The sequence below is a fragment of the Hyperolius riggenbachi genome, chromosome 9, assembly GCF_040937935.1.
Source record: "Hyperolius riggenbachi isolate aHypRig1 chromosome 9, aHypRig1.pri, whole genome shotgun sequence".
Lineage (NCBI taxonomy): Eukaryota > Metazoa > Chordata > Amphibia > Anura > Hyperoliidae > Hyperolius > Hyperolius riggenbachi.
Window position 1 is genome coordinate 293,013,014 of NC_090654.1, and position 121,896 is coordinate 293,134,909.

General features: G+C 46.4%; 2 protein-coding genes across 3 annotated transcripts; both read right to left on the bottom strand.

The window, feature by feature from the left end:
* Nucleotides 1–7,751: 7,751 nt before the first annotated feature.
* GNG2 (G protein subunit gamma 2) lies at nt 7,752–115,147 on the bottom strand. Of its 2 annotated transcripts, none has more exons than XM_068252451.1 (4): nt 115,060–115,147; nt 39,901–39,961; nt 31,547–31,662; nt 7,752–8,537 (listed from the first exon to the last, which is right to left on the bottom strand). In XM_068252451.1, exons 3-4 carry the CDS (start codon nt 31,631–31,633, stop codon nt 8,409–8,411), a joined length of 216 nt encoding a protein of 71 aa, XP_068108552.1. In that variant the 5' UTR covers nt 31,634–31,662; nt 39,901–39,961; nt 115,060–115,147; the 3' UTR covers nt 7,752–8,408. The 2 variants fall into 2 exon arrangements, with proteins under 2 accessions (XP_068108552.1, XP_068108551.1); XM_068252450.1 differs by lacking the exon at nt 115,060–115,147 and adding an exon at nt 114,826–115,035.
* On the bottom strand, nt 86,364–87,164 carry LOC137533642 (uncharacterized). Its single transcript, XM_068254983.1, has one exon. The coding sequence runs from the start codon at nt 87,162–87,164 to the stop codon at nt 86,364–86,366; it is 801 nt and encodes a 266-aa protein (XP_068111084.1).
* Nucleotides 115,148–121,896: the final 6,749 nt, after the last annotated feature.

Here is a 121,896-nt window from a genome sequence, read left to right on the forward strand (position 1 = left end):
ATTCATTTGTGATTTATATCCAATCAGAAAAATGATTGAAATTTGAAAAAAAATGACATACATGTGTACGCTAGCTTTCTATACATGTTCAATCGATGTCAGATCTGAATGTCAGTCAGATCTCTTGCTCGGGTAGGAGCTGAAGTGAAATTTGCATGGTATGTACCAGGACTTGAGATGCCCGATAACGATACAATATTTTCATCAGAAGGCAATTATCGATTGTTCTCATAAAGCGGACTTAAACCCGATACAAATGCAAAATGCAACATTCTGATTAATGAAAGGTTCTATTCCAATGCAATTATTTTACATCGATTTTCTTCACATACAGTGTAGTTTTCTGTACAATTCAAAAAATCTGATCGAAAGATTGCATTTTGAGGAAAATATTGTGCAGTTAATGGCACCTTCAGCGTGACTCCTGTGAAGTTCAATAAGGCAAATACCATCATCTGGGCAATATACCATCTACCATAGCAGAGGAAGCTGTCGGAGGTCCTTAACCTCCTTAGCGGTAACCCCGTGTGTGACACGGGGTAAGCCGCCGGAGGGTGCCGCTCAGGCCCTGCTGGGCCGATTTAAATTTTTTTTTTGCTGGACGCAGCTAGCACTTTGCTAGCTGCGCCAGCACCCCGATCGCCGCCGCCGCGCGCCCAATCGCCGCTATCCGGTGCAGCTCGCGCCCCCCCCGACCCCTTGCGCTGCCTGGCCAATCAGTGCCAGGCAGCGCCAAGGGGTAGATCGGATCTCCCAATGACGTCCCGACGTCGCTGACGTCATCCCGCCCCGTCGCCATGGCGACGAGGGAAGCCCCCCAGGAAATCCCGTTCTTTGAACGGGATTTCCTGATCGGAGATCGCCGAAGGCGATCGAAGCGGGCAGGGGGATGCCGCTGAGCAGCGGCTATCATGTAGCGAGCCCTGGTCTCACTATATGATTTAAAAAAAAAAAAAAATTTTAAAAACTGCTGCGCTGCCCCCTGGCGGTATTTTTCATACCGCCAAGGGGGTTAAAGGGGCACTATGGCGAAAAATTGTAAAATTTTAAAGGGCACTACAGCGAAAAATTGTAAAATTTAAAAATGTTCAAACATAGACAAATAGGAAGTACATTTCTTCCAGAGTAAAATGAGCCATAAATTACTTTTCTCCTATGTTGCTGTCACTTACAGTAGGTAGTAGAAATCTGACAGAAGTGACAGCTTTTAGACTAGTCCATCTTTTCATGGGGGATTCTCAGCAAGGCTTTTATTCTTTATAAAGATATTCCCTAAAAAGGATTTAAACAATGATGCTGGCCAGCTTCCCTGCTCGCTAGTCGCTACACAGTCTTTTGGCAGCTGGACAGAGCAACTGCCATTCACTAAGGGCCCGTTTCCACTAGGAGCGGTGCGATGCGGCTACATAGCCGCATCGCACTGCAGGTGTGCGGAAACACATGCACAGCACTGGAAGAGTTTCCACTGCGTGCATCTTGTGCGGAGCGATCCGAGAATCTGCAGCATGCTACAGATTCTTGCACGGCCGCATCCGCGTCCCATCTCTTCAATTCACTTCTGCATCGGGAGATACGGAAGTGACGCGCGCGGCGGCGGAAGTGATGAGATGCGGCTAGGTAGCTGCATTCACATCACTTTAGTAGTGTAAACCAACCCTAAGCGCTTTTGAAAATAAATATATTCATGAGAATCCCCGATGAAGAGATGGACTAGTCCAAAACCTGTCACTTCTGTCAGATTTCTACAACCTACTGGAAGTGACAGCAACATAGGAGAAAAGTACTTTATGGCTCATTTTACTCTGGAAAAAAAATGTACGGTACTTCTTATTTGTATATGTTTGCACATATTTTAAATTTTACAGTTTTTCGCTGTAGTGCCCTTTTAAATATGTGCAAACAGAAAAATAAGTATGTATTTTGCAGAGTAAAATGAGCCATAAATTACTTTTCTCCTATGTTGCTGTCACTTACAGTAGGGAATAGAAATCTGACAGAACCGACAGGTTTTGGACTAGTCCATCTCTTCATAAGGGATTCTCAGCAAGGCTTTTATTCTTTATAAAGATATACCCTAAAAAGGATATAAACAATGATGCTGGCCAGCTTCCCTGCTCGCTACACAGTTTTTTAGCAGTTGGGCAGAGCAATTGCCACTCACTGAGGGCTGGTGCACACCAAAACCCGCTAGCAGATCCGCAAAACGCTAGCAGATTTTTAAACGCTTTTTTTTATTTTTATGAGGCGTTTTGCTAGCGTTTTGCGGATTGCTGCTGCGGTTTTCAGTATAGTAGATTTCATATATTGTTACAGTAAAGCTGTTACTGAACAGCTTCTGTAACAAAAACGCCTGCAAAACCGCTCTGAAGTGCCGTTTTTCAGAGCGGTTTGCGTTTTTCCTATACTTAACATTGAGGCAGAAACGCATCCGCAATCCAAAAAATGCCTCACCCAGGCATTTTTCGTTTCTGCAAAACGCCTGCCGCTCTGGTGTGCACCACCCCATTGAGATACATTGACCAAGCGTATCCGCAGCCGCAAGCGGATCTGAAAACGCCCAAAAAGCCGCTCGGTGTGCACCAGCCCTAAGTGCTTTTGAAAATAAATAAATCCCGGAGAATCTCCCATGAAGAGATGGACTAGTCCATAACCTTTCGCTTCTGTCAGATTTCTACTACTTAATGTAAGTGACAGAAACATAGTAAAAAAGTCATTTATGGCTGATTTTACTCTGGGAAAAACGTACTACTTATTTGTATAGGTTTGCACATATTTTACATTTTTTCGCCATAGTGCCCTTTTAAAGTGAACCTGAACTCTTGCACAGAACAGAAGGAAAACCAAGAAATACACCCTGTATGTATTTAGACAGTTTAGCCTGTCTAATTCCCCCTCATTTGATATCTAAGCTGTGTCAGCTGGCTGCCTCTGCAGAGCAGCTAATTTATAAACACAGGATGTTAACCCTTTGTCTGCTCCCATGAAAGCAGGAAGTAGACACACTGCAGATTTATTGCAGGATTTGTATCAGCTGTAACAAAGAAACGTTTTTCTATAAAGGTTGTTATGCTGTTGCTTATCTTTTGGAGCAGAGAGGGAGTTTCAGGTCCTCTTTAGTACTGACTTGAGGAGATTAAAAGACACCCGAAGTGACATGTGACCTGAGATAGACATGTGTATGTACAGTGCCTAGCACACATAACTATGCTGTGTCCCTGTTTTTCTTTCTCTGCCTGAAAGAGTTAAACATCAGGTATGTAAGTGGCTGACTCAGTCCTGACTCAGACAGGAAGTGACTACAGTGTGATCCTCACTGATAAGAAATTCCAACTATATAACACTTTCCTAGCAGAAAATGGCTTCTGAGAGCAAGAAAGAGATAAAAAAGGGGAATTTCTGATCAGGGAGGGTCACACTGTAGTCACTTCCTGTGTGAGTCAGGGCTGAGTCAGCCACTTACATACCTGATGTTTAACTCTTTCAGGCAGAGAAAGAAAAAAAGGAACACAGCCTAGTTATGTGTGTGCTTGGCACTGTACATACACAGGTCTATCTCATCATGTCACCTCGGGTATGCTTTAACAAGTTACCCTGAGCTAAATTGCACAAAGGTGACTCTCAGTTAATGTTAGAAGAAAAAAAAAACATAAGAAAAACATAACATTGGCCTGCGGGGGACACACAGAGAAAAACAATAAAATAAACTGAGTGTAAACATGAAAAGGTCAAACCAAGACCAATGGAAAACCGTAACTGTAAGCATTACTCTCCACAAAGCAAACCTGTCAGATGGTTCAGAAGAGTTCCTTTTCTTGTGGTCAGAATGAGGGATGGTCCATTAGATGCTAATAATAGAGTTGATCCAGCAGTCATTCTAATTATATTTAAATGTATGCAGCTTGGAAATGGACCAATCAGGTGCAGCGGCTGCTACGTCTCATTGGTCCATGTCTAAGCCTCTCATTGGTCCATGTCTAAGCCGCACAGTGATATACGGACAATAAGAGGCAATAGACAGCACGATAGCGAGGAGAGACCAGCGGGGTCGGCACTGTTAGTAAAGGGTCGCCTTACAGTGTACAGCAGGTTAGGGTGCTTCCTGCAGCTGGAGAGAGGCAGAATGGCTAAAGGTGGCCATACACTGGTCGATTTGCCATCAGATTAGACCAACAGATAGATCCCTCTCTGATTGAATCTGATCAGAGAGGGATTGTATGGCTGCCTTTACTGCAAACAGATTGTGAATCGATTTCAGCCTGAAACCGTTCACAATCTGTGGTGGTGGTGCTGCCGCCGCTTCCCCCCATCCCGCATACATTACCTGCTCCGCCGGCGCGACTGCCCCCGCTCGTCTCCGCTCTTCTTCTCCGCTCTGGTCTGGTCTCCGGCGTGCTTCACTTCTTCCTGCCCGGCAGGAAGTTTAAACAGTAGAGCGCCCTCTACTGTTTAAACCTCCTGCCGGGCAGGAATTAGTGAAGGCATGCCGGAGACCAGAGCGGAGACGGAGCAGCAGTGACCGGGAGGACTCGCGCCGGCGGAGCAGGTAATGTATTGCCGCTCTATTGCGTCGGTCGTCGGGTACTCGAACGCCGCTAGCGATGCGCTCTTTACCCGCGGGCGTTCGACGGTTATTTTCCGCACGGCACGATCGACGGGATCGGACGAAATGGATCGAAATTCGGCGTGTAGCTTGAACGATTGGCAGCGGATTCGATCCCAGTGATCGAATCTGCTGTCGAAATGCCCGCAAATCGGGCCAGTGTATGGCCAGCTTAAGGCTGTTTAGCAGCAAACTTTCCAAAGAGGACCTGTCACATCTCAGTGCAATGCTGAAGAAGGCAGGAAGAAGTAAACATTTTGAAGCAGAGGGCTTGAGAGACAGACATGCCCCATGCTGTAATCGAAATTTTACCTCTATGATTCTGTCACCTTCCCCAAAAGACCAAATTGTACAAAACTCAGCACAATGGCAACAACAGTACGTTCAGAGAAATCCAGGCAGCTAATGTGGAGGCGGGGCAGGTATGGGGGGGCAGCTACTGTGGGGGCGGGGCAGGTATGGGGGGGGCAGCTACTGAGGGGTGGGTTGGGGGGTTCATTGAAGGGTACCTGAAAAAAAAAGGGTACCTGAAAAAAAAAGTTAGAAACTTGCCTCAGTAGGGAGAAGCCTATGGATAGTCCAAGGGCCTCCCCTGTCTTCCTGCACCCCTCCTGCACTGCCCTACAACCCTCTAAACAAACGGCAACATTAACACCTTAGCATTCAATTTAGAGGCTTGCAAGGGCTCCAAGCCGATTCATTTTATCACATTTTTTATTTCAGCTTTGTTGCATTTCCATGCTTCTAATTAGGACAGCTGTTCTGTGTATTTACGGCCACTTGTCACTAGGGGGCAGTGTGAGACAATAATAGAGGACTTCTGCTTTCAGTTTTCATAGTTTCTGCCAGTAGAGAGAGATGAAAGCATTTCAAGAATTTACAGCACAACGAGCTCTGCTGACTGAGCAGTGCACTTATCTCACACAAGATGTAAGGGTTTTTTCGCCTTCCTCTGGATCAACAGGGATATGTGAGGGAGCAGGCTGGTGTTGTACTTTATACTGGTTGAACTCGATGGACGTATGTCTTTTTTCAACCAAAATAACTATGTAACTATGTAACTAAGATAACTATTGAAGCAACTAATGGGTTAAAGTCAAAGACTGCTTGCAGCCGGGCTCCCCTCCGTGCACAAGTGCCTAATTAATGGAAGCAAATTATAATCATTTGGTGCCCCTATTTCTGGCAATATGCAGAGCACGATTGAAGGGTTTACTACACCGACAAAATCAGTTTAACTTTAAAGAAAACCTGTAACTAAAAAAAATTCCCCTGGGGGGTCCTCACCTCGGGTGGGGGAAACCTCCGGATCCTATCGAGGCTTCCCCCGTCCTCCTGTGTCCCACGGCGGTCTCGCTGTGCCCCTCCGAACAGCGGGGATGTAAATATTTACCTTCCCGGCTCCAGCGCAGGCGCAGTATCGGCTCTCCGCTCGGAGATAGGCGGAAATAGATGATCGCTGTCGGGCCGCTCTACTGCGCAGGTGCAAGTCTCCTGCAAGTCTCCTGCACCTGCGTAGTAGCGCGGACCCGACAGAGGTTGACAATTTCCACCTATCTCCATGCTGAGAGCTGCAACAGCGCCCTCTGCTGGAGCCAGGGAAGGTAAATAAATGAGCGCTTGTCAGAGGAGGATTCCGGGACACTTCGGGGGAGCCAGCGCTGGACTGCCTGCAGCTACAGGGGAGGAGGAAGCCTCAGTGGGGCCCTGAGGCTTCTCCCTTCCGAGGTGAGCACCCCCCAGGGAATGTTTTTTGTTTATATACAGGGTCTCTTTAAAATCTAGATAAAAATGTACAAGACCTGATGAAAAGCCCAGCAATGTTTACTTGTTCCTTCTCTTTTCCAGTATTGCCTCTACAACAGAATCACCGCCCCCCTTTCAAACGACCTTCCCCCGCATCCTTATAGGCCCAGTGCACACCAAAACTGCTAGCAGATGCTCAAAACGCTGGAGGTTTTGGGAGCAGATTTCAGAGCGATTCTAGGCATGTTTAGAGAGAATTTATACACATGCCTAGCGGTTTTTGGGAGCGTTTTTGTGTAGTAGATTACATATATGGTTACAGTAAAGCTGTTACGGAACAGCTTCTGTAACAAAAACTCCTGGAAAACCGCTCTGATCTAGAGTTTTCCAGAGCAGTTTGCATCTTTCCTATACTTTACATTGAGACAGAAACGCTTCTGCAAACCGCAAAAGTGCAGCAGGAGGCACGTTTGCTAAAAACCTCAAACCGCCGGTGTGCACCATCCCAATGAAATACATTAGCCAAGCATTTTCACAAGCGGATGCGGTTGACGGATCGCTGCTAAAACCGCTCGGTGTGCACTGGGCCATAGTCTGGGCAACATTCCTTTAGGCCTGGAACCCACTGAAAACCGCAAACGCAAAACGCAACCGCTAGCGTTTTGTCTGAGCGGTTTGCAAGCGGATTCATGCGCGTTTTTTGGTTGTGTTTTGCAACATTGTATTTTTTTGCCCAGCGGGTGCGTAGCGTTTTGCGTTTTGCGTTTTTATCCTGATTGGTCCTGTTAATTATTTTTCATTTTGTTACAGTGTGCTGAACCGCAAAACGCTAGCAAAACCGCTCAGTTTAGGTTTTGCTGAGCGTTTCTGCTAGCGTTTCAATACTTTACATTGAAGCGCTAACGCTCCCAAAATGCTGCAGGTCCTGCGTTTGCGTTTCTGAGAAACGCAAACGCTCCTGTGGAAGTTGCCCCATCCATTAACATTAGCCCAGCGTTGTGGCAAACTGCTAGCGTATCGCAGCGCTGCCAAAACGCTGCCAAAAGCGCTCCTGTGGGTTCCAGCCCTTACAGCTTATTCCACCAGGAACTCAATGGAAAGTGTTCTGTTTTTGTTTTTTTCACTGACACTCTGAAAGTGTCATAAAAAAATATATTAAAAAAAATGATAGCACAAGACAATGGGCCTGATTCACAAAGCGGTGCAAACTTTTTAGCGGACTTTTGCGCGCGCAATTTGCCGCGATTCGCGCGAATCACGGCAAATTGCGCGCGCAAAAGTCCGCGAAAAAGTTTGCACCGCTTTGTGAATCTGACCCAATGTATTTTTTTAGAATCAGTAACTACATTAAACATATTAAAGATAATGGTCAGAAACCCCCCCCTCCTTAAGAACACAAAATAGCAATATTATTTTATTTTTATTAAATAGTGAGTCAGAACTTTAACAAACCCCCCAAAACGCAGAGTGACATTTTATATCGGATTCTGATGTTTCGAACCATCCCAATTGTGAAAACCATCGCTGTGCTACTAGAACAACACACAATATCAAAATATTACATGTAAACACTGCTGTAAAATGTGTGGGGTTTTCCTGCAGCTAGTAATGGCAAATTCAATTTAAATTAAAATATTAGGAAGAAAGCAACAACAACAAAACATATGTATATATAATCACACTATACATTGTAGAATATCAGTATTGGGAAGGGGGGGGATACTTTTTTTTCCTGCCATTGAAATAATGGGAATAAAAAAAAAATAATAAAAAGAAATCCTATAGAAAACAGGATTTTAACAGAAAAGTGACACACAGTTTTATACTTTACATTTTTTTTGTCTACAACCTGGAAAAAGACAATTCTTGGTGCAAAAACGTTAACGTTGTCTTGCCCCGAACAGATGCCATGTTTTTATCTATACACGAGCACCCCGGATTGCACCTCTGACTATCAGCTGGTTTCTGTCGTGTTTCTGCAGACTGTAAAAATAGTCCTTGATGTTAAAAATTCCAGAATCGGCTTGTGGAAAGGCGGACGGCGCCAAAGGCGGCTCCCAACTCACAGGATGGCGCAGAAAAACTTTTTCTCTCTAAATGGGTTTTCGGAAGCAGGCACTGGGGTCAGTAGGGGGTCCTCCTTGGAGTGGGCTTCGCAGTACGCCATCAAGTCCGCTGCTGCCTTCGATACCTTTACAGAAAGAGAAATGATGGGAGTTACACGTTGGAATTGTGTGTGTGTAACGAAGGGCAGTTAGTGAATTTATAATAATTTAGGTCGGTAGGATACCACATTCAGTATTTTACACTATTTTTTTTCCAAATTCACTAAGATTTCCCACATACAGCAGAAGTCAGTGAGACACTGAAGTGAAAAAAAATATGATATAATCTATTGGTTGTGTAGTACGAATAATTACGAGAACATTAGTAGCGAAGAAAATATTCTCAAATTTTATTTTTATTTTTCTTATAACATTGCATCATTCTCTAATATTTGCAGTTTACCAACTACTCAGCATGCTAAATGATTTTACAGAGCAGGCCAATGAACTTTTGACCTGTCCTCTGCAGAGAAAAAGAAAATACAATGACTGGCGGTTGAGATAATAAGCTTCAGAAGACAGAGCTCTCTGCGGCCATGAAAGTGGTGGAGCTCAATGGCTCTTTTGCACAGATAACTGGAGTTTCTTAACTCTTCCTGTACTGGAAACAATATTTGTCTTATGTCTCTGCTCCTAATGTTTAATTCCTTAGCTGTATTATACATACAAATCATAATATTTTTTTTTTTTTTTTTTGCTTCAGTGTCTCTTTTAAAAGTAATGTGCCTAAAAATATGCTTCAATTCACTAAGCTCTGTTTGGTTAGTCTCACCAGCTGTGGAGCAGGTCAGGCATTATACTAACGGATGTCTTGGTAATATTCCTTCTTTTGGACAGGATATAAGGAAACTCCATTCTAATGATAATAGCTTGGCTGGATACATGGAGATCTGGGAACGTCCCATTTCTGTGTCTGGAGGTACATCTCAAGTCTAACCAATCAGAATGTGCGGCTGGAAAATGAAAGCTACAGCCTGATTGGTAGTATTGAAGAAAAAAAAAAAAAAGACTAAAAGTAACTATACCCCCCAGCTATCCCCCACCTGAAGGGAGAGGTATATGGAGGCTGCCATATCATTTCCTTTAAAACAATGAACATTGCCTGGCTGCCCTGCTGATCTTTCATGCATCAGTAGTGTCTGAATCACACACCTGAAACAAGCATGCAGCAAGTGCAGTCACACTTCAGTCACAGCACCTGATCTGCTGCATGCTTGTTCAGGGGCTGTGGATAAAACTATTAGAGGGAGAGAATCAGCAGCACAGCCAGGCAATGCGCATTGTTTAAAAGGAAATAGGGCAGCCTCCATATCCCTCTGACTTAGATGTCCTTTAAAGAGAACCCGAGGTGTGTTTAAAGAATGTTATCTGCATACAGAGGCTGGATCTGCCTATACAGCCCAGCCTCTGTTGCTATCCCAAACCCCACTAAGGTCCCCCTGCACTCTGCAATCCCTCATAAATCACAGCCGTGCTGTGAGGCTGTGTTTACATCTGTAGTGTCAGTCTCAGCTGCTCCCCCGCCTCCTGCATAGCTCCGGTCCCTGCCCCCGTCCCTTCCCTCCAATCAGCAGGGAGGGAAGGGATGCAGGCGGGGACCGGAGTTCTGCAGGAGGCGGGGAGAGCAGCAGACTGGCACTATAGAGATAAACACAGCCAGCTCTGACAAGCTGTTTGTCAGCAGCGTGGCTGTGATTTATGAGGGATTGTAGAGTGCAGGGGGACCTTAGGGGGGTTTGGGATAGCAACAGAGGCTGGGCTGTATAGGCAGATCCAGCTTCTGTATGCAGATAATATTCTTCAAACCCACCTCGGGTTCTCTTTAAGTCTCACATGCGTGATTTCATCTTTGCCATTCTGTGATTGGGACCATCCTGTCACATGGTACAGGGACGCGAGTTCTGCCGCCCGCACAGCAAGACATGTATAATTTGGCAGATCCGGGACTCGCAGCCTGTGCCACTGGGACAGGGAGGCAGCAGAGATGGGAATGTCTGATTGCACAGAACTCTCAGCGATTGAATAAATCATGTTTTCTCGTCTTCCATGCATGACCGCTCCCCGGCAGAGGGACAGTCTCCAGAATCTGCTCTGTCTCTAAACATAACACAGAGCCACATGCAATTCCTGCAGAAATGCTGCACTTTGGCTGCTGGCAGGAAATGGAGCAGGAGGTCTTCCTGTAATGGGGAGGATAATTCCCTATTTATTAAAGGATACTCGAGGTGACATGGGACATGATGAGATAGACATGTGTATGTACAGTGCCTAGCACACAAATAACTAGGCTGTGTTCCGTTTTTCTTTCTCTGCCTGAAAGAGTTAAATATCAGGTATGTAAGTGGCTGACTCAGTCCTGACTCAGACAGGAAGTGACTACAGTGTGACCCTCACTGATAAGAAATTCCAACTATAAAACACTTTCCTAGCAGAAAATTGCTTCTGAGAGCAGGAAAGAGATAAAAAGGGGAATTTCTTATCAGTGAGGGTCACACTGTAGTCCCTTCCTGTCTGAGTCAGGACTGAGTCAGCCACTTACATACCTGATATTTAACTCTTTCAGGCAGAGAAAGAAAAAAGGAACACAGCCTAGTTATTTGTGTGCTAGGCACTGTACATGCACATGTCTATCTCATCATGTCACATGTCACTTTGGGTATCCTTTAAGGTTGCCATACATGATAGGCAGATTCGACCAAGAGACTGATCTCTCTCCAATTGAATCTGATCAGAGAGAGATCTGTCGGCTGCCCACACACCACAGGCCGATTCCCTATCATGTTCATGCTGAAATTGATCTGGAATCAGACTTGTGCGCCGCCTCGCCAATGTGCCCTCCCCCCCCCGCCAATGTAAATGTCACCCGGGTTCCCAATGCAAGTGATACATTACCTGTCCGCGGCCTCTGCTGGGTTCCGGGATTCCTCCTGCATACACAGACGCCCCGTGTGATTTCCTAGGAAGAGCGTGTGTGTGTGACGTCACAAGCGCCCTAACTAGGAAACCGCGTGGGGCGTGCGTGTATGGAGAGGGGGGATGCACCCCGGAGCAGCGGGGGACAAGCGCAGGTCGCGGACAGATAATGTATACTTTACGCAGGGCACCGGGAAGACATTTACATTACAGGAGACAGCGTCGGGGTTTTTCGTCGATCGTCAGGAAATTGCACGCTGTTACCGCCGCACACCCGATCGAGCAACATCTTGCAGCATGCGCGATCGAGAATACAATTTTCAGCCCGTAATTGCTCGCATTGTCGGTCAGACATGCACTTGGCGGCACAGATTGTCATCCAATTCGATTATAATAATAAAATTGGATGGTCGATCAGCCGCCTAATGTATGGCCACCTTTAACCACTTGGCATCCAGACCTTGTTTCTCACTTATGGACCAGAGCAGTTTTGACATTTTAGCTATGTCCTTATTTAATCAGAAATAACTTTATCCCTACTTATCATACAGAAATGAAATATATATTGTTTTTTTTTCCAAGACAAACTAGGCTTTCATTGTATGGCATTTTATCCCTCAAACAATTTTGTTTTCTATGAATTTTAATGGGAAAACAAGGAAAGAAATAGAAAAACACATTATTTCTCAGTTTTACCAATTCCAGTTTAAAAATAAAAAGTGCTACTGTAGATAAAAAACTCAAATTTTGTTTGGCTATTCTTACTGCTTATCACAAAACGTAGATTATGTTCCTGTCACAATTTGTGGGGAAGATATTTGATTCTGAAATAATGCTACAGAGTGTATTTTTCACTATGAACTGAGAAAATAAAAGTATTTTTAATGGTAAAACTCAATCTCATTAGCTCAGGAAACATATATTCCCATTCACCATTTAGTGCTGCATCAGATAGTGCCAGAAATGTGCCCAGGAGCAATGCCCAATCCTGCACAGCACTGCTTCTGCTACAAGACGTATATCTACTGACTCGTGGCTTAGATGAAGTCATAGAGGACGTAGATATACTGTAGTGGTGAATAAAGTAGTTAAAGTATCTATCCTACCTAAAGCCTGGTTTACACAATGCAATTTCCTGTGAGATAGACGGGCCAAATCGATAATTTCAGACAGGTCCGATCTGAAAAATCAGGTGCTTAGTGTGCAGGGGAAGAGCTGCAGCCATTGCCATGCGCGCAGACGCCGGGCAGATGACTTGGGCGCTTTCAGATGATCACTTCCGCACGGCCGCACGCGTTGTCTGTCCATCTACCACACATTTTTTTTTCAAACCAGCCTAACTGACTCAATTAAAAGATTGATGTATGTATTGCCTGTATTAAAGCAGACCTGAACCTAAAAAAAAGTTGGTAAATGTAATTGTATTACATTTTCTTAATATCATTGTAGGTTAGACCAAGAGGTGACTACAGGGGGCCAGGCACTGCAACCGCAGGGGGGCCTAGAGTTGTAAGGGGGCCCAAACTATTTCTTCATTCCCTTCCTGACTTCTAACCTGGACATACTGTGCCGCCCATGCGCAGAATGTCCACTCTTCACCACTTCTGCTGGCGCGTAATTTCGGCAGAAGCAAGTACTCGCCCCTTGCTCCTTCTTCATAGCGTCTTGCACTCCACGGAAGGAGGAGCCAGGGGAGTGAACTTGCTTCTGCCAAAATTATGTGCCAGCAGAAGTGGTGAACAATGGACAGAGTGCGCATGGGCGGCGCAGTATGTCTGGGTTAGAGGTCAGGAGAGTCGCCCGGACACCGGCATCTAATGGAGAAGACCGGCGGCTGACAACGGGGAATGGAACAAGAGAGTTGGTGAGTATCTCATTTTCCCTCCCTAGCCACCACACCTTTCATTTATTTCAGTTGTGGTACCCTTTATCCTCCTTGGTGGTAATCCCGAGCTAGGGTCGGGGCGGAAAACCGCAGCTCAGAGCGATAATCCCGACCTCTGCTCGGGGTAGCTGCCAGAGGCTGTGTGCAGAGTATATTGCACAGCGGGCGTTTCTACATACCTCCTCCCGCCATTATTCTTAAGCTCCTCCGAGGCTCTGCTTCCTCCGGGTGAGATCGCCAGATGTCATCATGATGACAGCTGGCAATCTCACTATAGAGTTACAGCGCCACCCGGAGGATGGAGGGAAAACTGCAGCACTAGAGCCCAGGGAGTTGAGTGATTGCTGGGGCTGTGCAGATCTCTCTGGCAGCATTATTTTTTCCAGGTTTTAGGGTCTGAAAGGGTGCAATTAAATTGCACAGCTTTCAGACCCTAAAATCATAACGCCGAGGGGGTTAAGCCTATAGCACGGCGTGCTCGGGCAAATCATGTGCTCTGAATGATTGAATGCATTAAAATATGTAAAGGTTATGTTTGGAGGAAAGGCGGCACCAGGGCCACATGGGAATAATCTTCATCAATTTAAAAGGGAACCCAAGGTGAGGGGGACATGGAGGCTGCCATAGTTATTTCCTTTTAAATAATGCACATTGCCTGGCTGGCCTGCTGATCCTCTGCCTCTAATCCTTAAAGGGGAACTGAAGAGAGAGGTATATGGAGGCTGTCATGTTTATTTCCTTTTAATCAATACCAGTTGCCTGGCAGCCCTGCTGGTCTATTTCTCTGGAGTAGTATCTGATGAAAACCAGAAACAAGCATGCTGCTAGTCTTGTCAGATCAGACTTCTAAGTCTGAACCACTGAAACACCTGATCTGCTGCATACTTGTTCAGGGGCTATGGCTAATAGTATTAAGCTGGCCACTAATGATACAATCTTTTTCATCCAATCTTACCATTTCTATGTAATATAAGGTAACTGCCTAAATTTTCCATTCAATATATTTACTCAGTTTACCCTTCTACTACATAGATTTGGTAAAATTGGTTGAAAAAGATTGGATCGTTAGTGGCCACCTTTAGAGGCAGAGGATCAGCAGGGCTGCCAGGCAACTGGTGTTGTCTAAAAGGAAATAAACATGACAGCCTCCATATACCTCTCTCTTCAGTTCCCCTTTAAAGTGTACCCGAGGTGACATGTGACATGATGAGATAAACATGTGTATGTACTGTACTAAACATATTAATAACCAGGGAGTTTTACTTGTTTTATTTTGCTGCCTGAAATAGTTAATTTTTAAGGCTGGAAATGACAGCTTCTGCCTTGTCAGAACCTTGTCAGGAATATAGTAAACATCACTGATAAGCAAATTACAGCCATAAAAGTTTTTTGTAACTAAATACATTTTCTACATATTTCTGAGAGCAGATGGAGAGAGAAAGGGTCAATATAGTTCATGTATTTTCACTTAGGGACACTTAATAGACTGCAACTGAGCAGAGACAACAAAACATTCAATCTACTTTCTAAATGTTTAAATATAAAATAAAATCCTGGGATGTCTTACAAAGTCATTTTTAGGAGTGGGAGGATAAATATAATTGTTTATCTCATCAGTTTATTTTTACCTCGGGTTCACTTTAAACATCTGATCGGCACGCTTGTTTAGGGTCTGATTGGATTAGCTGCATGCTTGCTTCAGGTGTGTGATTCAGACATTACTGCAGCCAAAGAGATCAGCAGGGCTGCCAGGCAACTGGTATTGTTTAATGGGAAATAAATATTATAAATAAGCAGTACCATTAACGCTGAGCTGGGTAAAAAAAAAAAAAAAGGAAAGAAAAGGGCAGAAGTGATGTCACACATACTACGCTGCGCATGAGCAATATGTCTGCTTGGGCACCTTGTGACCCCTCTCACTGTGTACCCCGGGTGCTCTCCGGATATACTGTGCATGCGCATTGTAGTATGTCTGCTTGGGCACCTTGTGACCCCACTCACTGTGTACCCCGGGTGCTCTCCGGATATACTGTGCATGCGCATTGTAGTATGTCTGCTTGGGCACCTTGTGACCCCACTCACTGTGTACCCCGGGTGCTCTCCGGATATACTGTGCATGCGCATTGTAGTATGTCTGCTTGGGCACCTTGTGACCCCACTCACTGTGTACCCCGGGTGCTCTCCGGATATACTGTGCATGCGCATTGTAGTATGTCTGCTTGGGCACCTTGTGACCCCACTCACTGTGTACCCCAGGTGCTCTCCGGATATACTGTGCATGCGCATTGTAGTATGTCTGCTTGGGCACCTTGTGACCCCACTCACTGTGTACCCCGGGTGCTCTCCGGATATACTGTGCATGCGCATTGTAGTATGTCTGCTTGGGCACCTTGTGACCCCACTCACTGTGTACCCCAGGTGCTCTCCGGATATACTGTGCATGCGCATTGTAGTATGTCTGCTTGGGCACCTTGTGACCCCACTCACTGTGTACCCCGGGTGCTCTCCGGATATACTGTGCATGCGCATTGTAGTATGTCTGCTTGGGCACCTTGTGACCCCACTCACTGTGTACCCCGGGTGCTCTCCGGATATACTGTGCATGCGCATTGTAGTATGTCTGCTTGGGCACCTTGTGACCCCACTCACTGTGTACCCGGGGTGCTCTCCGGATATACTGTGCATGCGCATTGTAGTATGTCTGCTTGGGCACCTTGTGACCCCACTCACTGTGTACCCCGGGTGCTCTCCGGATATACTGTGCATGCGCATTGTAGTATGTCTGCTTGGGCACCTTGTGACCCCACTCACTGTGTACCCCGGGTGCTCTCCGGATATACTGTGCATGCGCATTGTAGTATGTCTGCTTGGGCACCTTGTGACCCCACTCACTGTGTACCCCGGGTGCTCTCCGGATATACTGTGCATGCGCATTGTAGTATGTCTGCTTGGGCACCTTGTGACCCCACTCACTGTGTACCCCGGGTGCTCTCCGGATATACTGTGCATGCGCATTGTAGTATGTCTGCTTGGGCACCTTGTGACCCCACTCACTGTGTACCCCAGTTGCTCTACGGACATACTGTGCATGCGCATTGTAGTATGTCTGCTTGGGCACCTTGTGACCCCACTCACTGTGTACCCCAGGTGCTCTCCGGATATACTGTGCATGCGCATTGTAGTATGTCTGCTTGGGCACCTTGTGACCCCACTCACTGTGTACCCCGGGTGCTCTCCGGATATACTGTGCATGCGCATTGTAGTATGTCTGCTTGGGCACCTTGTGACCCCACTCACTGTGTACCCCGGGTGCTCTCCGGATATACTGTGCATGCGCATTGTAGTATGTCTGCTTGGGCACCTTGTGACCCCACTCACTGTGTACCCCGGGTGCTCTCCGGATATACTGTGCATGCGCATTGTAGTATGTCTGCTTGGGCACCTTGTGACCCCACTCACTGTGTACCCCAGGTGCTCTCCGGATATACTGTGCATGCGCATTGTAGTATGTCTGCTTGGGCACCTTGTGACCCCACTCACTGTGTACCCCGGGTGCTCTCCGGATATACTGTGCATGCGCATTGTAGTATGTCTGGGTTAAAGGGTGCCGACCAGGACCCATACAACTGAAGCGATAGCGGGGAAACCGAGGCAGATGCTGGGCCACAGGAAATGCGCTATACCTATGCACACCTCCACACATACACACAAGGTGTTCATTTGTTGATTTATTAAAGTTTTAGGTATCCTTTGAATGGCATAGGAGCGACAGTAAGCAGCTCTACCTGATACGGCTGGCCCCCTGAATCAGTTAGTATGCTTTTTTTTTTTACAGCTTTGCCACTGACTGGGGTTCACTTTAAGGCAGAGTGTGGTTTCAAAACAGCAGCAGTGACATTCTGATGCAATCATAAGAATAAGCCATTAAACTGAACCCCTGCTGATCTATTTGGCTGCAGTAGTGTCTGAATCACACCAGAAACAAGCATGCGGCTTATCTTGTCAGATCTGACAATGTCAGAAACATCTCATCTGCTGCATGCTTGTTCAGGGGCTATGGCTAATAGTATTAGAGGCAGAGGATTAGCAGAGCAGCCAGGTAACTGGTATTGCTTAAACAGAAATAAATATGGCTGCCTCAATGTCTCTCTTACTTCGGGTTCACTTTAAACTGAAAATAAATAGGTGAGACTTAAGTTCGCCATACACTTATAGATTTGCAGCAGATGCGACCATCAGATAGATTTCTGGCAGATGTCTGTCAAGTCCAATCTGTCAAGAATCTATCTGATGTGCGCCACACACTAGGAACAGAGTTCCAATAGATTTCAGAATGAAATGTATTGGAAATCTATGTAAATGCATTATTGCACCATTAGATCCAATGCAACTCTACGGGCCATCCATCTGCTGCCAGCAACAGATCGACCCAGATCTTCCATCCTGTCAGATAGATCAAATCCATAGAAATCGGCCACAAATGAATCGATTGATAGATTTCAAAGAACCGATTTCTGATCGATCGATTCTATAGAACGATCGATGGCTAAAATCGATCAGTGTATGGACCCTTCATTTCTGCAGTTGTATTTGCCATTGGTACTACACATAGAATGAATTATTTTCACTTCAGACTCACTATACACAGACCTCATGAATGCAGCTCTGCCTGTGGTGTTCCCCCAGAAAGGATATTGAGGATTGTGTTCTGCTGCTGCTGTTATATGAATTGGGGTAGCAAGATTTTTAAGAGCTTGCTATGGTAGTTCATCAATGCAGCATTTATCACCCTTAAGGGGCCCATTCACTTAACGATTTTCCCGCCGATATACAGCAGATTCGATCACCGTGATCGAATCTGCTGTAAAATCGTCGCGCAAACGCTGACCGATCTACTGATTTCCGTCTGAAATCGATCATTCCCGTCGATCTGTCCATGCGAAAGATTTTGCTCGATCGCTGGCGGGTCGGGAGTGCGTCAATGGCGGCGTTCGAATGTCCGACGCAATACATTACCTGCTCCACCGGCGCGTGTTCCCGCTGTCCCTTCTCTGTGCTGGGCTCCGGCTGGCTTCACTTACTTCCTGCGTCCTCTACTGTTTAAACTTCACCGGCAGGAAGTAAAGTGAAGCCGGAGCTGAGTGCGGAGAAGAAGACAGCGGAAACAGGGGGACTCGCACTGGCTGGATCAGGTAATGTATACGGTGTGGGGGGCAGCGGCAGCTCCACAGATTGTGAATCGGTTTCATAGTGAAATCGATTCAAAATCTGTTTGCAGTAAAGGCAGCCAATAGATCCCTCTTTGAGCAGATTCAATCACAGAGGGATCTATCTGCTGGTCGATCTGGTGGCAATCAACCAGTGTATGGCAGCCTTAAGGCCTTGTTCATATTGCGTTCGCCTCGCGTGTCCATCCGCGGTGAGCTTTTTTTTAAGTGTTTTCCAGCGATTTTCTGCGCATTCGCTCGTTTTGTAAGCGCTTTTGCAGAGCGCTTCCGTCTTTTGATCCAGAAAAATTAAATACAACGTATCTTTTTTAAAAAAAAGCTCACGCAATCGCTTGCCAAAGCTATACCTTCCATTGAGGCAAATCGCTTGAAATATGGCCGAAGCGTCGCTTTTCCAAGCAGATCGCAAACGAACAGCTCTGATGTGAACTCTCATAGAAAATCATTGCACAAGTGCTTTCAGGGTGATTTTGAAAATCGGCCGAGCTTAAAATTTTACAAAACCGCCTCTAATATGAACAAGGCCTTAATCATTCTCATAATTATCATCATAATATGGCATCGCTGTGTGTCTCTTCTCCAGAACCCCACCTTACGCTACTTCTTTATACTTCAATAATCTCTGTCATTGAGAAAGACCCTTTCTTCTACACCAGGGAGTCCTGACCTTTCAACGATCAGAGATCCACCCCCAATGGATTGCCGAATATATAACCCCCCCCCCCCCTCCCCCTTCATAAGACTGTCAAGATCATTATCACCATTTGGCAGCATTCTGACTTCAAAAAAATGCCAATTGCTTGATTTAATCTTACAAGTGAATGAGGAGGAGGGCTGAGAGAAACCACAGGGGTTGTATCATATTTATATGAAATAGACCTTCACAATACACAAGCTGGCCACAATCATGATGCAACGACTGAGAAATATGGTTTCGAAAAAAAAAAGAAACTCCCTTCCTACGGAAAGTCTTGCATGAGGACTCTGTGGAGGAAATTATTTTATTCTAAGCACTGGTATACACTTTCTATTATGATTGACCAATTACTGATCAATTTTACCACCTTCATGATGCTCTAATCCAGGGGCCTCAAACTCGCGGCCCGCGGGCCATTTGCGGCCCTCGATACAATATTTTGTGGCCCTCGCCGGCAAAAGCTTCCTTATAGTTCGCTTCAGTGCTCCCAAGTAATCCGCCGCATCCCCGCCGCTAAACGAGGGCTGCAGAGCCCCCAAATCGCCTGGGGGGCAATCCGCCGGCATTTCCTGGAAGGGGCAGAGCTTTCAGCTTCAGCTCTGCCCCTCCTGACGTCAATCGCCACACGGATCGCCGCCTCTCCCCGCCCCTCTCTCTGTGAAGGAAGAGTGAGAGGGGCGGGCAGAGGCGGCGATGCGCCGCGATTGTGAAATTCCTTATGCGGCCCAGCCTCATCCTGACTTTGCCTCCTGCGGCCCCCCAGGTAAATTGAGTTTGAGACCCCTGATTTAATCAATAGATCCCCTCTGGCTATTATTACTGAAGGGATACTTACAGGGAACCCGAGGTGAGAGAGATATGGAGGCTGCCATATTCATTTCCTTGTGAACCATGCCAGTTGCCTGGCAATACTGTTGAGCTTCTGGCATATGTAGTGTCCGAGTAAAAGCCCTGGAACTAGCATGTAACTAATCCAGTAAAACCTAACCTGATCTGCTGCATGCTTGTTCAGGGTTTATGCCTAAAAGTATCAGAGAGACACAAGATCAGGAGGCCTGCCAGGCAACTGGTATTGTTTAAAAGGAAATAAATATGGCAGCCTCCATATACCTATCACCTAGGGTTCCCTTTAAAGTGGATCAGGACTCTTGCACAGGACACCAGGAAAACAGAGAAATGCACCCGGTATGTTTTTAGAGAGTTTCGTCAGTGTACTTCTCTCTCATCAACAAGTAATCACAAGTGTAATTTGATCTCTCAGCTGCGTCAGCACAGAAATTCTGTAGCTCTTGGCAGACAGCTAATATGTAAACACAGGATGTTAACCCTATGTCTGCTCCCATGAAACCAGGAAATAGACACACTGCAGGTTTATCAAAGAATTGCGGTACTTTGCCCAGGTCATCTGGGATCTTTAAGACAGTAGTTATCACCGTGCAACGCTAAGCGACGTTCGCATGATCATGGATCCGTGTCTACATCGCAAGTTCACGGAAACAATAGCCCGCTTAAACATTGCCAGTCATCGGGAAAATCGCCAGAAAAAAAACACAAGGTGGGTACTGCCCTTTGAGGGAGCCTGTTAACGGTACAATGTTTTAACCAAATGCGACCTTTTTATGCAATTTTTAGAATCGAATTATATAGAAAATTCAGTTTATGAAGGCAATCGATAAGAAAAGATTCTTTTGTCAACTGCTAAATAGGATAAAATCGATCCGAAAGTTAGATTTTATGATAGAATTTGAAGAAAGAACCGTTCAGTAAATGTGAACAAACAATAATTGCCTTCTGATTAGTTACAATCATTCAAATCGCATCGCAAGATCGCATTTAGTGAAAAATTGTAACGGGCACCTTTAGGATCACTTCAACAGATCACACGGAACAATACCAGAGATTTCTGTAACGTGCTAGGAAGGGCTAATACTGGGAATACACCAGGAGTTTATTTCGGCAGATAGATGGCTCGATAGATAATTTCCTACAGGTCCGATCTGATTTTTGATCGTTTTTCTGATTGATTTGTATAGAATTGATCAGAAAATCGATCAGAAAAGCAATCAAAATCAGATTGGACCTGTCGGAAATTATCTGTCGAGCCATCTACCTGCTGAAAAACCTCATTGTGTATTTCCAGTATAAATGGTACTTCTCTGAATAATACAGTAGGTTTAGATAGATATCTATAGATACGGGGAGTGCAGAATTATGAGTATTTTGAGCACATCATCCTCTTTATGCATGTTGTCTTACTCCAAGCTGTATAGGCTCGAAAGCCTACTACCAATTAAGCATATTAGGTGATGTGCATCTCTGTAATGAGAAGGGGTGTGGTCTAATGACATCAACACCCTATATCAGGTGTGCATAATTATTAGCCAACCTCCTTTCCTTTGGCAAAATGGGTCAAAAGAAGTACTTGACAGGCTCAGAAAAGTCAAAAATAGTGAGATATCTTGCAGAGGGATGCAGCACTCTTAAAATTGCAAAGCTTCTGAAGCGTGATCATCGAACAATCAAGCGTTTCATTCAAAATAGTCAACAGGGTCGCAAGAAGCGTGTGGAAAAACCAAGGCGCAAAATAACTGCCCATGAACTGAGAAAAGTCAAGCGTGCAGCTGCCAAGATGTCACTTGCCACCAGTTTGGCCATATTTCAGAGCTGCAACATCACTGGAGTGCCCAAAAGCACAAGGTGTGCAATACTCAGAGACATGGCCAAGGTAAGAAAGGCTGAAAGACGACCACCACTGAACAAGACACACAAGCTGAAACGTCAAGACTGGGCCAAGAAATATCTCAAGACTGATTTTTCTAAGGTTTTATGGACTGATGAAATGAGAGTGAGTCTTGATGGGCCAGATGGATGGACCCGTGGCTGGATTGGTAAAGGGCAGAGAGCTCCAGTCCAACTCAGACGCCAGCAAGGTGGAGGTGGAGTACTGGTTTGGGCTGGTATCATCAAAGATGAGCTTGTGGGGCCTTTTTGGGTTGAGGATGGAGTCAAGCTCAACTCCCAGTCCTACTGCCAGTTTCTGGAAGACACCTTCTTCAAGCAGTGGTACAGGAAGAAGTCTGCATCCTTCAAGAAAAACATGATTTTCATGCAGGACAATGCTCCATCACACGCGTCCAAGTGCTCCACAGCGTGGCTGGCAAGAAAGGGTATAAAAGAAGAAAAACTAATGACATGGCCTCCTTGTTCACCTGATCTGAACCCCATTGAGAACCTGTGGTCCATCATAAAATGTGAGATTTACAAGGAGGGAAAACAGTACACCTCTCTGAACAGTGTCTGGGAGGCTGTGGATGCTGCTGCACGCAATGTTGATGGTGAACAGATCAAAACACTGACAGAATCCATGGATGGCAGGCTTTTGAGTGTCCTTGCAAAGAAAGGTGGCTATTGGTCACCGATTTGTTTTTGTTTTGTTTTTGAATGTCAGAAATGTATATTTGTGCATGTTGAGATGTTATATTGGTTTCACTGGTAAAAATAAATAATTGAAATGGGTATATATTTGTTTTTTGTTAAGTTGCCTAATAATTATGCACAGTAATAGTCACCTGCACACACAGATATCCCCCTAAAATAACTAAAACTAAAAACAAACTAAAAACTACTTTGGGACCCCAACCCTTCATATTACACGCATGTCTGGGACCCCAACCCTTCATATTACACGCATGTCTGGGACCCCAACCCTTCACGTTACACGCATGTCTGGGACCCCAATCCTTCACGTCACACGTATGTCTGGGACCCCAACCCTTCATATTACACGCATGTCTGGGACCCCAACCCTTCATGTTACACGCATGTCTGGGACCCCAACCCTTCATATTACACGCATGTCTGGGACCCCAACCCTTCATGTTACACGCATGTCTGGGACCCCAATCCTTCACGTCACACGTATGTCTGGGACCCCAACCCTTCATATTACACGCATGTCTGGGACCCCAACCCTTCACGTTACACGCATGTCTGGGACCCCAATCCTTCACGTCACACGTATGTCTGGGACCCCAACCCTTCATATTACACGCATGTCTGGGACCCCAACCCTTCATGTTACACGCATGTCTGGGACCCCAACCCTTCATATTACACGCATGTCTGGGACCCCAACCCTTCATGTTACACGCATGTCTGGGACCCCAATCCTTCACATCACACGTATGTCTGGGACCTCAACCCTTCATATTACACGCATGTCTGGGACCCCAATCCTTCACGTCACACGTATGTCTGGGAACCCAACCCTTCATGTTACACGCAGCTTTGATATTAATGAGTTTTCTGGGTTCATTGAGAACATGGTTGTTGTTCAATATTAAAATTATCCCTCAAAAATACCACTTGCCTAATAATTCTGCACTCCCTGTACATACTGTAGATAGATCCTCGTTATATACCATACACCTACACACGCATAGATACCGTATGTAGAATGTTTTTGTACACAACTCACCAGAACAGGCGGCTAATAACATGAATAGCTGCTAAGAGCGGCACGGCGGGTGGCCCTGGCTTTATAAAAAATGCAGCGGGGTTAATGGCGGAAGAACGTCTTGATGTTCTAAATTATCCAAATACATCTGCGTCTTCCCGTCTGCCCGCGTTTGAAGTGTTCAGCTCCATTATTCATCGCTCCATGGGTGGAAGAGCAGCCTCCTCATTTCGCGGCGCAAGTCACGCGGTCGCATCCGCTGATGAGGAAAGTTCAGCTGGATTTTGATTTCCGACGCATTAATTTTTAACAAAGTGCGTAGGGAAGGAAAATGTTATTTAATGCATGTATTAAACAGAAAAGGCTAAATTAATCAGCAGCTGCTCTGAGGCTGAAAGACGAGACAGAAGACATTGGAAAAGGCGAACGCACGAAAACAAGATGGCTGCTGCATGCAAACATGGCTGGAAAATGGTTATCTAGTAAAGAAAAACAGAAATCCGATCTTAAAGAAGAACTACAGCCAAAATAACATCATGAATAAAATTGCTCTTTTTTCACAAGATTTATTCATGAATTATTTATAAAGAACACCTCTTTCACTGACCCAGACTCGGCAGCTACCCACCACCACAACTCAATCACACCTCTCACCAATGTCCGCCCTCATCATGTCACTCGCCAACCCTGGCTCACCAAAGCTACTAAACAGCTAAAGGGGTGCTCTAGAGTACCTGAACGGCATTGGAGAAAAACCAACACAAATGACTGTCAGGAATATATTGGGGTGCTGATGCTGTTAAGGATAATACAGTAATATATTTTCATTTTCCCATTTTTATATCAGCTGTGGTATGTCAAAGGTGTAGATATGCAGGCTAGATTCATGGACTGTTCATGTATTTGTGTGGGTGGGTCACTAGACCTACATTTGCATCTAAAGAGGTCTTCAGTGAATAAGACCAGTCACCTTCAATAGGCAAGGAAGCGGCTCATTAGGCCACTAGCAGTCACTTTTGATCTGCTGTCCCAGGTGTGATTGTCTGCGTCTGTCTACAGGCAATTACAGGCAAACTGCTACCTGTAACCAAAAGGCAATCTTTTCATGTATGTGCTAAAATACACTTTACGCAGAAAAAGTGGGATCAGCGCATCACCAGGCCGCCTCTGAATGGCCTCAGCTCAGAGATGCGCTGAGCCCCCCCAGGAACTACAAACGCACCTTGAACCAAACAGAGGCTCTGCATATACACCAAAGAAAAACTAACAAGTGGGAGCAGCTGACCAGAATTAAATCAAACATAGCAAATAAATGAACAGCGCTACTTAAAAACAGATAAATGCTTACCTGCAAAAAAGTGCAGACCCCACTCATGGGATACAAATACACAATGAGCACACATACAACCTGTCTACCACCTGGAGGATGTTAGTTTCCACTAACAGCTTGCAATGCAATTTGTTAGGTACTTGTCCCTCCTACTGTCGAAGAAGTCTTTCCTCCATGGGAGGGGACCTAACACTAACTAAAACCTACCTATGCATATGCATAGCCTGGGCGCGCTACCAGTAAAATTAAGAATTGCGCAGAAAAAGTGGGATCAGCGCATCACCAGGCCGCCTCTGAATGGCCTCAGCTCAGAGATGCGCTGAGCCCCCCCCCAGGAACTACAAACACACCTTGAACCAAACAGAGGCTCTGCCTATACACCAAAGAAAAACTAACAAGTGGGAGCAGCTGACCAGAAATAAATCAAACATGCGACTTCTGTCGACTGTCGACTTCTGTCGACTGTCGACTTCTTCGACAGTGGGAGGGACGAGTACCTAACAAATTGCATGCAAGGTGTTAGTGGAAACTAACATCCTCCAAGTGGTAGACAGGTTGTATGTGTGCTCATTGTGTATTTGTATCCCATGAGTGGGGTCTGCACTTTTTTGCAGGTAAGCATTCATCTGTTTTTAAGTAGTGCTGTTCATTTCTTTGCTAAAATACACTTTAACCTAGGAAATAATGTTGAGGAAGCCTTTTGATGTCTGGTAGGATACAATCTCACCTATTGAATCTGCCAACTTTATAGGCTATCAGGAAACTCGGTAATTTACATAGCACAGCCTGATGCAATGTTGAAAAGCCTCACTACAATCTTTTGATGTATAGACTTTTTACCTGCGGGAATGTTGAGGAAGCGTTAATCAATTGTCACCTGCCGTGGGGGGGAAGTCCTTTTTGATGATCTGAGAACTGAGACAGGAAAGGATATGACGCGCGTTATGTAGGAAATTGAATTATTCCTGGATATGGACATGTGAGTGGCCTCAGGCCATCCAGGGGACTATATAATCCCAGCTTGGGACTGTCACAAATCGTAGTTCTTGGAGGTAGCTCACACGGCTAGAACTAACCTGGTTCCTGACCAAAGTGCGTACCCCCCGCAACAACGCCAGATCGATACGCTGGTACGTTTATTTCCCGTTTATTTTGGTAAGCAAAATCGCTTTTGTGTGTATCTTTGTAACTCTTAATTTTGTAACTTTTTTACTTTGTTTTTTGTAATCTTTTGTATATACTCTGTTCTGCATTGTTCCATGTTTTTCTGGAATATTAAATTATTATTTAATAAGCTTGACTTCTGCTGTGCTAAACTAACACTCATAGCCTAGAGGAGACTGCAGTGTAGCTGTGTATAAGTCCGTGCCTAGTTGTATGTTTGAGCAACACTACCATATGAAATTGTAATTGCATTGTGTGTATGGGGCACTTCTGCGCTAGACAGCCGAGTGGGAAGTCTAACAGTATCGTTCGGAACGACTGTTAGTGGTTTTGCTGCACGACAGTGTAACTTGCATTACAAGTCAGTGTCTGATTGTGCTGTGTTACTGTACAACTGTACTGTGTGTGTGGGTGCGTGGCGTTCTCGTATTCGGCCTAAGCGCAAAGCTGACCCAAATACGAAAACGCAGATTGCGTGTTTAGCCCTCGACAGCTGAGGGGACGTGTCTAGTAACGCTAGTGGTGGCAGTGGGAAGTGTTTGAGGGGTTCCAGCCTTGTTTGTAGCTTAAATAAGGCTGTTCCCCGCTTAATCTGGTCAAACCCGCAGTCGGGAACCGTATACGCAGGTGTGCCGCGGGCCAGTTCCTGACAATGACGACTTCATTTCTTACAAAAAAGCCTTAAACAACTTTAGAAATGCTCTCTCTTCTGCAAAATAGTTTGCAAAACGGTCATTTTTTCCTCCCTCATATGCTCCCACTCCCATAATCCTAAGCGCTTGTTCGGCACTTATAACTCCCTTCTCCGCCCACCCCCTCCTCCTCCTTCATGCTAAACTGCTGAAGAATTTGAAACATATTTCACTGATAAAATTGTTCAAATCTGAAATGTTTTTTCCGCGTCCAGTGAAAAATGGCGTGGGATAAATAACGGCGCACGGAGACATTGATAAAGTTATTTAAAATGCTATTTAGCGTTTTATTCAAACTGTGCTGCAGCTTACTCCTCCTGCCTGTAGTGAACCCACCATAGAGCCGGCAGACTTTTCAGGATGATCGGCTCAGCAAGTGCCTGCAGCGGCGATGATTGCAGAGGCTGGGCTGTGCGCTGATAGCCCCACAGTTCCAGTGCTGTTACCGCTCCTCTGCCTGACCAAAAATCATGGAGCACAGTGCAAGCTGGTCAGGCAGAGGAGCGGTAACAGCTCTGGAACTCTGGGGCTATAAGAGCACAGTCCTGCCTCTGCAATCATCACGGCTGCAGGCACTTGCCTGAGCCGATCATCCTGCAAAGTCTGCCAGCTTCACCAGGGCGCTCTACCTGGTTCATGACCTGATTTTGCACCCTCCAAAAATCGTTTGCCTGAAGAAGCGGGACTGTTACCCATGAAACGCGTTGCACTTTTGGAGTTACTAATAAATGTTACTTTAGACTGGTAGTAACCTGTCCATTGTCTGGCCATTTTTTTTTCATTTTTCCACCCACTTCCCCCTTTTTAACAATTTTATTCTACTTGCCGCCTCTGTTATCGTATTTCAATACTCCACAGAAATAGCTCTTACTAAAGTGGGCAATGATCTTCTCACGGCTAAATCCAAAGAACATTATTCCATACTTACCCTTCTTGATCTGTCATCAGCGTTTAATACGATCAACCACACTTTACTCCTACAAATACTTTCATCTTTAGGCATAAAGGGCCTCGCTCTGTCCTGGATATCTGCCTATCTCTCTGGAAGGTCTTTCACCATCTCTGTGAGAAAACGCGGAAAAGCCGCCGCCTGTGCCAAGAGCAGGGCGGCTGACTCCGCGTCCAGCGCGGCGGTTTGCACGCATAGACACGCATCTGGTAGTATGGTGGAATGCTGAAAAGCCGCCGCATGTTCTGACAGCAAAGCGGCTGTTTCCGCGTCCAACGCGGCGGTTTGCATGCAGCAGCATGCGCTTGGTGTGGCTGGGTCTGTTAGTGCACATAGACAGATGGAGAGCTACGCGCACGCGGGCCTGAACTCAGGACCTTTATACCAGCAGGGGAAGTGTCAGCTGATCAGGAAGTAGTGTAGTGGGGGTGTCTCAGCACCTTGCAGGGAAAAAAATATAGGAGACAAATACGGGAGCCCAATAGTGTAGTATATTAGTATGCAATTGAAAAAAGAAATTTCAATAAATTACTACTCACAAAAGGAGGTTGCAAGGGCAACCAACCGTAGGAAGCAGGTGGAGACCATAAACCCGACTCCACTCGGGGTAGTCCCAGCCGGGACCTGGATGTGGTCGCTCTCCTTGAAAAAGTAGGGACAGGTGTCCACTGTGGGGCACCCACAGGTGGTCTGTCACCACCCCTCAAACACAGATTGTTTGGGGGTATAGCTATGCACAATTGAAGGTAAAGAGGCGCCCTGGTTGAAATAAAAGCATCTAAAAACAGCTTAAAATCGAGGAAATAATATGAGGTGGCTTACCTCAATAACGAAATCCTTGTATATGACAAAAGATTTTTATTTAGCACAGGCAACGCGTTTCGCGGGTCCAAGCCCGCTTCATCAGGCCAATAAAAGTGCCTACAATAGTGAAAGAGCTCCTCAGTATAACTATATCGACAGCGTTATAGGTTAATACAATGAATACTTATGCATTATACATTTATATCCCAATAGTATACATACCACTGGGTTAAATGAAAACGATCGAATGATTCGATAGATCCATCAATCAGAAAAACGATTTTTCGAAAAAGTAAATTTAACCTAATTTAAGGATCTAGACTGCCGATCTAAAATGGGAGATGGTAAATATGCAAATGCAGTGTTCAGCTGCATTTGAAGGTATTTATATAATGTTCAAAAATCAACAGTCCATGGGCCTGATTCACAAAGCCGCGCAAACCGTCCAGCACGGGTGCGGCAAACAGCCAGCACGCGAAGCGCCGCCCGCGGCCTCCCGCGCGCGCAAAACGCCGCGACCCACGCGACCGCGGCAAAACGCGTTTGCAATAGTCCGCGACCGCGCGAATCGCGGCACCCCACGCGCGCAAAAGCCCGCGAACGGCACCCCACGCGCCAACCACCCAGCACACCCGCGCCAAACAGCCCGCATCAGGAAGATCAGCTGATTCCTGCAGGACTCATGATTGGCTGAGTGGCTCGGGCGGGGCGGCAGAGTCCAGCTACTATATATTCTGCTGCTTGTCAGTTGCTGGTTGTCTGCCATTGCTAACACTTGCGTGAAGGCACTCAGACCTTAGCTAGACCCGACAGTGTGCCAGAACCGGCTGGAGCTGGGAATCCACACTGAGTCAGATTCTTGATAGCTTAAAGTACTAATTGAATTGTATTATTTGTTAGACTAGTTCCAGCGTGTTGATGATCACGGAACTCACACCCAAGACTAGGGAACTGTATTACCACTCTGTTGTATATCTAGTCTAGTTCCTGGAGTGTGAGTAACTTGGCACTCACACTCAAGCTTAGGCATTGTTGATTATCTGTTATGACCTTCTGCTTTCCTGACCATTCTTCTGATCTCTGATTTTGTACCTTTGTCATTTCTGATACTCTGTTGCCAAACTCTGCTGGTCTTAGGATTCTGCTTCTGTCTCCTGTCTCTGTACTTTATCTGTCTGTGGCCTGTCCGACCTCGAGAACTATCTCTCCTGTTGGGAGATAGTTCACAGACCTGTCAGTGACACTTCGCCTCTGGTGTCACTCACACGCTGGTCCTTCCCACTCTCAGCCTGGCTCCGCCCCTTGGGAAGCCTCAGGCATTTGGGAAGGAATCTGTTCTTTAGGCGGTACCTCCTATTGCCTTGCACCCTCTGTACGGGTGCTCTCCTCAAAGTATTACTGTTGCACCAAACACTACACTCTCTCAGGTGTCTAGAGGTTAGACATATCTGATTATTGACGATTCCGCAGATCCTCAATAATCGGGTATATCTGTATTCTTGGGGATACTGCAAATCGCCAAGGATCAGATTCTCTCTCTGGTTGCTGACACCGATCGTTACAATCTCCTACTCAAATCAGACCTCCTCTCCACATCCTTTATCTGTGGGGGTACCCCAAGGCTCTGTCCTTGGCCCCCTCCTCTTTTCCATCTACATGCACTGCCTTGGAAACTTAATCAACTAATTTGGCTTCCAATACCACCTGTATGCAGACAATGCACATCTGTACCTCTGGCCCCAGACCTCAACTCCCTCCTCACACGGGTTTCCGACTGTGCGCTATATCCTCTTACATGTCTTCTTGCTTCTTAAAACTCAATATGAATAAAACAGAACTAATCATCTTTCCACCGTCTCTGTCCACCTCTCTGCCTGAAGTAACTATAAATGTTAATAACACCCCTATAACTTCAGTTCCCAAAGCACGGTGCTTAGGGTTAATTTTTGACCACTTGTGGCTATGATTGGCATATTATTATGCACCTCTTAATAGGCGAAGCTGGGACAGTACCCTCCCATCCACTAAACAGAGTGTGACACCTCTTACTAGGTGGAGCTAGGATAGCACCCTCCCATCCACCATACAAATATACATAGTGTGACACCTTAATGGGCGGAGTTGGGACAGTACCCTCCCATCCACCATACAAATATACATAGTGTGACACCTTAATGGGCGGAGCTGGGACAGTACCCTCCCATCCACCATACAAATATACAGAGTGTGACACCTTAATGGGCGGAGCTGGGACAGTACCCTCCCATCCACCATACAAATATACAGAGTGTGACATCTTAATGGGCGGAGCTGAGACAGTACCCTCCCCTCCACTATACAAATATACAGCGTGTGAGACACCTTAATGGGCGGAGCTGAGACAGTACCCTCCCCTCCACTATACAAATATACAGCGTGTGAGACACCTTAATGGGCGGAGCTGAGACAGTACCCTCCCCTCCACTATACAAATATACAGCGTGTGAGACACCTTAATGGGGGGAGCTGAGACAGTACCCTCCCATACACTATACAAATATACAGTGTGTGACACCTTATTGGGCGGAGCTGAGACAGTATCCTCCTCTCCACTATACAAATATACAGAGAGTGTGACACCTTAATGGGCGGAGCTGAGACAGTACCCTCCACTCCACTATACAAATATACAGAGTGTGACACCTTAATGGGCGGAGCTGGGACAGTACCCTCCCCTCCACTATACAAATATACAGAGTGACACCTTAATGGGCGGAGCTGAGACAGTGCCCTCCCCTCCACTATATACAGAGAGTGACACCTTAATGGGCGGAGCTGGGACAGTACCCTCCCCTCCACTATACAAATATACAGTGTGACATCTCTTAATGGGCGGAGCTGGGACAGCTCCCTCCCCTCCACTATATACAAATATACAGAGAGTGTGACAACTTAATGGGTGGAGCTGAGACAGTGCCCTCCCCTCCACTATACATACCTTTATTCTGTCGATATTGGCTTCCATTTTCAGCTGCTCTACGAGTTTCCTGGCTTGGGCTATGCTGGCGGTGTTATTGCTGGCCATCAGGCTGCCGGCGTGACTGTCGAGGTGCGCTGAATACAGGAGAATGAGAGAAGTTATTACGTGTCAGTGTAATTATCATCCAGCACACATTATCTGACACCTCTATAATTAGCAGATGCATTAGCAGGCCTGGCATGAAAGGAGTGGAGGTGTACCTGGCATTAATCACGGCCTGCGGGTTCTTTAATCATTTGTTTTCATGTTAAATAAGGAGAGAAGCTTTACATGAGATTCCCGGAGCCGGGAGAGAGGAACTCAATCCTTCACGTTACACGTATGTCTGGGACCCCAACCCTTCACGTTACACGCATGTCTGGGATCCCAACCCTTCACGTTACACGCATGTCTGGGGCCCCAATCCTTCACGTCACACGTATGTCTGGGACCCCAACCCTTCACGTCACACATATGTCTGGGACCCCAATCCTTCACATTACATGTATGTCTGGGACCCCAACCCTTCATATTAAACGCATGTCTGGGACCCCAATCCTTCATATTAAACGCATGTCTGGGACCCCAATCCTTCACGCTACACGTATGTCTGGGACCCCAACCCTTCATATTACACGCATGTCTGGGACCCCAATCCTTCACGCTACACGTATGTCTGGGACCCCAACCCTTCATATTACACGCATGTCTGGGACCCCAATCCTTCACGCTACACGTATGCCTGGGAACCCAATCCTTCACGTCACGCACATGTATGGGACCCCAACCCTTCACGTTACAGGCATGTCTGGGACCCCAACCCTTCACGCCATGTCTGGGACACCAATCCTTCACGTTACACGCATGTCTGGGACCCCCAACCCTTCACATTACACGTATGTCTGGAACCCTAACCCTTCACGTTACACGCATGTCTGGGACCCCAATCCTTCATGTTACACGTATGCCTGGGACCCCAATCCTTTATATTACACGCATGTATGGGACCCCAATCCTTCATATTACACGCATGTATGGGACCCCAATCCTTCATATTACACGCATGTATGGGACCCCAATCCTTCATATTACATGCATGTATGGGACCCCAACCCTTCACATTACACGCATGTATGGGACCCCAATCCTTCATATTACACGCATGTATGGGACCCCAATCCTTCATATTACACGCATGTATGGGACCCCAATCCTTCATATTACATGCATGTCTGGGACCCCAACCCTTCACATTACACGCATGTATGGGACCCCAATCCTTCATGTTACACACATGTACGGGACTCCAATCCTTCACGTTACATGCATGTCTGAAACCCCAATCCTTCACGTTACATGCATGTCTGAAACCCCAATCCTTCACTCAGAGTTTTATGCGTGGCTAGCTGTTACATGATTGGCTGATCACTGCAACCGTGTACATTGGTTCTTAATAAGGTGTTGTGCACTAAATATATATTATTTTCTTTTACTAATAACATTCCCCCCAAAAAATATGGATTGCTGAGTTTTGCACCATACTTAAATGCTTGTATGTAGATGTAGTCTCATGTGACTGTAGTGGCTGGATGGTGTAATGGTTAAGGGCTCTGCCTCTGACACAGGAGACCAGGGTTTAAATCTCAGCTCTGTCTGTGAAGTAAGCCAGCACCTATTCAGTAGGAGACCTTAGGCAAGTCTCCCTAACACTGCTACTGCCTATAGAGCGCGTCCTTGTGGCTGCAGCTCTGGCGCTTTGAGTCCACCAGGAGAAAAGCGCGATATAAATGTGACTAAAAGTTGATACATTCCAATTTGACTCTGGTGCACTATATATGACAGGGTTGGCCAATCTTGTGGTGCTTCTTTGCATTATTTTCTGTTGTGCACCAATCTGCTCACAGAGATTGGTTTATGTTGGATTCTCCATGTCACAACCGCTGGACACTATAACCAGAAGGTGATTGAATCACACACACACGTACACACGCACGCACGCACGCACACCCACACATACACACACCCACACATACACACACACACACACACACACACACACACACACACACACACACACACACACACACACAGTACACACACACACACAGTACACACACACACACACACACACACACACACACACACACACACAGTACACACACACAGTACACACACACACACACACACACACACACACACAGTACACACACACACAGTACACACACACACACACACAGTACACACACACACTGTACACACACACACACTGTACACACACACACTGTACACACACACACACACTGTACACACACACACACACACTGTACACACACACACACACACTGTACACACACACACACTGTACACACACTGTACACACACACACACACTGTACACGCACACACACTTTAAAGTGGATCCGAGATAACCTTTTACTCATTGCATAATTGTGTTCCTTACATATAGTCTATAGGGCATTCCTCAAGCCAAATACTTTTTTTTCCTTTTAATATTCTAATTCCCTATAAACGAAACAAGCCTCGCCCACAGCTTCTCCAGCGCCTAGGCACTCTGAGACCCATGTAGCAAGGGCTCATGGGAGTGCAGTCTGGCCAGGAGGAGGAGGAGGTGTTACTAGCCAGAGATTTCAGAGGCAGAGGGGAGGAGAGAGGAGGAGCAGGAAGTTTTCAGAAGCTGAGGGCTGGAGATGCTATCAGCTTGCCTGTGTGACAATGTGAACAAACAGAACATGGCTGCTGTCATTGTATCACAGGAATAAATAATCAAACTGTTGAAGCTGTTTGCAGCTAGATATGCTGTGTAAACTATCTAAACTTTACATAAGATATATAGACAAGTTACTTGTTATAGTTAGTTTTTCATCTCGGATCCGCTTTAAAGAGTTTACACAGTGAAGTGCTTAGGTGATGTTTGCTGTGGGAGGGACAGTGAGCTGTGACAGTAGGGAGGGAAAATGAACACTGAGCTGGGAAGAAAAGGGCAGAAGTGATTCGCTGTGATGCCCAAAGTGACAACAGTAATGATGGAAACTAGCATAAAAATAAATTATTTTCTTTTTTTCATATCACATTTATCCTAAATCTGACATCGAGCACTAAAAACAAACTAATAGGTACACTCAAGTAATTTCTTATTGGACTTTAAAGCACACCTGAACCATTCTAAAAAGTTACAAATACTGTTTTGTATTCTTCCCCACAAACACCTCTGGTGAGGAGTCTCTCCAGCCCCCTTGGTTGCTTAAAAAAAAAAAAGAAAACCTGAGAATCCCCCATAAGGAGGTGGACTAGTGCAAAACCTGTCAGTTCTGTTGCATTTTAACTGCTTACTTTTTGGGCAGGAGCAGTCCTTTGAGTGCTGGTGGGGGGGATGGGGGGAGGATCAGGAAATTGGATTGGAAAGGGTTAATGTCATGGCACAAGTGCTCTTTAAAAGTAGCCGAATAAACAATAATGCAGAGTAATGACAAATATGCCCCATCTATAAAGAATTCCAGTCATCCAGGTCAGGCAACATCTAGTTTATTATGTTTGAATCCTCTGCAGTCGGTGATTCGAGGACATGTCGGGCCCGGCATGGAGGGGACAGCGAGGAGAAATCCCGGAGAGAGACTGACCTGAATACTGCAGAGAACCCCCCAGTGTGATAGATCAGCGTCAGCACAGCAGAGACGCCGGGAGGGGACGCCACTAGCCCCGCCCACCTAATTTCCCCAGATCGATAACCACCGATGTGACCTTTCTAATCTTAGCACTATTGATCTGTAAAAGTTACCAGTGTCAGTGGTATGTGAGATTTCCCGCTGCGTGCCAGACTGCCTGCCACAGCCAAGCACATAACTCTGCAATGTCCAACGCTTAAAGGGATCACACACTGCACAAAAATAACCAGCAATGCTTTCACCTCTATGTACGTAACACCAAGCACATAACAGCCATCTCTGTCTGACACTTAAAGGGACCGCCCACTTCACCGAGAATATTCCGCAATGCTTTCAGCTCTATGTACATAACACCAAGCACATAACAGCCACCTGTCTGACGCTTAAAGGGACTGCCCACTTCACCAAGAATAACCAGCAATGCTTTCTTCTCTATGTACATAACACCAAGCACATAACAGCCATCTCTGTCTGACGCGGACCGCCCACTTCACCGAGAATATTCCGCAATGCTTTCAGATCTATGTACAGAACACCAAGAACATAACAGCCATCTCTGTCTGATGCGGACCACCCACTTCACCGACAATAACCAGCAATGCTTTCACCTCTATGTACATAACACCAAGCACAAAACAACCACCTCTGTCTGACGCTTAAAGGGACCGCCCACCTTACCAAGAATAACCAGCAATGCTTTCAGCTCTATGTACATAACACCATGCACATAACAGCCATCTCTGCAAGGTCTGACCTTAAAGGGATCGCACACTGCACAAAAATAAGTAGCAATGCTTCCTTCTCCATGTACATTACACTAAAACACATAACAGCCATCTCTGTCTGACACGGACCGCCCACTTCACCAAGAATAACCAGCAATGCTTTCAGCTCTATGTACATAACACCAAGCCCATAACAGCCATCTCTATCTGATGCTTAAAGGGACTGCCCACTTCACCAAGAATAACCAGCAATGCTTTCAGCTCTATGTACATAACACCATGCACATAACAGCCATCTCTGCAAGGTCTGACCTTAAAGGGATCGCACACTGCACAAAAATAAGTAGCAATGCTTCCTTCTCCATGTACATAACACCAAGCACATAACAGCCATCTCTGTCTGACACGGACCGCCCACTTTACCGAGAATAACCAGCAATGCTTTCACCTCTATGTACATAACACCAAGCACATAACAGCCACCTCTGTCTGACGCTTAAAGGGACCGCCCACTTCACCAAGAATAACCAGCAATGCTTTCAGCTCTATGTACATAACACCAAGCACATAACAGCCATCTCTATCTGACGCTTAAAGGGACCGCCCACTTCACTGAGAATATTCCGCAATGCTTTCAGCTCTATGTATATAACACCAAGCAGATAACAGCCACCTCTGTCTGATGCTTAAAGGTACCGCCCACTTCACCAAGAATAACAAGCAATGCTTTCAGCTCTATGTACATAACACCAAGCACATAACAGCCACCTCTGTCTGATGCTTAAAAGGACCGCCCACTTCACTGAGAATATTCCGCAATGCTTTCAGCTCTATGTATATAACACCAAGCACATAACAGCCACCTCTGTCTGATGCTTAAAGGGACCGCCCACTTCACCAAGAATAACCAGCAATGCTTTCAGCTCTATGTACGTAACACCAAGCACATAACAGTCACCTCTGTCTGACGCTTAAAGGGACCGCCCACCTTACCAAGAATAACCAGCAATGCTTTCAGCTCTATGTACATAACACCATGCACATAACAGCCATCTCTGCAAGGTCTGACCTTAAAGGGATCGCACACTGCAAAAAAATAAGTAGCAATGCTTCCTTCTCCATGTACATAACACTAAGCACATAACAGCCATCTCTGTCTGACGCTTAAAGGGACCGCCCACTTCACCAAGAATAACCAGCAATGCTTTCAGCTCTATGTACGTAACACCAAGCACATAACAGTCACCTCTGTCTGACGCTTAAAGGGACCGCCCACCTTACCAAGAATAACCAGCAATGCTTTCAGCTCTATGTACATAACACCATGCACATAACAGCCATCTCTGCAAGGTCTGACCTTAAAGGGATCGCACACTGCAAAAAAATAAGTAGCAATGCTTCCTTCTCCATGTACATAACACTAAGCACATAACAGCCATCTCTGTCTGACACGGACCGCCCACTTCACCGAGAATAACCAGCAATGCTTTCACCTCTATGTACATAACACCAAGCACATAACAGCCATCTCTGTCTGATGCGGACCGCCCACCTTACCAAGAATAACCAGCAATGCTTTCAGCTCTATGTACATAACACCATGCACATAACAGCCATCTCTGTCTGACGCTTAAAGGGACCGCTCACTTCAAGAATAACCAGCAATGCTTTCAGCTATATGTATATAACACCAAACACATAACAGCTATCTCTGTCTGATGCTTAAAGGGACCGCTCACTTCACCAAGAATAACCAGCAATGCTTTCAGCTCTATGTATATAACACCAAGCACATAACAGCCATCTCTGTCTGATGCTTAAAGGGACCGCTCACTTCACCAAGAATAACCAGCAATGCTTTCAGCTCTATGTACATAACACCAAGCACATGACAGCCATCTCTGTCTGACGCAGACCGCCCACCTTACCAAGAATAACCAGCAATGCTTTCACCTCAATGTACATAACACCAAGCACATGACAGCCATCTCTGTCTGACGCAGACCGCCCACCTTACCAAGAATAACCAGCAATGCTTTCACCTCAATGTACATAACACCAAGCACATAACAGCCATCTCTGATGCGGACCGCCCACTTCACTAAGAATATTTCGCAATGCTTTCAGCTCTATGTACATAACACCAAGCACATAACAGCCATCTCTGTCTGACGAAGACCGCCCACTTCACCAAGAATAACCAGCAATGCTTTCACCTCAATGTACATAACACCAAGCACATGACAGCCATCTCTGTCTGACGCAGACCGCCCACCTTACCAAGAATAACCAGCAATGCTTTCACCTCAATGTACATAACACCAAGCACATGACAGCCATCTCTGTCTGACGCAGACCGCCCACCTTACCAAGAATAACCAGCAATGCTTTCACCTCAATGTACATAACACCAAGCACATAACAGCCATCTCTGATGCGGACCGCCCACTTCACTAAGAATATTTCGCAATGCTTTCAGCTCTATGTACATAACACCAAGCACATAACAGCCATGTCTGCAAGGTCCGACTTCACAAAGGAATCACCAGCAGTGCTTTTAGCTCAGCTCTATGTATACGAGTCCCCCCCCCCTCATGTCACACCCCTCCCCTTGGTGTCCCTCACTGCCTCGGGGCACATCTCACAACAAGTACAGCCACAAAACACCTGATTTGAAGTATAGTGCCCTGTATCAGAGGAAGGGAAAGTGAGTAGTTTGGGCACCCCACAGCTTTGGGCCCCCCACAATCGCAGTGGCTGCTCTCCTCTAGTAACCCCTCTAATTCCTAGGATTTTCCACTGTTTCTGTCGTCCTCTCTGCCCCAAATGTTAAACACCCTCATAAATTCAGTTCCCAAAGCACGGTGCTTAGGGTTAATATTCAACTCCTCCCTCTTTTTTTTATTCCTCACATTCACTCCCTAACCAGCTCCTGTCATCTCCAGCTCAAGAACATAATCTCACATTCAACCTTTTCTCACTCAGAACACTACTAAAATGTTAATACATGCACTTATAATATCTTGTCTGGACTATTGTAATACTGTATGCTACTTTGTAGACTACCAACAGACTAGCACCCCTAAAATCTGTACTGAGCTCAGCTGCTTGACTCGTTCATCTCTCTTCTTGGAGAGGGTCCTAGTGTGCAATATACAGTATATACACACACACACACACACCACACACCACACACACACACACACACACACACACACACACACACACACAATCACCCCCCCCCCCCCCCCCACACACACACACACACTGTCACACACACACACACACAATCACCCCCCCCCACCACACACACACACACAACACACACACACATACACACACAATCACCCCCCCCCCCACACACACACACACACAATCACCCCCCCCCCCCCCCACACACACACACACACACACACACTGTCACACACACACACACACACAATCACCCCCCCCACACACACAATCACCCCCCCCACACACACACACACCACACACACAATCACCCCCCCCCCCCCCCGCACACACACACACTGTATACACACACACACACATGCACACACACTGTACACACACACACACTGTATACACACACACACACACAATCACCCCCCCCACACACACACTGTACACACACCACACACACACACACACACACACCACACACACACACCACACCCACACACACCTACACTGTACACACACACGCACACACACACACACACTGTACACACACACACACACACACTGTACACACACACACACACACTGTACACACACACACACCTTCTACCTAAATGAGTCAGACATTATGCATCGTGTTATCGCTTCCTAAATCACTTTTCAGTTGTGCTCAGAGTTCCTCTTTAATAAACAGGAGCCAACAGTGCATAAAAGAAGTCAAATGATAACTGTTAAAAGGACTTTACCAAAATGGCGACTGTTGCTCCGCCTCCAGCCACTCACAGTCGGTCAGCTTTATTCTTGTGTCTGCAGGGAGACAAAAAGATCAATTTAATCCTAAAAGATCCAGAAACATCACCCAGGAACTGCCGACATGTAAACATCTCTCTAAACTCGATATGTAAACCAAACAAAGACTGTGGATGAGATACTGATCGTTCTCTCTTGCATGAAAATGTAATGCAAATCACATGCAATTGGGACTGGGACAGAGAAAAACTGTCAGGAAGTGAATTTGACTGACCTGGTCCCACGCTGCATACAAATTGCATTCAATTTGTATGTGAGCCAGACAAAATAGCATCTGGCTGACTGACTGAGGTGATCATCAATGCAGGCCGACTTGCAATGACAACTGAGCCAAGTATTGAAGAAAAACTGAGGTTGGAGGACATAAGTCATCTCTGTGTCTGAGGCCTTCTCAATTGTTATTGTCAGACTCAGAACAAGCATGCAGATCTGCCGCTCTGATCTCACTGTGGGCTGGAGCACACCAGAGCGCTTGTGGGCTGAAAACCGCTTGGCTAATGTATTGCAATTATTATTATTGATTTATAAAGCGGCAACATATTCCGTGGCGCTGTACAAAGTAAGAAACAAGCATGTGGTACTCAATAATACAGACAATGGTGTACAGCAATATACAAGATACATAACTAGTGACAAAATACAAAGAATGATACAAAATACAGAATATAGAAGTGGTAATGACAGTGATAAACGTAAAATGATGAATAAAGTATAATGATTTCCAAGACACAAAAGGGGGAGAGAGCCCTGCCCTTGCAAGCTTACAATCTAAAGGTAATGGGGGGACGGGACAAGAGGAGGGGTTTGGGATAGTGCACACCAGAGCAGTTCGTTTTTTCCCCAAACGCAAACTCGGGGGCTGCAGAACTTTTTGCTGATTTCTGAGGTGATTCTACCTCAATGTTAAGTATAGGCACAGCTCCCAACTGTCCCTCTTTTGGAACCCTGTCCCTCTGTCCTCATTTGTCCCTCTATCAGGACTTTGACCCTCTTTCTGTGTATATATTTCTCTACTAAAAAATTTGATCGGCTCTAAACTTTATTTCTATTCTTTAAATTGATAGATTACTAATTTTAAAATGTTGCTATGAAGGAAAATGAACCAGGATAGAAAGGACCAGTGTGGTTTGAATTATAAAACAACATATTTTTCTTATCAAATCTTTATGGTATGCGTGACTAGGGGTGTGACGGGGCAGGATCAGGGGTGTGGCAGGGGCGTGGCTTAAGTGTCCTTTCTCATCTTATAAAGTTTGGAGGTAGGAGTATAGTGGAACACAGCTCTGGAAGACACTAGATCAGAGCGGTTTTCCAGGCGTTTTTGTTACAGAAGCTGTTCAGTAACAGCTTTACTGTAACAATATATGAAATCTACTACACCAAAAACGCTCCAAAAACGCTAGGCGTGTTTAGAAAATCTCTCTGCACATGCCTAGAATCCCTCTGAAAAACAGCTTCCAGAATAGCATTTGCCAATCCACTCGCGGTTTTTGGAGTGCACTGGCCCTTTCTGTGAAATAGCTTAAAAAGTCATTTTTTAGAGAAGGAAGATAGATACAATTGTTTATTTCATTAGTTTATTTTCACCTCGGGTGTCCTTTAAGTCACAGAAAGAAAGACTAATAGCAGAGACAAAATTAATCAGAATTAAGGTGGATACTAATGGTTCAATTTTTAGTGATCAGAAATTCTGTTCGGATTGGTTGTAAATAATATCCATTGATGGGCACAATTGATTATGAAAATAGTCGTCCGATTGGATTTTGGTCAAACCAAAATTTGGATTTTCTTACTGGTTGTGATAAATAAAAAGCAAAGATTGGTGTAGTGAATGACTTTTCTTCCGATGAGAATTATCTGATCGCTTGAATGATTTTTCGCCAGAAATTGGATCATTAGTGGCCACCATAAGAATCAGAATCATTGGATCAAAACTGGTACATGAAAGCATATTATGGGATAGTTTTTAATTATGCAAATTTCGCATGCATGAAAAAAGAAACCGTATGCAGCAGTTTTCCAGATGCATTTGTGTTTTACGTACAATTCACATATAATATAGTTTAATGGAAAGCCCATGTGTGCATGTTTTTTTGCATGCGTTTTTCACAAAAAAAAAAAAACAACCTAGAGAAGGACATTGCCTTATGTAGAATTGCATAGTAGTAAAAAAACAAAACAATAACACACTGCATAAAAAGTATGTGCGTTTAACGCGTACAGTTTGACTCTTCCAGCAAAGCCACACAAGTATGCAGTTTGTTTTTCTATCCACACCCATTTGCCACCTTTAGTTGATTTATTTTTACCCTTGGAGGATTTTAGCTTCGATGCGCAAACAAGAATAGGAAAACAAATCTCCAGCAGACATAAAACCCCATCAGATAATTGCTTAAGCAGACGGGCGCACCTATAAATGGAAAAATCAGCGGCGTTCGCGGCGGGCTTACGCACAACTCGGTGATTGCACTCCAGACAGCGACAGCCCTGGAGATGGCGTGCTACATTTAAATACATTCAAGGTAGGACTTGACTCGATAACACCTGTCTGGCGTGCGGCGCTGCGTATTAATGTGTGTGTCGTGATCAGAGATGCTTCGGTGCACGCTGACCTACGCAAACCTGCGCTGCCACATATTGCCAGGCTACGGATGCCCTCCCCCCGCTCTGTACGCCAATTAAAAGGCTATTAAAAACGCAGTTTCCTGAAGCCGAGCTGTAATGGGTAATGAATAGTACATTATAAGGCACCTGGGCGATACATGCCCAGAGAGGAACACCGGCCATACGCTAGGGAGGTTCTCTTGTGTCAATATTTTCCTGTGTTATTTAAGCTGGGCTGGTTCTGCTTCAAGGGAATTGTTGATGGCCTAAAAAGTCCTCCGCTTTGTAAACAGCCGAGGTAACTGCGAAAGGACCTGGAATGGACATCATGTGATGAAATAAGCAGGGCTGTTTTTAGGCATAGACAAACCAGGCAGATACCTAGGGCGAAAGCAGCTTGAGAGGCCACCAAAGAGCTATTTTTAGCAGACTGAGCTTTATGGAGGAGAAGGGAAGTTTCTGAGTCCTATAGAGCAGGGGTCTGTGAGAGCCATACATTATGTTTCAAACTGGGACAGTAGGGCTCACATCCCTGTTGCTATGGTGACGTGTACACAGTTGATCCGCCCGGGCAGTGGAAGTGTCAGACACGTCTTCAGCTTCTCGTGGGTTTCAGCAACATCAGCAATTTCCCTGAGAGCCAGACAAGAGAAATACAGACTAACAGCTTGTACAATTAGCTAGGTGACTTGGGGGTTGATTCACTTTGTAGGAAGAGATCCCCGCACTTTGGCCCAATTGGCTGCCTGTCAAGTGACACAAAAGTTTGCTTTCCTAAAACAGAAAGAATTTGCGATAATTCAGGTTGGAGTGAGCTCGAGATGTCTCCCAGGCACCACTGCTGAATATATGCAAATTAACCATTCTACCCTTAGAAGCTAAACACACCTCCAGAACCGCTGGAATGCAATGATGTGTCAGCTTGTTAAATTGTACAGAGCCATAATAATCCAACATGCATACAGACTGTTTTGGATTGTTTGATCCTCATCAGTGCATGGCATAGATTAATTTGGCTCTATGCAGTAGGGCTTGTAACACCGAGAGGTACAGACTAACCAGCAAGCTCATGGTGACCCAGAACTCATTGGGGTGTGTAAGGGACTACAATGGTCCTAAAAGCCCCCTTACTAAGATGTCAAGTGACAGGCAGCCTATTGGGCCAAAGTGCGGGGATCTTGTCCTACAAAGTCACTGGACCTGACAGGATCCAGGGTGGGACAATTGGAGTGGCCGTTAGTTTTGGGTTAGCACAAGCAGGATAGTAGTGCATGCTACAGCAGTTTTACTTGCGCTGTAACACTAAGCTGTGCTGCTTGAGCAGTGTAGATAGTGAATCAACCCTGACTGATGGTCGTCATCTGACGAAGGCGCAGAGCGCCGAAACGCGTAATGACGCCATACGCACACTGATTCCCAGCCACGCCCAGACCTACAGCGAGACGGCGCTCCCAACTCCACCGGAGATCGCGCTATTGGCCACAGCGCGCCGCTGCTGAATCGTCCATAGGTTGAAGCGGTGGCTGTACCGCTGAGAAAGCGTTGTTTTTATTCCTATCTTGTAAGTACCAATATTCTTTTGCGAATAAAAGCCCACCTTGGGTAATGCACCATTGTGCGCTCCATCTTTTTCTTTTTAGAATTGATGTGTCTGTGAGCCAGATGTAGCCATTAAAAGAGCCACATCCGGCCCCCGAGCCATAGGTTCCCTACCCTTGCTATAGAGCCTTCCTGTTTCGCTCATGGTCTCCTCGTTGTAGTGCCTGAAAATGGGCGGGCCTTGTACTGCGCATGCGTGAGTGTGCGAGAGAGGGCGCGTTAGCGCATGTGCAGTACAGAGCCGCCTGTCTTCAGGAGCACTCGGGCTCCCAAAGACTTCTGAAGCCTCCCACAGCAGCAGAGAGCATTATTCAACAGATCTGTCGACCGCTGACCTTTAGCCGAATGGAGCTTTGTGAATTAAGGCCTATGCACATTGCAGAGCGTTATAACGTTAGTTACAATTACACAGCAGCGCCCTGCCGTGGTCTCAGAATGGGCCCATTCACACCGTCATGTTGGGTCTGTGGTGCATCGGGTACCGTGTTAGTCCCGCGAGCCAAGATGTGCGCTACCCAACATCGCAAACATGCATTACAGATGGCTGGAGAGGAGGTAGAGAGCATTTCTAGGTATCAGGCAGAAAACACACTGGCAGAGGCCTTTTGCCTGCGATTTCCAGGTCTCTGTCGCAGCGCGTTCTCTTTTGCGATTGCATCTTCTGCAAATGTTTTGTCGTGTTCGTTCTACAATTTTTTGTTTGTGGAGGGAAACCCTGTAATTATGAACAGGCGCGTCGTGTGGGAAAAAGCAGAAAGCTGCAGGATGCATGGAAAACGCAAACGCAAAACGTAAATGAACGTTATCGATATGCCTTTCCAGAGCGAGGCTACTGACTTCAATAACCTGTGCAGCAAAACGCGCACAATCCCCGTGTGTTACCTGCTCTACGGTTCTGATCCAGTTCTGTATGACGTCTGAAGAAGAAACTTTGAAGAGACACTGAAGCGAAAAAAAAAAATTATGATATAATGGATTGGTTGTGTAGTACAGCTAAGAAAGAAAACATTAGGAACAGAGACGTACGTCTAATATTTGTTTCCAGTACAGGTAGAGTTAAGGTCCGTACACACACCGGACTGGAGGCAACGACGAGTCCGTCGTTGCCTCCCGCTGGGTGGGCGTTCCAACGACAGTCCGGCGTGTGTACGCACTGTCGGCGGACTGATACGGCTGTTTCTGAGCGATCTGCCCGGTGGATCGCTCAGAAACAGCTGTATCAGTCCGCCGACAGTGCGTACACACGCCGGACTGTCGTTGGAACGCCCACCCAGCGGGAGGCAACGACGGACCCGTCGTTGCCTCCAGTCCGGTGTGTGTACGGACCTTTAGGAAACGCCAGTTATCTACGTAAAAGAGCCATTGAGCGCTGCCACTTTGAAAGTCATGGAGAGCTCTGACTTCTGATCTGATTAGGTTATCTCAACTGTATTGTGTTTTTCTTTTGCAGAGTTCAGGTCAGGTCAAAAGTTCACGGTCTGTTCTGCAAAAACTTTTACAGTGCTGAGTAATGTGTAAACTGCAAGTATTAGAGAATGATGCAAGGTTATAAAAAAAAAAGAAAAGCTGTATAACTGAAATTAAAAATATGAGATTTTTTTTGCTACCAATGTTCTAGTAATTACCCCTACTACACAACCAATTCATGATATCATCATTTTTTTTTCGCTTCAGTGTCTCTAATGACTAACTGTACAAGATTTCTCTGTAAGCTTTCCAAACTTAGAGGAATCATCTAAACAACTTTTGTTAGGTCTTCGGATTCTCTCTGGATAACACGAGGGAAAATCTGAACGACTGTCGGCAAATTTTCAGTGCGCAGGGCGGTACTAATGCCTCTAGCATGCGTCACTCAGTTATCCCCACTCCTGTTACCGGGGTAACACGCAGAATGCTACTACGGCAAATTTACAGACAGTCTGAATCAGGCCAATAGGGTGCGTTGCTCTGCACTACATTACTGTAATTACTGTAGGTGAACGTACAGACCATACAACGGTATTGCCATGGTTATATCTCTGTGCTGTGACAGACCACGTTATCCTGACGCACATTCCACAATGCGTTTCTGGATAATGGCCTCAATTCACTGAGATCATGCTGGTGATAAGGCAAGAGAAAACTTTTCAGTGTTAATTCACTTAAGAAGCGCGTGTGTGTGTGTGTCAGACAGCTCAGAAGACTTCCCTTAACATTGCAGTCTTTAATAACTCTCCACTTAACAGCTCATGCCAGGTGATAACTTCTCACGCACATTACACTTGCATTCCTCTCTGTGAATTTAAAAGACCTGGGCATAGGGTAATACTGCAATAACTGTTGGGAGTCCCCACCACAGATCCGTGTCTACTGTGCCAGCAAACCGATACACACAATGCGCTCACCAGATTGTATCGCTCACCGAATCTCAGACCAGCGATTACAACAGTCATTGCAGTATTCCATTATGCCCGTTTGTTTCTTTTGAGGAGATTTCTCCTGTGAGTTGGCGGCTTTACATGATAACACTTGTCTGGCGTGCGGCGCTGCGTATTAATGTGTGTCGTCCATCAGATGCACGCTTCGATGCACGCTGACCAACGCAGACCTGCGCTGCCTCATATTGCCAGGCTACGGATGTCCCCCCCTCACTCTGTACGCCAATTAAAAGACCATTAAAATGCAGTTTCCTGAAGAAGTAGAGCTGTAATGGATAATTAATAGTGCATTATTAGGCACCTGGGCGGTACATGCCCAGAGAGGAACACCGGCCATACGCTAGGGAGGTTCTCTTGTGTCAGTATATTGTGTGCATCTGGTGGTGAGGGGGAGAGAAGACATGGTCGGTACTTCCCACCAGACACAATGGTTTGGTTCGGGACCCCCAACGGCTGCTGCAGTTATTGTTTTTCATCTGTCCTTTCTGAGGTAATTTGTATCAGGAATCGATGGCTATGGCAAAGTGCAAAGACTTAGACTCCAGCAAGGAAAGAACATCTACACAGAGGTGCGGCTCTTCTACTGACCACATCTGCTATTACTCAGTTATTACCTGATGAAGCGGGATCAAATCTGCGAAACGCGTTGCTTTGTACCCCAGTGTATGTAAATAAAATAAAAATATGACAGCTTCCATATAACTCTCACCTCGGGTTCACTTTAAACAACCATCTGTTCCCCACTGCTTACCCACTATCTTCATAACGCCACCCTCCTGCCTCAGACTTCTACCCCATCCCCCTTTACGTGTCCCTCCCATCCACCCCTTAGCTTGTAAGCCTATTGGGCAGTGCCCTTTACCCTCTTCCCCATGTGCTCTTTCCCACCACCATATGGACTCAGTGACTTGTCTTCTTTATTTATCCCTACATTGCCACGTCACTAATTTGTGTGCCATTGTTGGAAGTTAAATTGCCTGTTTAACATTATTTAGTGTTGTAATGTCTCCCCTATCTATTGTACAGCTGTCAGAATCCGCTCTGCTGGCCTTGATTCCTTGGACTGTGTTGTTTCCTATGCAGCTTGCATAGTTCAGTCTAAGGAAAAGAGGCCTTTCTGTCAGTTTGCAAGGCTGACTGATTTGCATCCACTTGTCATGCAAATTGCTTGTCTGCTTCCTTTGAAGGTTTCTAGTATAAATATCAACTTCCTTCCAGAATGCCTTGTTCGACATGGTTCCTCATTAGGGAGACTTACCTTGGAGCCTCAGCCTCTTGTATCTTGTGGCGAATATTCTAGTGTAGTTAATTATTGGGGAGTGCACTTTGCATTTCCTATAGTGCAGTCAGGTTCTGTTTTACTTGTACTGTTTATTCCTGTTCTATCTTGTCCTGTCCTTGCGATTGTACTGTCACCTGTGGTGGCTGACAGTGAATAGTTTGGTCTCGCTCCTAGATCGCATTCGCCCTAGTGGTAGAGGCGGTGGATCTCCCTTGTCTGACTCTTGGAGTATAACCTCAGCTGCGGTTGCTACTGGTTACTCCTTCAGTCTGTCTTGTCTAGCACGAACGCTTGCTGTTGTCTGGGGTGAGGCAACCAATTAGCAAGCGTTCACGTTATTTGTCTGTCGTCATTTTCTTTGTTCATTTTATATTTAGGGTTGGTACGTTTTGCCACTGTTGCGCTTAACGTGCGGTGGCTGTACCGTTAACACGCTTGTCTCTGTTGCGCATATCGTGGCGAGTGCTTTTGTTATTTTCCTTGGCGTTCAGATTGTGGTTATTTGCTGTGTCTTCCTTACTCAGTTCACGCTCTGTCTTTGCTCAGTCTTGTGTTGCTGATAGCAATCGCTTCTCTTGCGATTAGCTTTCTCACTCTGACCTGCTATGATGTGATATGTCTACCATCGCGGGGTGGCGACTAGATTGGTGGACATTCATATTGTCTGTCTCTGTTTTTGCTTTCTTCTGAGTTGTTACTTTATATTGTTTAGTGTTGCTCAATCGTGCAATTTTCATCTGGCATCTGTGGCTGTGCAGAGGACTCGTTCCTCTGTACTCCACAGCTCCATCTGCTGGTTGGAATTCTCCTCTACAAATATATACTGGGTACTTTGCTCTTTTGATTGTGGCGATTTTCTTCTGCTTCAGCGCACATGGTGTGCGCTGACTGGAAATCGCCCACAGATCATTACAACAGCCCTACACTATAGGTTAGCGCTTCATCAATAGTTTAATAACAATATTAATATTAAAAAGGGTACAGGATGGATATTATGTCCTACAGCATAAGGTTAAGCAATGCAAGGTTGTCAGCAGCTATATATAGGGAGAGATTCGATGTATGCGTACAACAAGCTGATCCAACAACTTTATGAACTTCTATCCGCACAGCAGTATCTCTCCCCCCACCCCCCCACCCCCCCTCTGCTGACTTCACAAAGTCAGGACAAGTGAGCAGCGCCTGTAACAAGCAAGTCAGGCCCACCCCAGTCATCCAGGAACTGCAGGGCCCACCTTGCTGCATGATAACATTTGAGAAGCATTTCACGGTAACCTTGAGTGCCAATGTCATTCTCTAAGGTAGGAATACCGGTACCTTTTCTAGCGTTGTCCATTTGCCATCCAACATATAATACAGTTTGTGATACTACAGGCGGCTCCAACTTCCAACCGAGCACCTTGGTGGTCTAACCCTTTGCCTACCGCGTAGTCTGCTTATCAATTTCTTTCTCCTCTCCCGCGTCCTGTTTATCCACTGTGATCAGTGGAATTCTTCATCCTCCATTTTAAAAATGGCGATGACCCCGTAACAGCTTCCAGATCAGCTCTCCATTAACCAGTAATATTGCTTAAAGGAGAACTGTAGTGAGAGGTGTATGGAGGCTGCCATATTGATTTCATTTTAAGCAATACCAGTTGCCTGGCAGCCCTGCTGAGCTATCTGCCTGCAGAATCACACCAGAAACAAGCATGCAGCTAATCTTGACAGATCTAACAAAAATGTCAGAAACACCTGATCTGCTGCATGCTTGTTCAGGGTCTAGGGCAAAAAGTATTAGAGTTCAGAGGATCAGCAGCATAGCCGGGCAACTGGTATTGCTTAAAAGGAAATCAATATGGCAGTCTCTATCTACCTCTCACTACAGTTCTCCTTTAAGCCATAGGGAAAACATGGACATTACCTTGCACATCAGTTGTCCTTTCAGTTATAACTGACAGCAACTGATGAAAAGGAAAAGGGCCCTGAGGCTTTCAGCTTATAGAGAGACCAGTACGACTTGATCTAGTCAGAACTGGAAAGGATGGTTGTTAGAAGAAAATGGTGAGCTTCTGAGAGGAACGGACGGCGAGGTTAGTATGTAATATTAATTTTCAGGTTCATCATGTGTTTATTTTAAAGAGGGGAACTTCAGCCTAAACAAACATACTGTCATTAAGTTACATTAGTTATGTTAATTAAAATAGATAGGTAATATAATCTCTTACCCACCCGGTTTTAAAAGAACAGCCAAATGTTTGTGATTTCATGTGGGCGGCCATCTTTTTGGCAGAAAGGAGGTGACAGGGAGCATGAGACACAGTTCCAACTGTTCTGTGTCCTGATCACCCCTCCCAGCTGGGCTTCAAATTTCAAATAAAATAAAAAAACTTGCGCCAAAACATCAGAAATCCTATCATGCTTTGCACAGCATCGAGGGAAAAAATTCTCCTGTGCAGCTAAAAATGAGGCTTGGGTAAGAAAAACAAAGTTCTGATGCTGAAAAACTGTTAAGGAAACACCAAGCCTTTTCAGTGCTGCTGAGTACATTTTTAGTTTGGAGGTTCAATTTAAAAGGAACCTAAACTGAGAAGGATATGGATTTTTCCTTTTAAAATAATACCAGCTGCCTGACTCTCCTGCTGATCCTGTGTCTCTAATACTTTCAGACATAGACCCTCAACAAGCATGCAGATCAGGTGCTCTGACTGAAGTGAGACTGGATTAGCTGCATGCTTGTTTCAGGTCTGTGATTCAGACACTACTGCAGCCAAAAAGATCAGCAGGACTGTCAAGCAACTGGTATTGTTTTAAAGTAAACATCCATATCCCTCTCAGTTAAGGTTCCCTTTAAATCTTATTAGTCGGTTCAGGTTCCCTTTCACTGAGAAGATTGGAAATCATTGCTTTTTGTCCCTCAACAAACTCGGATGTTCCCTTTAAAGTCTCTCTCGCTAATTAGCCACAAGCGCTGCGTTCCGCTCTTGTACAGAAAGCGTGGCATATGGAGTCTGTGCAGAACCTTTGTACCTCTATGGTTGTAGGATTCCTGCTGTTTTTTTTTTGCTAGCGCCAGATTGTCATATCGTATTATCCGAGGACGTCAAACTCGGGCAATCCAAGTGTGAAAGGAGCCCTCTTAGTGCAGGTTTTAATTGCCAGGGATTCTGCCACGGCAGATGGGCCCTATGCTGGGATATTGCCTTATTATCCAATTAAGTGTATGGAAAGACCTCCGATGGGAGCGTTCACGCCCTGCTGATTCCCAAAGACGACTCAAAGAGGCTGCTGGACCTTCTCCAGGGAATTCCCAGATTTTATTCCTGCTACAGGAGGCCCAGGGGACCATTCCACCGCTAAAGGGGGAAAGCGCCTGACTGATGCTGACCTGTCATGGGAGGGATAAGGTAGCAGCCAACAGGTAGGCAGAAGCCCTTAATCAGTACACTATCCAGCCATTCCTTCAAAAACGCCAGAGCTGCAGCCACTAGGACACGCTCTATGTAGGAGGTAGGAGTGTTAGGGAGTCTTGCCCAAGGTCTCCTCACTGAATAGGTGCTGGCTTATGGAGCAAGAAGAGCCGAAATTTGAACCCTGGTCTCCTGTGTCAGAGGCAGAGCCCTTAACCATTACACTATCCAGACGCCACAGCAAAATGCTTCTAGAGCAGGGGTGTCAAACTCATATTCAAAGTGGGCCGAAATTGAACGCTGGTACCTAGTCGTGGGCCAACCTCAATATCTACTGGTTACCTTTCTCCCTTATTAAGTTCCTAGGTGTCTAATGGCCCCACCTCCAACCCCTATACAGTTCCCTGGTATCTAGTGGTTCTCCCTCCCCTATACAGTTCCCTAGTGCTTTCCCCTACCTCCCCCATATGGCTTTCCTGGTCATATAGGGCTTCACCTCCAATACAGCTTCCGTGGTGGTCTAGAGTGGGCCAGACAGACGTAATGCACAGTGGGGAAACCACTTGAGGGCCAAATTGAATGCCTCTGAGGGCCAAATTTGGCCCGAGGGCCAGAGCTTGACATGTATGTTCTAGAGCAACAGAAAAAAAACCAAAAACATTTTATGCGACTTTTTCAGCGTTTGTAGCACAGGACATGAGCTTTGCTCCCAGTCTGCTGTAATGTGCACTCGTCCAATGCTGCGTCAGACACCTGCTCATTCATGCAGTAATCTAATCAGCCAATCACGTGGCAGCAGTGAAATCATGCAAATACAGGGCAGGAGATTATCTAATGTTCTCATCAAACACGCCGGGATGAGTGTGATATCGGTGATGGGGAAGCTGGTCTGAGCATCGTGTCCCCGTCTCCTGAGATCCTCACTCACTAGAGATAAAGAGGACCTCTACTGAACAGAACAAAGTGATGAATGGCTCATTTTGCTCATTTTACTCTGGAAGAAAAATGTACTTCTTATCTGTCTAGGTTTACATATAATTTTTAATTTTCATGACAGTGTTGTCATGTTGCAGTAATCAGCAATGATCAGACTGAAACCCTGACAAAGCCATGAAGCCGAAACCCGATGTCGGGAGCTGTATTTTATACGCAATCAATCAAGTTTTGCTATGTAGGTAATTTGGTGCTGTGCATGCAGACTCCATCTCTCCTGTATTCCTCCACCTGTGCACACTGCACAGATACCGGCCCACCTTTTCAGTGACAAAGGCGGAAGGACAGAGCAGAGAAGTACACTAGGCATGTAATCGCTACAGAAATGAACAGCGCTACTTAAAAACAGATGAATGCTTACCTGCAAAAAAGCGCTGTTAATTTCTTTGCTATGTTTGATTTAATTCTGGTCAGCTGCTCCCACTTGTTAGTTTTTCTTTGGTGTATATGCAGAGCCTCTGTTTGGGTTCAAGGTGCGTTTGCAGTTCCTGGGGGGGCTCAGCGCATCTCTGAGCTCAGGCCATTCAGAGGCGGCCTGGTGATGCGCTGATCCCACTTTTTCTGCGCAATTCTTAATTTTACTGGTAGCGCGCCCAGGCTATGCATATGCATAGGTAGGTTTTAGTTAGTGTTAGGTCCCCTCCCATGGAGGAAAGACTTCTTCGACAGTGGGAGGGACAAGTACCTAACAAATTGCAAATTGTTAGTGAAACTAACATCCTCCAAGTGGTAGACAGGTCATGTGTATGCTCATTGTGTATTTGTATCCCATGAGTGGGGTCTGCACTTTTTTGCAGGTAAGCATTCATCTGTTTTTAAGTAGCGCTGTTCATTCCTTTGCTATGTTTGATTTAATTCTGGTCAGCTGCTCCCACTTGTTAGTTTTTCTTTGGTGTATATGCAGAGCCTCTGTTTGGGTTCAAGGTGCGTTTGTAGTTCCTGGGGGGGCTCAGCGCATCTCTGAGCTGAGGCCATTCAGAGGCGGCCTGGTGATGCGCTGATCCCACTTTTTCTATGTAATCGCTACAGGCCAGAAAACACCTAATCTCTGCAATGTGAATGAGGCTTGGATCTCTGGCTGACTGGCCTCCTCGTCTGCCATCGAACAGAACATCAATAGATCTCCCCCTCTCCCGTACATGTGGAAGGTGGTGACAATGTTGGGCTGTTGGCCCTTGTTGAGCGCCATATATTATTGTACGATTTATATTATAACAGGATCTACTCCTACCTGTCCCGACACCACTAAACTCCTCATCCATGCCCTTGTCATCTCCGCCTGGACTATTGCAATTCCCTTTTGTCCGGCCTCCCTCTAAACCGCATAGCTCCCCCCCTTCAATCGGTAATGAATGCGGCAGCCAGACTGATACATTCTTCTCACCGCAGCACCTCTACAGCTCCGCTCTGTAAGGCACTACACTGGCTCCCCATCAGCTTTAGGATCAATTTCAGGATTTTGTGCGCTTGGCCTACAAATCAGTGCACAAGACCTGCCCGACCTACATCTCTGATCTGGTCCACAGGCACATACCAGCCCGCCCCCTCCGATCCTCCAATGACCTGCGCCTAGTCGCACCACGCATAACTCAGTCACACGCACGATTGCAGGACTTCACCAGGGCTGCCCCTACTCTCTGGAACTCGCTCCCACCAGCCATCAGACTCACTCCCACCTTTAATGCCATCAAACAAGCTCTCAAGACTCACCCTTTCATGCTCGCATACCCCCCTACACCAGCACCATAATATGTTCTGTTAAGACACCCTCTCAACAGATACACCTAATGTCTCCACCCCCACCCCTTAGATTGTAAGCCTTTAGCAAGGCCCTCCTCCCCAGTGTTTCCAGCCTGATTATGCAATCTTACTGACAACCACCCCTCTTGTAGACTCGAACAGTCTCTATTTTGACCAAACAGACAATTAATTACTGTTATCAAAGAATTTGCATGATCTTGTTTTGTTGCGAGTTCCTACCTTGTATGTTCTATTGTGCAGCACTGTGTAATATGTTGGCGCTTTATAAATAAAATAAATAGTAATAATAATTATAATAAACAAGACTACAGTTGGAGTACCACCATAGCTTTTTGACTGTCACTAATATCTCCATTAGCTTTGGAAGCTGAGGCTTTTGGTAGAAGTTTCAGTTTGGGTACTTTTTTTTGAAGGGGGGGGGGGGGGGGGGAGAGTAGGAGGTAAAGAAATAATAAACAAAAAACACAACCACCTGGCAGAAAACCTCCATAAGGTGGTAGACGATAGTTTCAGATGCTTTATAAATAGACCCCTAAATACAAACCAATAAAAAAAGAATAAAATCCTTGGCCGCTAATGGGCTGATCCATCTCAGATAAACTCAGATTACAATAATCCCATAAACCTGGACATGGTGCATTCCCCTAATGAGCCACTCTAATTTGTCTTAGCGAATTCTCTGCAGACCTCACTCTCGCTCTCACGCCGGGAATGAAGGGCAGCCAATCCGATCTCTCGACTTCTCTTTAAAGAGAGCCCGAGGTGGGCTCATTTAAACTAAGGACCAGGGGTGGTTTGCCTGATCGGTGCTGCGTGGGCTCTCCAGCCCGCAGCACAGATCAAGATAGAGCCAGGGCGATCAGACTTCCCCCCTTTTTTCCCCCACTAGGGGGATGTCCTCCTGGGGGGGTCTGATCGCCGCCGGCTTGCTGCGCTTGGTGTGGGGGGGGGGCTCTTCAAAGCCCCCCTCCGCATCATTTTCGGCGCTCCGTCCCTCTCCCTTACCTTGTGAGCGGCGCAGGACAGATATCCGTCCTGCGCATTGTAGGATAGGCTTCAGCCTATCATATGCCCGCGATCCCCGGCCAATCAGAGGCCGGGGATCGCCAATCTGCCTTATTTCTTCCCCGCGTGTTTACATTTTGCCGGCGAGCCGTGATCGGCGGCTCTCTGGCTGTTCACGGAGACACCCTCCGTGAACTGACATGGAAAGGCCGCTCGATCGAGCGGCCGTTTCCATGGTAACCCACTTAAGACCTGCTGACGCCTATGGGCGTTAGCGGGTCCTTAAAGAGAACCAGAGATGAAGCACCCTCATGTATTTTACCTTATAAATCAGTGGGAACATGACAGTAAACACCTAATCTGCTCTTTGTTACATTGTTCTCTGTTTAATTTGCCTGTTATCACCTCTAAGATAAGAATCCCGACTAAGCAGTCGGTCTGGCTTTGCTACAGAAAGATTATAGCTGAGACTGTGTTCTTTTGTGTCTTTTCAAGTCCAAGCCTGCCCCCTGCTGGCTTTGCTCAGAAATCATTATAGCTGAGTCATTATAGCAAAGCCAAACTCAATGCTCAGTCCGGGATTCTTATCTCAGCTAGATAACAGACACTTTTAGCAGTGAGGATGGAACAGAGAGCAGGGTAGGTGTTTTCTCTAATGTTCCCACTGATTTCTATGGTAAAATACATGAGGGTGCTTCGTCTCTGGTTCACTTTAAGTAACCATTTGCGGAGTCGGAGTAATCGTTTTTCGCTGCATTTCATGTGTCAGAGGTAACGGTAGTTGCATTTCATTTCTCGGAGGTAACGGTTATTGCAATTCATGTGTTAGAGGTAACAGTTGCTGCAGTTATTATTTGATGGCCATAGAGACTGCATTCGCTACTTTGGGGTTATTGTTGCAGCATTTGGCATTTTGGGGGCTCAGAATTATAAAATGGTATGCTAATACTGTAGCATCAGCAGCTTCTGCAGATTTCACGCACAATCTAATCCCACCATAGTCATAGTGTAATGTCCTACCATATTATTATTATGTATTTATATAGCACTGACATCTTCTGCAGCACATTACAGAGTACATAGTCATGTCACTGACTGTCCTCAGAGGAGCTCACACTCTAATCCTACCATAGTCATAGTGTAATGTCCTACCATATTATTATGTATTTATATAGCACTGACATCTCCTGCAGCACATTACAGAGCACATAGTCATGTCACTGACTGTCCTCAGAGAAGCTCACAATCTAATCCTACCATAGTCATAGTCTAATGTCCTACCATATTATTATTATGTATTTATATAGCACTGACATCTCCTGCAGCACATTACAGAGTACATAGTCATGTCACTGACTGTCCTCAGAGGAGCTCACAATCTAATCCTACCATAGTCATAGTCTAATGTCCTACCATATTATTATTATGTATTTATATAGCACTGACATCTTCTGCAGCACATTACAGACTACATAGTCATGTCACTGACTGTCCTCAGAGGAGCTCACACTCTAATCCTACCATAGTCATAGTCTAATGTCCTACCATATTATTATTATGTATTTATATAGCACTGACATCTCCTGCAGCACTGTACAGAGTACATAGCCATGTCCTTGGCGGAGCTCACAATCTAATCCCGGCCATAGTCAAAGTCTAATGTCCCGTCATATCATTATTATGTATTTATGTAGCACTTGCATCTTCTACAGCATTTTACAGAGTACATAGTCATGTTATGGACTGACATCCATGATGCAGATCTCCCATTTCACCACATCATTGTGGGAACACTGCTTGTGTGTTTGGGGAACATTGCCTAATTACCTTTAGGGTCAGTTTGCCTATCTGTGTTTTAGGAGGAAACTCTGGCCCACTGCCTCAGAGTTACATTACAGTTCACTCCACCCACACCATGTCATGACATGCCCATTTTTCCATCACATCATGGACACGCCCATTTCCACCTCCCAGGTTGAGCCTAGAAAAATCTGGTCACTGTAGCTGAGCGGATCAGGTAGCCTCCAAAAGCGCTGCTCCGGTGGGCCGCAAAGGTCCACTTTCACTTTTAGGATTTATAGGTAATGACGCTGGAAGGAGAGAGATCTCTCCCTCCCAGCGTGCAGGGAGGTAGGGGAGCGGCAGGAGGCGCGGCCAGGGGGGAGAGAGCTGCTCAACGGCAGCTCAGGAAGCCCTGCAGGAACGCCCCTGGCGGGGTTTTTAACAGGGAACCCCTCTCCCTGTGTGTACCTCTGAGATAGCGATATTGTCGCTAATCTCGGGGGGCTATAGCGCTGTGGGGGGGGGGGGGGGGTCAGAAAGCGGCGGTGGGCGGGATACAGAGTCATGTTGTGAGGCAGAGAACATGTCTGTGTGTCCCATCTGTCCACCTCAGGTTTTCTTTAAAGGGAACCTTAACTGAACGGGGAGGTAAAGAGTTTCACTTACCTGGGGCTATTACCAGCCCCCTGCAGCAGTCCTGTGCCTTCGGAGCCGCTCTGGAGTCCTCCGGTCCCCCGCTGTCACTTAGTTTTGTTTTTGACGACTCACCAGTCGGCCGGCCGCCATGCATATTATTGGACGCATTCCCTACTGCAATTAGAGCTGTTGCGGACGCGCGGAATGCGGCAATGCGTATTTTTGAGTAATATCTGATTGTTGCTGTTGCAGATGCTTAAAGGAGAATGAGTGAGAAGAATATGGAGGCTGTCATATTTATTTCCTGTTAAACAATACCCCCTGCTACTTTATTTGGCTGCAGTAGTGTCTGAATCACACCAGAAACAAGCATGCAGCTAATCTTGTCAGATCTGACAATAATCGTACAAACAAAGTTAGAGAAACAGTTGCTCACAATAAACAGGGCTAACACCATAGACATGAACAGGACTATTATACTAACAAATGTGTCCATCTAGGCAGACAATCATCTAGAACGGCCAAGGCGGTATTTGATAATTATTGTCTGCCTAGATGGACACTTTTCTTAGATCTGACAATAATGTCAGAAACACCTGATCTGCTGCATGCTTGTTCAGGGGCTATGGCTAATAGTATTAGAGGCAGAGGATCAGCAGGACTGCCAGGCAACTGGCATAGCTTAAAAAAAAATATGGCAGTCTCCATATCTCTCTCATTACAGTTGTCTCAGCTCCCTTGTCAGGAGTTTGTTTACACTAGGTCACAGGATCAAAATTTCAGACTTTTCAGTACTGTCCTGTCAAATTTTATCCCATATGAGCTGGACAGTGAAAAAAATAAAACAAAACTCCTGAAAATGTTTTTGATATGCAAATAAAGGACATGCATGGAATTGTCTTTGTGATGGGAACTCGCCAATAGCTCTTATTTGTAATTTTTTTTTAAAGTATGTCCTGTTAAACTTGAACGAAGTACTCTAATTTTCATTTTTCATCACTAAAAATACCCAAAATGTCTCCGACTCCTCGACTCCGACTCCTTCAGGTTACAGTTCCTTCCTGCCCCTCCCCCCGGCATCAGTGGCCCCTCCCCCTGGCTCCTGCTCCTTCCCTCCAAGTTATAGTTCCTCCTCTTCCCACCAGGTTATGGCTACCCCCCCTTCGGTCCAGGTTACAGTTCCCCCCCCCCCCCCTTTGGCTCCTTCCCTCCCTCCTTCCTTCCAGGTTAAGGTTCCATCCCCCCCCCTCGGGTCCTTGCCTCCAGGTTACAGTTCCCTCTCCCCCCCCCCCCCTTTGGCTCCTTCCCTCCCTCCTTCCTTCCAGGTTAAGGTTCCATCCCCCCCCCCTCGGGTCCTTGCCTCCAGGTTACAGTACCCCCCCCCTCCAGGTTACAGCTTCTTCCCCCCCCCCCCCTCCAGGTTACAGTTCCTTCCCCCCCCCCCCCTTTCCTCTCCTACAGATGTCCATTTACATAAAGCTAAATAGTAGAATAGATGCAAGGCTAAATGATATCATATATTTAGCTCTGATTATTCAAAAATGCAAATGTGGCAGCACGGAAACACAAAATAACATCTGCGCCGCCAGCTAATGAGTCACGGCAATCAGCTCTCAATTATCGCCGAGTTTGTTCCTCTACTGATCAGGCCGGTCACATAAAGAGACAGGAGCCAATATTCCCACTCACTACTTCAGTCTTAAAGGGGAACTGAAGTAAGAAGTATACAGAGGCTGCCATATTTATTTCCTTTTAAACAATGCCAGTTGCCTGGCAGCCCTGCTGGTCTATTTCTCGGCAGTAGTATCTGAATAAAACCAGAAACAAGCATGCAGCTAGTCTTGTCAGATCTGACTTTGAAGTCTGAAACACCTGATCTGCTGCATGCTTGTTCAGGGGCTATAGCTAATAGTATTAGAGGCAGAGGATCAGCAGGGCTGCCAGGCAACTGGTATTGATTAAAAGGAAATAAATATGGCAGCCTCCGTATACCTCTTACTTCAGTTGCCCTTTAAAGTGGACCAAGCACCATTTTTAGCCACCAGGGCATCTTAAGAGCACATTAAAAATGCATGCCAACAACGTGGCTCATAAAAAAAAACTAAAAAAATGTTTTACCTCTTTTTACAATTAAAGAGACTCTGTAACGATATAAAGTCCACTGTGGGGTTCTTACCCCAGGAGGGGGAAGCCTCTGGATCCGAATGAGGCTTCCCCCTTCAGGAAATGCTGATGAAAACAAAGAAAACCCTGAGAATCTGACAATCGGTTCTGTCAGATTTTAACTGCCTACTTTTTTCGCAATAGTGGTCCTTTAACCACTTGAGGACCACAGTGGTAAACTCCCCTAAAGACCAGGCTGTGTTTTGTGTAATTGGCCACTGCAGCTTTAAAGTGAACCAGAGACGAAGCACCCTTGTGTATTTTACCATATATATCAGTAAGAACATTAGAGAAAACACCTACCCTGCCCTCTGTTTCATCGTCACTGCTAAAAGTGTCTGTTATCTAGCTGAGATAAGAATCCCGGACTGAGCATTAAATCTGGCTTTGCTATAATGACTCAGCTATAATGATTCCTGAGCACAGCCAGCAGGGGGCAGGCTTAGACTTGAAAAGACACCAAAGAACACAGTCTCAGCTATAATTTTTCTGTAGCAAAGCCAGGCCGACTGCTCAGTCGGTGATTCTTATCAGAGGTGATAACAGGCAAATTACACAGAGAACAATGAAACAAAGAGCAGATTAGGTGTTTACTGTCATGTTCCCACTGATTTATAAGGTAAAATACAAGAGGGTGCTTCATCTCTGGTTCTCTTTAAGGCCAAGCTGCAGGGCCGCACAACACGAGTGATTCACCTCTCCCCATTTTCTCCCCACCAACAGAGCTCCCTGTTGGTGGGGTCTGATCGCCCCCCTTGTGTTTATTCTATTTTTTTTAATAAATATTTATGTTCATTTTTTTTTCACTTTGTTTGAAACCCCTCCCTCCCCCCAGCCGGCCAATCAGGCGATCGGCTGTCATAGGCTTCTACCTATGAGAGCCGATCACTCTCTTGTCCCCCAGGGAGACAGCCATGTCACACGGCTGTCCCCAGTACAGCGCTGCTGCTGATCGCAGCGCTGCACGGTGTAAATAGACTGCGATTACGCCATCTAACAGTCTCCCGCGCATCTCCTTCTCCGCCCCCCGAGAAGGAGATGCGCGCGCACCCTGTGCACGATCTCCTTCAGTAGCCGGCTCCAGGACCTGACGCCAATTGGTGTTAGGCGGTCCTGGGGCTGCCGCCGCGGCCGCGCCCGTTGGCGTGGAGCGGTCGTTGAGAAGTTAAAGCAAACCAGAGACGAAGCACCCTCATGTATTTTACCATATATATCAGTGGGAACATTAGAGAAAACACCTACCCTGCTCTCTGTTTCATCCTTCACAGTTCAGCCTGCTTGTTATCAGCCCTGATAAAATCCCCGACTGAGCATTCAGTCTGGCTTTGCTCAGGAATCATTATAGCTGAGTCTGTCTTCTCTGATGTCTTTTCAAGCCCAAGCCTGCCCCCTTCTGGCTCTGCTCTCTTGTTCTGTATATATGCAACATCACAGAGAGCTGTGATGAGATGGGAGGAGCTGCTGGTGCCGAGGAAAGAGATATTTTTTTAATCTATATTTGTTAGTCATAAGAGGTTTTTAGCCCACTAAAGAATATGCTTTTCCGATGAACTGTGTTTTGCATGGAGTTTTAGTAAAAAAAAAAAAGCAAAAAACAAAACAAAAAAACACAAAATACGGCACACCAGAGCAGTGAAAATACCAGGTATAGCATTTATTTTGTAAATTCTATCGGGGGATAGTTTTATTTTGTGCCAAAGCATTCATCTCTGGTATCCTTTAAGGTCCATAGTAAATAACCACAGAATTCCAGCACTCCCAGTGTAATGCGTAGTAGTTGCAGATAGAAGCCGACGTTTCAGCACTCACATGTCCCTTCATCAGGCATAGCAGGTCTATCCAACAATATTGTATACTCACCAGCAAGCGATGTTATGTATACTCTCAGGCTGCTGCTGCATGCTGTATGCTGGTGAGTATGTTATGGTCCCCAAGCAAAATCTTCAGCACTTCTATACTGAGTGTCTCATTTACATGAGGATGCATTATGTTGTGTAACAATGTATTCTTGTCTCACGGCTGTATGCGCTATGTACAGATAACTTAGTTATTACCACTTCCTTTTCAGAAGATTACTGCAATATGCTGTTTCAACAGAGATAACCCAACCGGTTGTAATGACGATTTCTAAAACAAAAAGTCCTGTGCAATGTACTTTTACTGAACACTTTATCAGGAACGCCGGCAATCCTGCCTATTCATGCAAATGTCTAATCAGTAAATGGTGCAGCAGCAAATCAATGCATGATTATATCTACTTAACGACCGCCTAACGCCGATAGACGTCGGCAGGTCGCAAGTGGTTTCCCATGGAAATGGCCGCTCGTTCGAGTGGCCTTTCCATGTCAGTTCACGGAGTGCGTCTCCGTGAACAGCCTGCGAGCCTCCGATCGCAGCTTGCAGGCTAATTGTAAACATGCGGGGAAGAAATCCCCGCTGTTTACATTATACGGCGCTGCTGCGCAGCAGCGGCGTAAAGGAGATCGGCGATCCCTGGCCTCTGATTGGCCGGGGATCGCCGCATTTTGATAGGCTGAAGCCTATTAGAGGCAGTGCAGGACGGATCTCCATCCTGCGCCGCCCAGGGGAAGGAGGGGGGGACAGGGAGGCCGAAAATCGCTGCAGAGGGGGGCGTTGAGGAGGAGCCCCCCCGCAAGGCGAAAATAGCCGGCGGCGATCAGACCCCCCCAGCCGGACATCCCCCTAGTGGGGAAAAAAAAGGGGTGGGGGGGAGGGGGGGGGGGGGGGGGGAAGTCTGGTCACCCTGGCTCTAACCTGATCTGTGCTGTGGGCTGGAGAGCACACGCAACGCAGATCAGGTAAAAATGGCCTGGTCCTTAAGTGGTTCAGTTAATGTCCACGTTAAACACCAGAATGCTTAATAATGTGAACTTTGCGATTCTGACACTGGCATGTTTGTTGGTATCAGACTGGCTGGTCTGAGTATTTATTTAAATGCTGACCAGTGGCGGCTCCAGGAATTTTTTTAGGGGGTGCTATGCAGGTGATGGACCAATTATCCGGGGGAGCTGACGACCTGCGGTGCGCGAAGCGCGGCGCGGCAAAAAATGGGTGTGGCTACAACCTGTGGCGGGCTAAGCGCGCCGCGGCGAAGAAATGGGCGTGGTCATGACTGGATGAGGGCGGGGCTAACTGTAATTTAAAGTGAACCCAGGGTGAGAGTGATATGGTGGCTGCCATATTTATTTCCTTTTAAACAATTCTAGTTGCCTGGCAGCCCTGCTGATCTACTGGCTGCAGTAGTGAACTGAATTACACCAGAAACAAGCAAGCAGCTAATCTTGTCAGTTCTGACAATATTGTCAGAAACCCCTGACCTGCTGTATGCTTGTTCAGGGTCTATGGTTGAAAGAATTAGAGGCAGAGGACCAGCATGGCAGCCAGGAAACTGGTATTGCTTGAAAGGAGATAAATATGGCAGCCTCAAGATTATTCTCACCTCAGGTTCCCTTTAAAAAGTGCAACGCAAAGACAGAAGGCCCAAGTTTTGGTGACCCTTTCCCCAGAAAATTCACATAATAGTGCAGGTTTTCTCAAGAAAATACACGTAATGTGAGCAGATTTGAACAAAAAACACGTTCAATGACCCCAATATGCACAATCGTTATCAGATATGACCCCAATATGCACAATCGTTATCAGATATGACCCCAATATGCACAATCGTTATCAGATATGACCCCAATATGCACAACCGTTATCAGATATAATCCAAATATGCACAACCGTTATCAGATATGATCCCAATATGCACAACCGTTATCAGATATGACCCCAATATGCACAACCGTTATTAGATATGACCCCAATATGCACAACCGTTATCAGATATGACCCCAATATGCACACTCGTTTTAAGATATGACCCCAATATGCACAACCGTTATCAGATATGACCCCAATATGCACAACAGTTATCAGATATGACCCCAATATGCACAACCGTTATCAGATATGACCCCAATATGCACAACCGTTATCAGATATGATCCCAATATGCACAACCGTTATCAGATATGACCCCAATATGCACAACCCTTATCAGATCTGACCCCAATATGCACAATGCTCAGCAGTTCTGACCACAATCAGCAGCACCACCTGAAAAAGAAAAGAAAAACCCATTTACTCACCTAGTCAGAAGACCTCCTGTTCCGACCTCCTCCTCTTCTGACCTCCTTGTGGCGCGCAGCTCAGCTCCCACAATCCTCTTCCTTCCTGCAGCAGCCTGCATTACCCGGCGAGCAGGGCTACGGGAAAATGGCCGCCCGAAGCCCTGCACTGTAGACTCCAAGTCTGCAGAGCAGGGCTTTCAGGCGGCCATCTTACCGTAGCCCTGCCTGCTGCTCCGGGCTGCCGCTGTGAACTGACTTGGCGTCTCTTAGACGCCTGAAGTCAGTTCACGCAAGGGGGTGCTTTGGGGGTGCTTGTACACAATTCTAGGGGGTGCTTGAGCACCCCCAAGCACCCCCCTGGCGCCGCCACTGATGCTGACTGCCTGGGATTCTCATGCACAGCAGTCTCTAGAGGGTATTAAAAATGGTATGATAAGGGAAAACAGCAGGCCTGAAGACAGAAATGCATAGCGGATGAGAGAGGTCAGAAGGGAAATGTCTAAACTGGTTTCAGTTGGCAGAAAGGCTGTTGTAACTCACACAATTGGCCTCAATTCGATAAAGCTTCTCTCCTGTCTTTAATAACGTTTCTAGAGTGATCACCATGGTGATGAGGCATGTCGTATTCAGGAAACATTTTACCTCAGGCAAACCTAATGTTACCTCTTCTGTCTTTAAGTTAACCATTTCCGGACCGCAGTGATAGAGATCTACGCCCTGTTTTGATGGGCTCCTGGCTGGCAAGGCGTAGATCTCTATCACCGGCGCCGCCGCTCCCCGCCGCGATCGCGCGCACCGAACCGGCTGCACTTAGCTGTCTTATGACAGCTAAGGCTTCCGGGTATCGGCAGGAGCCGTCACTGATTGGCTCCCTGCCGTGTGATCGCTGTGAGCCAATCACAGCGATCACCCTCCGAAAGGCAACATAGTTGCCGTTCCGCCTCCCTCTCCGCCTCCCTCTCCCTGTCACTGTGGATCTTGTGTGACAGGGAGAGACGCACAGCCTGCAGCCGTGACAGGCTGTGCGATTTTAGAGTAAAAATAAACTTTTTTCCAGCTCTCTCCCCCCCATGTATCCCTTGATCCCCTCCCAACCACCTATATATAGATCTATATATATATATAGATCTATATATATATATATATATATAGATCTATATATATATATATATATATATATATAGATCTATATATATATATATAGATCTATATATATATATATAGATCTATATATATATATATATATAGATCTATATATATATATATATATATATATATATATATATATATATATATATATATATATATATATATATATAGATCTATATATATATATATATATATAGATCTATATATATATATATATATAGATCTATATATATATATATATAGAGATCTATATATATATATAGATCTATATATATATATATATAGATCTATATATATATATATATATAGATCTATATATATATCTATATATATATAGATCTATATATATATATAGATCTATATATATATAGATCTATATATATATAGATCTATATATATATATATATATATATATATATATATATATATATATATATATATAGATCTATATATATATATATATATATAGATCTATATATATATATATATATATATAGATCTATATATATATATATATATAGATCTATATATATATATATATAGATCTATATATATATATAGATCTCTATATATATATATATATAGATCTATATATATATAGATCTATATATATATAGATCTATATATATATAGATCTATATATATATAGATCTATATATATGTCTCTATATATATAGATCTATATATATATATATATATAGAGATCTATATATATATATAGATCTATATATATATATATATAGATCTATATATATATATATATATAGATCTATATATATATCTATATATATATAGATCTATATATATATATAGATCTATATATATATAGATCTATATATATATATATATATATATATATATATATATATAGATCTATATATATATATATATATATATATATATAGATCTATATATATATATATATATATATAGATCTATATATATATATAGATCTATATATATATAGATCTATATATATATAGATCTATATATATATAGATCTATATATATATAGATCTATATATATGTCTCTATATATATAGATCTATATATATATATATATATAGATCTATATATATATATATATAGATCTATATATATATATATATATATATAGATCTATATATATATAGATCTATATATATATAGATCTATATATATATAGATCTATATATATGTCTCTATATATATATATATATATATATATATATATATATATATATATAACTGGATTGTGATTTTAACCACTTGCCGGCCGCCCCTACCTAGGGGCGGCGGCAAAGTGGAGCCCGCAACGACCGCGCAATACGCCGATCGGCGGCGGCTCGTTGCGGACTAGCTGGCCGGGGATCGCATGCTGGATGTGCCCACCCGCGACGTCAACCCGCCAGCCAATTAGCAGCGGCGGCGGGTTGTTAACCCCCGATCTTCCGCATGTAAAGCGGATAATACGCTTTGTAATGTATACAAAGCGTATTATACAGGCTGCCTCCTGCCCTGGTGGTCCCAGTGATTGAGGGACCACCAGGGCAGGTTGCAGCCCTCCTAGTAAGTACCCAAGCACACTGATCCTGCCCCCTGATCGCCCACTGCACCCATCAGACCCCCCCTGCCCACCCCTGGGACACCTGTTTGCACCCAATCACCCCCCTAATCACCCATTAATCACTCCCTGTCACTATCTCAACGCTATTTTTTAGATTAGGTCCTAAACTGCCCCCTGGGGGCTCCTGAACACACACCCCCCACACCCTTAGATCCTCCCTAGACCCTCCCCCCTGTGTACTGTATACATCTATTCTTCCCTATAATCACCCACTGACCACCTGTCAATCACCCATCAATCACCCCCTGTCACCACCTGTCACTGCCACCCATCAGATCAGACCCTAACCTGCCTTTTGTGGGCACCTGATCACCCACCCACACCCTCAGATTGCGTGCAGACCCACCCTCAGATCACCTCTGAAAGTGCATTGTTTACATCTGTTCTCCCCTCTAATCATCCACTGATCACCCATCAATCACCCCGTCACCACCTGTCACTGCTACCCATCAGATCAGACACTAATCTGCCCCTTGCGGGCACCCAATCACCTGCCCACACCCTAAATTAGCCCCCCAGACCCCCTCTGATCAACTCGCCAGTGCATTGCTTGCATATATTCTCCTCTGTAATCACCTACTGATCACCTATCAACCACCCCGTCACCCCCTGTCACTGCTACCCATCAGATCAGGCCCTAATATGCCCCCTGCGGGCTTCTGATCACCCGGCCAAACCCTCACCCGCCCCACCGCAGTGACAGAAATTTTTTTTCTGATCACTGCTGGTACGACTTAATTGCCATGTCCAGGTCATGATTTGAGAACATTCCTGCACTTCAGTGCCAATACAACCTGTCATCTAAGAAGCCACCCTGCTTATGACCGGTTCCACAAAATTCGGCCCCTCATAGACCACCTGTCATCAAAATTTGCAGATGCTTATACCCCTGAACAGTCATTTTGAGGCATTTGGTTTCCAGACTACTCCTCGTGGTTTTGGGCCCCTAAAATGCCAGGGCAGTATAGGAACCCCACAAGTGACCCCATTTTAGAAAGAAGACACCCCAAGGTATTCCGTTAGGTGTATGACGAGTTCATAGAAGATTTTATTTTTTGTCAAAAGTTAGCGGAAATTGATTTGTATTGTTTTTTTTCACAAAGTGTCATTTTCCACTAACTTGTGACAAAAAATAAAATCTTCTATGAACTCACCATACACCTAACGGAATACCTTGGGGTGTCTTCTTTCTAAAATGGGGTCACTTGTGGGGTTTCTATACTGCCCTGGCATTTTAGGGGCCCTAAACCGTGAGGAGTAGTCTAGAAACCAAATGCCTCAAAATTACCTGTGAATAGGACGTTGGGCCCCATAGCGCACCTAGGCTGCAAAAAAGTGTCACACATGTGATATCGCCGTACTCAGGAGAAGTAGTATAATGTGTTTTGGGGTGTATTTTTACACATACCCATGCTGGGAGGGAGAAATCTCTCTGTAAAGGGACAATTGTGTGTAAAAAAAATCAAAACATTTTAATTTACAGAGATATTTCTCCCACCCAGCATGGGTATGTGTAAAAATACACCCCAAAACACATTATACTACTTCTCCTGAGTACGGCGATACCACATGTGTGACACTTTTTTGCAACCTAGGTGCGCTAAGAGGCCCAACGTCCTATGAGTACCTTTAGAATTTCACAGGTCATTTTGAGGCATTTGGTTTCTAGACTACTCCTCACGGTTTAGGGCCCCTAAAATGCCAGGGCATTATAGGAACCCCACAAGTGACCCCATTTTAGAAAAAAGACACCCCAAGGTATTCAATTAGGTGTATGGGGAATTCATAGAAGATTTTATTTTTTGTCACAAGTTAGTGGAAAATGACACTTTGTGAAAAAAACAATAAAAATCAATTTCCGCTAACTTGTGAAAAAAAAATGAAATCTTCTATGAACTCCCCATACTACTAACGGAATACCTTGGGGTGTCTTCTTTCTAAAATGGGGTCACTTGTAGGGTTCCTATACTGTCCTGGCATTTTAGGGGCCCTAAACCGTGAGGAGTAGTCTAGAAAATAAATGCCTCAAAATGACCTGTGAAATCCTAAAGGTACTCATAGGACTTTGGGCCCCTTAGCGCAGTTAGGGTGCAAAAAAGTGTCACACATGTGGTATCGCCGTACTCAGGAGAAGTAGTATAATGTGTTTTGGGGTGTATTTTTACACATACCCATGCTGGGTGGGAGAAATATCTCTGTAAATGGACAATTGTGTGTAAAAAAATCAAAAGAAATCTCATTTACAGAGAGATTTCTCCCACCCATCATGGGTATGTGTAAAAATACACCCCAAAACACATTATACTATTTCTCCTGAGTAAGGCGATACCACATGTGTGACATTTCTTTTGCAGCCTAGGTGCGCTAAGGGGCCCAAAGTCCTATGAGCACCTTTAGGCTTTACAGGGGTGCTTACAATTTAGCACCCCCCAAAATGCCAGGACAATAAACACACCCCACAAATGACCCCATTTTGGAAACTAGACACTTCAAGGTATTCAGAGAGGGGCATGGTGAGTCCGTGGCAGATTTCATTTTTTTTTGTCACCAGATAGCAGAAATGGAAACTTTTTTTTATTTATTTTTTTTGTCACAAAGTGTCATTTTCCGCTAACTTGTGACAAAAGATAAAATCTTCTATGAACTCACCATGCCTCTTAGTGAATACTTTGGGGTGTCTTCTTTCCAAAATGGGGTCATTTGGGGGGTATTTATACTATCCTGGAATTCTAGCACCTCATGAAACCTGACAGGTGCTCAGAAATGAGAGAGATGCTTCAAAATGGGAAAATTCAATTTTTGCACCATAGTTTGTAAACGCTATAACTTTTACCCAAACCAATAAATATACACTGAATGGGTTTTTTTTAATCAAAAACATGTTTGTCCACATTTTTCGCGCTGCATGTATACAGAAATTTTACTTTATTTGAAAAATGTCAGCACAGAAAGTTAAAAAAATCATTTTTTTGCCAAAATTCATGTCTTTTTTGATGAATAGAATAAAAAGTAAAAATCGCAGCACCAATCAAATAGCACCAAAAGAAAGCTGTATTAGTGACAAGAAAAGGAGGTAAAATTCATTTAGATGGTAGCTTGTATGACTGAGCAATAAACCATTTAAGCTGCAGTGGTCTGAATGGAAAAAAGGCTCTGGTCCTTAAGGGTGAAAAGACTGCGGTCCTTAAGTGGTTAAGGAAAGATCTCTAAAGTTAACACTTCAATACTTAAAATAACTCCAGAATTTTAAAGTTAAAGACAGGCTGTTAATTAACTGCATGTGAAAATAACTACAGAGGAGGTAACTTAAAGCGGTATAAATCCCTGACATAATATTTAATAAAAACATGTTTTCCTACTTTTTATATGCCATATGGTTATCATATTTGCATTTGTGCATCAGTATTATTATTCATTTAGAAATTACAAGTTCCCAAAAGTACAGTTTTTTGCTTTGAGTGCTGACTTTGCATTTTATTTATAACTGGTTTTATTCATGTTGTAATGAAGGCAGAAATGCTTTCAGCGTCTGTCTGTGTCCAGCAGTTTCTGCACAGTCAGAGACTCATGTGTTACATTCCTCACTTGATACAATTAAGCAAACACAAGATAACATTATCTCCACTTCAGATGGTCTAGATTTCTCTGCACTTTTTTGTCCTGTGTGTAACCCTTTGAATGCTGTTCTAGTAAAAACAAAAATGCTGGTTGTATAGAATATGCTGTAAATCATTTTTACAGCATAAAGAAGAAATAAAGAAGAAATGCTGGGTTTTATTCCGCTTTAAGGACTGAAGTGATAAGATAACTCTCTCACTGTCTCTACACCTTAAAGAGGATCTGTAACATGAAAAGATCCCCTGGGGGATACTCACCTCGGGTGGGGGAAGCCTCCGGATCCTAATGAGGCTTCCCACGCCGTCCTCCATCCGTCAGGGGTCTCGCTGCAGCCCTCCGTGGAGTCCGTGCAGCGGTGACGTCAATATTTACCTTCCTGGCTCCTGCGCAGGCGCTCTGACGGCTGTCGGCTCCGAACTACACGGAAATACCCGATCGCCGTCGGATCTGCTCTACTGCGCAGGCGCACGTTTCCGGCGCCTGCGCAGTAGAGCGGACCCAAATGAGATCGGGTATTTCCGTGTAGTTCGGAGAGAAAAGCAGCCACAGCGCCCCCGCTGGAGCCAGCAAAGGTAAATATTGAACTGACAGTCGGGTCTGTCGCCGGCTGTTCGGAGGGCTGCAGCGAGACCTCCGTGGGACAGAGGACGGCGTGGGAAGCCTCATTAGGATCCGGAGGCTTCCCCCACCCGAGGTGAGTACCCCCCAGGGGATCTTTTTAATGTTACAGAGTCTCTTTAATAAGGCAAGATCGACGTGTGGAGGTAAGTTTTCTCTTGCCTTATCTCCAGCATGATCTAAGTGAATTGAGGCCATTGACTTGTTACAGGTGTGCTGAGCAGAAGAACATTTCAGAACTCACAACAAAGCACGTTGGCTTCCATTTTTTCGCGAATAACATAAAGCTGACGCTACAGCGGACACAGGCTCTTTAGACGCGGACAGGTAAAATAACTGGCGGGAAAAAGTAGCGTCATTGGATAGGTCCCAATGAAATACAGTCACTAACCTGCGGTAAGCAAAATAACGTCTTACGCACACCCCAATGTCAGCTAAGAAGGTATCCGATGAAGCCAACCTGACTCCGCCCACCATACTGTAGGCAGTTTGGGATTAGAGTTGAGCGCACAAACTTTGCGGCGTTCCGAATTGGAATCCTGCAATTTTGAATTGGGATTCGGAATCCACAGAATTCTGAGTAGAAAATCCGGAAAGTTTTGTGAAAGTGGGTTCAGACTATTTTTTGCATCAAAAAAAGTGGAGAAAAAAAATGTGAACAAAAAGCCAAAAAATGAAAAGTGTGTGGATTGCCATAAGCACGGTAGTGCGCATGCTTGGTGGACGTCAAAGTGAGAATTCAATGCAAATTATAATTATTTAGGGACCTTTTACACGGACGTGGTGCGATGTGAAACAATCGCACCAGAGCGATCGAGTTACACCGCCGCGGTGCAACTCAAGATAAAGTAACAAAATGACATGGCCCTTCTGGGATTTCCATGAAAGTCGCGCAGTAAAGTACTGCAGCTTGTGCATTACCACGAGCACTTTGCGTAGCACTGCAGGCCATTTGTCATGTCTCATGGACTGAAAGCGGTATTAAACTGACATAATTGTCAATAAAAATGTGTCTTCCTACTTTGTATATCCCAATACAGTTATCATATTTGCTTTTGTGCACAAGTATTATTATTCATTTAGAAATTACAAGTTCACAAAGTACAGTTTTATTTGCTCTGAAAGCTGCCACTTCATTTTATTCATAACTGGTGTATGCATATTGTAATGCACCCAGTAATGATTTCTGAGCTGTGGATCAGTTCTGGACACATTAGAAGAAGTTTCTGCACAGCCAGGGAATGTTTACATTCCTCTCTGCTACATTTAAGTAAACACAAGATAATGTTATCATCAGTTCGGGTGCGGATCTCCCTGCAGGGAACATTCTACTGAAAAAGTAAAGGGGCCCATACACTGCTCGATTTCAGCCATCGATCAAGCGATTCTATAGAATCAATTGATCGATCAGAAACCAATTCTATCAAATCTATGGAATCGATTTGTGGCCGATTTCTATGTATTTGATCTATCTGACAGGATGGAAGATCTAGGTCGATCTGTTGCTGGCAGCAGATCGATGGCCCATAGAGTTGCATTGGATCTAATGGTCCAATAATGCATTTAGATAGATTTCCAATAGATTCCATTCTGAAACCTATTGGAAATCTGTTCCTAGTGTGTGGCACACATCAGATAGATTCCTGTCAGATTCGACTTGACAGGCATCTGCCAGAAATCTATCTGATGGTCGAATCAGCTGCAAATCTATAAGTGTATGGCTGCCTTAAGTCCTATGTTTTAACCCTTTGAATGCTGTCCTGCTAAAAAAAGAAAGAAAAATAATGTGTGTTAAAGGGGGCTTTTAGGACCATTGTAGTCCCTTACACACTCCAATGAGTTCTGAGTCACCATGAGCTTGCTGGTTAGTCTGTGCCTCTCGGATTTACAAGCCCTACTCCATAGAGCCAAATTAATCCATGCCATGCACTGATGAGGATCAAACAATCCGAAACAGTCTGTATGCATGTTGGATTATTATGGCTCTGTACATATTAACAAGCTGACACATCATTGCATTCCAGCGGTTCTGGGGGTGTGTTTAGCTTCTAAGGGTACAATGGTTAAAGTGAACCAGAGACGAAGCACCCTTGTGTATTTTACCATAGAAATCAGTGGGAACATTAGAGAAAACATTTACCATGCTCTCTGTTCCATCCTCACTGCTAAAAGTGTCTGTTATCTAGCTGAGATAAGAATCCCGGACTGAGCATTGAGTCTGGTTTTGCTATAATGACTCAGCTATAATGATTCCTGAGCAAAGCCAGCAGGGGGCAGGCTTGGACTTGAAGACAGCAAAGAACACAGTCTCAGCTATAATTATTCTGTAGCAAAGCCAGACCGACTGCTTAGTCGGGATTCTTATCTTAGAGGTGATAACAGGCAAATTAAACAGAGAACAATGTAACAAAGAGCAGATTAGGTGTTTACTGTCATGTTCCCACTGATTTATAAGGTAAAATACATGAGGTTGCTTCATCTCTGGTTCTCTTTAATTTGCATATATTCAGCAGTGGTGCCTGGGAGACATCTCGAGCTCACTCCGAATTGAATTATCGCAAATTCTTTCTGTTTTAGGAAAGCAAACTTTTGTTTTTCTTAAAGAGACTCCGTAACAAAAATTGCATCCTGTTTTTTATCATCCTACAAGTTCCAAAAGCTATTCTAATGTGTTCTGGCTTACTGCAGCACTTTCTACTATCACAGTCTCTGTAATAAATCAATGTATCTTTCCCCTGTCAGACTTGTCGGCCTGTGTCTGGAAGGCTGCCATGTTCTTCAGTGTTGTGGTTCTGCTATGAACTCCCCCTTCCAGGCCCCTCTATGCACACTGCCTGTGTATTATTTAGATTAGAGCAGCTTCTCTCTTCTCTCTTATCTTTTACAAGCTGGATACATCGTCCTCTGAGCTGGCTGGGCTTTCACATACTGAAGAATTACAGACAAGGGCAAAGCTGTTTGCAGGAAGAAAAGAGTAGCCTGAAACTTCAGTGCATGAGAACAGGGGGAAAGAAACACACAAATGATCTCTTGAGATTCAAAAGGAAGGGTGTATACAGCCTGCTTGTGTATGGTTGTATTTTCTATGTGTGGACATACAGTACATCAACCTACTTCCTGTTTTGGTGGCCATTTTGTTTGTTTATAAACAAACTTTTTAAAACTGTTTTTAACCACTTTTAATGCGGCGAAGAGCGGCGAAATTGTGTCAGAGGGTAATAGGAGATGTCCCCTAACACACTGGTATGTTTACTTTTGTGCGATTTTAACAATACAGATTCTCTTTAAGGTGGCCATACACTCGTTAGATTAGCAGCAGATAGATCATCAGATAGATTTCTGATCTATCTGATGTGTTTAGGAACATTTTTTACTATGAACAGATTTCCAATAGATTTTAGTATGAAATCTATTAAAAATCGATCTGATGGCATTTTTTTGCCATCAGATTTCCATTAGGTCCAATGCAAATGGATAAGCAATCTCATCAGATCGACCTAGATTTTCCAGCATGTCAGATCGATTAAAATCGATATTGATCGAAATTGGCCGCAAATCGATCGATCGGGCAATCGATTTGCATTCGATCGATCGGCCGCTAATCGGCTGAGTTAGTATATTATATGCTGTAAATAATCTTTAACAGCAAAGAAGAAATGCTGGATTTTATACCACTTTGAATGACCACTGTGCTGATCTGAGGTAGGAGAGAGTACTGCAATAGTGATTTTGAGAAATGCACAATCAATACCCAAAATCTGTGAAATTCAGAATTTGTTTGAATTTCGTTGGGTTTGGATTTCGGCAATTAGGACCAAATGTGTCAACATGATGCATAATATCATAGCAATGTTTCCAACACTTTGTTGAATGTGTGCCACGTGGTACAAAGGTAGTTCTGGGGTTACAGGCAGGCCCGGTCCAGTTATATAAAGGACAACTGTAATGAGAGGGATATGAAGGCTGCCATATTTATTTCCTTTTAAGCAATACCAGTTGCCTGGCTATCCTGCTGATCCTCTGCCTCTAAAACTTTCAGCCATAGCCCCTGAACAAGCATCCAGCAGATCAGGTGTTTCTGACATTATTGTCAGATCTGACAAGATTAGCTGCATGCTTGTTTCTGGTGTGATTCAGACACTACTGCAGCCAAACAGACCAGCAGGTCAGCCAAGCAACTGGTATGGTTTAAAAATAAATAAATACAGTAGCCTCCGTATCGCTCTCACCTCGGGTTCCCTTTAACTTTTCCTACTAAAATATTCTGTGAATGCTGATTGTTAACCTGAAAAAAGATTTAGAGCTAGATTTTTTAACTCTTATTATTCTGCAGCAAACAAATACTATAGCAGACCCAATGAGGTGATTTCACAACTCCCCCTGCTGGCTCAAACTGGTATACATTAAATACTTACAGGCACCATTTCATGATTGCCTGATATAATAAACCCATCATTTTATTAGTTCTGAGTGGGAAAGAGTGAAGAATTCTCCAACAAGCAAACTACTGGTAGTTTCCCTAGTAAATGCCCATCAAGGGACTGAACAGTTAACATAGCTGCTGGTTAACTAGATTAGCTAGCTAGGCGTGGCAATTTATTCGTCCCAATTTCTACCTCCTGAAGCGGAAGCCAATTAGCATATTAGCGTAATTATTTCACCATGACTGCTGCTGAAGGGTTAAGAGCAAACTATTCAACGAATAGGTAAATTCCAAATTTGTGGATGCTAAACTGGTATTTCACAGTAAGGTCAGCTCAGCGCCCCCTCTGCCGCCCACAAGCGCCATTTGGGTGCAATTAAAATGCATCTGAATGGCAGCGTTCGACACGCAGTGGCGTTATCGGCGGCAGAGAACCGCGACATGTCATGCCTGTGCATAGTTCCGAGTGATAACATGCCCCAGGTCGGTGCACGAGAACAAGTGACAGACGGTGAATTCATCACCTTAAGCTGCTCGTAGGGTGTACACACACATCCAACTTTGATTGGTCACTGACTGGCCAGTTCTATCATTTCCGTGTACTATGAAAGCCGGCAGTTTTTGAATATGAACGGGCAGGTAAGCTCTCATACGACATGAAAGTGGTAAAGTTTGCCAATCCAAATTGTATGTGTGTACGCATCCTGATCAGATTCCGTATCTAGCAGTTCAGTAACCAGCAGCAGATTCATTAGAGCAACAAATAGATCAGTTCGCTTCATTTCCTTTTACAGTATATAGTTTCCAATTATGATCAAATTAGGATTTGTATATTTGCTGAGTTTTCTTCCCCATCACTAGTCTTGAATGTACAAAAGAAAGAAATATATAAGTTTTAAAAATAGAACTTCCTTAGCTCATTAGCAGCTTAAAGGAATTGTCTCGCTTGAGATAAGTGCACTGCTTCTGATTTCAGTCAACAGAACTCGTGCTGTAAATTCTTGGAATGCTTTGATGTCTCTCTACTACCAGGAAACACAAACTGAAAGCTGAAGTCCTCTGTTATTGTCTCACGCTGCCCCCTAGTGACAAGTGGCAAAAAAAAAATGCTAAAAATAAATTGTCCCGGAGCGCTTGCAAGCCGCTAAATAAATTGGCTGCTAAAGGGTTAAAACGAGAGAGAGAGCCACTGAGAGCACATCTGTAAACAAAAGGTAACCCGTGCCTGAGGGTCATGCTGATCCTTTGGCTCCAGCACTTTGGTTGTTGAGGACTATTGTGCCACCACTGCAGTCTGCAGGCTGGAGATAACGCAGGTACTAGAATCCTTCACCGCCGTGGAACAGTGAGATCAGATTAATAAACGAACACAAGGGGAGAAGAGGCGCTCAATGGGCAATAAAACTGTGTTAAAAACAGCTGAAATAGAAAAGAGGAGGTGGCTTACCTCAAATGATGACAAATGCATATAAATAGATAAACTTTTAATAAGCACTTGGCAATGGGTTTCGTGGGTACTTGTCCACTTCCTCAGGCCGAATATCAGGCCAAACAGAAAAACAGCCGGATACAGACACCTCTCATCCCCTATAAGAGGACACACGTCTGTCAGATCGGAGCCCCGGCTGTGCACAAGTGGCAGAGCGGTCACGTCTCTCCTGAGAACTGACACCTCAGCAGACAGGATGCGTCGTTTGGGGAAGTGGTTGTCTGTGTAGGTCAGTTTCAGACATTAATGCAATGATGTCATCAGGTCTTAGAGGGGAAGTAAACAACCCACTCTGCCTTTAAAGGATACCCGAAGTGACATGTGACATGATGAGATAGACATGGGTATGTACAGTGCCTAGCACACTAATAACTAGGCTGTGTTCCTTATTTAACCCTTTCTCTGCCTGAAAGAGTTAAATATCAGGTATGTAAGTGGCTGACTCAGTCCTGACTCAGACAGGAAGTGACTACAGTGTGACCCTCACTGATAAGAAATTCCAACACCAACTATAAAACACTTTCCTAGCAGAGAATGGTTTCAGAGAGCAAGAAAAAGATAAAAAGTTTGTCTCATGTCACATGTCACTTCGGGTATCCTTTAACTAGTTGCCGGCTGTGTTACGCCAATCGGCGTAACGTCATGAGGCTCTGTTTTGCAGGAGATCGCGCGCAGGCTGCGTGGCGCATCTCCTGCTTGGTTGGCGAAGAGGAGATCGCCGTTCGGGAGGCTGTTAGACGGTGAAACCGCCGTCTAATTAACATTGTACAGCGCTGCGATCTACAGCAGCGCTGTACAAGGGACAGCCGTGTGACACAGCTGTCCCCCTGGGGGACACAGAAGTGATCGGCTGTGATAGGCTGAAGCCTATCACAGCCGATCACTGTGACAGGCAGACGGGGGAGGGAGGGAAATTTAAATAATAAAAAAAAAAACATATTTAATAAAAAAAAATTAAAAAACACAATAATTAAAAAAACAACAACCTGGGGACGATCAGACCCCACCAATAGAGAGCTCTGGGGAGAAAAAGCGGGGGAGGGGGTGGATTCGCTTGTGAGCTGTGTCGTGCAGCCCTGCAACTTGGCCTTAAAGCTGCAGTGGCCTATTAAACAAAAAATGGCCTGGTCTTTAGGGGGGGTAAAGCCTGTGGTCCTGAAGAGGTTAAGCAGCAAGTGTGAACAAAAAAACCCTTTATGGCTTAAACGGAAAGGACAACTGTAACTAGAGGTATATGGAGGCTGCCATATTTATTCCCTATTAAGGAATACCAGTTGCCTGGCTGTCCTGCTGATCCTCTGCCTCTAATACTTTTATCCACAGACCCTGAACAAGCATGCAGCATATCAGGTGTTTCTGATGTTATTGTCAGATCTGACAAGATTAGCTGCATGCTTGTTTAAGGTGTGATTCAGACACTACTGCAGCCAAAGAGATCAGCAGGGCTGCCAGGCAACTGGTATTGTGCATAAAGGAATAAAGATTTCAGCCTCTATATTCCTCACACTCCAGGATTTAGCTTTAGAACACTCGGAGCTCCGGTGAGATCCGTTTAAAGCAGAAGCACTTGGAAATCAATTTATGCGCCCTCGTCTCTTGGTCAGCAACCTCCAGCTGCTTGATCACCAACCTCTATTAGGCCTGTTTCACACGGACGGCTTGTCAAGCAGTTCAGCATCACATCTGCATCCCACAAGCGCCATACGGGGGCAATGTAAATGCAGGCGAACGGCGGCGGTAGTACCACCGTGCATGTCAGCGCTCAACAGGGGATGGCGTTACCCAGCAGCAGAGATCCGCGACATGTCGCGTCTGAGTGTGGCTGCGCTAGCGTGACTATGGAGGAGGGGCCTGCCTGCCCAACGCCACACGATCAAAAGCCTGGCCGGTGCGGGACAGCAGCGGTCAGGCAAAGAAGTCACCACCAGTCAGCTGCCCGGCTGAAAGAGGTCATATCAGGCCTGGATTTACATCAAAGGGCCTATAGGCACAGATGTCCTGGCACACTAGACTCCGCCCTCCATGCATGCAGGCCGGGATTTACATCACAGGAGCCTATAGGCACAGATCTCCTGACACACTAGACTCCGCCCTCCATGCATGCAGGCCCGGATTTACATCACAGGAGCCTATAGGCACAGATGTCCTGCCACCCTAGACTCCGCCCTCCATGCATGCAGGTCCAGATTTACATCACAGGAGCCTATAGGCACAGATGTCCTGGCACCCTAGACTCCGCCCTCCATGCATGCAGGCCCGGATTTACATCACAGGAGCCTATAGGCACAGATGTCCTGCCACCCTAGACTCCGCCCTCCATGCATGCAGGTCCAGATTTACATCACAGGAGCCTATAGGCACAGATGTCCTGGCACCCTAGACTCCGCCCTCCATGCATGCAGGCCCGGATTTACATCACAGGAGCCTATAGGCACAGATGTCCTGGCACCCTAGACTCCGCCCTCCATGCATGCAGGCCTGGATTTACATCACAGGAGCCTATAGGCACAGATGTCCTGGCACCTTAGACTCCGCCCTCCATGAACCTGAAAACCACAACAAACTGCACCACAAATGTACTGGCTGTACCAGATGTCACTTCTTCCTTACTTCCTTTGCCCTTTATACTCAGTTACAGGTGTCCCTTAGCATTAGGTAGCCAGAGTTACCTTCAGTATTAAGCGGCAGCTACTAGTGCCTTCGACTGGGGATCTCATCAGTGGAATGCAGAGAGCTGGGTGCCTAACTTTTCATTTACACTCTGCTCAGGGCATTGCATAGGGAAAGAGGGAGGGAGGCACTAAAGGAGGGGACTGAGCCGGCTTTCTATCAGCAGGCGCCTGTAGGCACGTGCCTACAGTGCCTTATAATAAATCCGGCCCCAGGTCATATAGTTATTGCAGCAGGATTCCACTCATTTATCATTTCCTTTTATAGGACTTTTATTCATTTTAAATAATATTCTATTAAAAGCACATTATAAACATAGGCCTGAAATCAGGCATAAAATACTGAGAGTCTTCCAACGCAAGCCAGCATTAAAGAGGACCTGTAACCCAGGACTGAACTTCATCCCAATCAGTAGCTGATACCCCCTTTCCAATGAGAAATCTATTACTTTTCTCTAATAGACCATCAGGGGGCGCTGTATGGCTGATATTGTGGTGAAATCCCTCCCACAATGTGATGTCATGACCATGGTCCTGCAGTTTGCTGTCTGTGAGCCTTGCTGCATTGTGGGAAATAACAGCTGTTTCCAACTGCCAAGCAACCAATATCTCCCTCTGTGCATACAGTATATCTATAAAAAAAAAAAAACCAACAAAAAAACCTTTTAGCCTATCGCAATGTTATTGGGTTTGGTTATAGATAATGGCAGTTGGTGCTGTCTAGTTTTTTTTCCCCATGCCTGCCAGTAGTAAAGATGATGCCCTGCAGGCTGATTTTGGATCAAACAACATGAAGAGACTACATGGCGAATATCAATCATTTCTTGATCTCTCTTCTATTTAAAGGGATACTGTAGGGGGGGGTCGGGGGAAAATGAGTTGAACTTACCCGGGCTTCTAATGGTCCCCCGCAGACATCCTGTGCCCACGCAGCCACTCACCGATGCTCCAGCCCCGCCTCCGGTTCACTTCTGGAATTTCAGACTTTAAAGTCAGAAAACCACTGCGCCTGCATTGCCGTGTCCTCGCTTCCCTGATGTCACCAGGAGCGTACTGCGCAGGCCCAGTATGGTTTGTGTCTACGCAGTACGCTCCTGGTGACATTAGCAGGATTGAGGACGCGGCAACGCAGGCACAGTGGTTTTCAGACTTTAAAGTCAGAAATTCCAGAAGTGAACTGGAGGCGGGGCCGGAGCATCGGTGAGTGGCTGCGTGGGCACAGGATGTCTGCGGGGGACCATTAGAAGCCCCGGGTAAGTTCAACTCATTTTCCCCCCAACCCCCCTATAGTGTCCCTTTAACTTCTCACTTTGCAATGCATTGATTTTTTTCCCCTTTTTGCTAAAGTTCCTCTTTCTATGTAAATGTTTACAGCTCACAAATGACTTGAATTTCCAGAGTTCACAGGTTATTTCTCATTGCGGCCGGGGGTTTGGCGATACGCCGCGGCGACGCAGCGAGATTAGAGACGCGTGCAGAGTTCCGCACAATCTGTGCTAAACACATACCTCACTGATGGGCCCTTCCGATAATAGACACCGCTCCTGAAATCCCTGACATTCCCGATTATAGGAGAAGCGAAGCTCAGTGATGGCGAAACAGGCTGGCGATTGTATTTGCGAGCGTAGCGATTTCTCGGAGCCGAACGCTCTGTACAGCTTGTGTGCGACCATTCATTATATCTAATACAGCGCCTGTCTCTACTCACAGGGCCTTTATGGAGGGATAATAGAAGGGTCAGTGACTCCTCGTATCTCTCGGGACGCACCGTACAGACCACGCTGTATTCACTGCCGCGCCAAAGAGGCTTCGGGGACTCCCCGCTAAGAGGCAGCATTCATTATTATTACGCCATTTATCTTCTGCAGAGAGGTATTTTGTTATGGCGAACGTCCGTCTGTTTTGTTTAACCTTAAAGGGACCCCGTAACAGATCAGAGTAAATGAATTCTGAAAGAGGACAAGTACTGCATCTGTTTCTTAAAGCGGGATACAACTCTGACATAACATTCAATAAAAATGTGTTTTCTTATTTTTTATAACCCACACAGTTATCATCTTTGCTTTTGTGCACAAGTAATATGCTCGGTTTACAACATTACAAATTCCCAAAGTACAGTTTGTCTGCTCTGAAAGCTGCCATTGCATTTTACTGCATACCTGCTGTATTTATATATTAAAATCTATCCAGCGATCACTTCTCAGCTCTTTCTGCTTCTCAGCTCAGTACAGCTCAGTTTCAGGTTTACTAAATGTATCTGACAAAGGAATGTAAACAAAAAGATTGTTTACTAAACGTACTGTTAATGGTGCAGTTTAAAGTGCTAGTCATGCCATCTGCTCTCTCTTTAACACCTCCTTTCTGATGAGTCATGCTGTCTGCTCTCTCTTTAACCCCTCCTTTCTGATGAGTAATGCTGTCTGCACCTATTCAGTGAGGAGACCATGGGCAAGACTCCCTAACACTGCTACTGCCTACTGAGTGCGCCCCCTAGTGGCTGCAGCTCTGGTGCTTTGAGCGCGATATAAATGTTCTGTGTCTTGTCCTGGTCTGTTCATGCTAGATAAATCTACTTCTGTGCATTGTCCTTTCCTATATATGATTCCCAATCACAACATTTTGACTTCTCAGACAGGAAGAGAAGGCTTGTGGCGAGGTTTCCTCCTATTCCTGCCCGAAGACCATTTATGATATCTGATGATGCTATTGATGCCTTTTCTACAACTCGCCGATATCAGAGGAGCGTTGCCTCCTTGGAAGGGGAGGGGTGAAGTCGAGCTGCCACTCAAAGACCCTCCCACAAAGAACACAGCAAGGGCGTGGCTGAACTGCCAATCAACACACCTCTGGCTGGGGACAAATGGAGGGGGGGTGAGCTCGGACGGCTCCTAGGGACTGTGAGGAGGAGTCTGCCAGTCACATGATAAAAGCAACAAAGCAGCTGCAGTCACCTGAACGCCCCCCCACTGGCTTTTTTTACGGAATTTAAAGAGTAACTTTAGCGAAAGGGGGGGGGGGGGGATCAATACATTGCAAAGTGAGAAGTTAAGAAATAGAACAGAGATCAAGAAATTGACTGATATTCGCCATGTAATTTGTTCCTATTGTTTCATCCACAATCAACCTGCAGGTTATCCTCTTTACTACTGGCAGGCATAAAAAAAAACACAACAAGAGAGCAACTGCAATTATCTATAACCACACCCCCTACCTATGCGATAGGCTAAAGAGGTTGTTTGTTTTTTAAGGATATATGCACAGAGGAAGATACTGCTTGCTTGGCAGTTGCACAGCTGTTATGTCCCACAATGCAACAAGGAAACTGTCAGGACCATGGTCATGACATCACACTGTGGGAGGGGTTTCACCACATTATCAGCCATACAGCGCCCCCTGATGATCTATTGGAGAAAAGGAAACGATTTCTGATGGGAAAGGGGTATCAGCTACTGATTGGGATGAAGGTCAATCCTTGGTTACAGCTCCTCCTTAATGCCCTTTCTTAAAGGACTTCTGTCGCAAAAATCTTAAAATTTAAAATGTGTTAACACATACAAATAAGAAGTGCGTTTCTTCCAGAGTAAAATGAACCATAAATGTTGCTGTCACTTACAGTAGGTGGTAGAAATCTGGCAGAACCAACAGGTTTTGGATGAGCCCATCTCCTCATGGGGGAGGGGGGGGGGGTTTCACAGGAATGTCCATTTTCAAAATGCACTTAGTGAATGGCAGTTGCTCTGTCCTCCTGCCAAAAGAGTGTACAGCAAGCAGGGAGGCTGGCCAGCATAAGTGTATAAATCTTTTTCAGGGAGTGTCTTTATAAGGAATAAAGGCCATGCTGAGAATCCCCCATGCAGAGATGGACAAGCCCAAAATCTGTAATGTCAGATTTCTACTACCTACTGTAAGTGACAGCAACAGAGGAGAAAAGTAATTTATGGCTCATTTTACTCAGGAAGAAACATACTTCTTATTTGCATGGGATTTACATTTTAAGATTTTCGCAACCTCTTTGCTTTCCTCTTTAAAAAGGGACACTTAAGACAGGAATAAAAAAAATCAGTTTTACTTTCCTGGGGCTTCTACCTGCCCCCTGCAGCCGTCCCGTGCCCTCGCAGTCACTCACGGAGCCTCCGGTCCCTCGCTGCCAGCTAGTTCTGCTTCTACCTGCCCCCTGCAGCCGTCCCGTGCCCTCGCAGTCTCTCGCGGAGCCTCCGGTCCCCCGCAGCCAGCTAGTTCTGCTTCTACCTGCCCCCTGCAGCCGTCCCGTGCCCTCGCAGTCACTCACGAAGCCTCCGGTCCCCCGCCGCCAGCTAGTTTCGTTTTCACTGACAGGTAGTCGGCGGGCTTTCTGCGCCTGCACAGGCCTGGCCACGTGTATCCTTCTTCATGTTCCCATCTGCAATAGCATCCTCCGCTTGTGAAGGATGCCATTGAGGACGGGAACATGAAGAAGGATACACGTGGCCAGGCCTGTGCAGGCGCAGAAAGCCCGCCGACTACCTGTCAGTGAAAACGAAACTAGCTGGCGGCGGGGGACCGGAGGCTCCGTGAGTGACTGCGAGGGCATGGGGCGGCTGCAGGGGGCAGGTAGAAGCAGAACTAGCTGGCTGCGGGGGACCGGAGGCTCCGTGAGTGACTGCGAGAGCATGGGGCGGCTGCAGGGGGCAGGTAGAAGCAGAACTAGCTGGCTGCGGGGGACCGGAGGCTCCGTGAGTGACTGCGAGGGCACGGGATGGCTGCAGGGGGCAGGTAGAAGCCCCAGGAAAGTAAAACTGATTTTTTATTCCTGGCTTAAAGAGAAACCGTGACGAAGAATTGAACTTCATCCCTACCAATAGCCCCTTTCCCATGAGAAATCTATTGCTTTTCACATTCAGGATCAGCAGGGGGCGCTGTATGGCTGATATTGTGGTGAAACCCCTCCCTCAGTGTGATGTCATAACCATGGTCCTGACAGTTTCCTGTCTGTGTACCTCTTTGCATTGTGGGAAATAGCTGTTTACAGCTGTTCCCAACTGACAAAAAAGCAAGCTGCAGCTATATCACCTGCCAGCAGTAAAAATGTCACCATGTGATAAATGTCAGAATGTAAATCAGGCAGAGGAAAGATTCTACAATGGGCAAACACTGACTAAATCATTTATACATAATTATTGTAAAGATGAAGCACTTTTTTATTACATTATTTTCACTGGAGTTCCTCTAAGTGTCCCTTTAACTTGTTTTACTGTTGGGGTGAACAGCGGGAGGAAGGGGCGGGATGAAGGGAAAGGCAAAGAGTGCCCACCAATTGTGAATTTGGTGAATCTAGTGATCTTTTCTTTATGTACTACACTTCATTATCTCACCACGAAGCGATCCATCCATCTATGAAGAAAGCGAGAGGCGAGAGATATGCGGGGCGTATCTGCTGCTGGAATGATCATTAATGTGTTGGCGTTTTTTGAAATGGCAACAAAAGACTTCCAGCGAATCCTGAGCGGCAGACTCCTGCGAGCGCACAGCTTTCGTGTCACGTCTCCTCGCTGAACGCGCGATCTGTGCCAGGCCTGGAGAAAAACAACATTTGGTGTTCTACTTGTCTATCGGCAGCCAACATCCTCATCACCCGCCACCATGCTCCTAATTACTAACGATCGTTAAAGCTACAGCCAATATGGAGAGGATGTGCCGTATATCTGAAATGGGTCATTTCCGGTTCTGTCCAGCCAGTCCTGGGATTCAGGTGACTCTAGACTGTCCAGCCAGACAGCACAGCCAATCACTGACCTGACTGGTCTCCAAGGTCATTCCCTCAAACACACAGGTTGCTGATTGGACGGTGCAAAGCAGGAGCATACTGAAGTGTCATCACTGTAGCGTCTTCTCCTGTAACTTGCTCAGAGTCTAGGTTTGGTAACACTGTGCTGCTCAACCACTTCCCAGTCTAAGAACTACAGTATAGGACATCACATTCACTGGCGTTTTTACATTTGCCTGGACTTCTGCTCTCAAATTGCGAACAAAGAAGGATTTCCTGGACACAGGTTGTCAACTCTGCAGTAGTAGGAGGTTTATGGTTAAAATGGTTAAGTCAATGTTAAAATATGGATATTTAGTGTTAAGGAGAGGAAAGTTTCTCCATCTCCACAGAAAAGGTTAAGGATAGGCATGTATCCAGTAGGTGGGCTGGAATGAGCAATCTCCAGACTAAAGGCCAGGGATAGGCATCCCTGGGGTCAAGGTTAAAATGTATGAATCTCCAGGAGCAAAGCTGGGGCTGGCTTAGGCATCTCCAGGAGGAAGGCCGGGGCTGGCTTAGGCATCTCCAGGAGGAAGGCTGGGGCTGGCTTAGGCATCTCCAGGAGGAAGGCCGGGGTTGGCTTAGGCATCTCCAGGAGGAAGGCCGGGGTTGGCTTAGGCATCTCCAGGAGGAAGGCCGGGGTTGGCTTAGGCATCTCCTGGAGGAAGGCTGGGGTTGGCTTAGGCATCTCCTGGAGGAAGGCTGGGGTTGGCTTAGGCATCTCCAGGAGGAAGGCTGGGGTTGGCTTAGGCATCTCCAGGAGGAAGGCCGGGGCTGGCTTAGGCATCTCCAGGAGGAAGGCCGGGGTTGGCTTAGGCATCTCCAGGAGGAAGGCCGGGGTTGGCTTAGGCATCTCCAGGAGGAAGGCCGGGGTTGGCTTAGGCATCTCCAGGAGGAAGGCCGGGGTTGGCTTAGGCATCTCCAGGAGGAAGGCCGGGGTTGGCTTAGGCATCTCCAGGAGGAAGGCCGGGGTTGGCTTAGGCATCTCCAGGAGGAAGGCCGGGGTTGGCTTAGGCATCTCCAGGAGGAAGGCCGGGGCTGGCTTAGACATCTCCAGGAGGAAGGCCGGGATTAGCTTAGGCATCTCCAGGAGGAAGGCCGGGGTTGACTTAGGCAATCTGCAGGAGGAAGGCCGGGGTTGGCTTAGGCATCTCCATGAGGAAGGCCGGGGCTGGCTTAGGCATCTCCAGGAGGAAGGCCCGGGTTGGCTTAGGCATCTCCAGGAGGAAGGCCGGGGCTGGCTTAGGCATCTCCAGGAGGAAGGCCGGGGTTGACTTAGGCAATCTGCAGGAGGAAGGCCGGGGTTGGCTTAGGCATCTCCAGGAGGAAGGCCGGGGCTGGCTTAGGCATCTCCAGGAGGAAGGCCGGGGCTGGCTTAGGCATCTCCAGGAGGAAGGCCGGGGTTGGCTTAGGCATCTCCAGGAGGAAGGGCGGGGCTGGCTTAGGCATCTCCAGGAGGAAGGCCGGGGTTGGCTTAGGCATCTCCTGGAGGAAGGCCGGGGTTGGCTTAGGCATCTCCAGGAGGAAGGCCCGGGTTGGCTTAGGCATCTCCAGGAGGAAGGCCGGGGCTGGCTTAGGCATCTCCAGGAGGAAGGCCGGGGTTGGCTTAGGCATCTCCAGGAGGAAGGCCGGGGTTGGCCTAGGCATCTCCAGGAGGAAGGCCGGGGTTGGCTTTGGCATCTCCAGGAGGAAGGCCGGGGTTGGCTTAGGCATCTCCAGGAGGAAGGCCCGGGTTGGCTTAGGCATCTCCAGGAGGAAGGCCCGGGTTGGCTTAGGCATCTCCAGGAGGAAGGCCGGGGTTGGCTTAGGCATCTCCAGGAGGAAGGGCGGGGCTGGCTTAGGCATCTCCAGGAGGAAGGCCCGGGTTGGCTTAGGCATCTCCAGGAGGAAGGCCGGGGCTGGCTTAGGCATCTCCAGGAGGAAGGCCGGGGTTGGCTTAGGCATCTCCAGGAGGAAGGCCGGGGTTGGCCTAGGCATCTCCAGGAGGAAGGCCGGGGCTGGCTTAGGCATCTCCAGGAGGAAGGCCGGGGTTGGCTTAGGCATCTCCAGGAGGAAGGCCGGGGTTGGCTTAGGCATCTCCAGGAGGAAGTGTGAATACAGTCAGGGTCAGAATTCTTGAAAGGCCACAAAGGTGGCTGCTGCTTAAAGGATACCCGAAGTGACATGTGACATGAGATAGACATGTGTATGTACAGTGCCTAGCACACAAATAACTAGGCTGTGTTCCTTTTTTTTCTTTCTCTGTCTGAAAGAGTTAAAAATCAGGTATGTAAATGACTGACTCAGCCCTGACTCAGACAGGAAGTGACCTAATTGGGCGGCTGGACATATAAAACGGGGTCAATCAAACCTCCGGCTGCCGTATTTCTGGAAACGCCACAAAAGGTCTGGGTCTTGGGCGGCTGCTGCACAATGTGGTGGCTGAAAAACAGGGCCAATCAATCAAAACCTCTGTCTGCGGGTTAATTAACTTAAATTGTGATTAAATTGTATGCTAATAGATTAGCTTCCGCTGACTGCTATAGGCTCGATTTCTTTTCTTTCCTGGGTCAGTGGAAATTTGCGCCTTGCAAAATTTTTATTTTTTGCGCTTCCCCATCCAAAATGAAAAGAAGAAATAAAAATAACTGTCTGCATTTCCTCTGACAGAAGACTTGCTGTAGCTGAATATCATTTTTTGTCAGCCGCAAATTTTGGCTTAAAATGTGAAATTTTAGCAGAAAGGGAGGGATAATGTTCGCTGAGCTCCTGGCATCCCTCTCAGACGTTCCTCGAAGTGACAGGCCTCTCCTAGCCCAGAGCCGCCAGATGTCTTGTGTTCTAAACGGCTGTTTAGAAAGAGAGTCTCCGTATAAGGCGAGCCGCGCTTCTCAAGCATAAATATGAGCTGTGGGGTCATTCATCACGATAAACACATATTACAAGCGTAATACACAACGGAACGAGGCCTATAGATTTATCATGTTTACAAGGAGCCCAGCGTCAGCTGGTACAGCAACCAGCCGTCAAATAAACTCCAGAAATTCTTCCCTGTCCGGAAACGACTCTCTTGGGATTCTTCAAACGCTTCTACAGCCTCCGAGTATTTCCATAAAATTGGGGAAGAATATCATTAGAAGGAAGCCGGAACTACCTCGTTGGATCATTACTCAGTACAAAGCAAGAGGACAATTTCACACATTCATGTAAAAAAAAGACGCCTGGAAAAAAAGGGCGCAGGGAATTGCCGCTAGTAGAGTATCAGTGAAATTACTGATATTCTACTAATTCCAATAGTAAAATATCCGGTAATCTATACCGATATTTTGCTATGTCTTAACCTAACCGTACTCTCACACAGAACCCTCCCTCTACCAATGCCTAACCCTAAGCCCTCCCTCTACCAATGCCTAACCCTAAGCCCTCCCTCTACCGATGTCTAACCCTAAGACCTCCCTCTACCGATGCCTAACCCTAAGACCTCCCTCCACCAATGCTTAACCCTAAGACCTCCCTCTACTGATGCCTAACCCTAAGACCTCCCTCTACCGATGCCTAACCCAAAGACCTCCCTCTACCAATGCCTAACCCTAAGGCCTCCCTCTACCAATGCCTAACCCTAAGGCCTCCCTCTACTGATGCCTAACCCTAGGACCTCCCTCTACCAATGCCTAACCCTAAGACCTCCCTCTACTGATGCCTAACCCAAAGACCTCCCTCTACCAATGCCTAACCCTAAGGCCTCCCTCTACCAATGCCTAACCCTAAGGCCTCCCTCTACCAATGCCTAACCCTAAGGCCTCCCTCTACCAATGCCTAACCCTAAGGCCTCCCTCTACTGATGCCTAACCCTAAGGCCTCCCTCTACCAATGCCTAACCCTAAGGCCTCCCTCTACTGATGCCTAACCCTAAGACCTCCCTTTACTGGTGCCTAACCCTAAGACCTCCCTTTACTGGTGCCTAACCCTAAGGCCTTCCTCTACTGATGCCTAACCCAAAGACCCCCCTCTACCAATGCCTGCCTAACCCTAAGACCTCCCTTTACTGCTGCCTAACCCTAAGATCCCCCTCTACCGATGCCTAACCCTAAGACCTTCCTCTACCAATGCCTAACCCTAAAACCTCCCTCTACCTTTGCCTAACCCTAAGACCCTCTACTGATGACGCTCAGGGCCGTTTTGGGGGCTGGAGGGCTCGCAGCATGAGGGGCAAGCCATGGCCACACATCGTCGGGGAGGGGGGATGGTCCCCCCTCTCCCTCACCTCGGTCTCTCCCCTCCAGCATCAATCAGTGTCTGTGCAGGCAGCGGCGAGGAACACATACCTTCCTGCATTCCACCGCATATGTTCCTCTCTCTAGTCTGACGCTGCTTCCTGTTTATACCTGGGCCCGGGGCCCCCCGCGGGTGCAGGGGCTGCAGCCCCTATTGTTACGCCCCTGTTCCCTCTACTGATCCCTAACCCCAAGACCTCTCTCTAACCATGCCTAACCCTAAGATCTCTCTCTGATACCTAACCCTAAGACCTTCCTCTAGCGATGCCTAACCCTAAGACCTTCCTCTAGCGATGCCTAACCCTAAGACCTTCCTCTACCGATGCCTAACCCTAAAACCTCCTGTCACAGGAGCCCTAGTGGTTAGACCGCAAATTGCCTTCCAATCGGTTTCAGCACACAGACCATGCAAGCTTTGGTCACAATCTTTGCGCAGAAATTTGGGCAGCAGCCCGACCAGAAGGGAGCCTGTGGGGTTACGGAAATACAACTTACACACGATTTCAGGGTATAACTGCCACCACCACTGGTATGGGCCAATGGACCCAACTGACTGATTAGTCCTGCGAATAAAAACGGTTAAATACACTCTATTCTGTCTAGATATCAACAATAGTAGCAGCGTCTCTCCAGAGACCTGGGATCAGTTTCTGTGTATGACTGAAAAGCAGGGTAGCGGAACAGTGAATGACTTTGATAAAGTCTTTTATTCACGGCAATATAAATAATTAATATATACAGACAATTATTAAAATCAACAATTATGGAAACATTAATAGTCAGTATGAAATAAAAAAAGGAGAAAATACTTAGGGTTTGTGGAAATATGTCCGTTCTGGGAAAACTTGTAGAGTTCCTTTTGTTTAGTTTCAGCAAAGTTCAAAGTCCATACAAAATGGCTAATGTCCTTTGTTTTAGTTCAGACAAGATGGCCGATCAAGATGACCGCTAGCCATGTGTCCTCTGGCTAGCACCAGACAGCTCTCATATAGATGGAATGTGGAGGACTGAGGGAAGAGCCCCTCGCATATGCTTTTGATGAAGCTGGTTTGGGGGTATGGCAATGTCGGCCCCTCTGAATTACCAACCAATGACAGTTCATTTCCTCAGAGATTTTAGGTTTTAAACTTACAAACTGCCGTAACTCACAAACGATACACGTCATATTCAGGTGGATAACAGATTCATACTTGTCAGAAAATACAGATTAATATGACATCAGACATGGCTAGTGCAACGGACCCAGTTCTTGAGAAGGATCATACCTCAATAACTGGACGGACTATCACGATGAATTTCATATCAGCACGATGGCCAGATTTTACCGAACAAGACTATATGAATTTTATAGCTGTGCGATGTACAGTCGCCATATAATCGACACGAAACCAGACATCACATAACTTCAGGTCTGCTCTGGTCGGTGCCGGAGAGTCTAGCTCCCTCAGGGCCCCCCTGGGGAGCCAGCTTCCTAGTCCTTTTCATAAAGACATCTGGCTGTAGGGGGACTGAGCTGGTCCCTGCAGGGAATGTGGCCACGTGCGACATTCCTGAGAGGTGAGGCATTCCTGAGGGGTGAGGGGAATGCTTTGCTCACAGGGGAACAGATCTCTGGATTAAAAAAAACACAAAAGTGTCATTTTCTGATCGATTGCACGACTGCACAGATCCGACAGGGAGCGATCAGGAAATCGACTGTGAATTCTCTAGATTCACCTGCGTTTCTCACGGCTGTTCCGTGACACCTCCCAATACCAATGTCTAACCCTAAGATCTCCCCTACTGATGCCTAACCCTAAGACCTCTCTCTACCGATGCCTAACCCTAAGATCTCCCTCTGATACCTAACCCTAAGACCTTCCTCTACCGATGCCTAACCCTAAAACCTCCCAATACCAATGTCTAAGCCTAAGATCTCCCCTACTGATGCCTAACCCTAAGACCTCTCTCTACCGATGCCTAACCCTAAGATCTCCCTCTGATACCTAACCCTAAGACCTTCCTCTACCGATGCCTAACCCTAAAACCTCCCAATACCAATGTCTAACCCTAAGATCTCCCCTACTGATGCCTAACCCTAAGACCTCTCTCTACCGATGCCTAACCCTAAGATCTCCCTCTGATACCTAACCCTAAGACCTTCCTCTACCGATGCCTAACCCTAAAACCTCCCAATACCAATGTCTAACCCTAAGATCTCCCCTACCGATGCCTAACCCCAAGACCTCCCTCGACCGATGCCTAACCCTTAACCTCCCTCTACCGATGCCTAACCCTTAACCTCCCTCTACCGATGCCTAACCCTTAACCTCCCTCTACCGATGCCTAACCCTTAACCTCCCCAGGTGGTGCCTAACACTTAGCCAACCCCTCCAACCTTAACCTAACCACCCCCTCCCCTTTTCCGCTCCCGCTGCAAAACCGCAATTTAAGGCTAATCGTGGCTTTTCTAATGGGCACCTTTAGAGGCGCCCTTTTTTCCGAAAGGCCTCCTGCACCCTTTTTTCCTATTCCACATGTTAACGGCTTCCTTTTACACCTCTACAGCTTTCTTGAGTTTACTTCAATGACATTTATTTCTTGGGAAGTAGGGAAACCTGTTTATCAGAGCAAATGTTGGTTCTGCAACTGCAAGAATTCGAGCAATCACTTCCAGCTCAGTAACGCCTGAGAGCAAAAGAGCAGCAGCTTTTGCAGTGAACCCCATGCAGGCATCCAAAGCCTAATGAAAAGGGGGGGGGGGGGGAGGGATAACACTGCAGTAATCACATGTATGTCTGCTAGATAACCTGTGAAAATAATGGAAATGCAGAGATATTGTATTTTTTGGTATAGTGCGGGAAAATCTTTAGTGAAGTAACTGGAGGACAGGAAGTCCCTACAGCTAAATCTAGCCTAGGCTAAGGAACAAGGAAGTGATTAACAGCTGTATTCCGAGAAGATTTAAAGAGGAACTGTAGTCAAAATAACAGCATCATTTTTTCACCCCAAGCCAAGGAGGTTAAAGTGGACCTGAACTCTTGCACAGGACAGAAGGAAAACAGAGAAATGCACCCTTTATGTATTTAAAGAGTTTAGCCTGTCTAATGCCCCTTCACCTGTGTCTAATCACAAGCCGTGTTCTCCCCAGGCTCTTTTAGCCGGGTGCTCCACCCAGGCTATTTTTGGTGACCACCCGGCTGTTATCTGCAGACTCGCTCGTAACTAATTCACAGCCGCGCTCTCCACGGCTGCTGTGATGATGAGGCAGAAGCAGGAGAGAGAGAGAGAGCGGTTCCCATAGTAACCGGTGATACACATCGCCGCTACAGGAAGCCGCTCTCTCTCCTGCTTCCTGCCTCATCATCACAGCAGCCGTGGAGAGCGCGGCTGTGAATTAGTTACGAGCGAGCAGGAGAGGGGAATAGAGGAAGCGGCGCCGGCAAAGGTAATAGCAGCGGCGGCCGCGTGTGTGTGGGGGGGGGGGGGCCTGGGGGGACTACCTGCCTACCTATTCTGGGCACTATACTAGCTATACTGGGGCACTACCTACCCATGCTGGGTACTATACTAGCTATGCTGGGCACTATACTAGCTATACTGGGCTCTATACTAGGGCACTACCTACCAATACTGGGCACTTTACTAGCTATACTGGGGCACTACCTACCCATACTGGGCACTTTACTAGCTATACTGGGCACTATACTAGCTATACTGGGGCACTATACTAGCTATATACTGGGCACTATACTAGCTATACTGGGGCACTATACTAGCTATACTGGGGCACTATACTAGCTATACTGGGGCAATATACTAGCTATACTGGGGCACTATACTAGCTATACTGGGGCACTATACTAGCTATACTGGGGCACTATACTAGCTATACGGGGCACTATACTAGCTATACGGGGCACTATACTAGCTATACTGGGGCACTATACTAGCTATACTGGGGCACTACCTACCCATACTGGGGACTTTACTAGCTAGTATAGTATACTGGGCACTATACTAGCTATACTGGGCACTATACTAGCTATACTGGGACACACTGGGGGATCACGCGGCCAGCATTTCCTACCCCCGGCTTATATGAGGGTCAATCATTTTTTCCTGGGTTTTCTGGTAAAAGTTGGGGGTCGGCTTATATACGGGTCGGCTTGCTTGCGAGTATATATGGTATTTTAAATTGAAGATGAAAAATCATCTCCTAGGAGAAAACTCAGGTGAGAAAGTGAATTGCATATGGCCCCAGGTGTTAATTCTACTGACCTTGAAACAAACAATGAACATTCCGCAGTGATGCTGCTTACTAGCAGTAAAAATGTCATCACCCGTGACAAATTTAAAAAATGCCAATCCGGGAAAAGGAAAGATTACACAATGGGCAAACACTGACTATATCATTTATAAGGGCTTGTTCACACTATGGGCTTCATTCACTAAACTGTGATAACTCAGAGCACGTTTTTGTGTGCATTTTCGCACGTAATCGTGAATATCTGCACGTAATCGTGCGATTGTGCACGAAAAAGCTGCCGCGGCCGTGCTGTGAGTTATCACGGTTTAATGAATCAAGCCCAATGAGCGTTTTGAGATTTTTTTTAAGCGCTGGCGATTTTACAAAGCGCTTTAAAAGCGATTAAGCAATGAATTTCAATGCGAGTGTTGTCACATAAGCGATGAGCTTTCTTTCCAATCACAAACGTGGGTCCTGCACCGTTTTCAGAGCATCTGCGCTTCAATGGAAGGTATCGGAAAATCGCAAAGCGATTGGATAAGCGATTTTGTTAGCGTTTTTCATCACAATGTACATTAAAGGGATCCAGTAACAAGGTCAAAGCGTTCACTTCCTGATTGCCTGTGGGGGGAAAAAAGCGCTAATCGCCGAACAAAATCGCTTACAAAAGTGCAAATCGTTAAAAAAAAAACGCCTGTAAAATCCCTTAAAAAAAAACGCTCACAAAAGCACTCTGCGCTTGGGATTTATGATGTGAACAAAGACTTAAAAGGGAAGGTTCAGGGACTGTAAAAAAAAAAAAAAAAAAAAAAATCCAAATCCACTTACCTGGGGCTTCCTCCAGCCCGTGGCAGGCAGGAGGTGCCCTCTGCGCCGCTCCGCAGGCTCCCGGTGGTCTCCGGTGGCGCTCAGTGAGCCTGCGCAGTACAGCCCGGAGGACGTCCGATGACGTCAGCGCGCCGGCGTGAAACGCACCATGGAGCCGGCGTGAAACGCACCTCCTGCCTGCCACGGGCTGGAGGAAGCCCCAGGTAAGTGGATTTGGATTTTTATTTTTTTTCATAGTCCCTGAACCTTCCCTTTAAAGAGAACCCGAGGCGGGTATTTTAAATCTTAAGAGAACACAGAAGCATGTCCTGTGCATAATCACATGCCTCTGGTTTCTTAAAGGAGAACTGTAGTGAGAGGTATATGGAGGCTGCCATATTGATTTCCTTTTAAGCTATACCAGTTGCCTGGCAGCCCTGCTGATCTATTTGGCTGCAGTAGTGTGAATCACACCAGAAACAAGCATGCAGCTAACCTTGTCAGATCTTACAAAAATGTCAAACACCAGATCTGCTGCATGCTTGTTCAGGGTCTAGGGCTAAAAGTATTGGAGGCAGAGGATCTGCAGGATAGCCAGGTAACTGGTATTGCTTAAAATGAAATCAATATGGTAGCCTCCATATACCTTTCACTACAGTTCTCCTTTAAGATTTCAAATACCCACCTTGGTTTCTCTTTAAGGATTATTGTTAAAAATAAGGATTTTTACTCAATCTATTTTCAGTATTGCTCCTCTTTAGATTAGAAAAGGTTTGCTGAGCACCGATAAAGGTTTGTTGCAATTTTTTAATAAAAGTCTCGCTTTAAGGGCTAATTCCCACATAGGTTTTGATGGCATTAAATGCATCGTTTTAAAAGTAACATTTTTAGGGATCTACTGCCGTCCCATGCAAGTGAATGGGAGCGTTTAGTACGAGCTTTTGCAGGCTTTCATGAAAGCCTGGCAGCTGATCTCAGCGTCTCGTCTCAAAAGCAACATGCAGCTTCTAGAAGGCTTTTGAAAGCCAGCAAAAGCCACCGAAAGCCCATAAAAGCCCAGCCTTTCCCAATACTTCCTGCAAAAGCCACCGAAAGCCCATAAAAGCCCAGCCTTTCCCAATACTTCCTGCAAAAGCCACCGAAAGCCCATAAAAGCCCAGCCTTTCCCAATACTTCCTGCAAAAGCCACCGGAAGCCCAGAAACCCCAATGTTCTCCTGAAAGTCAAAAACGTTCAAGAGCCATTAAAAGCTCAGCTGTTAAAGAGACTCTGAAAACAGATTAATGGCTTTTTACCATATATTCATCTGAGGCATGTTTGCCCCTGCTAAAACGCCGCTATCCTGCGGCAGAACGAGGGGTCTTTACCCCCAAATCCCCCCCTGCAAAATCCATGACTTTCTTGGTAGTGGATTTTGCTGCTCATTGAGGCAGAGCTTTCGGTTGTAGCTCTGCCTCTATGCGTGTCTATCAGCCGGCGGATTTCCGCCTCTCCCCCGCCCCTCTCAGTGAAGGAAGACTGAGAGGGGCGGGGGAGAGGCGGAGATACGTGCTGATAGACGTGTGTAGAGGCAGAGCTACTGCTGAAAGCTCTGCCTCTACAAGAAGTGCTCCCCGGGCACCACGGAGGGGATTAGGGGGGTAAAGACCCCTCGTTCTGCCACGGGATATCGGCGTTTTAGCAGGGGCAAACATGCCTCAGACGAATATAAGGTAAAAAGCCATTTTTAATCTGGCTTCAGAGTCTCTTTAAATGCTGGCATTCTTGGAAAAAAACAAACAAAAAAAACAACAACAAAAAACAGCGTTTGAACAAGACACTGTGCAGAACCTCAGCAGAACCCTGTGTGAACCAGCCCTAGTAATAAACTTTCAACCAATAGCTGCGCTCTTTGATACTGCAAAACAAGTGTCTCTCTTTCTCATGCAAGACAGTCCCACAAGACAAGCAGTGTGGAGTTCTTCCTAATTGACCTCCAGGTCGCAGTGACCAATTCTTGCGGTAAAATCACCTCCACCACACCCCACGCAGTGGGAACTCACCGCATACAAGTGACCCTCTATTAGATGGGTCTCCAGCGCTTATGGGGTCATCTGGCCGCCCCCTGCCATTAGGATTCTCCTCCACAAGGATCACTCTGCTGCAGTATCAATACACTTAAAATTAAAGTGGTTTTACAATTTTACGCTATGGGAGCTTTGGTTATTTGCTTTTTTTGAGGTGTATTGATACTGCAGCAGAGTGATCCTTGTGGAGGAGAATCCTTGAATGGCAGGGGGCGGCCAGACTGTCTTGCATGAGAAAGAGAGACACTTGTTTTGCAGTATCAAAGAGTGCAGCTATTGGTTGAAAATTGAGATTTATGTGTATAGAGAGCAGCGCACCCCGCTTTGTAATATCAGCGCAGTTTTTCAGACAATCTAGTAATAAACTTGCCTGTGTTGCCACATTGTTAGCCCGTGTCGCCCCGGTGCGTATACAGCAGACAGGACGCTGCCCAGGTGTGTATACGGCAGACAGGACGCTGCTCCGGTGTGTATACAGCAATTAGGACACTGCCCCCGTGAGTATATGACAGACAGAACGCTACCAGAAAAAAGCTTTTGGTTAAATCTCAGGTGATCTTGCCTGTCCAAACCAGACATGACAGCATAGTCCCCAAGCGCCATTTATCAAGAAAACAAGGTCGCTTCTTAGGCTTAATGAGGAGCGGGATTTGCAGAATTCCCAAAGGGCGCCCCCTGCAGCTCAGGCTTATTCCCAGACACAAGGTAATCTACATCCTGTGCAATATTGTGTCACCAGATACCAATCTCATAACAGCTAACAGACTCGGTTCACACGACACCGGTCCCCTCCAGATCGGTACTGCAGCTCTATTGTACAGACACACCGTACAGCTCCAGGGTCCACTGCCAGCCTAGGGTGGATATATGCCCCTCACCACTTGACTGACAACGTAGTTCTATAGCAATTCCTAAACTGACTTTCTATGGTAATTCCTAAACTGAATTTCTATGGCAATTCCTACAGTGACGCTCTACGGTAATTCCTACAGTGACGCTCTACGGTAATTCCTACAGTGACGCTCTACGGTAATTCCTACAGTGACGCTCTACGGTAATTCCTACAGTGACGCTCTACGGTAATTCCTACAGTGACGCTCTACGGTAATTCCTACAGTGACGCTCTACGGTAATTCCTACAACGCCGCTCTATGGTAATTCCTACAACGTCGCTCTATGGTAATTCCTACAGTGACGCTATATGGTAATGCCTACAGTGACGCTCTATGGTAATTCCTACAGTGACGCTCTATGGTAATTCCTACAGTGACGCTCTACGGTAATTCCTACAGTGACGCTCTATGGTAATACCTACACTGACTTTTTATGGTAATTCTTACAGTGATGCTCTATGGTAATTCCTACAGTGACGCTCTATGATAATTCCTACAGTGACGCTCTATGGTAATTCCTACAGTGACGCTCTATGGTAATTCCTACAGTGACGCTCTATGGTAATTCCTACAGCGACGATCTACAGTAATTACTGCAGTGAAGCTCTATGGGAATTCCTACAGCGACGCTCTATGGTAATTCCTACAGCGACGCTCTATGGTAATTCCTACAGCGACGATCTACGGTAATTCCTGCTGTGAAGCTCTATGGTAATTCCTACAGCGACGCTCTATGGTAATTCCTACAGCGACGCTCTATGGTAATTCCTACAGCGACGCTCTATGGTAATTCCTACAGCGATGCTCTATGGTAATTCCTACAGCGATGCTCTATGGTAATTCCTACAGCGACGCTCTATGGTAATTCCTACAGCGACGCTCTATGGTAATTCCTACAGTGACGCTCTATGGTAATGCCTACAGCGACGCTATATGGTAATTCCTACAGTGACGCTCTATGGTAATGCCTACAGTGACGCTCTATGGTAATTCCTACAGCGACGCTCCATGGTGACTCCTACAGTCACGCTCTATGGTAATTCCTACAGTGACGCTCTATGGTAATTCCTACAGAGACGCTCTACGGTAATTCCTGCAGTGAAGCTCTATGGTAATTCCTACAGCTACACACCGTACAGCTCCAGGGTCCACTGCCAGCCTAGGGGGGGGGGGGGGGGTGTATGCCCCTCACCACTTGACTGACAACGTAGTTCTATAGCAATTCCAAAACTGACTTTCTATGGTAATTCCTACAGTGACGCTCTATGGTAATTCCTACAGTCACACTCTACGGTAATTCCTACAGCGACGCTCTACGGTAATTCCTACAGTGACGCTCTATGGTAATTCCTACAGCGACGCTCTACGGTAATTCCTACAGTGACGCTCTATGGTAATTCCTACAGCTACGCTCTACGGTAATTCCTACAGTGACGCTCTACGGTAATTCCTACAGTGACACTCTATGGTAATACCTACACTGACTTTTTATGGTAATTCTTACAGTGATGCTCTATGGCAATTCCTACAGTGACGCTCTATGATAATTCCAACAGTGACGCTCTATGTTAATTCCTACAGTGACGCTCTATGGTAATTCCTACAGCGACGATCTACAGTAATTCCTGCAGTGAAGCTCTATGGTAATTCCTACAGCGACGCTCTATGGTAATTCCTACAGCGACGCTCTATGGTAATTCCTACAGCGACGATCTACGGTAATTCCTGCAGTGAAGCTCTATGGTAATTCCTACAGCGACGCTCTACGGTAATTCCTACAGCGACGCTCTATGGTAATTCCTACAGCGACGCTCTATGGTAATTCCTACAGCGACGCTCTATGGTAATTCCTACAGAGACGCTCTACGGTAATTCCTGCAGTGAAGCTCTATGGTAATTCCTACAGCTACACACAGTACAGCTCCAGGGTCCACTGCCAGCCTAGGGGGGGTGTATGCCCCTCACCACTTGACTGACAACGTAGTTCTATAGCAATTCCAAAACTGACTTTCTATGGTAATTCCTACAGCGACGCTCTACGGTAATTCCTACAGCGACGCTCTATGGTAATTCCTACAGCGACGCTCTATGGTAATTCCTACAGCGACGCTCTATGGTAATTCCTACAGCGACGCTCTATGGTAATTCCTACAGCGACGCTCTATGGTAATTCCTACAGCGACGCTCTATGGTAATTCCTACAGCGACGCTCTATGGTAATTCCTACAGCGACGCTCTATGGTAATGCCTACAGCGACGCTCTATGGTAATGCCTACAGCGACGCTCTATGGTAATGCCTACAGCGACGCTCTATGGTAATGCCTACAGTGACGCTCTATGGTAATTCCTACAGTGACGCTCTATGGTAATTCCTACAGTGACGCTCTATGGTAATTCCTACAGTGACCCTCTACGGTAATTCCTACAGTCATTCTCTACGGTAATTCCTACAGTGACCCTCTATGGTAATTCCTACAGCGACGCTCTACGGTAATTCCTACAGTGACGCTCTACGGTAATTCCTACAGCAACGCTCTATGGTAATTCCTACAGTGACGCTCTATGGTAATTCCTACAGTGACGCTCTATGGTAATTCCTACAGTGACGCTCTATGGTAATTCCTACAGCGACGCTCTATGGTAATTCCTACAGCGACGCTCTATGGCAAGTCCTACAGTGACGCTCTATGGCAAGTCCTACAGTGACGCTCTACGGTAATTCCTACAGCGACGCTCTACGGTAATTCCTACAGCGACGCTCTACGGTAATTCCTACAGCGACGCTCTACGGTAATTCCTACAGCGACGCTCTACGGTAATTCCTACAGCGACGCTCTACGGTAATTCCTACAGCGACGCTCTACGGTAATTCCTACAGCGACGCTCTATGGTAATTCCTACAACGCCGCTCTATGGTAATTCCTACAGTGACGCTCTATGGTAAGTCCTAAAGTGACGCTCTATTGTAAGTCCTACAGTGACGCTCTATGGTAATTCCTACAGCGCTGCTCTATGGTAAGTCCTACAGTGATGCTCTATGGTTAGTCCTACAGCAACGCTCTATGGTAATTCCTACAGTGATGCTCTATTGGTAATTCCTACAGCGACGCTCTATGGTAATTCCTACAGTGACGCTCCATGGTAATTCCTACAGTGACGCTCCATGGTAATTCCTACAGAGACGCTCTACGGTAATTCCTGCAGTGAAGCTCTATGGTAATTCCTACAGCTACACACCGTACAGCTCCAGGGTCCACTGCCAGCCTAGGGGGGGGGGGTGTATGCCCCTCACCACTTGACTGACAACGTAGTTCTATAGCAATTCCAAAACTGACTTTCTATGGTAATTCCTACAGTGACGCTCTACGGTAATTCCTACAGCGACGCTCTATGGTAATTCCTACAGCGACGCTCTATGGTAATTCCTACAGCGACGCTCTATGGTAATTCCTACAGCGACGCTCTATGGTAATTCCTACAGTGACGCTCTATGGTAATTCCTACAGTGACGCTCTATGGTAATTCCTACAGCGACGCTCTATGGTAATTCCTACAGCGACGCTCTATGGCAAGTCCTACAGTGACGCTCTATGGCAAGTCCTACAGTGACGCTCTACGGTAATTCCTACAGCGACGCTCTACGGTAATTCCTACAGCGACGCTCTACGGTAATTCCTACAGCGACGCTCTACGGTAATTCCTACAGCGACGCTCTACGGTAATTCCTACAGCGACGCTCTACGGTAATTCCTACAGCGACGCTCTATGGTAATTCCTACAACGCCGCTCTATGGTAATTCCTACAGTGACGCTCTATGGTAAGTCCTAAAGTGACGCTCTATTGTAAGTCCTACAGTGACGCTCTATGGTAATTCCTACAGCGCTGCTCTATGGTAAGTCCTACAGTGATGCTCTATGGTAAGTCCTACAGCAACGCTCTATGGTAATTCCTACAGTGATGCTCTATTGGTAATTCCTACAGCGACGCTCTATGGTAATTCCTACAGTGACGCTCTATGGTAATGCCTACAGTGACGCTCTATGGTAATTCCTACAGCGACGCTCCATGGTAATTCCTACAGTGACGCTCTATGGTAATTCCTACAGAGACGCTCTACGGTAATTCCTGCAGTGAAGCTCTATGGTAATTCCTACAGCTACACACCGTACAGCTCCAGGGTCCACTGCCAGCCTAGGGGGGGGTGTATGCCCCTCACCACTTGACTGACAACGTAGTTCTATAGCAATTCCAAAACTGACTTTCTATGGTAATTCCTACAGCGACGCTCTATGGTAATTCCTACAGCGACGCTCTATGGTAATTCCTACAGCGACGCTCTATGGTAATTCCTACAGCGACGCTCTATGGTAATTCCTACAGCGACGCTCTATGGTAATTCCTACAGCGACGCTCTATGGTAATTCCTACAGCGACGCTCTATGGTAATTCCTACAGCGACGCTCTATGGTAATTCCTACAGCGACGCTCTATGGTAATTCCTACAGCGACGCTCTATGGTAATTCCTACAGCGACGCTCTATGGTAATTCCTACAGCGACGCTCTATGGTAATTCCTACAGCGACGCTCTATGGTAATTCCTACAGCGACGCTCTATGGTAATACCTACAGCGACGCTCTATGGTAATGCCTACAGTGACGCTCTATGGTAATGCCTACAGTGACGCTCTATGGTAATGCCTACAGTGACGCTCTATGGTAATGCCTACAGTGACGCTCTATGGTAATTCCTACAGTGACGCTCTATGGTAATTCCTACAGTGACGCTCTATGGTAATTCCTACAGTGACGCTCTATGGTAATTCCTACAGTCATGCTCTACGGTAATTCCTACAGTGACCCTCTATGGTAATTCCTACAGCGACGCTCTACGGTAATTCCTACAGTGACGCTCTACGGTAATTCCTACAGCAACGCTCTATGGTAATTCCTACAGTGACGCTCTATGGTAATTCCTACAGTGACGCTCTATGGTAAGTCCTACAGTGCTGCTCTATGGTAAGTCCTACAGTGCTGCTCTATGGTAAGTCCTACAGTGCTGCTCTATGGTAAGTCCTACAGTGCCGCTCTATGGTAAGTCCTACAGTGCCGCTCTATGGTAATTCCTACAGTAACGCTCTATGGTAAGTCCTACAGTGCTGCTCTATGGTAATTCCTACAGTGCTGCTCTATGGTAAGTCCTACAGTGCTGCTCTATGGTAAGTCCTACAGTGCTGCTCTATGGTAAGTCCTACAGTGCCGCTCTATGGTAATTCCTACAGTAACGCTCTATGGTAATTTCTACAGTGACGCTCTATGGTAATTTCTACAGTGACGCTCTATGGTAATTCCTACAACCAGGGGCGTTCCTAGGATCTTAAGAGATCTGGGGCACTTTTGGGCACTCCAGCTGAAAGATGCTTGTGGCCATGCACCGGAATGTGGGTGTGGTCATTGGTGGAGCCAAATTAACATGAACTTAACAGCGGTCTAAGTAGGCCTGCTCATCAAAATGTTGGATGAAGCTTACCTCTCCATTGATACAAAACTCTAATGCAGCATATCATATGAATAGTTATCTGGCTTCTGTGCTGGCTGGTGTAAGCAGGGGAGGGGACAGCTGCAGAGTCAGAGGTGTAAGCACAGGAGGGGACAGCTGCAGGGTCAGAGAGGTGTAGGCAGGGGAAGGGACAGCGGCAGTGTCAGAGCGGTGTAAGCAGGGGAGGGAACAGCTGTAGTGTCAGAGAGGTGTAAGCATGGGAAAAGCTGCAACGTCATAGGTGTAAGCAGGGGTAGGGACAGCTGCAGTGTCAGAGAGGTGTTAGCAAGGGAGGGGAGAGCTGCTATGTAGGAGAGGTGTAAGCAGGGGAGGGGACAGTTACGGCGTCAGAGTGGTGTAGGCAGGGGAGGGGAGAGCTGCAGTGTCAGAGAGGTGTAGGCAGGGGAGGGGACAGCCGCAGTGTCAGAGAGGTGTAAGCAGGGGAGGGAACTGCTGCATGAAAAAAAAAAATCATACCAGCAGAGAGTCTGCAGCAGCCCCAACACTTACTCACCTCCCTGGGCTCCAGTGCTGCAGTTTTCCCTCCGTCCTCCGGGTGGCACTGTAATCCTATGGTGAGATTGCCGGCTGTGGAAGAAAAATGGCAGCCGTCAGGATCCCCCGTGAGGCGAGTTGAGTTGAAACGCCCGCTGTGCACATTGCTCTGCATAGAGGCTATCCCGAGGGCAGGTCGGGGTTACCGCTCTGAGCTGTGGTTCCCCGCCCCGACCATAGCTTGGGGTTACCGCCAAGGAGATTAAAGACCTCCTGAGCTGAATCCCAGGGTTCTGTCCCCATGAACTCCACGGCCCCTCACTGATCTCCCCTCTGTCTTGGAGACACGCCCCCATTCTTCCCTGAAAGGTGCATATTCCGTCCACCTTGTGTCACCTCTTCATGTGCGCCCCCACCACTGTATCCAGACTTCTCCCGTTGCCCAAATTTTCAGGCACTGTTTTTTCATGAACATGGCAAAGCTGAAGAGCCACGAGGTTTATGGCAGCACTGAGAAAGCACCAGGTGTGGCAAAGAACACCTGAAGTGAGAAAAGAAGTTAGACACTCATCTCAGGGGTTGGAAGCCTCTAGATGGTCCAGAAGTCTCCCATATCCTCTAGCAGCCTGCCGCTCCAGCGAATAGATTTCCTCTGGCCTCCAGACGAGTCCATCCTGACTGGCCATGCACAAGTAAGGTCCACACAGGCCCAGCAGAAAGAAGAGCTTGTGTATGGAGGGAAACAGACGTGCATTCTGGGCCTTTAGCAATCAAGGTTCACATTGTTATCCCCACACACACTACACAAACTGTTCCCATTGCACATCGCTCATTGTTCCCCTGCTTCTCTTCCTAGCAACAGACGCGTCACTAGCCTGGAGGCTAGTGATGCATCCGTACAGTGTCAGCACTGCATTGTTGCCCGAGGGATCAAGTACAGAGTCTTGCCAGGTAACATAAATGCCTGAGTGTGTATGAGGCTTTAGCTACAGACCCTGAACAAGCATGCTGGCTTTAGGTGTGGAAATAAATATGGCAGCCTCCATAGCCCTCTCGTTACAGGTTCCCTTTAACCCTATGGGCGATACAATTATATCGCCCAGGAGGTGGCGCAGCATTATTTTTTTAAATTTTTTGTTTTTTAAATCATGTAGCGAGCCCAGGGCTCGCTACATGATAGCCGCAGCGCAGCGGCATCCCCCCACCCACTCCGATCGCCTTCGGCGATCAGAGTAAGCAGGAAATCCCGTTCAGAGCGGGATTTCCTGCTGGGCTTCCCCGGTCGCCATGGCGACGGGGTGGGATGACGTCACCGACGTCTTGGACGTCGTGACGTCAGAGGGAGTCCCGATCCACCCCTCAGCGCTGCCTGGCCTGCTTGGCCAGGCTGCGCAAGGGGTCGGGGAGGGGGGGGGGGGCTGAGCGGCGGCGGATCGGCGGCGAGCGGTGGCAATCGGAAGTTACACGCAGCTAGCAAAGTGCTAGCTGCGTTTAACAAAAAAAAATTATGCAAATCGGCCCACCAGGGCCTGAGAAATCCTCCTGCGCGATATACCCCGAGCTCAGCTCGGGATTATCGCTCAGGAGGTTAAGAAGCACGACCCATTTTAAGATGGCACAGAAATACTTGCTCGGTGAAGCTGCACAGCTTTAAATTAACATTTGCATATTAAAAGTGGCGGCTTTAACCACATAAGTGATATTGCTGCCAGCGGGTAACCAGAGAACCAGAGTAAGGGCCCTTTTCCACTAGCAGTCGCTAGCGTTCACGCTGAACGCTAGCAATTGCTGAATCGCAGGGCGATTCCCCGACGTTTGCGGCCGCGATTTTGCTATGCACTGCATAGCAAAATCGCAGCAAATATCGCTCCGCCGCGCTTTCGCGTTCCCGTAAAAAACGAATCGCGGTAGTGAAAATGACCTACCGCGATTCCTATGTTAAAAAGCAAACCGTAGCGATTGTAAAATCGCTAGCGGTTTGCGTCTTTGCGATTCAGCCAGCGCAAACGCGCTGGTGGAAAAGGGCCCTAAGAGCCAGTTATGTGACTCAGAGTCATGTGACCTGACTGTGATTATAGCCAATTACAATGTGTTTAAATAGTCATGTGATCACTGTGCACAATAAGGGGAAAGAGGCGCCCTGGTTGAATAAAAGCTAAAAACAGTTTTAAAAAACGAAAAGGGAAACGAGGTATCTTACCTCAATGACAAAATCTTTGTGACTTACAAAAGATTTTTATTTAGCACAGGCAACGCGTTTCGCGGGTCTGCACCCGCTTCCTCAGGCCAACAACAATGCCAAATGAAAGAAATCAATCCAGCAAAGGGAGCCTCCCTTTACTTATTATTATTGGACAGCACAGTTAGCGCTCTCGCCTTGCAGCGCTGGGTCCTCGGCTTGAATCCCAACCAGGTCAACATCTGCAAGGAGTTTGTATGTTCGCCCCATATCTGCGTGGGTTTCCTCCGAGCACTCCGGTTTCCTCCCACATCCCCAAAACTTACAGATAAGTTAATTGGCTTCCCCCTAAATTGTCCCTAGACTATGATACATACACTACACAATACATGCATAGACATAGGACTATAGTAGGGATAGATTGTGAGCTCCTCCGAGGGACAGTTAGTGACAAGACAATATACTCTGTACATCGCTGCATAAGACGTCAGCGCTATATAAATAGTAAACAATAATATTATTAAAGGGAAGGTTCAGGGACTGTTTAAAAAAAATAAAAATCCGCATCCACTTACCTGGGGCTCCCTCCAGCCCGTGGCAGGCAGGAGGGCAGTAGTTCTGAGCCTGCGCAGTAAAGCCCGGAGGACGTCCGATGACGTCAGCGCGCCGCCGTGAGGCGCATTTTGGAACGCGGAAGGAGCCCGACCTGGCCGCCGGCCTGGCCAGGTCGGGTCGGCCACCAGAGACCACCGGCAGCCTGCGGAGCGGCGCCGAGGGCACCTCCTGCCTGCCACGGGCTGGAGGAAGCCCCAGGTAAGTGGATGCGGATTTTTATTTTTTTTAAACAGTCCCTGAACCTTCCCTTTAACATCAGTAATTGACATATTGCACTACTGGGCTCCTGTCTTGTCTCCTGTGCCTTTTCCTCCAAGACACCCCTACTACATTATGTGATCACTGTGATTAGCCAATTACTATGTTTCCAGATAAGGCCGGGCGGATCGCTCAAACTCACCCTTATCAAGCGAACGACAGTCTGTACACACGCCCGATTTAGCGGGCGAACGACGGGACGTTCAAACGACCCATCGTTCACGGAAATCCGACGTGTGTATGGGCCTATAGTCATGTGAACACTGTGATTAGCCAATTATTTCCAGATAGTCATGTGATCACTGTGATTAGCCAATTACAATGTTTCCAGATAGTCATGTGATCACTGTGATTAGCCAATAACAAGGTTTCCAAATACTGGAGACCATCAGCCTGGCTCTCTCCTTCCACTGCTATGGGGTTTTGTGCGAGAGAAGCAGATACAGTATAATTCACATTTCATACATATTTTCCCTCTCTTTAATGGCTTTCCTAATAGAGAAGACGCACGCACAGTACACATACTTACACAAGCACACATGGATAGTCATTTCATTTTTTTAACTAAAGCGATTCTAAACTTTAGTGGAACGCCAGCCAAAAATGTTTTGTGATAGATACATTGGGAAAAGGGTCATATTAGCAAACAAACCAAACACAGAACATTTATATCGTGCTTTTCTCCTGGCGGACTCAAAGTGCCAGAGCTGCAGCCACTAGGGCGCGCTCTATAGGCAGTAGCAGTGTTAGGGAGACTTGCCCAAGGTCTCTTACTGAATAGGTGCTGGTTTACTGAACAGGAGGAGCCAAGATTTGAACCCTGGTCTCCTGTGTCAGAGGCAGAGCCCTTAACCATTACACTTAACCATCACTGACTGTCCTCAGTGGAGCTCATAATCTAATCCTACCATAGTCATAGTATAATGTCTCTACCATATTATTATTATGTATTTATATAGCACTGACATCTTCTGCAGCACATTACAGAGCACAAAGTCATGTCACTGACTGTCCTCAGAGGAGCTCACACTCTAATCCTACCATAGTCATAGTGTAATGTCCTACCATATTATTATTATGTATTTATATAGCACTGACATCTTCTGCAGCACTGTACAGAGTACATAGTCATGTCACTGACTGTCCTCAGAGGAGCTCATAATCTAATACTACCATAGTCATAGCCTAATGTCCTACCATATTATTATTATGTATTTATATAGCACTGACATCTTCTGCAGCACATTACAGAGTACATAGTCATGTCACTGACTGTCCTCAGAGGAGCTCACAATCTAATCCTACCATAGTCATAGCCTAATGTCCTACCATATTATTATTATGTATTTATATAGCACTGACCTCTTCTGCAGCACATTACAGAGTACATAGTCATGTCACTGACTGTCCTCAGAGGAGCTCACATTCTAATCCCTAACAGTTATATGCCCATTGTAGTCTAGGGCTAATTTAGGGTAAAGCCAATTAACTTATTTGTAGTTTTTTTGGGGGGGGATATGGGAGGAATCCAGAGTGCTCAGAGGAAACACATGCAGACACGGGTAAAACATACAAACTCTGTGCGGCTAGTGCCCTGGCTGGGATTTGAACCGGGGACCCAGCGCTACAAGGTGTCCTTTAGTGCCTCAGTTAAGGTGGGTACACACATCAGATAAAAGTCTTTGAAAATGAAAGATCACAGACCAGTTTTACCCCCTTCCATGTAGTATGAGAGCCATACCTACACAGTCTATTCTATGGAGCTGAACTCCCCATCAGATAAAATCCTTTGCAAGATGCTGCACACACAGATGCTGTACACATGCAACAGATCAGTATCTGCAAAAGATCTGCAGATCTGAAGATCTATTCTGGTGGATCTGATCTGCAGATGAATGTCTGTTAAACAAGGTGTGTATGAGTATCTGCAGATATCATAGACTATGAATGCAATTTGCAGGAACAGATCTTTTGCAGGAACACATCTTTTGCAGATACTGATCTTTTGTGTCTGTACAGCATCTTTGTGTGCAGCATCTTGCAAAGATTTCTGTCTGATGGGGAGTTCAGCTCCATAGAATAGACTGTGTAGGTGTGGCTCTCATACTACATGGAAGGGGGTAAGATTTCTGTCTGATGGGGAGTGCAGCTCCATAGAATAGACTGTGTAGGTATGGCTCTCATACTACATGGAAGGGGGTAAGATTTCTGTCTGATGGGGAGTGCAGCTCCATAGAATAGACTGTGTAGAGTATGGCTCTCATACTACATGGAAGGGGGGTAAGATTTCTGTCTGATGGGGAGTGCAGCTCCATAGAATAGACTGTGTAGGTGTGGCTCTCATACTACATGGAAGGGGGTAAGATTTCTGTCTGATGGGGAGCGCAGCTCCATAGAATAGACTGTGTAGGTGTGGCTCTCATACTACATGGAAGGGGGTAAGATTTCTGTCTGATGGGGAGCGCAGCTCCATAGAATAGACTGTGTAGAGTATGGCTCTCATACTACATGGAAGGGGGTAAGATTTCTGTCTGATGATGAGTGCAGCTCCATAGAATAGACTGTGTAGGTGTGGCTCTCATACTACATGGAAGGGGGTAAGATTTCTGTCTGATGGGGAGTGCAGCTCCATAGAATAGACTGTGTAGGTGTGGCTCTCATACTACATGGAGGGTGGTAAGATTTCTGTCTGATGGGGAGTGCAGCTCCATAGAATAGACTGTGTAGGTGTGGCTCTCATACTACATGGAAGGGGGTAAGATTTCTATCTGATGGGGAGTGCAGCTCCATAGAATAGACTGTGTAGGTGTGGCTCTCATACTACATGGAAGGGGGTAAGATTTCTGTCTGATGGGGAGTGCAGCTCCATAGAATAGACTGTGTAGGTGTGGCTCTCATACTACATGGAAGGGGGTAAGATTTCTGTCTGATGGGGAGTGCAGCTCCATAGAATAGACTGTGTAGAGTATGGCTCTCATACTACATGGAAGGGGGTAAGATCGGTCTGTGTTCTTTCAGTTTCCAAAGACATTTATCTGATGTGTGTATGCACCTTTAGTGTCATGTTGGTGTTTTCATGTTTCTGCCTCTCGTACTTCGCCATGGAATATGATGGCAGAATAGATAATATCACAGAGGATTCCCTGGCTGCAGCCCCCTGGCTCTCCAGTCATTGCTCTGAAATAAGCTTGTTATTGTGGCTTTGGCTGCTTGCACCAGAGTCTAATCACACAGGCTTTTGATCTGTTCCAGCGCCTTCTAAAACGCAAGGACAGACTCCAACATCTTCCTCACATCTGCTCCCCCTCCGCCCTCACAAGTTGAAGCTGCATTTTTGGAACTGTCCCCCCACCCTCCCCAAATGCATAGAGTACCTCATTATTTTAATTTTATAACTTTTTTTTTATTATTATTACATTTTTTCCCCCCAAAATAAACTTCCTGATGTACCAATTGATCCCCTCAGAGACTTTGAAGGACAACTGAAGTGAGAGGTAAATGGAGGCTGCCATATGTATTCCCTTTTAAACAATACCAATTGCCTGTCAGTGCTCCTGGTCTATTTGGCTGTAGTAGTAAATAATACCTGAAACAAGCTTGCAGATAATCTGATATGCTGCATGCTTGTTCAGGGGCTATGGCTAAAAGTATTAGAGGCAGAGGATTAGCAGGATAGCCAGGCAACTGGTATTGCTTAAAGGGAAGGTTCAGGGAGGTGTTTAAAAAAAAAAAATACTTATCCACTTACCTGGGGCTTCCTCCAGCCCGTGGCAGGCAGGACGTGCCCTTGACGCCGCTCCAATGTGCGTCTTACGCAGTCGCGCTGACGTCATTGGACCCTGAGGTAAGTATCCCCCAGATGGGATTTTTCCTTTACAGAGTCTCTTCAAGGACATCCGAGGTGAAAAAATAAACGATGAGAAACAATTGTATCTATCCTCCTTCTCCTAAAAATGACTTTTTTAGCCATTCCACAGTTTTATTTTATATCCTATGCAATAAAGCCCTAAGGGCCCATTCACACTAGAGCGTTTTGCCACGATTTATTCAAAACGTTCAAACGCTAGCGCTTTTGAAAGCTCTAGTGTAATAAAACCCCATGGGCCCATTCTTACTTGGGCGATTTGGGCTAATCGTCGCAAATCGCCCCAAATCGTGAAACGCAAATGCGTCGCTTGCACCATTTTCAGGCGATTTCCCGTGCTATAGAAGCGCTAAACCCGATCGCGGGAAAATCGCTGCAGTGTCCAGTGAATTTTCCTCCTGTGAAATTGCGGGAAAAATCACTCCCGCAAAACGCCGGCAGCAATCGCCGGCGTTTTGCGCTTCTAAGTATGAATGGGCCCTAACTGTCCCTGCGTCCTGTGTGTTTTTGCTACTGCGCATGTGTAGCCGTTGGGACAGGAGGAGGACGACGGGGCCAGGGGGTGCGGATGGAAGGTTGTGCGGCGGACGGGTGCGCGTGGTGGGTGCGTGCGCTGACATGCTGCGGTGGGAGAGACCTAGCGCCCGTTTTTTAAAACGGGCTTAGGTCTACTAGTATATAATAATGTCAGAAACAACTGATCTGCTGCATGCTTGTTCAGGGGCTATTAATAATAATAATAATAATATTACTACTACAGCTGGCAGAGGATCACCAGGAAAGCCAGGCCTGGAAATAAACATGGCAGCCTCCATATCACGCTCCTCTCGGGTTGACTTTAAGCTCCTCCTTGTCTCAGGGAGGGGTGGATGGGATAACTCAGTGCTGTTCCCCCTCAGCTGACGCGGCTGTTTCACCGACCACATTTCTTAATTGAATGATTTAATTCCAAACGACAACCAGATGGCTGCAAAGAGGATTATTATTATTTTTTTTTCTTCTTATGACTTCCAAATTATACTGAAAGATGATCCAGCCAATAGGCCACATTTATGAGTAAATCCGGTAACAGAGCCAGTTTATTCTCCTCCCGTAAAGGTTGGCTGAGGGTATTAAAGGGCGCCGGACGTTCCTTTGTCTATGGCGGCGTTTTTAGACGCTGCGTTTTGTGAATGAACAACAAGCACAGGCGTCCCCGACGTGTACAAAACCCCCTCCAGCACAACGCAGATTCTCACATACTGAATTTATTAATCCATTTATCTGCACGGCGTGTTAAACACACGCTCTGCCGCCGCCTTAATCGCCAATCACGTTCTGCGCTGTTTAAAAATTCTAATGAATGCAAATTCATTTACAAAAACCCATCGACAGGAGAGCAGAGAGAGCCCCGAGGACGTTTACTCTCCCTCCACCCTTTATTAAAATAAATAACGGTTTATTAAGTGGAAAGTAACAAGCAAAGCGTTGTCGCCCCTAGCAACCGATCAATATTCATCCCTGCGCAAGAGTACCAGGCTAAGTCCTGTCGCTCCTAGCAACCGATCAATATTCATCCCTGCACAAGAGTAATAAGCAAAGCCCTGTCGCCCTAGCAACCGATCAATATTCATCCCTGCACAAGAGTAACAGGTGAAGCACTGTCGCCCCTAGCAACCAATCAATATTCATCTCTGCACAAGAGTAACAGGTAAAGAGCCGTCACCCCTAGCAACCAATCAATATTCCTCCCTGCACAAGAGTAACAGGTGAAGCCTTGTCGCCCCTAGCAACTGATCAATATTCATCCCTACACAAGAGTAACAGGTGAGGAGCCGTTGCCCCTAGCAACCAATCAATATTCATCCCTGCGCAAGAGTACCAGGCTAAGTCCTGCCGCTCCTAGTAACCGATCAATATTCATCCCTGCACAAGAGTAATAAGCAAAGCCCTGTCGCCCTAGCAACCGATCAATATTCATCCCTGCACAAGAGTAATAAGCAAAGCCCTGTCGCCCTAGCAACCAATCAATATTCATCTCTGCACAAGAGTAACAGGTGAGGAGCCGTTGCCCCTAGCAACCAATCAATATTCATCCCTGCGCAAGAGTAACAGGTGAAGCGCCATCGCCCCTAGCAACCGATCAATATTCATCTCTGCACAAGAGTAACAGGTGAGGAGCCGTTGCCCCTAGCAACTGATCAATATTCATCTCTGCACAAGAGTAACAGGTAAAGAGCCGTCACCCCTAGCAACTGATCAATATTCATCCCTGCACAAGAGTAACAGGTGAGGAGCCGTTGCCCCTAGCAACCAATCAATATTCCTCCCTGCACAAGGGTAACAGGTGAAGCACCGTCGCCCCTAGCAACCAATCAATATTCCTCCCTGCACAAGGGTAACAGGTGAAGCACTGTCGCCCCTAGCAACCGATCAATATTCATCCCTGCACAAGGGTAACAGGTGAAGCACCGTCGCCCCTAGCAACCGATCAATATTCCTCCCTACACAAGAGCAACAGGTAAAGCACTGTCACCCCTAGCAACCGATCAATATTCCTCCCTGCACAAGAGTAATAGGTGAAGCACCATCGCCCCTATCAACCGATCAATATTCATCCCTGCACAAGGGTAACAGGTGAAGCACCGTCGCCCCTAGCAACCGATCAATATTCCTCCCTACACAAGAGCAACAGGTAAAGCACTGTCACCCCTAGCAACCGATCAATATTCCTCCCTGCACAAGGGTAACAGGTGAAGCACCGTCGCCCCTAGCAACCGATCAATATTCCTCCCTACACAAGAGTAACAGATGAAGCGCCATCGCCCCTAGCAACCGATCAATATTCCCCCAGAGCCTCTTTGGCCAGCAGTGACCGCACACGCCGGTACTGATGCTGCGTCGTCGGAGCGGACCCAGTCCCGTCTGTAAAGATTCGCAGATCGCGTTCAGCCCGGTGATCCAGAACGAGGGACCGGTGGCCATTTCTTTCTATTCCCAGGCAGTGCCTCTCCTTGCTGTAATAAATTAAAATGCAGCGACAACGCTCAGTTACCATGGCGACGCTACTGAAATAGATTGTAGATGATGCTGTACTGAGAGCGCACATAGGAGCGGTTCAAACAGACAAGTCACTAATGCTGGGTGATGCACTGCTGCCTGTAAGTGTGACAGTATGTATGTATGTATGTATGTATGTATGTATGTATGTATGTATGTATGTATGTATGTATGTATGTATGTATGTATATATATATATATATATATATATATATATATATATATATATATATATATCTCAAATATATATGCATGTATCACACTGTATACACACATACATACACACACTGCTTGCCTGGCCATAACCTTATCAGATGTCACTACAATTACTACAACCTCAGCCTCCCCATCGCGTACATTTGAATACGGCGCTGGTAGACTTGGGCGCAGGATCCAGCTGTTAAATGGCTGGTCCTGCTTCTGCACAAGTCCGGGGCGTTTTAATTACTATTCCCCCTCCAGGCCGACATGGATAGTGGGGGAATGAAATAATTCGGCTTCCAGCGATTGCTGGAGGCCGAATTATTGTGTTTTTTAAGCAACTTCGGCTCCGTCTTCTGACGGAGCCGACCTTCCTCACTGAGCGCCGCTATAGACTGATTCCCATTACAGTCTATGGCGGCGCTGGCTGCGCCCAAATCTAGCAGCGCTGAAAAGCACTGCTCCGTCCCCATCAGGCTCACACAGAGCATATTGTACCACTAAGTGGCTTTTAAAGGGAAATGCACAAAAATGTTAGCCGTACCAATCACCGCCCCTGCTCCCCCCCCTCATACCCGGCACAATGGTGCACTCTATACTCCCAACACAATCCAATGCCCAGCTGACTCCTTAAAAACACACATGCAGGGGCTGGCTGCTGCTAACATAATACAGCCTGTTATCTTATTTATTTTATTCATTCCAATGTAAAAATCCTCCCCCCCCCCCCCCCCCCCCATCATCCCTGACCACCAGCATCAGCAACAAAGTATCCTCTTTATAGAATGATTGATTTAGGGGGAGGGGGGTCTCTGGGCATTGAGATTTTAGCTGCAAAGCCAGCATAGGAGGCAAAGGGGTGAGGGAATGGGGACAGCCATGGAAACAAGGGGGGGTGGGGGGATCTCTCCTGAAGGTGGGGGGCTCCCTCCTGTATATGTGGTGATCTCTCCTGTGTATGGGGGGGGGGGGATCTCTCCTGTTTATGGGGGGGGGGTCTATCCTGTATATGGGGGGATCCCTCCTGTATATACCTCCTGTAGATGGGGGGTTCTCTCCTGTATATATGGGGGGCTCCCTCCTGTATAGGGGGGATCTCTCCTGTATATATGGGGGGATCCCTCCTGTAGATGGGGATGGATACATTCTATCTATCTGAGATCTCTATAGGTCAATGAGCATTGCTAGAAAAGATCCGCAGAATGCTGCAGCCTTGCCTGGGGCACAAGCAGCAGCTGCACAAGTAAATATTTGAGCTGTAAAGTCCACATCAGAGAGTAAATGAAGCAGGAATTGTACCTTGTGTGTCTGGCTGAGATGGTCCCCTCTGCGCAGCGCTGTATGGATAGGAGCAGCAGCAGCACTCTGTCTATGGAAGAAAGCAAAGCTAGAGGCAGCAGCAGCAGCCCTGATAGAGAAATCTCCACCCATCAGGAAATTAAAGATCACCCACTTCCTCCAGCCTGCTGGCTACAGGGGGCTGCTGCTGCTGCTGCTATTGCCTCTCATTTCCTGCAGTGGTCAGACACTCACCTTCCTCAGGCCAGGCCAGCATGCACCACCACTTGCCTCAGTCACCCTCCCCCCTGGAAGGACCATCTGTTGTGTCCAACACTCACATGGGTGTTCCCTGCACACATCAAGCATCTGCACACAACACACAGGGCCGCCTCATCTGCTTGGGAAATCAGGCTTTGCACTCCAGATTAGTGTCCGGCGATTAAACCCCCCCCTTGGCTGGACAATAGCGTTCTGACACGAGGGGGGCCCATTGTCCGCGCGGATGAGGAAAAGCCCCTTTTATTCCGGGCCAGCGAGGGCTTAGCCGTGTCAGATTAACGCCTTTGCTGGCGGACGTCTTTGTTGCGCCGCCGGAATCGAAGTGACGGCGAGGGAGAAGCCGTAGCGATCATTTCAGTGTGTCGTTCGCGGTTTTATGATGTTGGCGGAGTGTAGCGATCGGATTGGGAAAGTCGGCCATACGCGGAATATTTTGGTTTGCTTGAATGGTGGCGCGCCCGACTGTCTGATCCGCAGAGGATCGTGCGATTTGAGAATGAACGAAATTGCGTTTTATGATTGGCACAGTTCTAAACATGGCCATACACCTACAGATGGCATCTTGATTCAACCAGCAGATCGATCCTTGTTAGATCAAATCTGGTCTGAGGGAGACATTTTACTCACACCAGATTGTTTTTACATACAAGAGACAGAGATTTTTTTTCATTCCTATATTATTGCCACGACGCCCGACCCATCGCCATAGCTCCCAACTGTCCCTCTTTTGGAACCCTGTCCCTCTGTCCTCCTCATTTGTCCCTCTTTCAGGACTTTGTCCCTCTTTCTATCTAAATATATATTTTTATTTACTAAAAAATGAGTTTGATTGACTCTAGACTTTATTCCCATCCTTTAAATTGATATATTACTAATTTTAAAGTGTTAATATGAAGAAAAATGAACCAGGATAGAAAGGACCAGTGCGGTTTGAGTTATAAAACAACATATTTTTCTTATGAAAGCTTTATGGTATGCGTGACTAGGGGTGTGATCGGGCGTGATCAGGGGTGTGGCAGGGGCATGGCTTAAGTGTCCCAGAGTGAGTGGAGGGAGCGTTATGATACTTCCTGATCTTCCTGGCTGTACCATTGCATGGTAACAGTAACAGCGCCCCCTACATCACAGGGGATGCTGTCACCATGCGGCGACCAGGAAGTAAAGGTGTGGTCCTGTGGATCCCAACAAGGTGAATAATCGTAATGCTCCTGTCACTGCGCCCCCCTTTGCTGCTGCGCCCTGGGCAATGTTCCGCCTGCCTATAGAGAAGGACATGCACATGTTAGATGTAACGCAGTCAGGACAGCTGTTCGGGTTCTTTCAGCCAAGAATCTAGCAGTGTGTTCAGGTTTATTAGAATATTGCAGCGTCCAATTGTCCAGATCTGCTCTGTGTGTTTGTCTAAATGGATTCACATTATGACATTTATCACTAGTGGAGACATCTTTAGTTCTGCCAGGTGATCTGTACGGAATGTTCCTTACTGAGAGTTCTATGCACAGAGGGAGATACTGCTTGCTTGGCAGTTGAAAACAGCTGTTATTTCCCACAATGCAACGAGGTTCACAGACGGCAAACTGTCAGGTCCTGACATCACACTGCGGGGGGGAGGGGGGTTTACCCCAATATCAGCCACACAAACTCCTCCTGATGATCTATTGGAGAAATGGTAAACATTTCTTGTGGTAAAGGGGGTATCAGCTATAGATTGAGAGGAAGTTTAATTTTAAAGTGGAGCTGTCAGCCATACTGTCTCAGAAAAAAACACATATATAAGTAGATAAATACTTGCTTTACTTACATAACACATCTATTGTACTGTCCACATTTTGATTTTAGTGTTTTTTTCTACAGTTAATAAACGGAAAAATCCTTCTTAGGATTCTCCATTTTGTCTGTGTCTATCTTGAAGCCAATCCTGACATCATTTCCTCCCTTACTCTGTCTGTGTGTCATTGCCTTGCCTGCCCTCCTCCCAGTCGTCAGACACTCCCACCCAGCTCTGCCGTACAAAGTACATTGAGAAATATTGGCCAATCAGAGAGGAACAGAGGTGTGGGAGGGGAAACATGAGGGAAAGAGGCTTCAGCCAATCAGGCTGCATTAGGTAAGTCTGAGGGGAAAGTAAAGAAGAAAAAAAGACAACCCAGCATGCCCTGCAACTTCCCTTGTGCGGCGGATGTACCAAATAAGGGAACCTGAGTAATGATGTTTTATGAAGAAGAAGAAGTAAGAGTGATTTTAACTTTTGGATTGCCTGGTCAGCATCCTCACTACTTGTTTGAATTCTCAGATAAAAATAAAGAATTGATTTTTTATTTTATTCCCGACAGTTACACTTTAAAGTGTCCCTCATTGTTATCTCAGAAAGTTGGTAGGTATGCCGCACTGATCAGACATGTGGTTATCACGCATGCTGTGCTGGAGGGGGCCCTGTGTGAAATTTGTACTGGGCCCCAGAGCAATGTACCTTCTCCACTAAGCAAAGCCCACAGCAGTCTCTGTCTGGCCACACGTACTCTGTCAGTATCGGTGAAGTCGGTACCAGGACCCGACTCAGTTTCTGCACTTCTATTCCTCACCGAAGGAGAAAAAAAGTAGTTTTCTAGGAAAAAGGAGAAATGTGAGACAGTGGTGAGCAGAACAGATCGGAGACTTGTCCAGCAGCAGCTGCCAGAGAGATTCCTCTGTAATGAGCAGGAAGAAAGCAGCATTCTGCAGTGATTACTAACAGGCCCAGCATTACCGCTGCTAACAGGCCCAGCATTACCGCTGCTAACAGGCCCAGCATTACCGCTACTAACAGGCCCAGCATTACCGCTACTAACAGGCCCAGCATTACCGCTACTAACAGGCCCAGCAATACCGCTGCTAACAGGCCCAGCATTACCGCTGCTAACAGGCCCAGCATTACCGTTACTAACAGACCCAGCAATACCGCTACTAACAGGCCCAGCAATACCGCTACTAACAGGCCCAGCATTACTGCTACTAACAGGCCCAGCAATACCGCTACTAACAGGCCCAGCAATACCGCTACTAACAGGTCCAGCAATACCGCTACTAACAGGCCCAGCATTACCTCTACTAACAGGCCCAGCAATACCGCTACTAACAGGCCCAGCAATACCGCTACTAACAGGCCCAGCATTACCGCTACTAACAGGCCCAGCAATACCGCTACTAAAAGGCCCAGCATTACCGCTACTAACAGGCCCAGCAATATCGCTACTAACAGGCCCAGCAATACCGCTACTAACAGGCCCAGCAATACCGCCACTAACAGGCCCAGCATTACCGCTACTAACAGGCCCAACAATACCGCTACTAACAGGCCCAACAATACCGCTACTAACAGGCCCAGCAATACCGCTACTAACAGGCCCAGCATTACCGCTGCTAACAGGCCCAGCATTACCGCTGCTAACAGGCCCAGCATTACCGTTACTAACAGACCCAGCAATACCGCTACTAACAGGCCCAGCAATACCGCTACTAACAGGCCCAGCATTACTGCTACTAACAGGCCCAGCAATACCGCTACTAACAGGCCCAGCAATACCGCTACTAACAGGTCCAGCAATACCGCTACTAACAGGCCCAGCATTACCGCTACTAACAGGCCCAGCAATACCGCTACTAACAGGCCCAGCAATACCGCTACTAACAGACCCAGCAATACCGCTACTAACAGGCCCAGCAATACCGCTACTAAAAGGCCCAGCATTACCGCTACTAACAGGCCCAGCAATATCGCTACTAACAGGCCCAGCAATACCGCTTCTAACAGGCCCAGCAATACCGCCACTAACAGGCCCAGCATTACCGCTACTAACAGGCCCAACAATACCGCTACTAACAGGCCCAACAATACCGCTACTAACAGGCCCAGCAATACCGCTACTAACAGGCCCAGCATTACCGCTACTAACAGGCCCAACAATACCGCTACTAACAGGCCCAACAATACCGCTACTAACAGGCCCAGCAATATCGCTACTAACAGGCCCAACAATACCGCTACTAACAGGCCCAACAATACCGCTACTAAAAGGCCCAGCATTACCGCTACTAACAGGCCCAGCAATATCGCTACTAACAGGCCCAGCAATACCGCTACTAACAGGCCCAGCAATACCGCTACTAAAAGGCCCAGCATTACCGCTACTAACAGGCCCAGCAATACCGCCACTAACAGGCCCAGCATTACCGCTACTAACAGGCCCAACAATACCGCTACTAACAGGCCCAACAATACCGCTACTAACAGGCCTAGCAATACCGCTACTAACAGGCCCAGCAATACCGCTACTAACAGGCCCAGCAATACCGCTACTAACAGGCCCAGCAATACCGCTACTAACAGGCCCAGCAATACCGCTACTAACAGGCCCAGCATTACCGCTACTAACAGGCCCAGCAATACCGCTACTAACAGGCCCAGCATTACCGCTACTAACAGGCCCAGCATTACCGCTACTAACAGGCCCAACAATACCGCTACTAAAAGGCCCAGCATTACCGCTACTAACAGGCCCAGCAATATCGCTACTAACAGGCCCAGCAATACCGCTACTAACAGGCCCAGCAATACCGCTACTAAAAGGCCCAGCATTACCGCTACTAACAGGCCCAGCAATACCGCCACTAACAGGCCCAGCATTACCGCTACTAACAGGCCCAACAATACCGCTACTAACAGGCCCAACAATACCGCTACTAACAGGCCCAGCAATACCGCTACTAACAGGCCCAGCAATACCGCTACTAACAGGCCCAGCAATACCGCTACTAACAGGCCCAGCAATACCGCTACTAACAGGCCCAGCATTACCGCTACTAACAGGCCCAGCAATACCGCTACTAACAGGCCCAGCATTACCGCTACTAACAGGCCCAGCATTACCGCTACTAACAGGCCCAGCAATACCGCTACTAACAGGCCCAGCATTACCGCTACTAACAGGCCCAGCATTACCGCTACTAACAGGCCCAGCATTACCGCTACTAACAGGCCCAGCAATACCGCCACTAACAGGCCCAGCATTACCGCTACTAACAGGCCCAACAATACCGCTACTAACAGGCCCAACAATACCGCTACTAACAGGCCCAGCAATACCGCTACTAACAGGCCCAGCAATACCGCTACTAACAGGTCCAGCAATACCGCTACTAACAGGCCCAGCATTACCTCTACTAACAGGCCCAGCAATACCGCTACTAACAGGCCCAGCAATACCGCTACTAACAGGCCCAGCATTACCGCTACTAACAGGCCCAGCAATACCGCTACTAAAAGGCCCAGCATTACCGCTACTAACAGGCCCAGCAATATCGCTACTAACAGGCCCAGCAATACCGCCACTAACAGGCCCAGCAATACCGCCACTAACAGGCCCAGCATTACCGCTACTAACAGGCCCAACAATACCGCTACTAACAGGCCCAACAATACCGCTACTAACAGGCCCAGCAATACCGCTACTAACAGGCCCAGCAATACCGCTACTAACAGGCCCAGCATTACTGCTACTAACAGGCCCAGCAATACCGCTACTAACAGGCCCAGCAATACCGCTACTAACAGGTCCAGCAATACCGCTACTAACAGGCCCAGCATTACCTCTACTAACAGGCCCAGCAATACCGCTACTAACAGGCCCAGCAATACCGCTACTAACAGGCCCAGCATTACCGCTACTAACAGGCCCAGCAATACCGCTACTAAAAGGCCCAGCATTACCGCTACTAACAGGCCCAGCAATATCGCTACTAACAGGCCCAGCAATACCGCTACTAACAGGCCCAGCAATACCGCTACTAAAAGGCCCAGCAATACCGCCACTAACAGGCCCAGCATTACCGCTACTAACAGGCCCAACAATACCGCTACTAACAGGCCCAACAATACCGCTACTAACAGGCCCAACAATACCGCTACTAACAGGCCCAGCAATACCGCTACTAACAGGCCCAGCAATACCGCTACTAACAGGCCCAGCAATACCGCTACTAACAGGCCCAGCAATACCGCTACTAACAGGCCCAGCATTACCGCTACTAACAGGCCCAGCAATACCGCTACTAACAGGCCCAGCATTACCGCTACTAACAGGCCCAGCATTACCGCTACTAACAGGCCCAGCATTACCGCTACTAACAGGCCCAGCATTACCGCTACTAACAGGCCCAGCATTACCGCTACTAACAGGCCCAGCATTACCGCCACTAACAGGCCCAGCAATACCGCCACTAACAGGCCCAGCATTACCGCTACTAACAGGCCCAACAATACCGCTACTAACAGGCCCAACAATACCGCTACTAACAGGCCCAGCAATACCGCTACTAACAGGCCCAACAATACCGCTACTAACAGGCCCAACAATACCGCTACTAACAGGCCCAGCAATACCGCTACTAACAGGCCCAGCAATACCGCTACTAACAGGCCCAGCAATACCGCTACTAACAGGCCCAGCATTACCGCTACTAACAGGCCCAGCAATACCGCTACTAACAGGCCCATCAATACCGCTACTAACAGGCCCAGCATTACCGCTACTAACAGGCCCAGCATTACCGCTACTAACAGGCCCAGCAATACCGCTACTAACAGGCCCAGCATTACCGCTACTAACAGGCCCAGCAATACCGCTACTAACAGGCCCAGCAATACCGCTACTAACAGGCCCAGCAATGCCGCTACTAACAGGCCCAGCAATACCGCTACTAACAGGTCCAGCAATACCGCTACTAACAGGCCCAGCATTACCGCTACTAACAGGCCCAGCAATACCGCTACTA

Excerpts from the sequence above, each read along its gene's own strand:
- GNG2 (XM_068252451.1), bottom strand. The coding sequence starts at position 31,633 with ATGGCCAGCAATAACACCGCCAGCATAGCCCAAGCCAGGAAACTCGTA. Across the intron at positions 8,538-31,546 it reads CCAATATCGACAGAATAAAG|GTATCGAAGGCAGCAGCGGA; the intron begins GTATGTATAGTG and ends CTTTCTGTAAAG.
- LOC137533642 (XM_068254983.1), bottom strand. The coding sequence starts at position 87,164 with ATGCCTAAGCCAACCCCGGCCTTCCTCCTGGAGATGCCTAAGCCAACC.